The 144,179-nt window shown below is 46.4% G+C and overlaps 1 protein-coding gene across 1 annotated transcript; it reads right to left on the reverse strand.

Moving 5' to 3' along the window:
* Nucleotides 1-13,863: 13,863 nt before the first annotated feature.
* On the reverse strand, nt 13,864-107,634 carry EPAS1 (endothelial PAS domain protein 1). Its single transcript, XM_015094403.3, has 16 exons — nt 107,066-107,634; nt 55,419-55,609; nt 46,298-46,449; nt 45,799-45,883; nt 41,930-42,048; nt 41,635-41,840; nt 32,234-32,340; nt 24,703-24,850; nt 23,837-24,051; nt 22,582-22,772; nt 21,953-22,063; nt 20,172-20,662; nt 19,067-19,193; nt 18,753-18,870; nt 18,370-18,543; nt 13,864-16,382 (listed from the first exon to the last, which is right to left on the reverse strand). Exons 1-16 carry the CDS (start codon nt 107,089-107,091, stop codon nt 16,231-16,233), a joined length of 2,613 nt encoding a protein of 870 aa, XP_014949889.2. The 5' UTR covers nt 107,092-107,634; the 3' UTR covers nt 13,864-16,230.
* Between the last annotated feature and the right edge of the window lie 36,545 nt (nt 107,635-144,179).

Consider the following 144,179-nt stretch of genomic DNA (forward strand, 5'->3'; position numbering starts at 1 on the left):
TTTCTGCCATTAGGGGGGTGGCATCTGTATCAGTTCAGTTCAGTCGCTCAGTCGTGTCCAACTCTTTGCGACCCCATGAATCGCAGCACGCCAGGCCTCCCTGTTCATCACCATCTCCCGGAGTTCACTCAGACTCACGTCCATTTAGTCAGTGATGCCATCCAGCCATCTCATCCTCGGTCGTCCCCTTCTCCTCCTGCCCCCAATCCCTCCCAGCATCAGTCTTTTCCAATGAGTCAACTCTTCACATGAGGTGGCCAAAGTACTGGAGTTTCAGCTTTAGCATCATTCCTTCCAAAAGAAATCCCAGGGCTGATCTCCTTCAGAATGGACTGGTTGGATCTCCTTGCAGTCCAAGGGACTCTCAAGAGTCTTCTCCAGCACCACAGTTCAAAAGCATCAATTCTTCGGCACTCAGCCTTCTTCACAGTCCTACTCTCACATCCATACATGACCACAGGAAAAACCATAGCCTTGACTAGATGGACCTTAGTCAGCAAAGTAATATCTCTGCTTTTGAATACACTATCTAGGTTGGTCATAACTTTTCTTCCAAGGAGTAAGCATCTTTTAATTTCATGGCTGCAATCACCATCTGCAGTGATATTGAAGCCCAAAAAAAGAAAGCCTGACACTGTTTCCACTGTTTCCCCATGTATTTCCCATGAAGTGATGGGACCAGATGCCATGATCTTCGTTTTCTGAATGTTGAGCTTTAAGCCAACTTTTTCACTCTCCTCTTTTACTTTCATCAAGAGGCTTTTTAGCTCCTCTTCACTTTCTGCCATCAGGGTGGTGTCATCTGCATATCTGAGGTTATTGATATTTCTCCCGGCAATCTTGATTCCAGGTTGTGCTTCTTCCAGTCCAGCGTTTCTCATGATGTACTCTGCGTATAAGTTAAATAAGCAGGGTGACAATATACAGCCTTGACGTACTCCTTTTCCTATTTGGAACCAGTCAGTTGTTCCATGTCCAGTTCTAACTGCTGCTTCCTGACCTGCATACAGGTTTCTCAAGAGGCAGGTCAGGTGGTCTGGTATTCCCATCCCCTTCAGAATTTTCCACAGTTTATTGTGGTCCACACAGTCAAAGGCTTTGGCATAGTCAATAAAGCAGAAATAGATGTTTTTCTGGAACTCTCTTGCTTTTTTGATGATCCAGCGGATGTTGGCAATTTGATCTCTGGTTCCTCTGCCTTTTCTAAAACCAGCTTGAACATCAGAGAGTTCATGGTTCACCTGTTGCTGAAGCCTGGCTTGGAGAATTTTGAGCATTACTTTACTAGCATGTGAGATGAGTGCAATTATGTGGTAGTTTGAGCATTCTTTTGCATTTCCTTTCTTTGGAATTGGAATGAAAACTGACCTTTTCCAGTCCTGTGGCCACTGCTGAGTCTTCCAAATTTGCTGGCATATTGAGTGCAGCACTTTCACAGCATCATCTTTCAGGATTTGAAACAGCTCAACTGGAATTCCATCACCTCCACTAGCTTTGTTCGTAGTGATGCTTTCTAAGGTCCACTTGACTTCACATTCCAAGATGTCTGGCTCTATATTAGTGATCACATCATCATGATTATCTGGGTCATGAAGATCTTTTTTGTACAGTTCTTCTGTGTATTCTTGGCACCTCTTCTTAATATCTTCTGCTTCTTGTAGGACCATACCATTTCCATCCTTTATCGAGCCCATCCTTGCATGAAATGTTCCCTTGGGATCTCTAATTTTCTTGAGGAGATCTCTAGTCTTTCCCTTTCTGTTGTTTTCCTCTATTTCTTTGCACTGATCGCTGAAGAAGGCTTTCTTATCTCTTCTTGACTTTCACAGAATCATCTTTTACAATTTGAAATAACTCAGCTGGAATTCCATCACCTCCACTAGCTTTGTTTGTAGTGACACTTCCTAAGGCCCACTTGACTTCGCACTCCGAGATGTCTGGCTCTAGGTGAGTGATCACACCATCGTGGTTATCATTGAGCTACCAGGGAAGCCTCTCTTTTTCTTCTTGATTATGCTGGTTAGGTTCTCAAATATACTGTTGAATATATATATGATGGTAATTGACCTCTTTCATCTTGTTTCTCCTGGGGGAAAGGCTTTTAGTATTAATTTCACCATTAAGTATAATATTTTTAAGTCTTTTAATTAAAACCCTTTATCAGATTGAGGAAGCTACTCTGTATTCCTAGGGTGCTGAATTCCTTTTTTCCCCAATAATGCATCTGAAACTTTATTAAATATCTTTTATGCATGTATTGAGTTTTTCTTTATTCAGTTAAAATGTTAAGTTACATGAATCAGGTTTTCAGTTTTAAATTAGCTTTGTGTTCTTGTAATAAACCCACCGTCTTACAATGCAGTTTCCTTCCCATGTGTCATTGTTTGGGTAATATTTTGTTGAGGATATTTGATTTGATGTTTTTGAGAGACAGTGGTCTCCTGTAAGTTTTCTTTTTGTTAAATGTCGTTAGGCATTGGTATCAAGGATATGCTGGCATCAGAAATGAGTTCAAAGTGTCCCCTCTATTTTCTAAATGTGTTTGAGAAAGGTTAATTTTCCTCAAACATCTGGAAGAATTTAATGGTGAAGCCATCTGGGACTGAAGTTTTCGTAGTGGGAAAGTTTTATTTAAGGATTTGATTTCTTTAATAAATATGGAATCATTTATATTTTCTATTCTTATGTCAGTGATTTTGAGTTTTCAAGGAGTTAGTCTGTTTCATCTGGCTTGATGGTAAAGTTTTTTGTCATATCCCTTTATAATCTTTTATTTTCTGATATTAGATTTTATATCTACTATCTCTTTTGCCTGAAACATCTTGTAAGGTATTTGTAAATTTTGTCAATCTTTTCAAAGATTAATACATTAGCTTTGTTTATTTTTCTCAATTTTACATTTGTTTTCAGCTAGTTTCTCTCTAATATTTTTCTTTATTTTTTTCTGTTATGTTTAATTTACCATTTGTTGCCTAAATCCTTGATATTAATACTTCTATCATTGGTTTTCATCCTTTCTTCTTTTCTAATGTAATCTAATAAGGCTATAAATTTCTCTGTAAGCATGGCTCTAACTGAATCCCAGAAGCTTTGACATGTTGCTTTCATTAATATTCAAAATATAGTCTAACTTCGTGTGAATTTTTTTTGACATGTGAGGAATTCAGAAGTGTACTGCTTAAAATTCAACATGTGATTCAAGCTTACATTTGGTTATAGGTTTCTTTTTTTAAGGATGTTAATTTTTTTTCAGAAAAATTTTATTGGAGTATAGTTGATTTGCAATGTTGGGTTAGCTTCAGGTGTATGCAGACTGTAGCAGTTATACATATATCCATTCTTTTTTAAAAAAATTCTTCTCCAATATGAGCCATAACAGAGTACTGAGTAGAGTTCCTTGTGCTATACTGCAGGTTCTTACTGGTTACTATTTTATATAATAGTGTGTGTATGTCATGCCCAATCTCCCTGTTTATCTCCCCACCCCTCCTTATCCCCTGGTAATCATAAGTTTGTTTTCTACATCCTCGACTCTACTATTTTGTAGATAAGCTCATTTGTACCTGTTTTAAGATTCCACTTACAAGCGATGTTATATATAATATTTGTCTTTCTGTGTCTCATTTACTGGTTATTGATTTCTAGTTTAATTTCAGTGTGGTCAGGAATATGCTCTGAGTCATTTTAAACCTTTGAAATGTGTCAAGGCTTGCTCAGTACTAATACTGTGACTTCTAGTACATGACTAATTTCAGTAAATTCCCTGTGTACACGTAAGAGTTCTGCATATGTCAATGAGGGCTTCTTAACTGTATACTTCAATCTTTTATACGCTTATCTACTTTCCTATTGATATATAATTCACAAACCACATTTGCCCTTTAAAGTATACAATTCAGTGGTTTTCAGTATATTAACAAAATTGTGCAACCATTACCACTATCTAATTTCAGAATGTTTCATCATCCCCAAAAGAAACCTTCCCCATTTTTTCCTTCTTCCAGCCCTGAGTAACCACTGATTTTCAGTATCTATGGATTCATCTCTTCTGAATAGTTCTTGTAAGTTGAATCCTTTTGCATATATTGTGGCCTTTTGCTTTGGCATCTTCCACTCAGCATGGTGTTCCCATGCTGTGGCACATATTAGTACTTCATTACTTTATACGGCTGAATAATATTCCATTACATAGGTATTGTTTATGTATTCATCAGCGGATGGATGTTTGGGTTGTTTGTATTTTTTGGCTGTTATGAATAATGCTGCTATATACATTTGTGTAGAAGTTTTTCCATGAATATGCGTTTTCAGTTTTCTTGGGTATATACCTAGGCCTGGGGTTGCAGAGTCATATGGTAATTCTATGTTTAAATTTTTGAGGAACTGCCAGATTTTTTTTGTGAGGGGCTGTATCATTTTACATTTCCACCAGAAATGTTTGAGGGTTACAATTTCTCCACATATTTATCGACACTTGTTATTGTCTGTGTTTTAGATTTTAGCCATCCTAGAGGTGCATGAGTGATATCTCAGGGTTTATATTTGCATTTCCCTAATCACTACAGACCCTGGGCATCTTTTCTTCTATGCTTAGTTTCATTTGTGTATCTTCTTTGGAGAAATGCCTAAAATTTTGCCCATTTTAAATTGGATTATTTTCTTTTCAATTATTGAATTATAAATGTCTTTCATATATGCTGAAAATAGTTCCTTATCAAACATATAATTTACAAATATTTTCTTCTGTTTTCTGGGTTGTCTTTACTTTTTTCTGCTTGCTTTATCAGTCACTGAGAGAAATGTGTTAAAATCCCCAGCTATGATAATAGTTTTCTACTTTTCCTTGTATTGATATCAATTTCTTAGGCTTATTAGGTGTATACAAATATATAATTATCTTCCAGTGGCATTTTATTATTATGAAATACCCCTCCTTGTTTCAGTAATGCTTCTTTCTTAAAGTACCCAGCTAATGTTAGTATGCTATAACAACTCTGTTTTGTTTAGCATTTGTCCTGTTTTTCTTCCTTTTACATTCTCCTATCTGTATTCTTAATTCAGAAGTCATGTTTCCTAAAAGCAGCTTATATTTATTTTTTAAACCCAGTCTGGCCTTTTAAATTTAATTGAAATATTTAACCTACGTATATTTTATGTAATTACTGATATATTTAGATTTAAACCTAGAATCTTATTTGTTTTCTGCTTGTCCCACTTATCCTATGTTCATTTTCCTCTTTTTTGGGATAATCAGATTTTTTTAAAAAAGATTTCATTTTCCTGTTCTTTTAGCTCGTTACACATTATTTTAAAACACACATCTTTGACTTATTGGAATCTAACATAAATCAGTACTTTAGCCACTTAGTTGCTAGGCACTGCAGGAACTAAACGTCATTTTACTACGTTTACCTTTTCCCACCTCTTGTCCTACTGCTTTCATGTATAGTAATTTCACTTTTACTTAAAACCCCACAATATATTATCATTATTACTGTTTTAACAGTCCATATTCACTTAGATTTACTCATTTATCCTTTTCTTTGCTTCTCCTTTCCTCCTGTATTTCTCTGTTTATATCTGCCATCATTTTGTAATTAAATATTTTTAAGAATAGTTTCAGGCTTATAGAAAAATTGTAAAGATAACACAGAGAATTACCATTTGCCCTGCACCTACCTCCCCCTATTATTGGCATCTTACATTAGTGTGGTGTAGTTCTTACTATTAATGAACCAATTCTGAAATACCATAATTAGCTAAAGTGTACACTTTATTCAAATTTCCTTGATTTTTACCTAATGTTCTTTTTTTCACCATCCGAGAAACCACATTATATTTAATTGCTGTCTCTGCTTAGGCTCCCCTGGGCTGTGACGATTTGTCCAGCTGACTTATTTTTGATGACCTTAACAGTTTTGAGCAATACTGGTGAGGTATTTTGTAGCATGTCCCTTGATTTGTCTGATGTTCCCATGTGATTAGATTGGTGCTGTAAATTTTTGAGAGAAAGAACCACAAAGATAAAGTGTCATTTTTATCACATGTCAAGGTTACCTACAATTAACAGGTCTCTCAAACTCTGAATCTGCCCCCGAAGGTGGGTAACTATGCCCACTGACCAATCCCAAGAAATGACCATGTGCCCCTAGGATAGGCTGAGGAGGGAGCTGTGGATTGGATGTTTCCTCAAGGAGTCTGTCTCTACACCCTTCTCAAAGTGTGTGCTTCATTTAAAGATGTGTCTTTTTTTTACAACGTGGCCCTGAGCTGGAAGCCAGCTATTTCATCTGGTGCTCATCCGGAGAAACCACACTTGTTCCGACTGACCCTGGAGGGGAAACGGGCTGTGCTGGGTCAGAGGTGGGGTGCTGGTTTCCAGCACAGTCACACCTTCCATAGGGGTTCTTGAGGGTAATTTTGACTCTGGTGATTTTTACTCACTGACTTCAGATGTGACTCCCCAGTATCTCCCAAAGAGAAGCAGTACTTCTTAAGAGACCATACGCTATAAATCCATATGAAGAAAAATGCTTTAAATATTGAAGTTCAACATAATTTGCACTTTCTTCTGCACAGACAGAAGATAAGGCTTAAGGTGCAGTGCTGGTCCCCCTCTGCCTGTCCTAGGTTTCACGCGCCACCTTCGTGATCTGATGGCCAGACCTGAACAAAGACGTGAAATTAAGAGTTTTCTTTATCTTCACCAGATAGCCTTAGATGGCGTTATCCTCTAAATAGCTCTCTTGGGTGAGCGAAGCAAATGGTACTTCCTGTTATACTGAGCAAACAAAAGCTGACATGTTATAAGAGGAGTGAGGTTTACTCTTGAGTATACTTGCATTGAGCTGCTGTTTTTCTGAATCTACGGGCCTAGTTCTCTATTGCTGAAAAACCAGTATTGCTCAGAACTGTCAAGGTCATCAAAAATAAGTCCGCTGGAGAAATTGTCACAGGCCAGGGGAGCCTAGGCAGATACAATGATTAAATATAATGTCGTTTCTTGGATGGGGAAAAAAGGACATTAGGTAAAAATCAAGGAAATTTGAATAAAGTGTATATGATACTAGGGGGCCATGCAGAAAAACTCTTCTCCAGATGCTTGAAGGTGGTCATCTGAGCTCTCTCAAAGTCTCTAGGACAAACTGTCCCAACTTCTCCAGGCAGCTGTGCTGTGGTTGCAAGCCCCATCACTATTTCAGTGGTCCTCCTCTGAACAAATTCTTATTTATGTGTATCTCGGAGTACGGTGCCTAGAGGGGGACAGAATCTATTAGGGTTGCATCTAGCTCATGCTATCATAGAACTATCAGCTCAGCAATGCTGGTGCCTCAGCCGCAGCTCCTTGGTGAGTGGGATGGTGGGCATAATCTCCCCGCGGCAGAGGCCACCTTGGTTAGCACAGCAGCCACTCCATGTCTGAAGCCACAGCAGGAGTGGACGCGCGTGTCCTGGCTTCCCCACACCCATCCTGGCCAACCTGCCTGCCCCAGTCTGATTGCTGTCGTCCAGATTTGAATCTTTAGCTGGAGCCCTGCCTTGGCCTTTAAGCAAGGCCCCCAAATGATGTCAATGTTCATGCTCAGCTGCCCTCGCCTCCACCAGGCTAATGAGGACGGGAAAACATCACTTTGTTTCAGGCCACTGGGTCCTCCGACCGCACTGTCTTCCTTTGTTCCTGCAAGTGCTGGGCACACCCACAGGGTTCAAAGCCAAGGTCCCAACAGGCAGGGAGGGAGGGAGCCGCCCCCTGCACCCTCACACCTGACTTAGAAAGCAGCAAGCCCACCTTACGTTCAGTGAGTGCACTCATATCATGGGGGGTCGACCCCCAGCCTGCCCGCATGACTCTCCAAGAGGCCTCAGGAGGATACACAATCTCTCCCACTCCCTGAACCTCAGTCACCAGTGGCCGACCAAGGCTTCCAGGCTATGTGCCACCCCCAGGCTCTTGTCCCTGGGGTTTCTGCACATCTTTCATTTTCCCCATCTCCCACCCTCCCACTCTGCTCCTCTCATGCAGTCTCTGGAGCTCTGTCTGACATTAACCACCACCTGGGTCCCACTTCTTCTCTGAACATATCATCAGTTTCCTCTTGAACTGGAGCCTGGCTCTCAGCTAATCCTAACCCTGTCCCCCTCCCACAACCCCTTCCCCTCCCTTTCCCTCTGCTCATGTGACTGGACGCTTGCTTCTCACAGCTGTCAACCTCGGCCTCCAGCGGCTTCAGTTCTCAGTGCTTGTCTCCCCTTTACCTTTAGGAGCAGTGTCTCCGTAACACCCACCTCATGACCCTGACAACATCCTGTCTCCCTACTTCCTCTGACCATCTCTGCTGTGTTATTTCAGCTGCCTCTGAAATCTCAAATTTTGCTTTTATTTTAAGAAGAAATTTACATACAGTAAAATTTTTTTTTCTGATGTACAGTTCTATGGTTTTTGCACATGCATGAATTCTTGTAATGATCACTATGGACAGGATACGGAACAGTTCCAATACTCCAAAGAATCCCTGTGCTCTCACTTTATATTCAGACTTCTCCCACCCTTAGCCCCTGGCAACCAGTAATCTCTTCTCTGTTCCTATATTTTTGCCTTTTCCAGAATGTCATATAAATGGAATTACATAGAATGAATCTTTTGAAACTGGCTTCTTTTACTCAACACGATACTTTTGCAATTCATGCATGTTGCTACTTGAATCAAATGTGTTAACTTTGATCGCTGAGTGGTATTCTATGCTATCAATGAAGTACAGTATTTTTTTTTAAATCCATACTTCTGTTGAAGGACATTTGCGTTGTTTCCAGTTTGTGGTAAATACAAATAATACTGCTCCAAATATTTGTGGGCAGATTTTTTTGTGTGTGTGAATTTAAAAATTTCATTTCTTTAGGATAAATACTTAGAAGCAGTACTGCTGGGTCATGTGTAAGTATATATGATGCCCCAATTTTAAGTTTCCCCTCCTCTGACAATGACTGTCTACACGATTCCTTCTCTCTACACCTCACTCTGACCTCTCTTTGACCTCATTAGGACCTCTAATTCACCGAGCTTGCATTTTTTTTCACTGGCCATCAACCTCTTCATATTTTTTCTTCCCTTCTCACACAGTTTCATTTTCATGGTCTATCATAATAGTCGCTCTCTTAGAAACATTCCTTTCTGCCATCACAACACAAACATTCCCTAATATAACTCATCTTTAAAACACTGCCCCTAAAAAATCAGTAATTTTGCAGTGGAGCACTCCGACAAACGTGATCTCAGCTGAGTGATCGAGATTAACATCAACAGTGATAAGTCACACTGAGAATATGTTATTCTTGATATGAGGTGATGACAATGGCACCCTTGTGGTCTTCCTCCCTCAAACCCACAACCTCTCTCTAACCATGAGAAAAGCATCAGACGAATCCAAAATGAAGGATGCTATTCTCTAAGAATATCTGACTAGCACTCCTCGAAACTGTCAAGGTCATCAACAACGCAGAAGGTCTGAATAATGGACTGTGGACTTATGATGGACTTACGATGGACCATGAAACTGTCTTCCCTCATAGCTCATATGAGTCCTCGTATGAGGACTTCCCTCATAGCTCAGTTGGTAAAGAATCTGCCTGCAATGCAGGAGACCTGGGTTGGATTCCTGGGTTGGGAAGATCCCCTGGAGAAGGAAATGGCAATCCACTCCAGTATTCTTGCCTGGAAAATCCCATGGACAGAGGAACCTGGTGGGCTACAGCCCATGGGGTCGCAAGAGTTTGACACGACTTAGCGACTAAACCACCACCACCATGAAACTGTCAGTCTAGGGAAGCTGAAGGACGCACGGCAATTAGATATAATGTGGTCTCTTGGATGGGATCCTGGAATAGGAATAAAAGGTAAAAACTAAAGTCTGAATAAGATACAGATTCTATATAATAAAAAACATAATACCAATATTGGTTCCTTAGTCGTAATAAAAGTGCCATAGAAAAGTTAGCGACAGAGGTAACTCATTACAGGAACTCTAATATTCTTGCAATTATTCTGTAAATCTAAAATGATTCTAAAATAAAAGTTCATTAAGTGTTTAAGAAAAACTTCCCCTGACCCCTTCTGCCAACTCCACTCCATTTCTCTGCTTCCCTTCACAGGGAAATTTTTTAAAAAATTAATTTTACTGACGTATAGTTGATTTACAATGTACTAATTTCTGCTGTGCAGCAAAGTATTCAGTTATACATACCATATATATATACACTCTTTTTCATATTCTTTTCCATGATGGTTTATCAAAGGGTATTGAAAATAGTTCTCTGTGCTGTACAGTAGGCCTTTATCTATTTTATTTTTTTATACTTTAATTTTATTGGAGTATAGTTGATTTACAATGTTGTGTTAGTTTCAAGTGTATAGCAAAGTGATTCACTTTATACATTTACATATATTTATTCCTTTTTAAGATTCTTTTCTCATATAGGCTATCACAGAATATTGGGTAGAGTTCCCTAGTATAGTAATACTGTGCTATACAGTAGGTCAAGGTCAATGATGATCTCCGTATTGCCAAACCCCAGAGTCGTGTTTTTCCTTCTCATTTTACCTTTCAGTTAAGTATGCGACCCAGTTAACTATTCCTACTTGTGGAAAAAAACTCTCTTCTCTTGGCATTTGGAATACTGGAATCCTTTTTTTTTTTTTTAAATTAATTAATTCACTTTGGCTGTGCTGGGTCTTCGTTGCTGTGTGGGCTTTCCTCTAGTTGTGGTGAGTGCGGGTTACTCTCTAACTGCAAGGTGCTGGCTTCTTATTGCGGTGGCTTCTCTTGCTGTGGAGTGTGGGCTTCCAGGGTGATCGGGCTTCTGTAGTTGCGGTGCATGGGTTCAGTAGTTGTGGCATACGGGCTTAGTTGCTCCGCTGCATGTGGGATCCTCTTGGACCAGGGATTGAACCTGTGTCTCCTGCACTGACACGTGGATTCTATACTGCTGAGCCACCAGGGAGTCCCTGAAATCTTATTATTTTTTTTCTCCTGCCTGTTGCTACTCCACCCGCCTCCCTGCTGTCTCCTCCCCTCCTGGACTTCTGCCAGCACTGCCGTGGTTAGGGCCCTATCTGAAGGCTCTACTGTTTCTCTGGGCTCTTACCTCCTAGGTATAGTGCATCCAGTCTCAGGGATTTAAGTGCAGTTACCCTTCGGGCGAGACCCAAATCCATATCTCCAGCCTCACCCTACAAGATAGGAACTGTCACCACACTCCTTTCACAGGAAAGGAGACACAGGCTCTCGGACATGAAGGGGCTTCCCCAAGGTTACTCGGCTAGAAGCAGCAGAGGCAGGATTGGAATCCAGGTCCGTCTGACTCCAGACAGGTGCTGGGAGTGGCCAGGCTGCTCCCCACCCCCACTTCCTACCCTCCTTCCATCGCAGTTCCTGCTCCCAGAGTTTCCTGCATGTACTGCTCATTCTGACTTTATGCCTTTGTCCCCCTTGTCCATCCACATCTCCTGGAATGATCCCCCACCTTCCTCTGCATCCTCTTTCTTCCCAGGTCTGATTGGGGGGATTCTCCAATTCTCAGGTCCACACTGATCTGTCCTGGCTTCCTCTGAACTTCCCTAGGACTGGGGGTTCACCCTAAAGCAACTGAAGGCTCATTTTATCTATAAGATTCTTGTTTTCTGAACCCAAGATGGGGGTTCAGTGTGTACAAGCACACTGCGGGGGAGGATATTGAGACATGATGTCTGTGACTAGGACTGCCTGGGAAAATGTGGGCCGTGGGCTTCCTCATACACAGGCACACAGGAGTCTGAGTTAGCCAGGGTGGTTTCCTCTACTAGCTGGTAAACTCTTGGAGAGACCATGACTTTACCAAATAAGTATCATTAAAAACAACAACAAACTCTGCTGTGTGTGTGGTAGGGTGTGGGTAGAGATGTACCTCAAAACCCTTTTTTCCTGGGGTCTGGGAGGCCAAGGAAGCTTCAGTCTAGAAATGAAGGAGGTGGTTTAGTTTTCACTGAGGTCAAAAAGAGGCCAAGCAGTTCCTCCAAGGGCCACTGAGCTCAAAGGAATAATTTGAAGAAATGGGGTGATGCTGTGATAGTGATCATTTTAGAGGAACTGAAAGTACCCTGCGGGGGAGACAGAGGCTGGGGACTGTGAGATGGCAGAGAGAAGGGCTGTGGGTGGGAAGGGCCTGTGCACTGGCTGAGAAATTAAGACCTGATGTCATGGGGCAAGGACGTGGTCCCTTTCGCGTGTGGTGAAGTTGGCCTCAGTCCCTGTGACACTGGCCTGGGTTCTGCTCCCAGCCCTGCTGTTCACTCACATGTGACAGCAGGCAAGTCCCCTTTGTCTCTCTGGGCCTCAGTGTTCTCATCTCTAGAATGAAGAGGTTGAAAAAATAGATGACAAGTTTGGGCTACATCATTGCCAGGTGTATTTTAGTACCTTGAGTCCATCTGGGACTAGTACATCCAGTAACTGCTGTCTTACTGGGGACACCACTGCCTCAAGACAGGAAGAACCTGGTTAACCTGCAGCAACTGCCCCCCCCCCCCAAAAAAAAAAGATTCTGTGCTTCCAATGCTGGAGGCATGGGTTCAATCCCTGGTTGGGAAACTAAGATCCCATGTGTCTTGCAGTGTGGCCCAAAAGAATAAAAAGTTCTTTTTTACATAAAGCAGAGGGTGAGCAGGGACCGAGGAGAACAGGGCTACAGAGGGTTGAATCTTGTATGTTGTGAAGGAAATGGGCCTGCACTGTATCTCTAGCGAAACCCACACTTCACCCCTCAACTCCAGTTTGAAATCTTCATTAGAGACCATGCTTCAGGAGAGGGTAAATTCTGCCCTACTCGGATCACAGGGAGCCAGGGCTGGCCCTTCTTTACCAAGTGGGGCTGCCTCCCTCCTCAGCTTTGGGTCTGCATGTCCCCACCCCTCAAAAGAGGGACTTCTCGTCTGGAGGCTGTTAGGCAAGGTAAGCTCTGGGAAGGTGAGTTTTGCATGCCTGGAAGAGAACGTATGTCGAGTCAGGAGGAACCCCAGTGGCTGATCTATTGTTAATTCTTGCAGGCTGCTGCCCCTGCACACCTGGCCATGTAGGCACACACCTACTCCTAAGTGTGAGTCTCTCAGTTGTGTCTCTCTGCGACCCCATAGCGATAAAGAACCCACCTGCCAATGCAGGAGACATGAGATGCAGGTTAGATCCCTGGGTCAGGAAGCTCCCTTGGAGTAGGAAATGGCAACCCACTCCAGTATTCTTGCCTGGAGAATCCCATGGACAGAGGAGCCTGGTGGGCTACAGTCCACAGGGTTGCAAACAGTCAGACACGACTGTAATGACTGTGTGTGTGCTGACTGTAGCCCATCAGGCTCCTCTGTGGGATTTTCCAGGCAGGAATAATAGAGTGGATTATCATTTTCTTGTCCCAGGGATCTTCTTGACCCAGGGATCAAACCCAGGTCTCCTGCATTGCAGGCAGATTCTTTAGCAGGGAAGCCACCTACTCCTAAGCCACCTGCATTTAAAATTTTTTTTTATTTCTCAAAATGCTTCCCATAATTTTCTGAAGGCAGGGACCATGACTTCTTTTCTTGGTGCCCTCCCAGAATACAGAAAAAGGGGCCTGTGGCAGAGAAAACACCACCTGCAGAAATATGGACGATGTAGCATGGCTTCCTGGTCTTAGACAGTTGGAAAGGTTTAGTGATAGCCTTTTTTCCCTTCATCCAGCTTCCTGTCAGTTGTCTCACAAAGATCAGTGCCCATGTTCATTTTCTGTAAACTACTCAATAGTTCACTTTATATTGGTGTAGCCCATGATCAATCCACCAGAAACAAGAGCCACCAGCAGTGGTAGGATCAGAATACTTTAATAAGATATCAGTGTCAAAATACATTTCCTTATAAAGTTAAGCTCCCATATAGTAATAACGTTGTCAGTAGGAATTTGACAAAATAATAATGTTCACGAAATCATTATGTTGATAGATAAGGTTAATATGAAGCTTGGAATATTTTTTCAGAGTGTTTTAGTAAAACTGCAAGGGTAAAATGCCCTTAATGCTGAGGCAAACACAGAAAATCAAACACCAGCGCTTACACGTCAGTAGCCCTTCAGGTTGTGCTGCCCACTGTGCGTGAGGCAGGGCTGCGGTGCTAAAGTACAATTTGAGCAACACAAATATGATTTGGGCGACACAGTGACTAGGTAATTTTTCTTTTGAAACTTAACTTTTGTTTTGGGCAATAAGTTCATCCAGTCTTACCAGATTCTCGGTTTGCTGTGCTTTGCTTTGTGTGTTTCTAGAAACTTTGTCATTGTACCCATGATGGAAAAGTTCCATGTGGCTGCTGCTGCTGCTGCTAAGTCACCTCAGTCGTGTCTGATTCTGTGCAACCCCATAGACGGCAGCCTACCATCCCTGGGATTCTCCAGGCAAGAACACTGGAGTGGGTTGCCATTTCCTTCTCCAATGCATGAAAGTGAAAGGTGAAAGTGAAGTCGCTCAGTCGTGTCTGACTCTTAGCGACCCCATGGACTGCAGCCTACCAGGCTCCTCCGTCCATGGGATTTTCCAGGCAAGAGTACTGGAGTGGGGTGCCATTGCCTTCTCCTCCATGTGGCTAGTATTCTGAAAACAAGTGATATTGTCCCTCTTACCTGGTGAATTACAAGGCACTTTTAGGAGACTGTTTTCAGTGCTTCCTACCTATATATGTCCCTTCTGGGAACAGACAGACCTCAAGGAGGCCCAGGGGCCATCCCCGGAGGTCTGCTTGCTGCACCTTGACATTGTAGGGTGATCTGAGGGCCTGGCCCCATGGGGAAGGGGCATGAGGATGAGGCTGGTCAGAATCAAGGGCCCCCTTTCTGCACCTTCACCCCACCCCCGGTTCAACTCCATGGGCTCCAAGGTGGTGAGCTGGACGTGCACTGGATCACTATACTGTTTCTGAATCTGCACCGTGTTATGAATTCCCATCTAAACCACCTCATGGTAGTTCTGGAAGTATCCAGATGTGCCACATGAAAGACCATTAGAGTCGCATAGCTCAGTGCACTTGAAGGGCTGGCAACAAAATCTTAAGAGTTAAAGCACTTCCCCTCCCTTAGATCGTCCCACCCCCACCCCTGACGTGCCATCAGACCCTCTTGGCAGTAATAATAATACATACATACATACATACAAAATCCATATAGAACACGAGGAGAAGACAGCTCGCAATGCTCCCACTTAATGATTCCACTTTCTGGCTTATTTGTCACGCCTATGGCATGTCCCGAAAGCAAAGAGCCAACAGCGAGAGACCTTGAGCAAGGTTAGTACAGGCCTGTGGGAGTTCTGTACAGTTCTGCAGTGTCAGCAACATCAGGAAAAAGATCAAACAGCTTAAAAAAGATTTTAAAGTGATTTTGTGAGCAGGATTCCATTTCCGTTTCTGATATTACAAAGTACCCATATATATGATAAACACTTACCCCAGATATAAATTTTCTTTCTTAAAAAACTCAGTTATGCTTTTGAATAATATTAAAAAAAAATCCACCAAATGCAGGGGAAAAACACCAGTTTAAGAAAAGCCATACTGTGCAACTTTCATAGATAACCACACACAATGGAGTTTACCCTTCACATTTCATTTCTTTTTTTACCCCCAAAAGTCATACCAAAATTAGAGCAGAGAGTTGTCTTAAAAAAAAAAAAAAAGATGGAAATTTACAATACAGTGATTAGTTTTAGAAAAGAAAGGGCTGAGTGAGGCCAAAAATCAAGTTTAGAAAGCAAGATTATTTTGTTTCTCTTTGGCAACAACAAAATCTTTTTTTAGTTAAATGAAGCCAAAGCTTTCCCGAAAGGCGAACAAACGGACACCAAACTTGTTAATATGAATATTGTTTGTGTGTGTGTGTGTGTGTGAGAGAGACCCGTGAATATTATAAATTAGGATTTGGGGAAAGAAAACTCTTATAAAATTTAAGAACATTTCCATTGACAGAGCAAAACATAGCAGGTAAAACAATTATATTTTAAAAATATGGATAATAAAGTGAGCATCTTCAGAAAAAGGCCACTACTCGGTGACCTGGACAAGTTTGCCAGGTGAGTATATCTTGTAAAAAGTGTGGTGGTGTTAGAAATACCTAGTTGCAAAAAACAGACGGAGAACATGAAGCTGGTGGGACGGTGTGGGAAGGGTGCCTGTCGGTGGCGGTCCTGGCTCAGGTGGCCTGGTCCAGGGCTCGGAGGAGATCCCCTCCTTGGAGGAGCGTGGAGGTTCCCGGAACAGGAACGTTCACCTCACAGTCATATCTGGTCAATTCCGGCAGCAGGTAGGGCTCAAACGAGGGTCCGAGCAGCCGGCTGGCCATGCCTGAACAGAGAGTTAGTGCTGTCGTTTAAAAACCCTGAATCAACCGTGTGTGGGGGTGGGGTCTGTTCCCTAAAAGGCTGGCAGGGATGCAGCGGGTTCACAGAGCAAGAGGCACTTCCAGCTTTCCTGACTCCGGGGCACAGTGGGGCAGCCCTCATTCCACTCTTCAGCGTTGTCTTTCCCTAGTGACCTACCCCCTGCTCGGAGCAGGGACCCAGCAGATACACGTCTGCCTCTCTCATTAGCTGAGAGGCTGAGACCCAAGGCGGGGACAAGAGTGTGCAAGGCAGATAGGACGGGGAAGGGTTCAGAGGATGGGGAGGGTGGGTGGTTCCCACAAAGGCTTCCTGGCCTGGGAGGTGGAGGCATGAGGCAGTGCCTGGGCAAGGCTCGGAGTTACCGACGGAGCCCTGCCCTCTGTGCACTGGCAGCTGGAGGGAAGGCCGAGCAGAGAAATGGAATTCTGAACCAGCTGGCGCCTGTACACACTTGCACACACGTTTACATGCACTCATATCATACACATGTGCCACAAGCACATGGACATGCACATACATATGTGCACACACACATACATGCATGTACACACACACACACAGGTCCTTCAAAGGCCTGACTTCCAGTTTCAGGATCCTCACCCTTGGCTGCTCCTCTCCTGCTGAGAAGGAAGATAAGGGGACATTCCCAGCCCAATCCCCACCTCCCACTTCCAGGGAAGAGAGGGCCCGGGTGCCTGGAGGCAGACCCAGAAGCCCTTCACTGGCCCCAGTGATGTGAGTCCCTGCTTCCCTTCCTGACTTACATGAAGCATCTCAGCCACTACCAAGGGTCCATGCCTGCCTCCCCAACTCATCCTTGCTTTCCTGTGGACTGGGTGTGTCTCATGGCTGTCTGCAGCCCCACAGTAGAAAGGGGTACTTGCTCATCATCCTTTTCTAATCCCCTCTTCTTTTACTCATCCTCAGAACCGATCTAAATTAAAAAAAAAATTATTTTCCCCTGAAAAGAATGAGTTTCCATTCACGGTAACTCATGGGTTCACAGCAGGCATAATAATGCTGACTACCACTTCATGCAGACATATACACAAACATACACACTTTGCACAGGTGCAGGCATGGTACGTCTTTGCAAACCCATGGACTATAGCCTGCCAGGCTCCTCTGCCCATGGGATTTCCCAGGCAAGAATACTGGAATAGTTTGACATTCCTTTCTTCAGGGGATCTTCCTGACCCATGGATCAGACCCGAGTCTCCTGCATTAGCAGGTGGGTTCTTTACCCGCAGAGCCACCAGGGAAGCCCACGCTTTGCATGCAAGCCGCTAAATTAAACGTGCAGGCTACTACTCCAGCCTAAGGTAGGTAAGGAGCAAAGCTGGAATGGAAGCCCAGGACTATCTTGGGACTCTAAAACCTGGACTCTGAAGCACTGAACAGCAGTCTGTCTCAAACCATAGTGCTGAGGAAATGACTCTCTTTTAGGGCAGGAGTTTGGTATGTTTCACCCAAAGTATGAATTACATTCCTGTTTACATAGCAACCTTTTCATGATAACATACTACATAGGATGCTGACAGACTAAGGTGGGTAAGAGGCAGGCATCGGGTGGCCAGTCCTCCTAGAAAGCAGGATCCCCTCCATGGGCAAGCCTGCCCGTCCTCCCGGCAGTGCGTCCTCATCTCAGCGTGATGCCCCAGTAGGTCACTGCATCAGGCATTACAGTAACACGAAGAACTGAGCAAAAGGCCTAGGCTCTGGGGCTCTTATAGTGGTATAGCCCTGGGTGTCACCTAGTCACTGGAGGGCTCCTGCTACAGCCCTGTGGACAGGTGGCCTTCCAGTCTCTGCTGTGGTCCCCTGGGGAGAGGAGGCTGCCTTGCATGAGCAAACTCATCCTTGTGCTGAGATCTGCCACCTTTCTCCATCCCCTGGCTCCCACAACCCCCGGGCGCTGGCACAGCATGCCTGTTCCTGAGTGCACCCACCTGACATCTTGTGAGCCGCTGGTAGGCTGTAGTCCTGGTACTGGGGGGCATAACACTGTGGGGGGAACCCACTCTTGGTGGGCTCCCCCGGGTTTGTGGCAGACGGTGGCTGTGGTGGTGGTAAGTGTCTCAGGGGCTGGCTCCTACCCCTCACGGGATTCTGGATGAACTCATCTGAAAAGGCCGATGTCAGAGTGAGGGGACAGACTGTGACATCCCCAGCATCCCTCTTCCTCCATGGGAGGAGCCCAGAGATTTCTGACCACGTCATCCTCAGGTGGTGAGGAGAGAGGAACCAAGGTGGGCCCGGATCTAAGCCCCTGGCTCCACCGGCAAATGCCCTCTCCCAACCCCAGCCTGCCACGGCCCAGGACTGCACTCACCGTTAGGGACATCTGCATTAGGCAGCTTGTCCGGCATCAAAGAGCAGGTCCCACCACCCCTGAGACTCTTCATTCTTTTCCACATCAAGTGTGAGGTGCTGCTGCCTGGTGGATCCCCCTGCATGTGGAAGTGCAGACATAGAGGGAGAGGCCAGAGAACCCAGTCCCAAACTGCGCTGGGATGAGGCAGGCCCTGCTTGTTCTGAGAGACCCTCCCTGTCAGCCTGGGTCTCAACATTCAGCCCCGGCTCCCACCCAGCCTTCCCCAGGGCTGTGGAGGGAACCTGCAGCAATGCCCCCAGGAGACGGCTCACCCCACTCAGGTCTTGGAAGGCTTGCTCCTCATACTCCAGCTGTCGCTTCAGCTTCAGCTTGTTGGAGAGGGCAATCATGGCTGGGCTCATCACATCTGGACCCTGAGGCCCGAAGCCCTTGGCAGACCTGCCAAGCCAGAGAGAGTGGGCGTGAGAGAGTCTGGGGCGCCATGTGCCCAGGGTCCTCCCAGGAGGAGGACCCTGACAATGGTGGCTCTGGAGCCCCAGGGAAGAGTCCTGGAGGAGGGGGCGAGGGCCTGGGCTGGAGCTCTCCCTGTCCTCAGTGTGCCCTGCCTGGTAGACACTGATGGCTCAGCTGTCTGCACCTCCCTCCACACGTGTCTATCTGCCTGGCTGGCCCCCGGCGGCCTTTGGTCCTGGCCTGGTTTGTGGCCGCCCAGCTGTGACAGCTGTCTTTGCAAGGGCCGCTTCTGCCCCATCTCCCCTGCTCTGCTTGGACTGCTCCCCACCAGGGACAAGGGAGGATGCCCTGGAAAAGGCAAGGGCCTCAGGGAAGCCTATCCAATGGGCCCTGGGAACTTGAAGCCTATTCCAACCATGGGACAGCCAGGGAAGCTCCCAGGGGTTGGAAGGGCCTTGTGGGGGTGGTGGATGCTGGCAGGTGCTGGGAGGAGGCAGGCCAGGGAGGGCGCTGCTGGACTCTGGCAACCAAAGTCAGGGGGAAGGCAGGGGCATCTTTTCACTTTTCTCAACTAGGCTTCCACACTTGAACTGAGGAAATGTCCCTCCATGTTGTGTGTGTGGGTGGTCTGTGGCTCAGATCATGAACTCTGAATAAAAAAAGGAAGGGGTAGTTCAGGAAGCCACTGGTATGCAGGGCCCAGGACAAGCCACTTCCTTCCCTTTCCCTGTCTGCAGTTCCCTCTTGGTCTCCTCCAGCTCTGATAAAACGTGTCCCACTCAAGGCCTCACGTATCTTAGGGCGAATCCCCTAAAGTTTAGAGAAGGGCCACGTGGCATATTGGACCGCTGTCGAATGGAAACTGGTGATGGGGCAAGGGGCCTTTTGGAGCCCCATACCTGCCCCTAGTGGGCACCTGTCTGTACCCCCTCCCCTATGCAGCCCAGCGCCTCTGTCACTGACCTCTTCTTGAACGTGGCGAGATGGGGTGTGGCAATGGGGGCCCCCAGGGGCACTGTCCCCAAGGCCTCTGCGTGCTGATCTTCGCCAGGCCACTTCATGGGCCCCAGCTGTAATGGCGGGTCAGGGGGCCACTGTGTGCTGGATATGCCTCCCATGGAGGAGAGAGGGGTGTAGGTCTGGCCGCAGCGCTGCAGCAGGGACACCTTGCTGCCACCATCAAAGAAGGTGAAGGACACGCGCCGCTGCTCAGGCTCCGTCTTCTTGCTTTCCAGCTGCTGCTGATACTTGTCCAGGAGGAAGGTGCTGTGAGAGGCCATCGGAGCCAGTGGCTGGAAGATGTTTGACATGGTGCTGAAGCAGTGCTGCGGGGTCGACTGGGGGGTCTCCGGCAGGAGGCTCTCCTCGGGGCAGATGGGGCTAAGCTGGAAGTCCTCTCCGTCCATGGGGATGTAAGGCGCCAGGGTCTCCAAGTCCAGCTCATTAAAGTCAGTCTAGAAGACACAGAGCAGGGGCAAAGCAGCTCAGCAGTGGGTGCTGCCTCAAGGACGCTGCCTCATCTTAGTCCCTCGTTCCCCCACCCCCACCCGAGGCATTCCTCCTGCACAGCCTGGAAGCTGGGGGCCCAAGAGAGGAAAGCACACGTGTGTCCTCAAAGTGTGGAAGGTTTTCTGACACACGTTACCAGCCTTCCACTCAGTCATTCTTCCACACACCCCACTGGTGTCGGCCCCACCTCTTCATTCCTGCCTACTCTGATGAGCACGATGGCTCCTGGGGGCCAAGGGCAGCTTTGTCCTCATCTCCCGCCCGTGCCCAGGGTGTATCTGTAGACGGCTCGTAGGGTAACCGTGGCCCAGTGCTCTCTGTGGGACCTTCATTCAGATCAACAAGGAAGCAGAGGTGGCCCCCATGATCCCAGTATGGGCACCATAGCGAATCCTCACAAGCAGATGCAGCAAAACAAACATTTCAACCCTCCCTGGGGGAAGGTAGCTTATTAATGGTTACAACTGCATGAGATGGTTAAAGAGAAGCAGCAGCCAGTCACACACTTTCTCTTTTCAAGGAATAAATCTTAGACTTCAGAGAAGAAAGTGCAGGGTTGAAGTAGGGAAAGATCGCAGAATAAAGACACAAACTGAGGAGGCAAGGTAGAAATTTGGATGAATAACCCAGAGTAAGACAAATAGGGATTAATACATTTCCTTTGGGTTTTGTGACACACATACCATCCACCCACACCCTAGCCTGTTTACACAGGTTTTACAAGACTGTTTGGCCTTATGTAATATGTTTCTGAAAAGTTATGTGTAAATAAAAATTTGTCAGATGTCATTTTAAAATGCATTTAACATAAGTTATTTCAAAGAATCCTAAAATGAAAATGTATATAAAGGGAATTGTTCCCTGTGCTTAGAAAAGTCTTACACATCTGGACATCTGGGGATGCTTTTTAAATGCAGGGCTCCTTAAAGAAAGGTTCAGTTGTAGTTTTGGCTTTCTGAGCACTAATAAATAGCCAAGTTAGTGGACATAAATATATGGAGAGTTAAAAAGAGCTGCATTTGACACGGGTAAAGCAGAAGGCAGACGTGGGAGAAGCAGGCGACCACAGGCTCCATTTCCTTGCACTCTCACCCAGTTAAGGGACTATGGCGTTGGCCAAGCTTTCCCACTAGTCTTTGCAACAAAGGGCCGAGGCTGCAAGAATGGGCATAAGCCTTCACAGCATCGGCAGGCAGGCCTGGTGCACCATCCCGATCTTCTCCAGGGCTACATACCTGGGTGCCACACTGGTCCTTTGCCTCCGTGTCCATGGCAAAGAGCTTCTCGATTGCTTCAATCTTCAGATTGTCATCTAGAGATGTGTAATAGTCTCCAGGGCTACTGGGCTAGGGGCCAGGAAGGAAGGTGACCAAGTCAAGGCTATGGCACTGCTTTCCCCAGAAGTCCAAGGTGGAAGGAGAAATACATCTCAGAGTCAACTCCATTCCATGGAACAGGATTTGTAGAGAGGCCACTCCATATGAGCTGTGTGAACCTCTCTGAGCTCAGTCTCCTCACCATAAAATGAGGCCGTCTTGAAGAACAAGCCAGACAGAAGCATGGCTGGCCAGGCCCTTTGCGCCCTGCAGGATGGTTACTGTCCTGCATGGAGACTGAGTGCAGGGCTCACAGCCATGAGTGACTTAGCCCCTGTCTTCAAGGAGCTTATTCTGTGGATGGGGGTGGAGAGCCAACAGCAAGCATCTAATATGTGGCAGGCAAGTCTCACGGCCACCTTTGGGGTCTGCAGGAAACCTGAGGAAGAGGAGCGCAGCACTGGGGCCTGGCCTGTCCACTCAGCCATCCGGCCGCGGCCAGAGGAGCGCACCCTCTCCATGACCTCAACCCAAGGCAGGGGGCTCACCGTGGAGCAGCTGCTGCTGCTGCTGGCACTCGGGGTGCTGTTCCCCAGGGCGGCCGCCTGGGGCACGGTGAAGGCGGGTAGGCTCCCGGCCTCGCTGTGGGTGCCGTGGCTTTTCACCTCTCCAGTCCACTGCTGGCTTGGGGGCAGGATGCCCTTGCCATAGGCTGAGGACTCCTCAAAGTTCGGGGTCCCTGTGGAGACAGGGCCTGGCTTGGTTAGCACCCACAACCACTGGGCTCACCCCCAGGACAGAGGAAGCCCGAAGGATGCACAAGAGTTCCGAAAAGGGTCTGCAGCGTGCCTGGGGCTAGGCCCTGGTGCACTGAGGCTTGGTTGGGTTAAAGAGGCCTTCAACCAGGGCTTTGCTTCAATGTACAGACTCTGTTTAATGGGAACATCCTCTTGGAGCCGCTAACTTTCAGAGATTAAATGTATCAGTTGCCTCTCTTCCCTGAAGGACAATCTAGAATGCAGAGGAGAAGGTTATGAGAGCTGGGCAAGTCACCTCGTTATTGCCACAAAATTGGGACGCTGCATGACTCCTTGGCCCAGGTTTGCCCTCTGTGACCCTCTGCAGTCACGACTCCCCTGTGGCTTCTCAAGAACACGTCTAGCAAGGCCAAGCCACTTCAGAGCAAGTACAGGGAGGTACAGCTACTCCTTGAGGGGCCACAGTAAGGCTGGGGGTGATGGTGGTCAGTTGCCACATGGAGAGGAAGGGGCCTTGCAGGTACAGAGCAAGGGTTAAGAGCTGGAAACCCTGCTGGGGCCACCAGGACTCGCATCCCCAGGGGACAGGTAGACGTTTAAAGACGTGCATGTAAGGACTTACTGCTGGGCCCGAATCTGTTTCTCCATCCATGTTTCTGGGATGATTTCTCCCAACATTATTTCAACCTAGAAGCCTTCTGCCTAAACACACAATCTGTCTTTCAAGGTGGAGATCTGCCCACTCTGTGAAAATATGCCCACGGCCTCAGAGCAGATCCCCGAGACCTCTCCTCTCAGACTCCCACTGCCCATGATGCAGAATCAACCGGATCCCACCTGGATCGGTGCCTTGAGAGGTGAGACATGGGGCAGTCCCGAGCACGGTGAGTGCGTGTGCACAGCACATGGTTTGGCCACACTAATGGAGGATTAGCAAGACTCGGAGAAGGTACACGGCAGCTCTGCTTAAGGGAAACCTGTGCCAGGGAGGCCTCCCCCACCCCAAGAGGGTTTGATTGCCCTGGCCTAGCTAAGATGCACCCACCGAAATCCAGAGAAATGATGGTGTCTCCCGCGGTAGGTGCCAGCTGGGCCAGCTCCTCGGGCTCCTCCTTCAGCTTGGTGAACAGGAAGTTGCTCTTCTCAGACACAGCCACCTTGCCACTGTTATCAAAGATGCTGTTCATGGTCAGCAGGTGTGGCTTAAACGGTGACTCTGTCTGGTCCATGGAGAACACCACGTCGTTCTTCTCAATTTCACTGTTGAGATGAGAGGGAGCTTCAGACCCTCCACATTTTCCATCAAAACCCTTTTGCTCTCCCAGACACACTGAAGCCCTGACAGCTAAGCCTCTCAGATAAAACCATGGATATGGACAGTGTGTTAGCATTTTGTAAAGAACTGCACGATGGTAGTTTGGAGTCCTGGAGCCTAGCGATGCCAAGAGAGCCTCACAATATGTATGTGTCTTGGATGCTGTTTTTATATTGTACATGGACTGAGTGGTGTGCACAGACATGAAGGCTTCTGCTTTTGTTTCACCCCAGCACTGCCTTTCTCCAGCTGTCTTCCCAAGTTCTACATAGCTAGGGTGTTACGTCTGCTCCCCAAAAGTATGAGCAGTTCTCTTCCCTTGATCCTCATTCAGAAAACAGGTTAGGCTTCATCTGTGTTCTAGTTGCCTCCCTCACATAGGGTGGAGGCGTGACAGATGACAGACGAGAGGCAAGGGGCAGAAAAAGTGCCATCAAAGGGAAATCCCAATGTCCCATTGTTCCCAGGATGCCCACCGCCAAGGACTCTAAGGTGTGGTGCCCGGGTTCTGAGGAGCCTGGTGTCCCTGGGTCGCACTGTCAGTCTCAGGAACACCCCAGCCCCAGCCTTGTGGCCCCCAGCCCTCACACACTCACCTCAGGACATAGTTCACACACATGATGCACTGGGGCTGCAGGTTGCGAGGGTTGTAGATCACCGTCCCCTGTGTCTCCAGCCACACGTAGCCCCCATGCTTGGCAAGCATCCGGTACTGGCCGCTCACCACCTGACCCTTGGTGCACACTAGGGGAGGAGAAACGGGGCCTGAGGTCAGGGAGGCAAGGGCAGTGTATGGGAAAAGATGCGGGGGGAAAGGGCGCTGAGAGCGTCTTGCCCAACACTTCATGTTAAACGTGGGGAAGGCGGTCCAGAGAGGTTAGCTGACGTCCCTAGGCTGGCTGTAAGGGAGCGGCCATGGCCAACCCTTGACAGGTCAGCTCACACCGGCTCAGCTGTGAGTGGAAACCAAGAACAGCACCTGCTCTTCTTTCCCCTCAAGGTCAACGAGAGGAAGCTGCTCCACGGGGCACCAGCAGATCCATGCGTGCACCTGGGGTGCAAGAGCACCTCCTCTGCCCCGCACTGCAGGTGGGGGGAACCTGCAGGCAGCGTGGAGAATGCCTGTTCTCGGCAGCTGCTGGTAGCAGACCCACCATCAACGCTCTGCATGTGAACATAGGCAGTTTTAAAAACACAAAACCGATATCCTGATTGTTTCAAGTCATTGGTCAGACCCGCCACCTTTAGGGCCACAAAAGGTTTGGGACCCAGAGCAAAGGCATAAGCAAGCCTCCCGCTCCCAGTGGGGGCTGAGGCAGTACTGGGCCCCCAGCCACCTCCACACAGAGCCTCTTCAAAGCCTGTGAGTCCTCTGCACTTGGCCTCCCAGCTGCTCAGCTAGGCTACCTGCATATGACTTCCTTCCTTTCCCAGAATGTTCTGAATGTTCATTTAACATTTGCTTTTCTCCATAAAAACACTGGAGAAAGAACCCTGCATCCCAATATAGTTCTCTTCCCCAGTCTAGAATGCTCTGTTCCCCTTAAAAAGGAATCAACAAGTCCCTTCAAATGAAAGTTTACTAATGTTAGGATTTCTGATAGTTTTCTGAACTGCCCACTTACTTTCATTCCTTGGGAATTCATTCTTTTGAATCCCAGCTCAGAAACCCCCAAATCACAGAGAACTAAGAAGAGGCGTGCCAGCAGGATTATAAAATCTTGGTTTTGGTTTCTTCATCTGCAAAATGGGGTACTGATAATAATTAACAGTAATGAAAAGGCAGAGGAACCAGAGATGAAATTGCCAACATCCGCTGGATCATCAAAAAAACAAGAGAGTTCCAGAAAAACATCTATTTCTGCTTTATTGACTATGCCAAAGCCTTTGATTGTGTGAATCACAACAAACTGGAAAATTCTGAAAGAAATGGGAATACCAGACCACCTAACCTGCCTCTTGAGAAACCTGTATGCAGGTCAGGAAGCAACAGTTAGAACTGGACATGGAACAACAGACTGGTTCCAAATAGGAAAAGGAGTACGTCAAGGCTGTATCTTGTCACCCTGCTTATTTAACTTATATGCAGAGTACATCATGAGAAACGCTGGGCTGGAGGAAGTACAAGCTGGAATCAAGATGGCTGGGAGAAATATCAATAATCTCAGATATGCAGATGACACCACACTTATGGCAGAAAAGTGAAGAGGAACTAAAAAGCCTCTTGATGAAAGTGAAAGAGGAGAGTGAAAAGGTTGGCTTAAAGCTCAACATTCAGAAAATGAAGATCATGGCATCTGGTCCCGTCACTTCATGGCAGATAGATGGGGAAACAGTGGAAATAGTGGCTGACTTTATTTTTCTGGGCTTCAAAATCAGTGCAGATGGTGATTGCAGCCATGAAATTAAAAGACACTTATTCCTTGGAAGGAAAGTTATGACCAACCTAGACAGCATATTAAAAAGCAGAGACATTACCTTGGCAACAAAGGTCCATCTAGTCAAGGCTATGGTTTTTCCTGTGGTCATGTATGGATGTAAGAGTTGGACTATAAAGAAAGCTGAGTGCTGAAGAATTGATGCTTTTGAACTGTGATGTTGGAGAAGACTCTTTAGAGTCCCTTGGACTGCAAGGAGATCCAACCAGTCCATCCTAAGGGAGATCAGTCCTGGGTGTTCATTGGAAGGACTGATGTTGAGGCTGAAACTCCAAATCTTTGCCCACCTGATGCGAAGAGCTGACTCATTTGAAAAGACCCTGATGCTGGGAAAGATTGAGGGCAGGAGGAGAAGGGGATGACAGAAGATGAGATGGTTGGATGACATCACCAACTTGATGGACAAGGGTTTGGGTGGACTCCAGGAATTGGTGATGGACAGGGAGGCCTGGCGTGTTGCGGCTCATGGAGTTGCAGAGAGTTGGACACGACTGAAATACTGGACTGAACTGAATGATAATAGTTATTATTAGTACCCAGTATCCCACAGCTGTTTGTACTGAGGACCACATCTGCCCACCTGGCTAATCAGGTATAAAAATGCTGGCTGAATGTCACTGACAAATGCTGTAAAGGAATAAGCCCCTCTGCCCCACAGTTACTAACATGTACAGTGCTCAGGCCCTGCCACATCTGCAGATAATGTTCTGAGGGGCCTTATGTGAGAACATGTGGACATTCTGTAAACACAGAGAATCTCTCCAGTTTTCCTTGTAGGCTCCTGAACCACTCCCCGTTCACCACTCCTGTGTGATTGAGGAATACAGCTTGGTTCATACTAATGCTGCTTGTAATCCTTTTACATTTATGTTTTTCTTGGCACATGTCACCCTGTTCAGAAATCTAATAAGCACTTCCAAGGTATAAGAAGCACTATAACTTACATGTGTATAGTGCTTTGCAGGGTTCAAATCCATAAGATAAATTTATTTCTGCAAAGGAATTAGAACAGTGCTTGACCACTAAAGGATCCACAGGATTAGTGTCAGCATCATCTAACTTACTGTACAGTAATACTATAAACTGCTTATTATTAATATTCCTGGTTTTCATCTGAATAAACTGAGGCTTAGAAATACTGAGTGATTTGCTGAAAGGCCCTATCAGTGGAACTAGTACAGGACTGTAGTCCAAACTGAAGACTCCTAAGTTTTTTTTGGTTTGGTTTGTACTTTAAAAAAAAAATCAACTCTGTGTGCTAAGTTGCTTCAGTTGTGTTTGATTCTTTGAGACCTATGGACCGTAGCCTGCCAGACTCCTCTGTCCATGGGGTTCTCTAGACAAGAATACTGGAGTGGGTTGCCATGCCCTCCTCCAGGGGATCCTCATGACCCAGGGATCGAACCTGAGTCTCATGTCTTTGGCATTCGCAGGCAGGTTTTTTACTGCTTACGCCATTACCACCAATAGAAAATGCACCCATTTTAAGCATACATGTTTTGATGAGTGTACAGACCCTTGTAACAGTCACTACAATCAAAGAACTTTCCCTTATCCCACCTCCCGAATTTCTTATAGCTCTTAACAGTCAATCCCCATTGCTCCACCCCAGTCCCAGGCAACCACTGATCTGTTTTCTGTTAACGATATATTGAAATCATCTTCTCTCCATTTGCATGGAAGTGGAATCACACAAGAGCACGCACTCTTTTGCATCTGCCTTCTTTTTACGTAGTGTGTTTCCCAGAACCCTCATGTTGTTGTAGATATTTCTGGCTTGCCCCCTTTAATTGCTGAGTAATGGTCTACTGCACAGAGATACCATTATTTATCCATTCACCTTTCAGTGGATGTTTGAGTTGTTTTCAGTTTTTGGCTATGATGAATAAAGGTGCTATAAACATCTATGTACAAATCTTTGTATGGACATACAGTGTGGGTGTAGCTTAGGGGTGCAGTGGGTGGGTCATATGGTAAGTACACCTTTCCTTTACTAGATACTGCCAAGTTATTTTCCAAAGTGGTTATATCAGCATTGTCTAATCTTTTAAATAAAATCCTGTGCTGTAGGGAAGACAGATATCATTTTCTTTTTTTTTTAAACATGAGGAAACTAAGGCCAGAGGGACCTGGCCTGCTTTACATCACACAGGACAATCGTCTGGGCTGTGAGACAGCCTTGCGGCCCGCAGTATGGTGCCCTCCTACTACATTCCCATGGGCGACACTTCACTGGGAAGACTGAACTGGTGGTTGCTGCGGTCCCAAATCATCATGGACCCCTTGGCCAAAGAAATGACTCTGTCTTCCCTCATCTCCCTTTATCTGCCCCACTGAGGCTCCCTTGCTCTAGCGACATGATTCTCGCACAATTTCAAGTGCCTGGAGTGAACTTATTTTTTAACTTATTAACTTGTTCTTAATGCAGACAAGATTCCGGGCTCTTATTCTTTTTGATTAAACAGTGCAGTGAGCAAAGGTCCTTAACTGCATTTCTAGCGACTGCAGGCGAGGGCCTGCTCTGTCAGTGGCATGTAATTACACCAGCTTTCTAATCATCTGCTCATTAATGCCAGCCCGGGTGAGGGGCCTGCTACTTGGTAGATAGGCTTTTTATGGCCTTAATCTTGTTTTCCTAAGAGCACATACTGTCCTCACACAACAAAGAGAAATCAGCCCCCCTCCCCCAAACCCTTACCCTCCAAGGGTAACAAATGTATAAACTACTAATCCATTTGCAAATGATGGCTTTCAATTATCTAAATCTGGTCTGAGGCCTGAACTTCCCCAGCAATTTCAATGGTAAACCTTCACAGACTAAGATACACGTACATGCCTAAATTCGGGATACTGGTGTGTAACCCTAGACCAGCCTCAGCCCCCAACTATTCCATAGTATGAGCATGGGTCTGTGGTGCAACTTCATCTGCATAAACTCAGTGAGAGAGAGAGAGAGAGACAGAGTCAGACAAACACAGAGAAACTGATTGAGATAGACGGAAAGATTGAAAGAGAGAAAAAGAACTGTATAGCACATGGAACTCTACTCAGTTATGTGGCATCCTGGATGCGAGGGGAGTTTGGGGGGAGAATGGATACATGTATATGTATGGCTGAGTCTCTTTGCTATCCACCTGAAACTATCACAACATTGTTAATTGGCTATACTCCAATATAAAATAATAAGTTTTTAAAAAGAGAGGGGGAAAGAGAGACAGAAATAGTTGCTTCTGTTTAGCTGGCATTAACCCAATTTCCTTCCTTATGTGGGTTCAGGCTGACTAGGTAGAGGCCTCCAAACTCAGAGCTGCTTTGCTTGGCTCCATCAGGGAAAGAAGGGAACCTGTGATTTATATTTGGTCTGTGAATTATCTTTAAGTGTGCCTATTGCTTAAAAACACAGAGTCAATAAAAAGCACCATATTGCCCTTGGATTCAGCAGAAAACTAAATTAGTATGACAATATTTTACCCCAGATCTTATTTAAGGATGAAAGATTTTCTAAGAGAAAGGAAAAAACCCTTTCATAGGCCTACTGAGAAGTCATCATTTTTTGTTCTTTTTGACAGTAGCTTCCTCACCTTTCCCACCCTGGAAGCTTCAGTCCAATGCTGTCCTGCAAGAATTCTCAGAAACATTTGCTAGTGTCCCTACTTTGACGCACCCTTGGCTGAGAAGGAAGGTTAGGCTTTTCCCCAGTTTTACATCTAAAGGAGGGAAACCCCAGAAAGCCAGGCCCTGGGGAATCAGTGGGTAAGCTGAGCCAGAGCCAAGTCTCCCAGGCCCAGTATCAGGACGACTTAGGGAGCTGGAACCGCCATGGATCCAAAAAGCATGGGGAATCCCAGAGAGGAGGCTGGTGCCACATCCTACAGTTTCAAAGCTGGGCCAGGTTAGGGCTGGGTCACGTCCATGGCACGTCCACCTCCCGCCCCCATCCCTGTGTCCCTGAATGTGGAATCTGGATTTTGGATTTTTTTTTTTTTTGCCAGAGACCACAGTGAGAAACATCTTTGAGATATCATTAGGGGCCCTACTGCACTGTCAGACTGAACCCTAAAGCCGTGAGGATGAAGCAAAGAAACCAATCAGAGAAGATCTTACTGCTTGAGAGAACAGTAGCTGTGCTTCTGTGCAGTTTATGGGCTGCTGATCTGTTAGCTGCTCTGACCCTCAGCTGTCCTAACCTTGGGATAGATGGATGGATTTAGGAACAATGGCGAAATGGCTGCATTTCCATTTTCTTCATTGCTACTTCAAGCCACTCTAATCCCTGGAGTCCAAGACCAGCAGGACCACTGGGAATCTTCTCAGATTAACCCATTTTAAGTCCTTCTGTAATCCTCTCAGCACCTCCATCTGCACTGGGGGCACTTTTTTGAAGCGTTCTTTCCAAAATGTAGTTTTTGCCCTTGAGTTTATCATTCACTTAGTGCCTATACAGTACCAAACACTATGCTAGATACTGAGGCTGAAGGCACCAGTCAACTGGCTCCCAGGGAACACATAGCCCTCCTTCTCCCTCAGATATGAGATCCTTTAGGGTAGGCATCAATCCTATAAATTTCTATTTCCCCCAGTAGGCCAAGTGAGGAGGGTATGGCAACTCACTCCAGTATTCTTGCCTGGAGAATCCTCATGGACAGAGGAGCCTGGCGGGCTATAGTCCATAGCGTCACAAAGAGTTGGACATGACTGAGCGACTAAGCCTAGCACAGCACAGGCCAAGAACAGGGTTATAGACCCACTGTTCTTGCATGTTGATGGGCTGTATGGATTCAAGAAAATTGTCTTGGATCATTTACAAATGAGAAGGCTTAATTGGGATTAAAGTCAACTGAAATTCAGTAGAACAGCTCTGTCTAATATGGTAGCCATAAGCCAAGTGTGGCTACTTATAGTTAATTAAAACTATAATTTAAAAATTCAGTTGTATTACACATATTCCAAATACAGCAAAGGTCACCCATGACTCTGCAGAGGAAGAACATTTCCACTCCAAAAAGTTCTTTTGGACAACCCTGCTCTAGAATCCTTTCATAATTCAGGGTTGTTGTTTCTTTCTTTTTTTTTTTTTTTTTGTTAAGCTGCAAGGCACAATTTCCGCATGCCATTATTGGGTTGCCTGGACATTCTCATCCAATTGAGTTCTCTTGATTCAGCAAGCAAGCTCTTGGAAAACCATGGCTTACCTCAACTAATCTAGTAAGTTGGTACTGTACAACCTCCACCTCTGTTTAGCCCAATGTTCCCCCATCCTTCAAGGTTCAACTAAAGTGCCCTGAACTGTCCCAGCCCTCTTCTTCTCTGAATGGATGTACTTGCACCTAAAGCATATTACCCAAGTTGATCATGCTCTATGGGGCTGTTCCATAAGCTTTTGCAGTCTGTTGACTGCAGAAATGTGCCCAGTGGAGGTGGTAAGGGGGGAATGAGATTCAGCCCACCCTCCATTCTCTAGGCTGTATGCCTTGGTGTGTTAGTGTGTCCCCGTATCCTATTTGCATCAACATGCCATATAGGCTGGTGGCAAGTTTGGTTCTCTAACTTTCCTGAGGACATGAGTCTTGTCTGCCACACAAGATGGTGGGCCTTGTGATGAAAGCGATTGGATTTTCTTCCTTCTCACCGGTCACATTTCACTCAAGGCCAGATTCCACAGATGTCTGGGGGTACTCCTGGAACTTACAGTTCTGGTGGCTTTTGGTCATGTTCTCTGAGTCCAGCGCATGGTAGAACTCATAGGCTGAGCGGCCAAGCAGCTCTTCAGGGTGGTAACCAACCAGTTCTGTGATTCTAAATTGGGAAAAAAAAAAAAGCAAGGTGGGGAGATCATATGAGTATGAATGGGGTGCAAGGACCTATATCCAGAATGTAAGTCAAATGCACACGTTCAATGAAACATGCTCCAAACTTCCTGGTCACACCATTCATCCAAACAGACAAAAATATGCTGATCAACTTGCAACTATGGGTCTACTGAACCTCACTCTTCCTGCCTTTCCTGAATTGTGTTTGGAGAAGAAGGAAAAGCACCTATCTAAGGGTTCCCTCACTCTCATCCCCAGACAAGCACACATGCATATTCTCCAGTGACCACTGGAAGGGGCTCCCATCAGCCCCCAACTCCTAGTTTTTGTAGACAAGTGAGCAGAGATGCAGAGACAGCAGATAATTTACTTGATGTCTACACAAGTGTCTGGGGACAGAGAAAGAATAAAAATGGGAACCTCCTGGTTATTCAAGCTTATTCTAGTAGAAGTCATTATAAATGAAAAGTGAAAATTATGTGATCCCGAGTTAGAAAAGCCCAGAGGTGGCCTTTCCACGTGTGTTACCCATTGGCTTCCCTGGTGGCTCAGATGGTAAAGCGTCTGCCTGCAATGCGGGAGATCCAGGTTCGATCCCTGGGTTGGGAAGATCCCCTGGAGAAGGAAATGGCAATCCACTCCAGTATTCTTGCCTAGAAAATCCCATGGATGGAGGAGCCTGGCAGGCTACAGTCCATGTAGTCACAAAGAGTTGGACACAACTAAGTGATTTCATTTTCACTTATCCATGGGACAAGAGGAAGCCGGGCAGCAGAGGCTGGTCTGTGCTCAAGTCTTCACCCCTCAGGTCCTGCCTGGTGACCTGATGCCTCTTAGACAGCAGGGGTGCCATTATGGGTTCGCCAATTTGTCCCTCCGTACCTCAAGGAAAGGAGGGAGGGCATAACGTGCTGAGAGGAACAAATACAAAATCATAGCTCTAGAAATGTGCCCCTTCATTAACACTCTGATAAATAGGCAGCTCTGAAATGACAGGGCTTGGCTGGGCCCTGTACAGTGTCTGCTTTTGATGGGAAGTGGGCAGAGAAAAGGCAGATGTGAAGAATCGTGAAGAATCAGGTACCTTTCTAAGAACACGCTGCTCTGCACAGGAATCGTTAAAATAAACAAAGTCCTACCCAAGAACCACCAGATAAGCTGCTTCCCCACGTCATACCTAAACATATTTCTCATAATCTTTGTTCTCTTACATTTTTTCTAATGGGCTTGCTGTCTTGTTTACTTAGCCTATCACGAGCTAGAAGCGATGCTATCTCCTCATCATTACAAGCTCTGTTTTGGAACACATGGCTTCTGGGGCCTGGCCCAGTCACCTGTCCATGCTGGAGATGAAAGCAGAAGCTGTGACTCCTTGGTCCCTTGTCTCTACTCCTCTCTCCCTCTCCATACGGGTTTTATATAGGTCAGACTAAATCATCCTAGAATATTATTTCTGTTCTGTCACTCCCCTCTATAAGCATCTCCAGCTTACCTATCACCAGCCATATCCAGAGGAAATAAACTCTGCCTAACTTCCAAGTTCCCCCAGAGTCTTATCTCCACCTTCCAAGCAGTTTAATTTGCAGCTGATGGGCAGCATGCCATGTCTCCTGCCCTGGTATATCCCCTTCCTCCCAGTTTCCATTGCTGGCAAAGCTAGGCTTGCTGCAGAGCCTCAGGGCCTTCTTTCTCTGAGCCCTGATGATGACAGGGCCAGTTCAAGACTGCATCTTGTTCACCGAGCTGTCTCCAAGTCCCCCTTCTTAAGCCTAATCAGCGAATACAGTGTCACAAGGAATTATGTATTATTCTGTCCACATCTTAGGCTGCCAACCCTGAATTCAGGAACCACATTCTCCTTTGGCCTCCGCGACAACGGGTGCTCAGTAAATGCCAGAGTAGTCGACCAATGGACTGATTTTCTTTGGGGGCCTAAGGTACAATCAGAGCCCTGTCTAACTCAGCACTGCTAAGGATCCCGAGCACTAACAATCCACTTTTCTTCCTAGAACACAATCACCTATCTCAGTGCACGACGGTGCACACACACAGCCTTCAGCGCAGCCCTCATGGTATTCGGTCCATCCTTCCTCCATTCCCTAAGGTGTGTCTGGTGTTGAAGTGGGCAGAGAAGAGGCAAATTCTCTGCCTAAGTGAGACCTGGGGGTGAAGGGCTTTGTCAAACAATGGGCAACACAGCAGAGCTGAGATGCTTAGGTCTCAGCTGATTTAGGCCAGCAGAGATTTCTCCGGTGAGATTTCAGCAGTTCACTTGCACCAGCCAACTGGTTCCAGATGGGGAAGACCTGTCCCCTCACTTGGCCCTGAGCAGAGAGATCTTTGAAGTCATCAGCAACAGACGTGTTCCTCAGCAGCCCAACTCTGCCAATGGCACTTTAGCCGGAGTGGAGATTCAGGGAGAACAAGGAGATGGTTGAACAGAGCTGGTGCTTCCTTTCCTACACGCATGTAGCTTTTCCGATGGGTTCCATGTCTTTCAGGCTTAGCCTGGGAGTCAGAATTGCACCGGTAGGCTGTGCTGACAATGGGCTGGCCACCAGTTTGCCACAAAAACTACTTCGTGCCTGCACTAGTTGTAAATTTCCTAGAGACCCTCAGAAATGAGGCTGTTCTGGGAAAGTCTGATTCTCCTCTGTAAAAAGACTACACTTTCTTTCAAGATTAGAATCTTTAAAATGCTTAAAGTAAATGTTTATTGTAATCAACCTCAAATAAAATATTTTCTGATCTAATTAGTATACTATCCATTCAGAGGACACAATGGGTATGTTTTGGAAGTGGACAAACAAGGGCTCAGCTTCAGGATTGCCAGCTCTCTTCCCAGTAGCAGCCTTCATTTATCTTGTCAACTAAAATAAATATTTAACGTCTCTTTCTTTATGCCTTTAAACAGACGACTATAAAAACTGGGAAATACACATACCCCAAACACAATTGAAGAACATTCGACTGGTTGAACTTCACAAAACCAGGAAACCCCAACTCAAAGCTAATGGTCGTTGCCCTCCTTCGGCAGGCACGCCGACGCCAGCGGGGAGGCTAACGAACCCAGTTTGTTTATAGGGTCGGCCTCCGTGGCACACAAGGGCCCTGCCTGCTCATTTCCCTCTGTCCCAGGGAAGTCTCCAGAGCTGGGCTGTGATAACATAATTTCATCTGCTCTCTTCACCAGAGGCAGGGGAACTATTATTTTTTTTTTTTCTAATTAAGGGTCCCTGACTCTGGAGAGGGGAGAAAAGTCATTTTGGGGTCACCCATAAATTTCAAAAGTCGATTCAGTATGGCTGTTCTGTTTGTAGAGAAGAGCGACATGCAAAGGGGCTTAATTCACCAGACTTCAGAAGTAAAAAAGCACAGAGGTTCCTTTTTAATAATAAAGTAGGAAGAGAGCTGGATCAAGGATGAGGCCAGGAGAGAGACATAGACATTGACAGGAAGCCACAGGAGGCAGAGGCAGGAGGAAGAGAGAGAAAAAGAAACCAGAAAATGGAGAGGGAAAGAAAGGCAGTTAAAATCTGAAGTTAGTGTCACCCCAAGTTAATATGTGGGTCAGAAGGCTGGGCTCTCTGGATTTCAGAGTCGGGTTTGCCTCACAGCATAAAATGACAGTTACTGGTCACTCATTGCTGGCTCCCCTTCACGCTGTGAGGCCCTTTCCACGTGGACCAGCCGTGGCTGAGCGCTCGGAAGATGCGGACTCTCCCACGGCAGCAGGGTCAGGGCCGTGTGGGCTCGTAGGCAGAAGAAACTCAGCGCAGGCCTGAGCCAGCTCGGCCGCCCACGAGTAATAGGGCAGCGAGCTCCCTGCTTCACACGCCACGCCTGGAGTCAGACGAGGTCTGGCGGCAGTCTTTACTCATTCCCTACACGGGCACAGAATTTGCTCAGTAAATTAATCATGTAAACAAGATGGTTAGAAGAGTATTTAAACTATTTGAGAGGATGAAAGTTCTAAGTACTTCATAACCACCTATTTGTTTTTGAAAGAATGCCTTTGCTAATAAAACCATCCTTCTATCCAGGCCTGCTTTCTTTCCTTCCCTCCTCTGGCTATGGCCTCTCCACAGTAACACTGGGCTCACCTCATTTTGGTTTCCGTATGTGCTTTTTCTTTTTTTAGTTTTGAAACTGCATTTCCTTAATAATAACCAGAATATTCACTACCACAGATTTCAACGTCATTTGTTTTAATGTATTTCAATCCAGATTTTCTTTGCTTTAAACAACCCTTTTGCCTTGTGTTTCCCTCCAATAGTACATGGTTCAGTGAATATCCAGCTGGCTCTGCAGTTAATAGATAATTAATTTGCATCCTGTCAGTGTTATGTGTTACAGGTGGGGTGGATATATACACAGTGTGCATAGGAGGATAGCCCTGGTTCAGTCCTGGACCAACTCTGCTGCTGCTGCTGCTGAGTCCCTTCAGTCATGTCTGACTCTGTGTGACCCCATAGACGGCAGTGCCACCAAATGCCGCAACTGCCTTTCATTACCTTGAGACCCACAAGCAGGAAGGGGAAAGTTGCCTTGAATTGTAGCGAGAGAAAGGCAAATCACGCAGATGAATAATTTTTGAATTGTGAGGTCTATCACACTTCAAACCAATTCCAAAGAGCTGCTTCTTCCAAGGAATATTTTGAACAGATCAGACAGGATGATATACAAGCATTTCTCATAAACATGCTCAGTCTTTCTTAGGACTGATTTCAGAACATTGTTTGGAAGAGACATGGATGCACGAGAACATTGCAAGTGTCTTCTAAACTCAGGGACTTCAAAAACACATTATATACACCCTGCCACACAAGATCGGTAGAGAAAGACTAATATGTTTGCAAAAATATTTAGAACAGACTATGAAACTAAAAATGATACGTAACACATTAAGCTAAAAGATCACTTTGCACTTAAAGATGCTACCTATCCTCTAAAAAAAAAGAAGTGAAATAATTTGTTAAATGTATCTAAGTATGCAATGAAAGTATATACTCTTTTATTATTAATTTGCCCAAAGTCAGTCTATTTTCTTCTTGGGCATTAATACTATCACTTTTCAGGTGTTCTGATGTGTGTGTGTTTTACATCTCATGGCTCTCTAATTTTACTGACAGTCTCTTAAAGATTCTCAACTATCCCTCACTTTTATCATCATTACCATTTCCAGCTTCATCGTAGAAAGAGTTAATCATAAATCTGACCCACAGAATTTGAAATGTAGGCATCTTAATTCAGTAAACTGTAACTTCTGATATTATTACATCCTATGTTGCCCTAATTCAGTGACAAAAAGGGGTTGCCCTCAGATTCTTTATTTTTTAAAATTACATGACCCTCTTTGTTAATCTGAAAATTTTACTGTTATAACTACCCCCCATTCTTCTCTTATCCACATAATTTGCTTTTATAATTTATTTCTAAGACACAAAAAGACTCATAAAACACAGTCACAGTGGGATTTTGTGTATTACAGATTTGCCCTGCTCTCCCTGATGACTTGGCTTCTTTCACAGTTACTTTCTTTTTCCACTAGATGGCGCCTCCACGTGAATTTAAGAACTACCCCATCTTGAAGTTAAATTACGTGGGAACAACTTTTGTTTTCCTTTTGGGTGCCTGGTTCATTAGGGTGCTCATGTCTCCAACTCCAGACCCTCAGAGATCAAGAATCACCTCTTTCCTTCTTTGACAGAATCGGTCTACGGCACTGAGTTAGATACATAGTAGATGTTCCATAAGTAACACTTCATTAATTGGCTGCTCATTTTAGGAAACTACTTGAATTGTGCATGGAGACAAGTTCATTACACTGATAATCAGGATATTCTTTTTTAAACTTTCTGCTCAGTTTTACTGCCTCCACTGAGAGCAATTGATTGTATATACAAATAAGTGTGACTGACATAAACTGTTATAGAATTCTCTTCTAACAATATTTGCTGTTTCAGATAATACAGGACTTGGTATGGTCTTGACTCTTTATTAAGAGGAGCAGGATGAATGCATTTTGAACCATCTGCATTCCTTTATTTAATTTCAGATCTTTCAGGACAAGTTGCTTCTGTTTCAACTGATTTTGGAAATCTGAGCGTTGAGTACAAGATTACTCTTTTTTCTAGTATACTTCTCACCTCCCCGCTTCCTTTCTTCTCCCTTCTCTTTTTCTCCATGGTCCTTTTTTTGTTTGTTTGATTATGTCTGTGGTCTCAATACAACTAAGAAAAAGTACCAAACAACCTCAAAAGTGATTTTGTGGGTTCTAATTGCCTTATATTTTCACCAGATTCTTTCTAACTTTCCCACTGGAAAAAGAATCCCTTTGTGGGAAATCACAGCCTCTCATGTGTGCCAGATGTCATTAAATCTAGTGAATCCCCTGGTTAAAATGAAATGGTCCTCTTACTATGATACGCAAGTGTTGGTTTTTGAAGCACTGATCTTGGGAGAGTAGTGTGTGTGTGTATGTGTCTGTGTATGTGTGCGCACGCGTGCATACCCGCGAGAGAGCAGACACGAATGTGTGTATACCTTTCCCCATCCCAATACAAAAAGTAACAGCAAGATAAGCTACCAAACCCGAAAAATCCTAGTCCTCGTCAAAGCAATTGAGAAGCAACACATAGGTGTTAAGGACTTAAAATAGTCACTTTATAAACTGTCTAAGCCATGTCTGTGCCCTTGTGAACTAATCTCCTAATCCGTTAAACACAACTTCTGTGTGGCACAGCCTTCTGTGTCTTTAAATGCCTCTGCATCCATCTCCCCAGCACCATTGAGTTCAGAGTTTGGGCCATGTAATTAGGTTTTTGAAAGACAAGATTTTGCTGAAAGTGCACTATATCCAGCAAACCTTACAAGTAATATCCCCCTCCACACTCTGAGTCACAAAGCCCTAAATCACAGGTTCCTTCAAGTCAGGATCAACTCTGCCTACCAGACCTGAAGCAAACTAAGAAGTCAGTGCAGGGTCCCTCTCTTTTCTGGGAGGAGGGTCTTCCACACTTTTAGTCCCCCAATTCCTCATGTTATTGCCCCTTCTGCCTTTCACCCAAAGATTAGATGCTTTCAGGAAATGACCTGAAATTCATTCAAAACATGGTAAAGAGTGAGGAATAACTTCAAATTACTCTTTCCAGAGGAATTTTCCCTTCCCTTTAACAAGGATCAAAGTCTTAACACTTAAAAATTTCTTCTTTCCTGTTATCTAGGGATGAGAAGTTATTTTCTAGGACAGTACGGTTTTCCCAGTGCTTCTGGGGTCACATTAGGGCTGTGTGTGTTACAAAACTGTATCTTCTGCCCAGAATGGTCCTTTGAATACAAAGACTGCATCTGATAAATAACCTTACACAGCATGGATTTCTCGGGTGCCTGCCTTTGCAATAGTCTTTCTCTCTAATTATCCTCATATCACAATTATGACAACATGAATAACCATAATAACTGCTGGCTGTGCCAGAGTGTCAGGACACAGTCTTCATATGGGATATTTTCTCCCTATGAGGTTAGAGCACTTCTTTCTACATCTCGAACCACCCATTACCTGCAACAGCCTTGAATCCAGCACTATGGTGGTCAGAACTAGGGGACAGGAATGACTCAAGGGTACTTTCACCAGAGTTCTTAAATCTGTCCTAGAGTCCAGTTCTAAGGAGTGGTAGCAGCAAACACCAGGTCAGTCCAGAGTCAGGGCAGACAGACTCAGCAGAGCTTGGAAAGTAGAGCCCCATCCATGAAGAAACCTGCACCCCTGGGACATCCAGCAGAGGGAGAGAAAGGTGGGTGGGCCTGGGGGTTGCTGAGCAGGAGCTCCCTCCTGGGGTCTGTGGCTTCCTGCTGGCTGGGAAGGTGAGGCAGTTTCCTGCCGGTAGGCTATCCTTCCAGGCCCCCAGCCTCTACATATCTTCAGAAGTGGTTTCAGCCCCTTGAGTTTAGCAGGGAGACAAGCTTCAGGGGAGGACAAGGACAGGGAGCAAGATGGCAGCAGGAACAAAAAGCCTCTCATCAGTTAGGGGTTTTCTGCTTTTCAAAGCACTTCCATGTCATCACTCATCTTACAGTGATTCTGTGAAACAGGTGGGGGTAAGTGTGGATTTTATAGAAGGGGAAGCCACGATCTTGGGGTTTCTGGAGAAAGCTAGAAGGTGAGAGTGGAATGGCTGGAGCAGCAGGGAGTTGCCCCAGGAACTATGACTCCAGACAAACGTGGTGATTCTGGACACTGCTGAAAGCTGGCGTCAGGTGAGGAGGTCCCCAAGGGCACATCCCATCACGCACTAGATGGCGGGCGGCAGTGGCATCTCCTTGAGACGGGCCTGGCCTGTCCCTCCCTCCCTGATGGCAGCCATTGCCCATGGCATCCTTGCTTCTTCCACCTCCTGATGCACCCATGTGTCCAATGTCCAGGCACAGAGGGGAGGGCAGAGGCCAGGCAGTGGGGAGGAGTCAGAGCTGTTCTTCCTGCCCCTCCCATGACAACTCAAACCTTTTCCCTACCTGTTTCGATCTTTACCTTGAGGTAAAACTAGAATGACATGGATTATATGTGTGGCCTTGGGTACTCTTTCAACTACTTTAATAAAGAAGTAATTTAGGGTGGGAATCACAGCTAACACTGAATACTTCCTATCGGACTGGAACTTAGGCCATCTCACTGCATTAAGGCTCTTAACCACTACAATCTCCCATAAGAGAATTTTCCAGTTGGGCCTGGCTTCGGGGATTGGAGTCTGACTTGGTTCCCTTCATCAAAAAGCCTTCCACCCGGGGCTGGACACTGGCTGGAATGGAGGTGGCGCAGGAGCAGAGGCTGAGGAAAGAGCTCACTAATGGAAGAGAACACACAGGAGTCACGTGACTGCAGAGCAGCTTCCAGGCTCCCAGCCGGCCTCGGCCCTAGGTGTGCTGATGGAGACCTCTAGACCCTTTTTTTCTGGGGAGTGGAGTGGAGAGAGGCTTGGAGATCTAGGAGTCTCTCTCTCTCTCTCACACACACACACACACACACACGGAGTCTCTCTCTCACACACACACACGTGTGGAGGAAGATGTACACACCACCTCCATCCACCATGACGACAGCTGCACTCTAGAACAGCTCTGGGCTGACAACAGGGGACAGTCCAGTACGACCCTTGGCAGCACTGGTGGGATGAAACTGTGACCTGCCCCCAACAATACAACACGTCTGCCGCGGGCCTGCCTCCTGACCACAGGCACAACCACAGGCGCATGCGCACCCACGCTCCCCGCTGGGCCCCACCTGTCGTCGCAGTAGGTGAACTTCATGTCCATACTGTGGCGGCTCAGGAAGGTCTTGCTGTCCAGTGGGATGTCCATGTGGGACGGGTGCTGGATCGGCTCGCACATGATGATGAGGCAGGACAGCAGCGGCTCCTTGCAGCCGCAGAGACTGCTGTGAGGGGGGCAGTTGCTGTAGACCTTCACCTGGCCCGTGCAGTGCAAGACCTGGAGACCAGCCGCGGAGGGTCAGATGTGAGGCCGGGGGAGGGGCGGGGGGGCACCCCGGGACTCCAGACCCAGGCCTGATGCCCTACCTTCCAGGTGGCTGACTTGAGGTTGACCGTGCGGCCTCTGTTGGTGACCGTGCACTTCATCCTCATGAAGAAGTCCCGCTCTGTGGACATGTCTTTGCTTTTCTTCCCAAAACCAGAGCCTGGATGGAGAAGGGTAGTGGAGCCAGCTGAAGTTAGTTCTGTTTGTAGTCAGAAGCAGGGCAGTTTTTCAGGGGTGTGTATGTTTGTATGTGTCTGTGTGTGTCCATGTGTGTGGTCTGTGTATCTGTGTATGTGTGTGTGTGTCCATGTGTGTGGTCTGTGTATCTGTGTATGTGTGTGTGTGTCCGTGTGTGTGGTCTGTGTATCTGTGTATGTGTGTCTGTGTGTGTGGTGTATCTGTGTGTCCGTGTGTGTGGTCTGTGTGTGTGTGTCCGTGTGTGTGGTCTGTGTATCTGTGTATGTGTGTCCGTGTGTGTGGTGTATCTGTGTATGTGTGTCCGTGTGTGTGGTGTATCTGTGTATGTGTGTCCGTGTGTGTGGTGTATCTGTGTGTGTGTCTGTGTGTGTGGTCTGTGAGTGTCTGTGTGTGTGGTCTGTGTATCTATGTGTGTGTGTGTGTGTGTCCATGTGTGTGGTCTGTGTATCTGTGTGTCTGTGTGTGTGTGATCCTTGAGAGCTGCCCTGAGCTGTGGATCAAGGCTCCCTCATCTCCAGCCTGTCTCCCCTGCAGGGTGAGCTCCTGAAGGGTCGGGGCTATTCCACGGTTTCATTTCCCACTGCACCTCTACTCTGCAGAGTAGTCAGGTGATGTGTGACCATTGGCCATGATCTCAACAAACCTCTCCCCTGAGTGGGCCCCATAGAAGGAATTCCAAAGGGACCATCTAAGCAAGATCACAATCGCTCAAGGGGATAAGCTTCTCAGGTGGGAAATTTCCTTTAGATGCCCCTGTCTTTCCCCCATTCCTGTCCCTCCAGTGCCCTACTGTTAACCCACAGTGGCTGTGTTCAGGATCCCACACCATGTGCTCCCTTTCCAAAGTGACACAGGTCAAGGCTCATGGAACACCGCTGGTCCAAATCTCCTGTAGAGAGCAAGTTCACCTTGAGGATTAACTCAGTATGGATCATACCCCTTCTCGGCCAGAATTAAATAAATCATCAAGACAAACAAGATTGCTTCCTTCCTTATGGTCTCCAAATAACCTGCCCACTCAAAACTTCTCCCACTGGGGGAAAAAACAGTGACGACTGCAGTAAACCCCAGAGGTGTCCCCCATCCGTGTCTAAATTCTGCCATTCTGGGCCTTCCAAGGTACACTCCCGCCCGGCTGCCCAGCATCTCAGAACAACCCAGAGCCTTGTTTCTGGTAGTCACAACTCCCCTCTGGGCATAGCCTCCGGACTGAAACCCCCAGGGGTCAGTGACTCGAGTGGCACAGCCTCAAGTGGCTGTGTCAGATGAACTGTGGTGCTTTTTAATCTGTCATAAACATCAAAAGAGAGGCCACCAAGTAACAGGCCAGACAGTGAATCTTTTTCTTTTTCTTATGAGAGGGTATTCCTCCCCATCACAATCACAAAATCATCTCTCCCATACTCAATGATGCTTTTCACAATTCTAGCTTCCATAGGTGGCATTTGCACATCATGAGATGTTCTTGTATCTTGGGGTCTGGACACACTACCAGGACCAGCTCAGGTGCTGTGCAGAAGTGGGCGGGAGGGACTCATTTGTGGCTGTGGCATGGGTTATGATTGTAGCTTCCTAACCTGTTAACATCGGGATTTTCCCCATCCTGTCATTTGGTTAATCTCTCTGAACACAGCTCCAATCAGATTACCCCATCTCTGTTCAAAAACTTCCAACAGCCCCCTCTGTCTACAGGATGAAGTTCAAGGCTCAACTGCCGGCCTTCAAAGCTTTCCACAAGCAGCCTCACAGCCTTATCTGCCTCTGGGTGCTCACACTAACCCTTTGCTTATAGATCACGAGTCCACTCAGGTCGGCACCTTCAAAGCCTTTGCTGATTCACTGATTTTGATCCCAAGTCGTCAACACAGGGACCGAGAGACCTAACATTCTACTCAGATCAACAGAGTAGAGTCATGCTGAGTCACAGCACTTGAGAGCGAAAGGTCCTGGACTTTGCCTGGTCCAACACTGTCACTCTGAAGAGAACGATTCCCAGGAACAGAGCGATGAAGGGACTTGGTTCAAGTTGTATGATCAGACAGAGACTAGGTCAGAGGTTGAACTGACCGAGAACCTAAGGGTTTCCAGAGTAGAGAAGAAATAAGAGACTTTGGGGTTTTCTCAGGCTTCCAGTGCCTGTTTTAGAAAGGGATTCAGAAGGTCTGGCAGCCTTTTTCTCACAGAACTAAACAAGACTTTCTTAGTAACACAGAGCAGACAGTGAACAGCCCTGAGAGCTCCCCAGCCTGTGCCTGACCAGAGCCAGGTGGCCTTCAGGAGGGAGAGCAGAGGGGCTGGGGGAGGAGGCAGGGGTGGGGGTCGGGGCAGGTGGTGGGAATCCTGCACTCTGCAGGCTCAGGTGGTAACAAGGGTAGAAGTAGGCTAATGAAATGTATGCTTTTTCAGCATGTGTGATAATCAGAGCAAAACCTTGTAGGCTTGATACTGCCACCTTGCCTCTGTCATTCAGGTTGGATAAGTACACGCTCCATGTCAGTGACAGGTGAGAGCTATAAAAAGGGATGTTAGACTCGGTACAATCTGTTCAGGGCAGAGACTGACTCTCAGGTTCAGAAGGGACCTTGAAAGACATTGAATCCCTTTTTCTTAAAGCTTCAGTCCACTTGACAATATGTCCATTAGAGCTTTTGCGCAACTGTCCCCAGTTATAAGAGATGAAGCAGCCAGCTCCGACTGTCCCTGAAAAGTGCTTTTTGCTTGTATGGGCCCTTCCTTCCACTGGCACCTGCGGGAGCCCCCGCAGGTAGAGTGCAGTGCACAACACCTTTCAAACTTTCTCCCTCAAAGCCGCCTGTTCCATTTTTTATCACCCAGGGACCAGGCTCCTTCCTTGGCTCCGGTGGTAGCTAGTCTCTAAAGGTGGTCCCAGGGAGCCACATCTCACAGTATCAGGGCCTGGTATAGCCCCCTCCCACAGTGAATGGGCCAGGTCTGTAACTCACTTTAACCAAAGAGTGGTGCTGTACCAGTTTCAGGACTAAGCCTTCAGAGGGCCTGGCAGCTTCTACTTTTGCACTTTTGGGGAGTCCTGAGCTCCCCAAAAGGGAGCTAAGAATATAAGTATAAGAAGTTTGGCTACCCTGGAGAGACCATGTGGAGAGGAAGAGGCTCTGATACCTTATGGAGTGAGAGAGAGCTCCAGCCTCTGGCTACACCACAAGGTCCCAGAGGTGTAGGTGAGCCCTCTGCTTATCCCATCGAGTTGAGCCTCCTGACATCACATGGAGCATAACCACCCATAGAACCCACCGAATCATGAGAGACTATAAAAGCACTGTTTAACCCACTATGTTTGGGCAGCCTGTTACACAACCAGCACACGGACAGCTGCAACAGTTCCCATGAACATTTTGGCACAGACAAGCTGATTGGTTTGGATGGTGTCATTCGGAAAAGATGCTGGACACTCAGGTGATGAAACCTCCTAGAGATGGTGTCCTAACCCACAGGACTGCCCTAGGAGTGTGATCTCAGGCACCACAAGAGCCAGCAAAAGATAATTCTGAGTACTAGGTCCTTTCAGGGCCCTTGATCTCATCTCCAAAGTCCTGTTGGATTTTCTGTGGGTGTCTGTTTTTTCTGGATCATGATTGCCATGATTTATCGATCCTACATTAGTACACAAAGGGGAGGCAGGTCCCTTCCCCACGTGGTGTTAAGTAGGAAAGAAACACACCGAAAAATACCTTACCATTTTTGAGACTCAAGTTCTCACGGATCTCCTCATGGTCACAGGGATGAGTGAAGTCAAAGATACTGTGTCCTGTTAACTCTACCTGTTTCAAAAAACAAGGCCGGGCTCATTATTCCTGACACTGAAGAAGTCTCCAGGAGGAAGCTGGGCCCCCTTTCAGGTTTGGAGAGAGGGAGGAGGCTGGGTCAGACCTTCTCATATTCCACCCGGCAGATCCACAGACACACAGGTGTACCAGAGGTCACGACAGACACGGCTGACAAGGGGGGGCCTGCAATCCAGCTGGCAGAGCTGTCTGCCAGGATGGCCACTGGCAATGCTAGCCCAGTGCCAGGGGCTCTAAGTTATTTCTAAGGTTTGAGGCTTGAGATCAGAGAGGAGGAGGGTGGGTGCATGCAGGGAAAGGTCAGGAGGGAGGTGATCAGAATCTTCCACGAATTTCTACCCCTAAATGGAAACATTTTCCCTTTTTGAAGGAGCCCGAGGAGGGTGTCACCTGTGTGAGTCCCATGAACTTGCTGATGTTCTCCGACAGAAAGATCATGTCACCATCTTGGGTCACCACGGCAATGAAACCCTCCAAGGCTTTCAGATACAAGTTGTCCATCTGCTGGTCAGCATCGGCTTCAGATTCATTTTCAGAGCAAACTGGAAAGACAGGGGGTGGGGTTGAACAGTTTGCATCAATGTGGGGTTAAAGCAGATGTGACTGGTGTGGATGGATGTCTTCCAGGGATGGCTCAAAGGCATCAGATGGATTTTTCTGGAAACACACACTGCCAACCACCTAAGTGTCCGTCACATGCCCAAGGAGCAGGCATCTGATGAGCACCACTGCACGGAGGACACCCTGCTGGGGGCTTCACAGGCAGTACAGTTGCGGCACTGTACCTGTGGTACAGGCAGCAGTGGGGTCACTGATGTCAAGGCAGTTACAGGAGTAGTCAGGATGGTCATTTTTCCCTAATGGATGTTGAGCAATGACGGCATATCAGCCTATCACTGAGAATGCTATGTAATCTTCAAAACACCTGTGGGGTAGGTCCTATTTTTTTTTTTTTTTTTGTCTTATCTTACAGATGAAGCCCAGAGAGATTAAGTCATTTGCCCAAGGTTATAAAGGTTGTGGACTCAGGCAGATGAATCCAGAAGCCACACTCCTAACCATTCATCAGCTTTGGAGTCAAATAACCACTGACTCTATTCCTCCTATTAGGTTATGGCTCTAACTGACATGACAAAGAGTAAGTGAAAACCTCTTTGAATATCAGTTTCCTCGTCAGCTAAATGGAGATAATAATGCCCATCTCTTGTAAGGATTAGAGAAGTATGGAGAATGCCTAAAACATACCAACTAGCATGAATTCTCTCCCTTTCTGGCTCCTTCTACAACACTGTCACTGTCTTCAAATTACTCAGACCCCAAATCGGGGCTAGGTGGTACACTAAGCCACAAATCTAAGTAAAAAATTCAGGGTGACAGAGGTGGGTGCCCAAGAGGAATACAGACAGTCAATGCTGAAGGGTTCACAGGAAGAGGGGGTTGCTTTGAGGTGGTCAGAGACAACTGTTCAAAGAAAGGCATTAGAAGAGACTCATGAAAAGCAAGTATCTCTCTGTTAAATGAAAGTAGGGCTTTCTGGGCCTACTGGCGTGGGCAGATGCTGGAAAGCATGGAGGAGGCAGAGCCTGGAAGGAACTCTGCAGGGATGAGAACAGGTCCACCCGGTGGAAGAAAGAGGGTCTGTGCCCCAGGCTCTTTGACTGGGCTTGTGAGTCCAGCAGCCTGGAGGAATGGCATCTCAGACCATTGCTTTGGGGAGATTCATCCGGCAATGGCATGCGAGATGATTTGGAGAGAGTGAGGATCAGAGGTGTGAAGCCACAGGAGGAGGCTGCTGTGTTAGTGGTAGGCTGTGGAGGTGGTTGCTAGGGGCAACCGAGGAAGGCATCCACTCCCCAACCACTCTGGGGGGCCCTGGCCTATCAAGTAGACCTCTGCTGTCTGCAAAATGTAGCCTCAGCTCTGGCCCCAGCGAATAAAGCTCTCAGGCCCCAGACCCTTGGTTGTTACTGCTCAGACCACAGACTTTAGTTCAGCACTGCTTCTCCTAGCTAATTATTTACCTCCAAACATACATTTACTTATAAAAACTTGTATTCATCCACTACAAACATCAAGCCAAGTATGCTTACCTTAATTTGCAGAACGAGAGAATCATAGAATAACTTGTCACTTATGAAAGTTAATATTCACTTAACTAAAAAAGAAGTCGTTCGAACTGAGACTATTGGAGGGAATGTAAAATGCAATTGAATTTATGGGCCACTTGGCAAGAGACATGTGGATGCTGTGCAATAAGGTTCAAGGGCCTTCCTGCAAGGGCACTGGATTTATTTGGTTCTCTTTTCCCTTGAGCCCCTAAATTTAAGCTCTGGGCCATACACTGTTATTCCTCCAGAACAAATCCAAATTAGGAGATGTTCCTACTAAGGGGCTTCAGTGGCATCCCTGGGGACCGGCCACCTTCAGGACACAGCATCAGTGACTGGGCTGGGGTCACTGATGCTGTCCAGGGACAGGCCACCCTTCAGAGCCAAGAGCTGGGCCATGCAGAGTGTTATCCTAGTGACTTCCCTGTGTTTTGCTAAAATGGTAGAACAAAATGAGGGAAATTCTTTCCTCTTCATACCCTGACTCAGGCAGCTAGCCTATGGGATGGGAGACTGGGGATGGCCTTTTACCATACACATGCCCATACCTGTTCCCTGCTTAGGGTCCTTGCCAACCAACTGGTTAGCCGAACTGATGATAATGAACCAGAGTTCTAGGTGTGGGTGGTGCCATGGCCTATATTCACACTCCTGGTTAACACCTAAATTTAAACAAGGGCTTCAGAAGAGACCACGACATTACCTAGTGCTTTCAAGGTGGAGCAAGCACCAGGACCACTGCAGGACTTGCTAAAACAAGGATTTCTGAGACCAGAGCAAAGTAAAAATGTGCGATCTCTCACTGAAACCATGCCCAGGGCCCTTCTGATGGTGGAAGTCCCCATGGGACTGCAGAGTCACAGAGAGCCATAGAGCCAGCCCTGGATGGGCCCTGTGCCCAGCATTCCTGATTCAGGTCTCAGGTTGGGGGCAGGGCTTCCCGGGTGGCTCAGTGGTAAAGAATCATCTACCTGCCAATGCAGGAGACACAGGTTCAGTCCCTGAATTGGGAAGATCCCCTGAAGGAGGAAATGGCAACCCATTCTTGCCTGGGAAATCCCATGGACAGAGGAGTCCAGTGGGCTACAGTCAATGGGGTCACAGAGTCAGACACGACTGAGTGAGCATGCGGGCATGCAGGTTGGGGGCTGAGAATCTGCTTTTCTAACAAATTCTCATATGATGTGAATGCTGGTGATCACAGGTAGAGACCATCACTGCCTTAACTGAAAGTCCTATAAGCCACCCTAATGCTGCGAAACGGAGAAGGCAATAGCACCCCACTCTAGTACTTTTGCCTGGAAAATCCCATGGATAGAGGAGCCTGGTAGGCTGTGGTCCATGGGGTTGCTAAGAGTCAGACACACTGAGCGACTTCACTTTCACTTTTCACTTTGGAGAAGTGAAGTAAATGGCAACCCACTCCAGTGTTCTTGCCTGGAGAATCCCAGGGACTGGGGAGCTTGGTGGGCTGCCATCTATGGGGTCGCACAGAGTCAGACATGACTGAAGTGACTAACCAATGCTGGGAAAATCAACATGTTTTGGCAAGTGGTGACCTATCTGGGGGACATAAGGAGAGATTTTCAGCACTGTTAAAAATCACACCACACAGGTGAGCGCCTTCTTCAGACAGCAGAGGCCAGTCCTGTGATTCCTGGCCTAGTGAAAAGATTTTTCTTCTCTTCAATTTCTTTGATCTCAGTGGCAACACTGACTTCAAAATCTGGAGTCATCCCAAGACAACCTGATTTGGGTTAGCTAGGCCCAGAGGAAATAGTTCCGCTTAAAGTTTCCTGTTTTTAACAGTTCCAGCACAGCCAAACTGGTTTCCATCCGTGCCCAGTACACTTGCTTCCAGGAGGTGGTGAAATTGGCTGCAACAGCTGGCCAGCTGGACTACGGGAGGGAGGGAGAGGGGCACACAGAGCCCATGAAGGGAAACAGAGCATCTCGGGACTGAAGTCACAATGGCTGGGGGACCAGGAAGCCAGCAGGCCAGCCCCCTGAGGACCTGGAAACAACGGGGCCTCTTTCCTCTGTGGAATCATTTGCCCCCAAAGCACCTGCCTATCCTCCTGGGGACTTCGGACGGAACCTGGCCAGCTTGCTGTCAGCTTGGAGCTGAGGGCTGAAGCTGTGGGGCCGGAGGCAGCACTTTACCCAAGGGGCTAGGGCTCCAGGCACATCACCTGGCTGAAGACGGCCCTGCCTTTCCCCTTTTCCTCTCTCATGGGAGCATCAGGTCTCCTGAGGGGATCACTAATCTCTGACTCAGTGCTGGGCACACAGACAGTTCACTTGCCTACAATGCAGCTATCACACTCCTGCCACATGTCTGCCACATGTCTGCCCCATGCTGGGCACGAAGTCAGGCCATCTGTCAGCAAGTGTCACTTACTGGGTGCTCAGCCCTGTCCTCGGGAAAGTCAGGTGTAAGAGCATCCTTTCCCCAGAGGAATCTACAGACCAGTGGGGAAGAGACAGACAAGCTGCCGTAAAGTTGCACAACAATCCGAAAGAAACCCTCAGTGCCCAATGAAGAGGAGCACACAGTAGGTGCTTGATAAACCCTCGGTGGACTCTTTAAATAGCCCTGGGCTCCGGGTCCCAGTTACTTGCTTCCCAGGACCCTTCAGGGTCTGACCCCCAAGAAGAGGAGCGGGTCATGCAGATCAGAGGCACTCTGCAGAGACTCAGTACACTGCACCCGAGAGCACAACAAGATTCTTTCAAGCTAAAAATAGCCCCGGTAAACAGGCTTTGATGACTCCCCACAGCCAGGATATGCGCGGGCTGAGGTTTCGGAGCACTTTTTCCGGAGCACCGCGCATTTCCTTCAGGCAGCACCGCCTGGGTGGGGTTGGACCTGAGGTGGGGCGGGGGGGGGGGGGGGCAGCAGGAGCTGGGCATCTGGGGTGAGCAGGCAGTGGTGGGGCAGATGCTCCTGACCGGGCCCCTGGGGCCAGGCAGGCCATCACAGGTGCTGCTGCGCAGGGTGCCAAGGTGATTTTCCCTCTGTTCCTACTCTGAGAAGTTCCGAGTATTCTGACTGGTCTCCAAACCACTCTGAAGTGATCCTCCTGGGGCATACGTGCTTGGTGGGCAGTCACCCCGTAGTTATTATCGAAGGGGCTTCCCTTTCACACTGATTCTTCTCCTCGGGCTCTGCTGGGCCCTGGATGTGCTGACTGCAAACGCAGCCCCGTCAAGCCATGAGGAAACAATTTTTTAATGGTTTATCTGGCCATCAGCCCCACCTTTAAACGCCACCATCACCAGGTAGTAGGCTGGAGTTACCCTCACATCTTTGGCAGAGGGCACTGCGTCTTATCTGACCTGTGGGCCTCCCAAAGGGCCTTGAAAGTCCACCATTAGAAATGCATTTCTTTGTCCTGTACATGACTTACTGTCCTGTCTTACCTTTCTATATGACCCCTCATGACATACAGCACAGGGCTGGGGCAGCAAACACCTGCTGACGGGCCAGACTTAGCAAATTTAAGCTAAGGGAACGATCTGAACAAAGTGTCTCTAGAAGAGACTGTACACCAGGGGCTGTCAGCGATCAAGATCCCGGCATGAGTCAACATTTCAGCTCTTCTCCAACAGGACAGAAAGAGGCCTTGGTTTGGAGGGTGGTTGGGACAAGGGGGTGAGACAGAAAGAAAGGGGAGAAAGCCTGGGAAAAGAAGTCTGAAAGAGGGGCATAAGAAGACACCAGAAACCATAGCTGCCTCCCCAGTTTCACCTCTGCTCTCATTTTCCTGCATGAAAAGGTCATGGTAAAAAGCTAAAATCACTTGTCCCACATTTTAATGCCTTTCCCTTGGCAGTCTAGAGAGGAGGAAATCATCATCTCTTATTAAGAGCGATGTCTTCACAATGCAACTGCCAATGAATTAATCATAAACCTGACATTTGTCTTAGAAATGCTGCTTCCCATTGATCTCTAGCTCTTGTGTCAAATGAATTTGATTTTTCCCTCACGAGTGTGTGTGTGGGGAGCCAAAAATCAATTTCATAGTGAAAAGCCAATTTTGCATATTTACTGCTGTCGAAGGCCCTTCAAGTGCAGGAGTGACCCTCATTTGGGTACAGTTTGTGGGGCTCCTCTTGAAAGAGGATTTAAGACAATCAAGTGGCATTTCCACTGATGTTCCCGTCAGAATGTGTTCTGTTCTCAGCCCAGCGTGGAAGCTAATATCATAAAGCTATTGTTTCAGTTTGCTTCCTGTGATACAAATCTCAATCGGCCGCCGAGACTCCCAGCCTGAATTTCTCAGCGCTGAGGTTTCCTCTCCAACATTCCCACACAGAACAGCCTACTGTGAAAATCAAAGGGAAACGTGTTACTAAGTAAAGAAGAAACTTCTCTAAAGCAAAACCTGGTCTTTTTTAGCCTTTTGAACTCTGAGGTATGCAACCAGCTATTTCCTATCATAAAGGGAGCCAACATCGACGCTCACCTTTGTTAGAAATGCTTCCATCATGGATCTGTGGTTTATTTTGACTTAGGAAGGCTTGGCGACTCTGCATTTTGCTAGAAATTGCTAGAAGGTAGTAAGAGGACAGTAAGGGTTTACACTGGGTTTTCATTTACATCATTTTCCCCCAAAAGCCTATACTTATAAATCTTTTTCTTGATCATAGTTGGTTTTATCTCTAGGCTGTAACTTATTGAGAGCCTAATACATGGCAGCAAGAGGATAAGGATTTTTATATCCAACATCCTTGGACAGCACTGCAAGTGAGTACCGGCAGCCGCTTTGTGCAGCTGAGAAAATGAGCTGGAAGGGTGGTAAGGAGGTTTTCACAAGGCTGCAGAGAAGAAAGGCAGCCTGACTGAGGTTCTAGGGAAGCTCTAACTGCCCACAAATCCTGTACATCTTTTCGTTGCGCTGCAGGTTTTAAACAAGCAAAATATGATTAAGATTGTCTCACATTCAATTCCTAAAAACATCGTCAATAACTGGTCTAAAGAGTGTGTGGCAGCAACTGTGGAAGAGGGGGCACAGAGAGCCATCCGTCACCTCCTCCCTCAGGTGAGGCATGTTTTATGAGAACTGCTCCTTCAAGGACACCTGGACCAGATGACCAAATGTGGACACTTTTTACCCTTTTCTGTCATTTCTTTCCTCTGGACTGAGAGGACCAGAGCCAACATGCTGAGTGCTCCAGTAGGTCCCGGGAAAGCCCAGCCAGAGGGCAGGCACTTTGTGTCCACAACTTGCAACAGGCCCTGGGCAGGGATATGTGAGGTCTTGCTGTGGCCACCCTGGTCCCATCTCCCCAGGTGTGTCTGGACCACAGGGGGCTCTCGCCAGCACACTTGCAGGCAGACATGCTCAGAGCCTCTGACACACGTCCTGTCCAAGCCAACCCTGAACCACTGAGAGGGGGGTGGCTATGCACGGGAGAGCTTGGAAACCCAAGGCTGTGCACCGAGAGCAAGGGTAGAAACAGCCACTGAGTGTGTAAGGATCTCCTACAGACCCCACTGCTCAGGGCCAGCCCCCTATGCCTCCGTTTAACTTTGGTTCCCCACCAAGGAAGACCCCCTTTCTCCCCAATCACCAGGCCCCATCCACATCTTCAGGTGATGATAACCAAGTCTGCAGAATGCTCCTGCCCTCCGTGTCTCTGTTCCACTGGATTCAAAAGGACTTGAACTCCAGGTACTAAATGTGTGCCTTTGCAGCAAAGTTAACTTTTCTGTGCCTCACTTCTAATCATCTGTGAAATGAGCAGAAACATCCTCCAAACTGAAATTCAATCAGGATTAACGTATTACTCCTTTTGGGGACCCCTGTTGGTGAAGGAACAGGGGTGATGGTGGTGAAAGGAAGTAGTGATGAACCCAAAGAAATCAGTGTCTAAAAGTAGAATTTCATTTCGTGTCTCAGAGTGGAATTTCAAGTACTGGAACAGGGAAAATGAGATGCTTCTGGGTGTGGGGAAGGGGTCTCCGTTTAGTCCTTAAGTCCTCCACTCCCTGTTCTGCGCAAATGGAAAGATGATTCCAACACAGGCAGACACTGCCCTCACCTGTCCTAGAGGAGATGCTCCTTTAAAGGACACAGGTACACCCATGCCCTGCGATGGCACCTCCAGGCCTTGCACTTCAGTCCACGGTTCCCTTTCTCTGCAGCATCTAAGACACCACGCCTGCCATCACCTTGCACTGCTTCTTTCAAAGTATTTTGAGAGCAAGGTTTCACCCTGGGTTCTCTCCCTCCTGTCTGCTCTTTTCTGAGATGCTTTAGATTTTCAGGCCAGGGTTAGCCCTCCAACCCCTGGACCCACGGTGCTGTCATCCTATTTTCTGAAAGTCTTCCCCCCATATCCTTCCTGCGCTCCCGGGCCCAGAATAGCACATGGCGCTCCGGCTTCCCCGCCTCACAGTGGATTCCCTCTGTTCTGGGTTTCCTTCCCAGAATAGCCACTGCATAACAGGATGGCAGAGTCCACCCCGCTCCAAGGTACATGGCTCACTCGAGAAAACTGAAAACCAAGCATGAGAGAACTCCCCCTGCTGCCCCGCTCTGCTCACCACCTCGGACGTGGCTACTGACGGTGCCACAGCTGGGTGGGGGCGGTGGGCACAGAGGGGCGCAGCCCCCTGCCCAGTTCCCTTACAAAACTGGCAGACTAGAAAGGACTGACTGTCTATCTGTTAGATCTGATATTGGCAGAAGCCCCAGGCCTCCTCCTTCTGGTCTGGACTAACAGGAAATGGTATTCTGAAGAAGATGAACTCAGGCGGGAAAAGGTTTCGTGACCTTGAGACTTGCAGAGATAGCAGGGAAGGTGAGAATTCGTGGGTTCTGAGGGGAGATGGTTATCTGTCCGGGGCTCCCCAGCGTGGCTGGGCCTGTGCTTCACAGACATTATCTCAGTTTATTCTTAAAGATACCCCGAGCAATAAGTATTCTAACTCCTTTTACGGATAAGGAAACTAGGGGCACAGACGCTGAATAATCTGCCTGGCATCCTGGCTAGTAAGAGGGAAGGGTCACATGGGCACACCTCTGCCTTCTGGAGAAGGTGGCCGGCAGACAAACACTAAGATGTTCCCTGAAGGATTCATCCAACCTGGACTGGAGTGTGGAGCTGCCAGCCGAGGGCATGGCAACCGGGAGCCAGCGCCAGCGGCTCTCAGTCTCCCAGCCCTCTGTGCCCCCTCAGCTGCCAAGGCTTTGGCCCATGACTGTAATCACCGCCAAGGCCACTGCTGGAAAGAGGTGCAACAGAAGAGAACTAAATGCTATGACGGCGTTGCTGTGGGTGGAAGGTGTGCAGAGTGGGGGTTCCTGGGTGGCCTGTCAGCTCTGGCTCCTGCGTGTGAGAACTCGGGGGTCGGGGCGGGACAGAGGGAGGGGGCCCAGGGTTTGCGGCCTCACCGGAGGAGAGGAGCTTGTGCGTGCGCAGGAAGCTGATGGCCAGCCGCATGATGGAGGCCTTGTCCAGGTGTGAGCTCACGCTGTGCGGCAGGGGCAGCTCGTGCGCCAGCTCATAGAAGACCTCTGTTTCCTTGCTCCGCCGGCACCTGGCTGCATCTCGGGACTTCTCCTTCCTCCTCTCTGAGCTGCTCCTAAGTTGAGAGACAAGGGTTAGTCTCCAGAACATCACTGCCATCCCATCACACCCCTGGTCATGACACCCTCAGGACTCCCCCATCCAAGGCATGGCTAGACTCTCCCGCTGAGCTGATGTGGGCTCCCATCGGTCACCTGAGCCACAGGTGACAAAGAGCTCTGCCTTTGTGCATCTCGTGTCTGCTCAGCCGCCCTCCCATCCTGCACGCCGTGGAGTCCACACCAGGGCTTCCAGTGGGTGAAGTCTGAGCAAAGACTTGCTGGTTAAGTCAATCCGCTGACAATGCCCGGGGGTTTTTGGGGACTGAGGTGAGTGCCCAGGACAAAGAGGGAAGTGGGAGGAAGCTGGGGCCAGTGGCTTAGATGGCTGTGTCAAAGCCTCTGGGGAACAAGATGAAGAACTGCTTCTGGATAAAATGCTGAAACAACTGAGCCCAGTAGTGGCCCTTAGATTCCATTTCCTATCAGTGATTTCCATCACAAAAATTGAAAACGCCACTAGAGCCCAGGAGCAGTCAACCAGACGGACACCTATCTGTCTGATGTCCTAAAGCACACACCTGTCAAGGGTTCAAAAGGACCAAGCACAGACACTCTTCCTCTCCGATCTACCAGCATAGGCTTCCAGTCAGTCGCATCTCCCTTCTCCTTTCAGGAGAAAGGTCCACTTGCCAGTGCTGCACATTTATATTATTTAAACTGATTAGCCTCAGTTTTCTCATCGGTAAAATGATAATACAGCACTTGCCCCACAGAGTTAATGTTGAGGACTGAATGTGATAACACGTGGAAAATCTTTAGTGCCAGGGCTCTCCCGATGGTAAAGCAGTGTTAGCTAATAGTAATAACAAATTTGTCCATGAAGAGATGAGCATGAGAGCAAAAACATTACAAAAGAGTACAGCAGAATCCTATTTTCATGGAAATATATGTATTATACATAACACCTCTTATATAGGAAAAATCTAGAAATATACTAAAATACTAACGACTATTGCTCTTACAGCTACCCTGTTTATGGTGCCTACTACATCCCAGGGATTGGGTTAAGCACCACGGCACTGGCTCCTCTAATTCTCACAACTACCCTTGGAAGTGGTTATTATTGTCCCTGATTTACAGAGGAGGAAATGGGTCGACAGAGGCTAGGCATCGTACTCCCTCCTTTATTCACGGGGGTTCATTCCAGGATTCCCAGAGGATGCCTGAAAGCACCAACCGTCCAGGAGCCCTGCATGTACTGTTTTGCCCTAGACTAATGGGCAGGTAGCATATACGGCACCAACACACAGGACAAAGGAATGATTCACGTCCTGGGTGGGACGGCAGATTTCATCATGCTACTCAGAATGGCATGAGACGGAAAACTTAAGAATTGTTTATTTCTAGAATTTTCCATTCAATATTTTCATCCTGGGGTTGACTGTGCGGAACTGAAATCGCAGAAAGTGAAACCAATGATAAGAGGGGATGGCCGTTAATTCACCTGCAGCCTCTAAGACAGCCTCTAGGTAGGGAAGTGGGACTCTACACCAGGCATCTGGGCCCCAAACTGTAGACTCTTACCCACTAACAATGTCCTGCCCCCCATCTTCAAAAATGTTCACAGTGTCAGGTCAGTGAGGTGAGGAGGAGATTTTTTTTTTAAGTGCTTATCCATATTTTCTTATGTTTCTATAAAATACCTATATTGCTTGTTTAATAAACAAGTGTTCAATGATGCTCATAGCTCTCAAGGCCTCACCCTACCAGCTCCGGCTTGCTCTGTCTATCCTTTCTCCTGAGAGTTCTAAAACCAAAGGTTACTTCTCTTTTTGTTTGGCTTTGCAGACTGAAATCTGGACAGAAAAAAAAAAAATCAGTATTTTGGAGATTCCCCAAATGTTGACATGCCGTCTCTCAAACCCCTCAAGATCTGGGGCAGAGGCACTGTTTTGACTTTACAACATGCTTTATTTTAAAAAAACAGAACATCCAACTCCTTGGATGGATTAAGCATCGTAGATCCAGAATGCAAGAAGAAACTCCAGCACCTCTTGATGTTCTGGAAGAACCTTCTGAAAAATTGTGAAACGGGTGGGATCGTTTTTCTTGCCCTATCTCCCTTTTCCGTTTCCTTTACCAAACCTGCTTCCTCCGCGCCCCGCCCCTTCCCCGCTGACTTTCAGCTGTTGCAGCGCTAGGCCTAGCACCCCGCCCATCCTCACACCCATCCCTCAGAGCCTGCCCGTAGGATCATTCTGCTCTACTTCCAGCCAGTAGTGGCAGTTTGTATACTAGTCCCTCCCAGTTGCCTTTAAATCCTGACCTCTGACTGTGGAGCACAAGCGGTTGGTCAAGGTTTGCAGGAGTCCTGGCCCAGGAAGGGAGGGTGGGAAAGAGGCAGGATGCTGTCGCTGTGCCCGCCGCACCTGTGTGTCACGACAGCAGGTAAAGGACGGCCGGTGTCTTTAGGACATGGACTCCACTCTCTAGCACCTACGTTCACGCTTTCTGAAAAAAGCATCATCAACACATGATCAGCCATTCGAAGCCTCTAGGGAAAGCCTGGGCTTTCCTGGTGGCTCAGTGGTAAAGAATCCACCTGCCAATGTAGGAGATGCAAGTTTGATCCCTGGGTTGGGAAGATCCCCTGGAGAAGGAAATGGCAACCCACTCCAGCATTCTTGCCTGGAAAATCCCATGGACAGAGGGACCTGGTGGGCTACAGTCCATGGGGTCGCAAAAAGCACTGGACACTCCTTAGCGACTAAACAACAACAGCAACAAGAGAAGGCCCCCTGAGTGAGACAGACACCAGCACAGGCTGTGACCTTCAAGCCAAGATCCGCACACAGTGCTTCCCTTGGCCATCACCCTTTCCTTGAAGTGGAAGAGCAGACAGAGAGGAAGAGCCAGGGAAGGAAAAGGCTGTCTGGAGTTGGCGCTCTGTCCGGCAATGGCCTTTGAGATTTGGCTCCTACTATGTTCCCTTGGCTGCACAAATGTTTACTGACACTTTTATGTTGGATGCTGCACTGAGAACCCTACACACAGTACCTCATTATAATCCTCTTAACGGGACATGTGAGATGGGCAAGGCAGGCACTGCTGTTGTTCCCATTTCACAGATCTGGAAACTGAGGCCCTGCCAGGTTAAGTTACTAACCTAGGACAGTTCAGCTAATTAGCAGCAGGGCTAGGACTAGAGCCCATCTCTTCTCAGGCTAAAGCACACTCTTTCTATTTCTTAATGGTAGGAGATAGTGGCTTTAGCAAAAATAAACAGCAAAGTCTTAACATTGAGAAAAAGAAAGGTTGAGAATCTCACACAGACTCCTAGTTTAAATGTCTGAGCTCCACTTCAGGTACCTTGTTTTTATAGTAGTGCTTGGGGACCAGCATGACTTTAATTGGATTATCTAGTTAACCTTGACACAGCCCAGAGATATCTGTCTAATGTTGACTCTTGGAAGAACAGACAAACGTGTAGCACTGCCATCATTGGATTAGCAACATGAAGAATTACAGTTAAGTGTGAAGGTAAGACCTGCCTTGACCCAAATGAGGCACCCAGCTGACCTCACCCCATCAACCACCGTTTGGGCCTCTCAAGCCAACAGACCAAGGAACGGGAAGTTAGGAGGACTGGTTTTAATACACTGGTTAATACACTTGTATTACTACTGGTGTTAATACACTGGCAACCCATTATCTTGCTATCTGATGTTGAACAAGGAAATGCATTCTCAGTGCCCTGATGGCCTCACCTGTGAAATGGGAGCCTTCTCCTGTCTTCCTTGTCAGGATCAAGTGAGACGAGTATAGAAGGGATGGGAGTACTAGAAAGCTCTCCATGGGATACTAATGACCCCACTGCCAGGCTAATCTGAGCACTAGTCGCAGTCAGACTTCGGCCCTACAGCTGCTGGTCGCCAAGTCACCACTGTGACCGCAGTTCCCTTTGTTGGTCAGGCTGATTTTGACCAGTTTGTTGGGTCATGTTGCTGGTCCTTCTTAGATCAATGAGGCTTCATGTCCTAAGGTGCATATGCCTTATTTTCTCTCCCTAGATGGGTCCTAGAATTCCCCACAAAGACCAGAATTTTTTTTTAATGATAATCCTAGACATGCCATGTTACAATTCTCTGGTTTGTTTATTTTTTGGTAAGAATATATTTTTATCTAAGTTTTCCAGATCATCAGCTCATCAGAAATATATTTCTCACTCCAGTTTCTCTTTCTACAAAGTCCCTGCTCTCACCCTTCTTGGTGGCCTTCCTGTGACCATGGGGTGGTCTTGTATAATATGTGGTATATGGAATATATAATTTGAACATGGCCCTGGTGGACTGTGTCCTCATGCAGACCCAGAAGTATTTACTGAGCTCCCTTCTGGGCCTCGTGGCCGAGATGCACAGTCCTTGTCCTCAAGGAATATGCAGTCTGATTGGGGTGCCAACTTGAAACATCCCTGTTAACCAGACAAATAAGCACAGACAAAAAGCACAACAGGTGGTTAAGATGCGAGACAAGCTGGTGGCCACAAGCAAGGTCAAGGCAGGCTCCCCAGGGAGGCAGAAGTCCAGCTGATTCCAGAAGGTCAAACGGCAATACCCTCACAGTATTTGAGGGGTGTAGAGAGCACTTTTTTTTTTTTTTTACATGTTATCTCATGTGAGTCTCATAAAATCCCTGAGAAATAGAAATCACCATCCTCATTTAATAGATGAAGTAGAAATGTAGACAGATGAAGTGACTTGCTAAAAACATGGTCTCAAACCTAGTTCTGGGTTCAAGGTCAACGTTTTTCCACTGGCAGCCAGGAAGCTGTTATTTGCTGTCTACTTTTGGAGAAGGAAATGGCAACCCACTCCAGTATTCTTGCCTGGAGAATCCCATGGATGGAGGAGCTTGGTGGGCTACAGTCCACAGGTCGCAAAGAGTCGGACACGATTGAGCGACTTCACTTTCACTTTCAATATGGACCAGGCTGTGTTAGGTATTTTCCCACCAACTGGATGTCCATATATACAACAGGAAGGAGAGAGGGGGGCGATATGGAAAAGAGACAGTGACATAAAGATTCCTTGGTGGGGTGGGAGGAGAGGCTGCCTTAGGTGAGCATCCCACTCACCTTGGGAAAAGACCTGGAACCTTAGGAGTAGGATTAAGAACCAATTGTTGTTCTGACTCATTGAGACCCCTGGACTGCAGCACACCAGGCTTCCTTGTCCTTCACTATCTCCCATAGTTTTCTTAAATTCATGTCCATTGAGTCAGTGACGCCATCCAACCATCTCATTCTCTGGCTCCCCTTTCTCCTCCTGTCTTTAATCTTTCCCAGCCTCAGGGTCTTCTCCAGTGAGTCAACTCTTCAGGTGGCCAGAGCTCAAAATGAGTGTGAGTAGGAAGAAGGGGAATTGGGGCAGGATGCAGGCTGCATCACTCAGGGCTGAGAGTCTGGTGCAGGGCCATCAGAAGCGGCTCCGTGCTGCTCCGTAGAAGCCGCAGGTTCAGCCTATATGATTGTCTCTCTTCATGCTGCAGCTGGAGACCAAGCAGCGTCTCTCACTTTGGGGGGACATTTTCATATACACAAATGTATACTCTTTCCAAGCTCAAATCTCAAATTCTGAAACATTCGACCTCAACTAAGGGAAACAACCAGGCAGCCAGTCAAAACATAACACAAAAACGACTGTCCTAAAGCTTCAGTGGGTGCATGCTACAGGTTAAACAGGGAGAAAGCTCTTTGCCCAGAGCTTCATTATCTTAAAAAGTCTCTAACTTTGGAGACATTGCTCTAAGCCTGGCTTAGGGATCCCTACTTAAGTCAGTAATGGAACCATTATTAGCCTGGCCTGGGGCCCCTGAGATGTCACCCTCTACACCAAGGGGGCTGGTGGTTTAGTTAGCCATAGTCTCCTGACCTTTAGCGTGATTAGGGTTCCCATGACTAATGCCTGTAGGCCATCAGGGTGTCAAAACAATATACCTGTTCCCTGTAAGGTTAAATGGCTTAGAAGCAGAATGAATTTTTAGCAGGTTAGGGAGAGAGAGACTGAAACTAATTGAGCCGGCTTGAATCAGTCTATTGGCTGGTGGTGAAATTCTAAGCTGGTACCAATTTGCAGGAGGCTGTAAATGGATGAAACAAAGGTCAAATGCAACGGGGAGGGTGTCCCTTCACTGAGGCTGCACTGCTGCTGCATGAGGGGTGCCTGAAGGGAGGAATGTGCTCCAGATCCCAGCAATCAGGATCCCACCCAGGAGTGGCTGCCCTACACAGAGGGGTTGACGGCTTCATGGATTAAATCAGAGCAGAACCAAAGCTGGTGCTACTCAGTCTCGGCCGCTCATGGCAATCACCAGAGAAGCCTCAAAAAATGGATGCCTGACCTGGCATCAGGGGTTTTAAACCCTGCCCTGTGATTCTCCTCTGCAGCTAGGGCTGGGAACCACCACTGCAAAGTAGTGCCTTTAAAAATGAAAAGGCTTTTTTTTTTTTTGGTGGAAGAAAAAAGGAAACTGATATTTATTGAGCATGGGGGCTAGGTGCATTTCATAAACATTCTCCTCTGATCCTTACATTATGCAGCAGTACTGGTCCCAATTTTGCAGAGCAGTAGATCTCAACTTTAGCCTGCAGGAGAATCACTTGGAGGGCCCGTTAACAGATTTCTGAGCCTGTGATCATGGGTCTCCAGAGGACTGAAATAAGTGCAGGTGTACTCAAACCTAACCACATCTCTTCTCCTATCATGGACTGTGTCCACACTCATTATGCACAACAAATCTCAGGTAACCGTCGTAAACCAAAGTTATTTTATCTAGGAGCTCATGTGACCATCAGTGCCCCAGAGGTATAACTGACCGAAAGAGGGAGGTGAAAACAAGGAGACAGATTTGAATCGAGGCTACATACAAGGCAGCAACTCTCCAATACAGCCACCTGAGGAGAAGGCACAAACTTTACTCTAGTGAAATGGCCATTTGTTGTTGTTGTTTAGTTGCTAAGTCATGTCCAGCTCTTTGTGACCCCATGGACTGTAGCCCACCAGACTCTTCTGTCCATGGGATTTTCTGGGCAAGAATACTGGAGTGGGTTGCCATTTCCTACTCCAGGGGGTCTTCCCAATCCAAGGATCGAGCCCACATCTCCTGCATTGGAAGGTGAATTATTTATCATTGAGCTACCTAGGAAGCCCTAAATGATCACTGCACTAAGTGTTTTAGGAGGTCTTTAATGGCAACCCACTCCAGTATTCTTGCCTGGAGAATCCCCTGGACGGAAGAGCCTGGTAGGCTACAGTCCACGGGGTCGCAAAGAGTTGGACACGACTGAGCGACTTCACCTTTAGAAAGGACCTCAGAGCCACACAAATCCATCATAATACTTCAGAGAACTAACTTCATTTCAAACTGCAAACAGTATTATCCTGTTTAACCACCCCTTTTAGTCACCAGACTTGGCTGTAGATGGATCTCAGTTGTTTGAAAGAATAAAATATGCCCTCAAAGATAAGGCCTTGCCACAATTGAAGGTATTGAAAAGAATGGCCTTTGGCTCTGAAGGCAATTCCAAAGGAGTGGCAAAAATGCTTTAGAAGAGGGTGGTTTGGCCAACTTTCTGGATGTGTTCTGATGTTTGCCTAGAGGCAGTAGTGAAGTATAGGGGACTCTATGACATAAGTTATATATTATATAGGAGAGGAAAAGGCATCAAAATTATCCAGGTGAAACAGAAGAAATTAAACAAGCAAATTCAGTAGAAACTGGGCAGATCAGACAGAACTTGACGAGGGTGGAAGGCACTATTCACCCAGCAATATGCATGCTTCAGGGAGAAGACTGGCCTCTGCCTGAAAGAGAGCACAGGCCAACTGGGAGGTAAGACTAATACTCCAGACTGGGGCATCAAAAGCCCTGAAAGAAGGGATACAAAGAAGAGAGGAGGGCTGCAGAGGCAACAGAGCCCTGCCCCTAAGGAGGGATCCTGGAAGCGTCTCACTTCTCAGCCTCCCCACCACCCCTGTCTTGAGGCTAAGTCCCGAGGCTGCCCGACCCCTCCGATGGTCTGTGCCCGGGGAGACAGGGCCTGGACTGCATTCAGCACTGACAGTAATGCCTGGGGCCCTCCCAACCTGGCCCTCTAACGGTCAGACCTGCTCAGGGCCCACTGGAGATGCTTATCTGGTGGCCTCCTAGGCCCCAGGCAGCCTTGGGGAAGCGAGCAGCAGACCCAATTACCAAGCAGCTCCGTAGGCACAGCCCATCTGGGGCTCCAGATAACCCAGCTCCTCACGTCATCTGAGGATACGTGCAGTCCTCAGCCCAGCTGGGAAAAGCATGCGTGCACGGGAGCAGCAGTGACAAGCTGGCTCTATGCTGAGCTTCACCAAGCCCAAGACTTAGCGTCGTTCTCTGCTCAACACATTGCATTTGCATCACTCATCACAGCTTACAGCGCACTTTACACATTAATCTGTAAATCTCACCCAGCAGGGCACAAAGAGCAGGTGCTGTTATTTCCATTTTAGAGATGAGGAAAACAGAGGCTCAGAAAGGTACTGGAATGTGTGGAGCTGGAACCAAACCCCTGAGCTCTGTTTCCAGGACACATAACAGAGCCCATTGCCAAGAAGCACTAGATGGTTCACACGACTGGAAACAGACTTTCATTATGCATTACCATCACATAACCTAGTTTAAGATAACACTTTTAAAAAAGGCTTCAGTGGAAGTAAGGGTATTGCACATTTAGTGCAGGCAATTTTGAAAACACAAAAAGTACAGAGAAAAAAATTGAGATCTCATTGGACACATGGCTTGTTACTTAACATTTATTACATTTTGGAGAACTCTCTAAAGATACTCCTAACAGCCAGCAATGTCATACTGTCTGGGTGGATCACAATGTGCTGGACTGTAGATCAGAGTATGGCTTCTAATTTCTAGCTGTTATAAATAACACTATCATAACTACCTTTCTATCAGGTGTTGGCTCTTAATTTATATATTTTTTTATGATATAAGGTGACACATACCCAGCTTGCTGCCAGCTCCCCATGACTTTCTCACCATGATCGCCTGTGGAAGTTGAAGAGATGAGTTTGGGAGCAGCATCTTCGAGACCACAGCTGCCATTACTGAATGCAGAGCCCCAGAAGAGGTGCTGCCACAGGGAGACAGCCGGAGAAGCACAGCGGGGTGTGCACTGTCTCAGCAGCTTTCCCTGTCCTCTGACCGGCTCTCTGAGGCTTCCTCTTTCCCTCATGCCATGCCCAGTTTAAAACATCTGAAGAGAGGTGACTAATTGAACTGGAACTAGAGAATCCAGTTCTGCAAAGATGGCCACTCCTGCTGGTCAGTAGGAACTCAGCCCCAGTGTGAAAATAAGGTGTTATTTCTGTCTGCCCTGATTGCATCATGTCCCGTGCACCGAGAGAGAAGACTCCCCATAAAGAGGGAGGAAAGTGAGCAGCCACAGAGCAGCTGCCTGGCTCCCTACTGGTCTCTCCGGCCTCCGATGCCCACTTGTGCCTGCCCTACTGCACCGTGTAGACTCCAGCTGGGGGACTAATTAATCCCAGCAAGCTGAGGGGCTGCTGCTGCTGCTGCAGCTAAGAAAGAACCACATGCAACACTTGTCCCTTGCTGAAGAACTCTCACCGCACCGCCTCTGATTTAATCCTGAAACAACCTGAGGAGGTAGGCCTGTATCAGCCCCATTTCACACATGAGGAAACAGACTCCAAGGATGTTCGTGATGTGCCCTGTGTCACCCAGCAATGGAGCCAGCACTCAAGCCTACCATCTGACCCCAAATCCCATACTGTACTGTTGGTGGCAATCGGGCAACCTTCCCCAAAATGCCCACGGGCAGATCTCTCTCACGGGTTCAGAAGGTTTAGCTGTGTCGGGGTGAAGCCTCTACGGATGTTTAACGTGATGAGTCTTGGCTGGGATGCAGCAGAGGGAACGTCATTCTCACCCTCTCGTCTTAGGCCAGTCTCACTAGTCCCACAATAACCATCCAGGCCCAGTAGGATCCCCTTTCTCTGCTTGGAGATGTCTGCTTCACAAAGACAAAAATTTCCTACTTTGCTATCACCATCTATAGACACCAGAAAAGACTAGGGTTTCCCTGGTGGCTCAGATGGTAAAGAATCTTATCTGCCTGTAATGTGAGAGCCCTGAGTTCGATCCCTGGGTCGGAAAGATAGATCCCTTTGGAGAAGGAAATGGCAACCCACTCCAATATTCTTGCCTGGGAAATCCCATGGACAGAGAAGCCTCGTAGGCTACAGCCCACGGGGTTGCAAGAGTCAAACACAACTGAGCAACTAACACTTTCCCTGGCTTTCTGCACACACACAGGTTACACATTCCACTCTTGCTACATGCTTTCCCTTGGTGCCACTTGCCCACACCCAAGCTGGTACCAGATCTGATCAAGGGTTTTCCCTAGGGCTTCTCTCTGTCAGCAGTCTACTTCCTCTGAATCCCACAAGCTTCCAACAGCACAATCTGTGGTTTGGCTCCAGCCATTCTGCCTAGGCAGCCATCCTGTTCCTACAACACTGCCTTCAACTAAGAGAACTGATAGAGACATTGCACGGCAGAGGGATAAAGAAAAAAAAAAGCCCTGCCCTAGATGTAAAATGATCCTGGATCATTTTACATTTGTATAGAAAAGCCAGCAAGACTGGGAAACCAGTCTTGCCTTCTCCTTCACCAGCATTTCCCCAGATCATTTGCCTCCTCCTTCCCCAGCAGGAGGCAAGCACTTACCCTGGAGGTAGTGGGAAGCAGCTTACTGTCCCCACAGAGCCTAAGACCTAGCCCTTCTCCTCTACTCCCCACACCTTTCCTGGAGGACGTGCTCTTCATCCCTCGGTTTGTCTAATCGCACTCATCCTGCAGGACCTCCCCAGGGCCAGTTTCTCCAGGAAGGCCTCACTTACGATGACCTCTCCGCCTCCCAGTTCAGAGACCCTGCGTCGCATCATCAGGCCCTGGGTTGCGCTCCACTCACTTCACTTCCGTAGCCTTTGTCCCCTCACTGGAACCACCATTCTGGAGGGAAAGGACCCCACCATCTGCTCCTCTGGTGTGCTCCAAAGCAAAAACAGTACAGAGTAGTAGGAACTGGAGACATTAGATAAAAACCGCTTAAATGATTTCCATTCTGTGAATTCTTCAAAATTGCTCACTGTTCTATATCATTCATGAAAACTCTAATCCAATTCTTAATTAGAATAAAAGATTTCCATCTAAGAAGAGCCCTAGTGCAGAGACACTTCAAGATGTTTGTGTGTTTCCCCAACTCTTTGAATCAGAGTTGAGGTCTGAACTAGCGCGGCTGATAGCTGCCTGTGGAGTCACACAGAGCAGCACTTCTCAGACCCAACTCTGCCCACAAAGCACCCCAGGATCCTGTTACAATGCAATTTCTGACTCGCAGGTCTGGGCTGGGGTCTGAGGTTCTACATTTCTAACCACCTCCCAGACGATGCTAATTCTACTGTCCATGACCACAATTTAAATAGAAAGAGACCCAGGGACACATGAGACCTGGAGACCAAGGACGTGAGGGAGATACCGACGTCTGGCTGGGCCAGCGCTACCCAGAGATGCCGTCCTTATCCATCCGCAGTCACCTGAAGTCTAACAAGTCAGCTCTCCTCTTCTGCCAGGAAGCATCTGACTTTTTCTGTTTCTTGGTAGGATTTCATCAAGCCCTACTTTGGAGATCCTCTCCTCCTTCACATCTTCACCACTATCATCTCATCCGTTCTTGTCTCTTAAAACTCCATCCCTTGGGGGGCAGTTCCAGCCCTACTTCCCCAGACACTTCCCCGGCCACTCTCACTCCCTCCTCCAAGGCACCTCCCGCCCACATTTCTCACTGGCCCTCCTTAAAGGTTTCCCAGTCTTGCTGGCTTTTCTACACAAATCTCCTGCTGCTATAAGACTGCAAGAAAGTGCCTTGGGGGTGGGGCACAGACACAACATCGTCTACTTCAGTGTATCCTTCAGGGAACCTTGGACCACGGCAGACAAGTAAATATCTGCTACTCGACTTTAAGGACAATTCAAGTGTGCCCTTTACTCATCTCCTTTCCCTCTCAGGGAGGAAAAGAAAGTGATCCCGGCTGTCTTGGCCTCCATCCCCAGTCCTGGGCCTTGCTTCTCTCCGGGGAGCTGCAGCTGGGCAAGCCTAGACTGTGTTTTGTTCTCCGAGGCTCCTCTCCCCTTAAGGGAAGAGTTAAAGCACTGGGAAGGCTGCTTCCCACTTGGAAATCTCCATTTCCTCATGCAGTGTGAACAAGAGAACATCTATGATCAGAGGCTGAGCGAGCCAACTGCACAGGGAGTGAACGCGCCCTGAATGGGGCTGCTCTAACGCCCGCCAAGTCAAGTCATTAAGATGCCATCCCTGAGGTACAGCCCCCAGCGTCACCTCAAGATAGTCCCTCAAATCTTGCCGGCAGAGGGGATGAATGGGGAGCCCAGAGCCTGCTAAAAGCAGGCTCTTTCATGAGCAGGGGGGGCCAGGACCTCTGCACTGACACCATGGTGGCGGGGTGGGGGGGTGGGTGTGTGGCTGGGGTGCTGCAGAGGAAGCAAAGAAGTCCTCTTGCCCCTCTACTTCCCCTCTCACTACACAGAACCAAAACCAACCCCCTGCTCTACAGCGAGTTGCCCAAATGATTGCTCCTCAAAAGGCAACCAAGGAGGGGGGAGCGTAGGGGCAGCGGGGGAGGTAATAACATTAGAGAAAATATGCACAATGCCAAAAATAATCACTGTGTCATGAGAAAACAGAACTGGGCCGCCTCGGGGGCCAGGCTGGGTATATTCAGGAAGGAGGGGGCAGAAATTCCCCTGGCAGTGTCGTCAGACATTCTGGCTGAAAAAAAAAATTTAAAAAGCCCCAAACTGGAACAGACAGTGGTCAGGGTGAACTCAAGTACAGAACATGATTTTAAGGGTTGGTTCTCTCCTCTTTATTTTAGACACTTCAATTTCAAAGAAAATAACATTTGTTCAGACTTCTAATCAGAACTGATGCCTGATCAGTTAATAGTGAAATATCCACAGGATTTGCCTTACTAATCCCAATTTGACACCAGAACTTGTGGTGCCTGGTATTTAAAGTATTTCAGAACAGCAAGGGTGGGGTGGGGGGAGGCACAGGTTCTGTCATTCCTCCTCTGATTCCATACCCCTTCTAGCCTCCCTGGTGATAGAACGGAGAAAGCAAAGACCAAAAAAAAAAAAAAAAAAACAACCAAAAAACCGGAAAGACAGAGAAAGGAACCCAGAGAGAACTCAAGATCCTTTCTCTTTAGAACCACAATTTTCAGCCTGTTTACATGGTCACGTTAAGTCCCTGCTTTGTTCATTTCTGCCTCCTCATACTATGATGTGACATGAGATAGATATCCATGCATGTTTAAGAAAGCTACGTTGCATTTTTTGTACAAAAATCATCAAAAACCATGGGAAATGCCAAAGAGTCTTCCTCACATTACTATCGTGCTCTCAAGTGATAATATTGAGTAATTTGGGAAATACGTTGTGTTTTTTTCCCCCCAGCCACCACTTTTTCTCTCCACTCATTCAGTAAGAATTTGTGGATCCCTTTTCATGTGCCGGGGCTGTGAGCAATAGAATGAAAGATGGAATGGCCACACCTGACCTCAGGGAGCCTGCAGAGAAGTGAAGAGTCAAGTCCTGAAGGAACGGCCTGGGGGTCAGCAGATGCCATGGGAGTTTGCGTGGAGAAAGTCTGTAAAGCTGGACAACACGGGGAGAGCCTGTCACTGAAGGCAGAATTTGAAGGAGGAGCAGATAACAGGGAGGTAATCATGAAGGCAGGAGGGGTGAGAACAAAGATACTGCTGGGGAGTGAACAGGGGCGCCAGGGGTCAGGAGACATACTGGAGGTGGGTGCAAGGCCGGAAAAGTCCAAATGGGGGATAACTTCACTCAGCACACAGGGCTGAGCGGCCAAGCACAGAGGAGGGCTGTCAACGATAATAAAGCTGCTGAGTCGGTAACCACCTGCCCGACTGACCAGTTAGTGGTTGACCTAGCAGGTGGTGGGCAGTGTAGAACCTGGCCTGGACCCCTCTTCTGCTGGTTGTGCTTCTGCCACAGTGGACAGCAAATATGAGAACCCTTCTTCCTTGGGAGCAGAGCCAGGGGAAACAAGTCCCTTTGTTAAGAGCTCTAAAAATGGCAGCAACCCTTGGGCCACCATGTGCGGGCGCCTCAGTCCAGCCCGCAGAGACTTCGGCAGGCATTCTTGCTGAACAGTTAGTCAGACACTGCCCATGGGACAGAAAACAAACTTGAGCAAGGTTGCATGCCTCCTCGGGCTCCAGCGGTGTTGCATTTGTTTTCAGACTTTAGCCCCTATCCTCGAGCTGTTTTCCCTTGCCTCTTACCTCCTTGACCACGGGTCAAGAAGAATACGCTTCCAACCAGATCTCAGAGAGGACCAGCACAGCAGCCCACCCCTGCTTTCCCCAAGCTATTTCAGCATGTCATTCCCCTATTTAAAAAAACAGGGGCAGCTCCCTACTGCCCTCACCTTGACGTTCAAGCCGTGGATGCCCCTCAAGGTCTGTGCAGCAAACCCCTCTGCTCCAACCAGACTGCACTCTGTACCACTGCCCACAACTCAGCTCCCTGCCTGCTGCCCAGTTCTTTTTTCCTTACCTGAAATGCGATCCCTCCTTTCCCACATTCCAAACCCTGTACTTTCAGAACCAACACAGGCCCAGCAGCTCCACAGAGGTTTTCCTGGCCACACTACCCAGTCTGCACTGATCTCCCCTCTCCTGCCGGCCCTGAGCAACCAGAGAGTTGAGTTGTTTCACTTAACTACAAGTGAGCATCACCTTAGTATTCCCTGTCTTAAGGATCTTCTCTGAGGGCAGATGCAAAATGTCAAGAGTTCATGTATCAGAGGCTGGGGCTGCCTCTTACCCCAACAACAACAGCTTCGTCCAGCTCTTTCAGATACGGTATGGCGAGCTGGAGTGAAGGCTAAACCGGTGTGATCCCCCGCAGTGGGATTAGGGCGGCAGAGCTACAGTGCTCTGCTGCTTTCCGGGTAGAAAGTGGGTTAATAAAGAGGCGTGAGGGTGGCTGCATTCATCACCGGGTTACTTAACATCCAATGACTCCCCGCTGTTCCCGGGGACCAGATCCTCATACCCTCGGGACGTTTTCATATGGAGCTGCTGGCTGTGCCCGTGTCCACATCATGTTCAGTGTGCCAGACGCCAGGCAGCTTTCACTAACACCGGTGAACAAGCCTGGACAGAGGCGGCCCGCTCCTTCCTCGGCCCCCTGCCCCTCCCCCTCCCTCCTCTTCCCTACCCTCCAGATGAGCCCAAGGAGGCTTCTGCCTCTGACCCCACCTCCCAGAGACAACAGAGTGATCTGTTGCCAACACCACCATCACCCAAAGTCCTCGTGTCACATGTGGACATGCCCTTTCGGCAGTCAGATTTCTGGCAGGGAGGATGCTGGAGCTTGGCCAGGGTTCCACCCGTTCGGTGATGTAAAATAGAGGTGAGAATACTGGCCAAACCAAAAAAAAGGAAAAAAAGCTACTAAACACAAAAACCCTAAGGGGGGGAAAACCCCATTAAAAACCCAATACAATCTTAAAGGCAAGCAAGAAGGGTTGGAGAATGACCTACACTTTGGAATAAACCACTAGCCCACACTTCAATCTTTAAAAATCTTGTCCCCTAACCTCAATCCTGCCCCCTAACATACCCACCCCAACGTACACACACACACCCCAGACTAGGAGAGGTTAACAGAACCCAGCTGCTCTCTTATCTGGCTAGTCTGCTAATGGCAAATCTCTGGTACTGAGATTCTACAAGTGATTTCTGCAAATCACTTTAATTAGAGATAATGTCATTTTTACTTCATTATCCAGCCTAGCAGTCAAAGAGAAACAAGTCAATATTATTTCTGTGAAACACCAGTTCTGCCCTTTAATGCTGACAGGTGACAGGGAACCGAAACTCCTGCCTACACCACTTTTCAGGAGATTTTGGTCAAAAGACTGGGAGGTTAACCCTTGGTATCCTGGGCCGAGCAGAGCACCCCCAGCAGCCTTTACCCCAGAGACTCTAAAGCAAAGGCTGGTCTCTGTGTCTGGGACGAGGGCCCCCTGACTGCAGCACCGTGTGACGCCCGGGCAAGCGAGTGGGGCAGCACACTGCTACCTCCACTTTGTGGGAAGCAATCATTAACATGTGAGTCAGCAGCCGAGAGAAGACTTTAAGCCCAAGGGAAAAACAGCCCCAAGTCCCTGTAGCCTCAGAGGCCACACTGGGTTTGATTAAACCATTTGAAGATTAGCTGTGTGTGGGAGGCCTGAGTGGCTATGTAGTCCTGGCAGCTCTCATGGATCCTCTCAGCTGTGCCCGTGCTGACTCCCTCAGTCGTGTCCGACTCTTTGTGACCCCACGGACTGCAGTCCGCCAGGCTCCTCTGTCCATGGGAATTCTCTGGGCAAGAATACTGGAGTGGGTTGCCATTTCCTCCTCCAGGGGAATCTTCCCAACCTAGGGACTGAACCCAGGTCTCCCGCATTGCAGGCAGATTCCTTACAGTCTGAGCCACCAGAGAAGCCCAAGAATACTGGAGCAGGTAGCATATCCCTTCTCTGGGCCAGGGTCGGGGGGTGGGGGGGGTGGGGTCTTACTGACCCAGGAATTGAACCAGGGTCTCCTGCATTGCAGGCCTGGGACATTTCAAATCCTGCTGCCACATTGGAGGAGAAGATTTGTTTCTCCAGAATCAAGTAAGAAATGCTCTTTGCTGGGTATCTGTTTACGGCTGCTGCTGCTAAGTCACTTCAGTCGTGCCCGATTCTGTGCGCCCCCGTAGATGGCAGCCTACCAGGCTCCCCCATCCCTGGGATTCTCCAGGCAAGAACACTGGAGTGGGGTGCCATTGCCTTCTCCGTCTCTGCTTACTAGTTTCTCCTAATTATTTAAAAATGCCAGATGCAGCTCTGGTTTCATTGGAGTGACTTCTGATCGCCTTCGAGATTGTGAGAAACCTGCTTGCCCTACACCCACCAAACTGTACAACTCTGGCACGTAGGAGAAGTCCTGAAGCACCCAGGGTTCTAAAAAGCACCATCACTGAGCTCAGAGAGCAAGGACTCCTTTGCATTTTAGCCTTCTGTCAAGAAGTGTGGCTCTTTGGAATTTAAATCCCATCTGGCATTTTTGTTTTGTGAGCTTTTGTTTTCACTGAGTCAACATTTACTGAGTGCCGGCTCAGCGCCAGCCTTAGGGGATACAGGAGGAAATATGGGTCCCTGCCCACAGTGAGCTGATGGTCTAGTGAGGGAGATGGACAAGTAGGTCAGGGTCTAGGGCCAGACAGACAGCCTGGGCTTGGGGGCGCAGATGTTTCCTCTGTGACACCGGGGCAAGTCACTGAGGTTTCTCTAAACCTGTGTCTTGTAAAAACAGTTTGTCTCAAAGTCTCTGCCTCCTGGGCTCTTGTGCAGAATAAGTGTTACATATGTGCAGCACGCTTAGAATCATGCCTGACATGTAGGGTTGACTCTGTTGCTGCTGAAGTCAATAAACAGAGCTCTGGGAGCACAGAGGGTGCCCTGACCTAGGCGAGGAGAAAGGGAGACCTGTAGAAGGCTTCTCAAGGAGACAGTTAGGACAGACAGGAGTGAGCCAGGTCAAAGAAGGGGTGAAGGGGTTCCTGACAAGATGGGCCAGAACCAGGCCTCGTAAAGAGGGCTCAACTCAGGTTTGGGAGCACAGGCCTTAACCAATTGGGGTCGACCCAGAACAGGGGGATTGTCCCTCCCGAGGTGTCCCAAAGTGCCCTCAGTAAGAAGCAGAAGCCTGGGTTAGCAGAACCATGGGGCAACCCTGTTGTGGCATTTCTTCTATTTTCACATTCCTAGCGCTTTGACAATGAGATGATTGTGTGGATATTACAAGAGGTGATTATCTCCATGGGTGCTGACCCTGTTCTGGCGCAAAGACCTTGCCTCGCCAGAGCCAAGACTTGTGAGGTCACTGCTAAGTTGTCGATTCTAGAGAACCTCGACAAACCTCAAAGCCACCAGGGGAATCTGCTCTTGGCAGGATGGCTTATTTTAAAAGACAAGCTGCAGTAAACAGGTGCAGGACAGGAGGCAGCCTGTACATGAGGCACTTTCAATTCAAAGGGCTGTGTACTAAACTTCCCCACGTGCAGGGGCTGGTGAGGGGTCAGAGAAAGGCAGCCTCCCCATGAATCAGCAACCGACATCCACGCTGCTGGGTGCCACGAAGCCCTGGTCCCGCAGATCCTCTGTGGGACTGGGGGTGTGCAGGGCACTTCCTCCCATCACAAGGAGAGGGGAGCACAGAGCTGATGGCCTCTGTCATGATTAAAGCCTGAAGGTGGAAACTTGGAGGAAAAGTTTCAAGGAAACAAAATGTCACCAAGTCTTCTACATGTTACAACAAACCCAGGCATCACAAACGTTCCAGGACCTCAAGCAGAATGTGTTGAGCAGTTACACATTCCTAGCTGGATTTAAGTCCTCCTGTGAATGATTCATCTTGATGTCCAGCGATGAGCTTCTTGGCTATGAGGAAAGGAGAGCGAAGGAGATGAAAATGTCTGATAATCCATGTGAGGCAAGTAGAGGTTACAGAGATAGCCAGTAGTGTTTTCTCTTTGGGAAAGTTTAACAGACACCTTATTATTCTTTCTTGGAAACAAAAATAGAGAGGAGCATAGGCCAGTGAACAGGCAAGGTCTCGGGGAAAAAGCTCATCTTAGTAGGAGGCCTCCTTGGCCCTATTACCTTTCGGCCACCAGGTTTTCTTGATTATCTTCCTGTTCTTCTCCAGGCCTCCCCTTTCCTCACCCTGGGACAGCCTACATGCTCTGCTCCTGCCTGGAAAGGACCCAGAGTGGAGGCTGAGTCCTAGGAAAGTCAGCACATTCTGGAAACCATGTCTCCCCTGCTGCTGTTGTCTAGCACCCAGATGACAATCCCCAAACCAGCGTCAGTAGCCAACTGTAGGACTCTGCTTTTGGACATGGCCTAAAAAGGCATCACTGACTCGATGGACGTGAATCTGAGTGAACTCCGGGAGTTGGTGATGGACAGGGAGGCCTGGCGTGCTGCGATTCATGGGGTCGCAAAGAGTCGGACACGACTGAGCGACTGAACTGAACTGAATCATTCAGGAAGGATTTTTGGAACTGCCCTTATTAAGGAAAAGAAATGTAATATGTAACTTGACTGAAAAAAATCCAGGAAACTCCAACACTCTATCGAGTTCTTAAGACATTTTCTTCCCCCCATAATCCTTGGCCAAGTTCAAAGGTGAGCACTTTCCCAGAGGCTCATTAGGAATAATGTTTATTTCATACATTTGGAGGTTGCAAAGTTTGATTCCATCTTGCTTATTTGGGGAAAAAAATAACTTTTTTATGAAAGGAAAGGAGGGGGTGGGAATGGGGAAAGAGACAAGGGTACGACTGGGGAGAGAAGAAAGGTGCCTGGAGTACCGCCTGGAAGGCAGACCCGGCTTCTGAACCATTTTCACCTCTGGTTTTCTCTGAAGGGTTATAACAGCAAGTCACCGCCCCTTCCACCCTCCTAGACCTCCTGACCCCATCTGTCCTCTCTACCTTGGTGGGTGCCTATGTTGAGGTGTGTTTTGATGGCAAATACAATACACCACAGAGGGTGGTATATAAATGAAATGTACTGATGTGTTGTGAGGGTTTGTGGTCTGCTCATCTGAAGCCAGGATGCCCTGAACTGGCCTATCAAGCCAAGCCATCACTGACCACTTGGGTGATGAGCAGGAATTCTCAGTGACTAGTTGTTGGCCGGCGGGGGGTGGGGGGGTGTTCATGTTTGTGTTTCATCTGTCCTTTCTATCTCGCTTCCTTTCTGCGCTTCTAACTGGCTTTGCCACCTCCCATGTTTGCTTAGCGAGGAGCAGGGGGGGAAGGGGTCACTGTGGGGGAATGGATGTACCTGGTATCTCTACCCATCCTATCTGCTGACCTGACCTGGCCTCCACTCATCCTCCCAGGCCCACTCAAGCCCTCAGCTCAACCCTTCCAGCAGGAGGTGCCCCTAGTCTCCTGGCCAGGGTAACCTTGCTGTCTATATCAGTCTTTTGGCACCATCAATATGCCAAGTATTTTAAGTTTCCTGTCGCCTGTGTAGGCCAGGGTCACTAACGGTCTGGTCTGCATATCCACCTTAAGACATTCTAACATGTATACTATCATGTAAGAATTGAATCGCCAGTCTATGTCTGACGCAGGATGCAGCATGCTTGGGGCCGGTGCATGGGGATGACCCAGAGAGATGTTATGGGGAGGGAGGTGGGAGGGGGGTTCATGTTTGGGAATGCATGTAAGAATTAAAGATATTAAAATTTAAAAAATAAAAAACTAAAAAATAAATAAATAAATAAAGAATGTCATGTAAATAGAAAAAAAAAAAAAAAAGAAAGAAAAGAAACTATGAGATAGTAGGGCTGCAGGAGGCAGTTTCCTCAAAACCTAAGTTTAAACACTGTTGGAGAGAGTGGACCTAGAGTCTCCAAGGCATGGAGTGAGGAACCTTAGGAGCAGAACTCATCTTTGATAAGGAAGCTTGAGGAATACTACGCTTTACCAAAGCTGTGGCTGGAGAGCTCTGCAGGGCCACCTCTGTGTGCTGCCCTCTAGAGGAGGGGCTGAGAACACCACTGGGATGCCCCGGCTGTTAAGAGCTGAGGAGTCAGATGAATTGACACAATGTTCTACCAGAACTATGTTCTACCACAATGACCAACCAGGACCACATGGAAAATCAGTGTGAGCCTCTTTACAGTTTTAGAACAAATTTTTTCTTTGAGCAAGGAGTTTTACAGATCTTACTCCCTCTAAATCCTAAATAGGTAATTTTTTTTTTTTAAGTGAACCATTTTTAAAGTCTTTACTGAATTTGTTGCAATACTGTTTCTGTTTTAAGTTTTGGTTTTTTGCCCATGATGCATGTGGCATCTTAGCTCCCCGACCAGAGACTGAATCTGCACCCCCTTGCATTGGAAGAAATCTTAATCACTAGATCGCCAGGGAAGTCCCAACTGTTGTTTTTCCACAGTTCAACTTTAACTTAAATATTAAGCAATTTAACTTAATTGTTTACTTGTTTATTTAACTTAAATATGAAGCAATGTTTCAAGCTTCAGAATTCTGCGATTTGATAAACAAGGCTGTAGTCTCTGTGGTTCTACAGATTGAACTGATGGTTGCTGTGGAATCTCTTGACTATTTTGGTCTGCTCTAAACTCTCTATTTCTATTCTGTTACACCCATATAACCAAGTTTTTAATTTCTAATATTCTGTAATTCTCCAGTACTATCCTGAACATTAATGTCCTCTCCTCATAGATTATGGCTTCTTGAGGGTTATTACCTTTTCTCTTTCCCACCATGCTTAGCACAGTACTGGATACCCAGAAAGCTCTTCATATAAAATCATAGAATAATAGAATTTTAGAATAACTAAAATATTAGCATTTATTCATTCTGATCCAGTTCAAATGAGGAAACTGAGGCCTGGAGGTTGTCAGTCACTAACTCAAGGTCAGGACAGTCCCTCCATTTCTGGTCTTGGAGCTAAAACCAACTTTATGAACATTAAAACATACCCTCTGACATAGTACTAGAATGACTCTCAGTCTGCAGTCAAGGAAACAGAGGCACAGAGTGCCTTATCCCAAATGTCTCGTTAAATAAGGGCAGACCAGGGCTCGAATGCAGGCTATGTGGCTCTGGGACTACTGTGTTGACACCACTCTACCCCGCTTCTCCTCTGCAGAAGCCCTAAAGCCACTCCCCCCACTTCCCCGTCACGGCATCCACCATCTCCTGCCGTGGCTGCTTGTCCTCCCCATTCCCAGTCCCCACTAGACTGCAGCTCCTATGGGTGGAAACAGAGATGTCTCCTTCTCCCTTGATCCTTGATCCTCTGGGGTCTCCAGCCCTGTGCCTTCACTACAGTGGATGTTTGTTGACTAAAACTCTAAGAAAATGCAACTACAGTGTGCTAGACTAGATAAAGCAATTGATTTCTTCCTCTTAAAATGCTTAGCAAAACTTTAATACTTGTTTTCATGGAGAAGATAGGAATCTATTAGGAGTGCAAATACCTTTGCCAAGCCCTCTCCACCCTGGCCAAATGTTGCCCAATTCTTGCACAACTATGAAGTCCTGTGGGAGGTTTATACCACCGCCCGCCCCCAGGCAGGTGACCCAGCCACTCCTTTCTGCAGCCTATTCATGGTTTTTATTCCCTTATCCTTTTAACTCTGTACAGAAAACTTCATCCTGGCCCATGACTGAAGTTAAACCTCTCCAAGAAGTCTTATTTCCCTGATATTAGGCAGTTGGGACTGGAAGCCAATGTGAAAAGCATATTCGCCACTTTTGGGCTCTTTCCAGTCCTCTGAGCTTCTCCTGGGAGCTGCGGGTGGAAGTCAATCCAGCAATGACTACTGGATTCAAGGATTTCCCAAACCCACACAGGAGAGGAAACTGGGCTATCCCCAGGGGCCACCAATGCCTGGAGGGAGCTGCCCCTATCCCAGCAGTGTGGAGTCATTCCCATTTCTCACTGAATGTCACTCTTTTCTCAAATATTCAAAATAGCATCCGTGCTATTCCAAGGCTGCTCCTTATGAAGACTAACTGAGCCCCAATTTTATAATTTTCTTAGATGGAAATAATCACTACAGCTCAGCTATTTTCTCTCTTCAGGATTAAAATGGGGTGGAGATGAGAGGCTTTCATTAACCTTGTACAGAGCTTTTTCTGTTTCTTCTATATTTGGTGTCCTTGTTTTAAAAGTCAAAGGCCCTAACACAAATTCTGAAAACGATGATGGTAATAGTATTTTGCCTTTCACCCATGCAGTGGCTATGGATAACTGCAAGTAAGACATTCTGGAAGTGAAGGTGCACATCCCGATGGAGTTTTTCTGTAGCAGGAGGCCAAACAGAGAAAATGGTTATGGAACTTATCCTCCAAAACCTTCCTGATGCCACTGGTCCACAGACCAGGATGCTCTTGCTGAGAGATGGAGAGGCTGACCAGTGACTACACAGTCACCCCCGACTGACCTGATTCACCTGGATTCTTAGATGGACTACCAGGAGGGTACCACCCAAGTGAATCATGTCATCCTTCACCTGCCTATCAGACATTCTTACATCGAGACTATGAGCGCATTACCATGAAGGAAGCACACCCTCGGTGCCTCTCCCAGTCGCTTGCCACAAAAAAAACACCTCCAATGGATGGAAAAAACAGGACCTCTCCTCAAGTAACTATCTAAAAATGTCAAAAAAACAGCAATATTCTAATATAATATTGGGTTGGCCAAGAAGTTCACCTGGGTTTTTCCATATGAACTTCTTGGCCAACCCAACACGAAGCTTATTTTTAAACCTTTTTCATTTAAGACTCTGACTTACAACATCCAGAGGCACTGATCATTGGGCAGCAGCGGGTCAAAGAAGCCACCTTCTTCTCTCTGCTTTCTGGTAGGGAAGTAGGCTCTTCCCAGGGGCCTGTCCTTAGGGGGCTTCTCTGCTCCATCTGGAAGGGTTCATTGACCCTAAGGATTAATTGGATCATTCGTCTTCTCTTTCAATGTCAAACAAGCTACAGAACATACCTAAAATATTAAACAACTTTTCTATCAACGGGAATTTTCCAATCCAACACTATAGCTAAAGTCTCTACCCACTCTAACAGGAGGGAAGTGTGGCTCATGCAGACTGTGAGACTGGCTTGGCTCCAGTTAAATCCATTTCCAGAGCAGAGCAGAAATAATGAGTTTTAGATTTCCCTGGTGGCTCAGATGGTAAAGCGTCTGTCTACAATGCGGGAGACCCGGGGTCGATCCCTGGGTGGGAAAGATCTGGAGAAGGAAATGGCAACCCACTCCAGTATTCGTGCCTGGAAAATCCCATGGATGGAGGAGCCTGGTAGGCTACAGTCCATGGGGTCACAAAGAGTCGGACATGACTTCACTTTCACCCTTGATACCTAACAAAAAAGCCTCCGAAAGAGGGCTCTGCCTGCATGTTAAGCCTTTTATAAGGTTCCCCACTTATGTAATTGGATTTAATACACAGCTTTAAAAATTTACTCTGGAAAAACCTTGGCATTAAGCAAGCAAGAAAGATAGTGCTAAGTCGTGTCCGACTCTTGCGATCCCATTAACTGTAGCCTGCTAGGCTCTTCTGTCCACGGGATTCTCCAGGCAAGAATACCAGAGTGGGCTGCCATTTCCTTCTCCAGGGGAACTTCTCAACCCAGGAACTGAACCCAGGTCTCTCACACGGAGGGCAGATGCATTACTGACTGAACTACACAGGAAGCCCCATTGACATTAAGAAGCTTCCCAAAGATAGACATTTTTCATTCTAACCAACCCCAGTCTTGCCCACCACAGGCATCATCACAACCAAAGTGGGCAGAGATGATGCCATACCTTTTTTTGAGCACAATGTCTATGATGTTATTCTCCAACCAAGGTGGATTTCTCAGGGTGTGTATACTGTTCAGCCAGGACAGCAGACAGACATCCTGAGAGAACCCCTCCTTTCCCTCTGGAGGCCCTATGCTCAAGTTTTTTAACCAGTAAAAAACCTGTACTTACTAATCTATTTCATTTGATCTGCTTGGCCACGGTCATGGCTTTCAATGGCCAACTGAGTGATCCTTGGGTGATACATGAGACTAACTTTCAATCCCATTAATGGTTTCATCAGAGACCCACAGAGGGACTTCTCTGTGGTCCAGTGGTTAAGACTTCGTCTTCCAGTGCAAAGGATGTGGGTTCAATCCCCATTTGGGAAACTAAGATCCCATATGCTGTGGAGCAACTAAACCCATGCACCACAACTACTGATTCCACATGCTACAGCTAGAGAGTCCATGCGGCTGCAACGAGAGATCTCACCCGCCACAGATAAGATCCGCGGCTGCAACAAGAGATCTCACACGCCACGGCTAAGATCCATGGCAGTCAGATAAGTAAATAAAGTTAAAAAATACACATAGAGCATCTTGGAAAGCGTTCTTTCCAACACAATGTTGGATGAAATACTCCTTCCTTTCACCAGTTGGGCTATGGATAATGATACAGAAAGTATCATTAAAAAAGAAAAATAAAAAAAGCATGACTATAAGCATGCTCATGTAGAAACACATGGAATCAGGAATGTGCAGAGAGAGTTGAGTTTTCTATACAAAGGTGTGGATGCTAAAAACCATAAAGTCTTTCCTCTCAAAACAATCCAGAAGGCAAGACTTAGGAACACCCTTCAAGGCAATAAATATAAATGCTCCCTGTCACTGCGTACTGGTTTGGCCAGAGACAGCCCTGGACAAATCTGTTCTCAGGGTTATTTTTCCCCATTTCCAACATACACGTTCCCTACTGATGTACTTTTCAGCCCTGCCACTTCATCTCTAATCCACCTCTTAACACCATCATGTGCCCAATTCAGATGTGAAATGCAAATCACTTAAAAATGCACACACACATATGCCCAGACACCTGCTTCCTCTGTTTCAGATATAGAGGGTAGATGCACATATAAGCACATGTTATATGTACACTTATGAACATTACGTTCTTTTCCCAAAAGATTTTTGGAAGAAGATCTGTAGTAGTTTTAAATGATGAATGTGTGTTGAATATCTGCTATATACAGGTCTTGCTAAGTACTGTAGCACATTCAAAACACATAAAAACATAATTAATCTCACCCTTACTTTTAAAAGACAGCAGGTGAGACAAGAGATCTCCCTGTACACACACTAGCAACAGACTAAATATTTGATGTTGGTAGTGATGCGGGTCAGACATTGTCTGGGCTGGCAGAAACAGGAAAGATAGTGATGGATTATTCTAGAAGACAGGAATCCCACCTCAAACAAGCAGCTTCCTTTGGTCACTCACATATAAAGTTTAGAAGACTCCTGACCTTTATAAAACTCTTCTTTGGCGTCCATTGACTCCCTTTGGAAAAAAACATATCCAAGGGCTATAACAATGGCAATGCCTCAAATAATTCACAATTTTCAGAGGGAAAATTAATTATTCCCTTGATTGATCAGTTTAATCAGTTTTCCACCATTCTCTCATTTCACACAAATGTGGGAAGATAGAAGTCTATGGATGACTTTGAAAGCCCTAGAGGAGCTATGTAAACTCAAGATGTTATCCTGTTCAACCTTATTCATTCCTCCTGTCCATTTACTAAAAGATCTCATCAAGCAAGGACGCAACTGCCTCTGGCACCTACTTTGCCTTTCTTAATTATTTATTGAGCAGTGTTTTCTATTTATCATTAAACTTACTGCCAAATACTGGAATAACTCATTTTTAGAATAACGAGTAGTAGATATAAATTAGACAAATAATGGCAGCTTAAAAAATCTCCTTATTGACTTCATCTAGGTTTTAAACTTGGTAAGGGCCCCTAGTCAAGGATCCTGCCTTGCCTGGGTGCCAAACAAAGACTAGCTAATGGCCCACAGGTCCCGGCATACTCTGGGACAGCTATACTTCCCATAGCTCCCAATCCACCAACCACTTTCCTCCTAGGCAGAGCAGACCTGAGCTCAGGTAAGGGCTCTTTTTCAACATAAACAGACCACTTTTGGGTACTGTTTCTCTTTTAGGGAGGATGCATTCATTGGTACAAGAATGACTCGTTTCAGTACCCAGTGAAATGGGTAGGCCTAGCTATCAGGAGCAGAGTAGGAAGGATTCCGAAGCCACCTCTGGGCTCAGAGGTCCTGTGATCGATTAATACTGCCTATCCCCAGGGGTAGATTAAATGAGGGATGCTCAAGGGCTGCACATCTACCACTCTTGATATAATGGGAATTAAATCAACACAGCAGAGGCTTTGGAGTGAGGGCCCCCTGCTTCAAATCTAGGCTTTGGCACTCTGTAGGACCTGAGGCCAGTCACTTTGGCTCTCTACAGCTCACCTCTTCATCTGTAAATGGGAATAATTCCTATCTCATAGGGTCCATGTAAAGCGGTTATCCTCAAAGTGTGGTCCTCTGGCTAGCAGCATCAGTATCATCTGGAAATGTGTTAGCAAGGCAGAATCTCAGGCCCTACCCAGCCCTCCTGAATAAGAAATTCTGGGGATGAAGCAATATGAATTTTAATGAGCCCTCCTAGTGGTTCTGATGCCTGTTAAAAGTTTGGAAGCCCTGTTGTAGAATTCCATATTAAATTATAAGACCTATAATACTCTTTCAAGGATAGAAGTCAGATCTTTTGTCTTATGCACTGACCAGCAAAGTGCCCAGCTTACCACAGGTACTCAATACATTCTAAGTCCTTTCCCTTTCTTGTCAAAATATAAGCTGCCAACACAAGAACTTAGTGGGTAGGGAAGAGCAGGGGGTATGTATGTTGTTTCAGGTGGAGAAATTAGACAGTGGGGTGGTTCAAAGAATTAAGCAAGCCTGTGGCAAGAAGTCTGGGGGATTTCCTCCCCAGGGAGAGGAAGGAGGATGGGCCTAGGTCTCTGGAGCTGATGACAACAATTATTATTCTCAGGGACGAGGGCTACTTATGTCTATGTAACACACTAAAGCAGGAAAGATCACACAGCAGGCTTGTCTTAGTTAAACCTCATCCAAAGAGATGACATTACTTCACCCCAAAGCCCTCTGTTTTTGTTTTTCTGAAGTATAAGTGACTTACAATTTTTTTTTTATCAGTTTCATGTGTCAAGGGCCTCTATTTTAAAATTGCTTCACTTGTTCCCCAGTACAGACTTTGACAACAGGTCTACTGAGGCGGCTGTACTGTGTGTAATAATCGCACAACGCTCCCCTCCCTCTCACCTCTCACTCCCAACAAGCATTACCACACTGACAGTCTCACTTGCCTCACAGGTATAAACAATGGTGTGGTGATTTCCACCCCCATAGTCCGTTGTGTGTGTGGCAATGCATTTATAAAGACAAACTGTAAATCATTAGGGAAATGCAGATTAGAACCACAGTGAAATGTCACCTCTTGAAAACAACAACAAAAACAAAAAATGGTGAGGGTGTGGAAATGTTGGAACCCTTGTATTTTGCTGGCGGGAATGTAAAATGATACAGCTGTTATGGAAGACACTAAGGCAGTTCTGTAAAATATTAAACATAAAATTACCATGTGTGTGCGTGCTAAGTTGCTTCAGTCCTGTTTGACATCTTGTGACCCTATGGACTGTAGTCCGCCAGGCTTTCTGTCTATGGGATTCTCCAGGCAAGAATACCGGAGTGGGTTGCCATTTCCTACTCCAGGGGATCTTCCCGACCCAGGGATTGAAACTGCATCTCTTGTGACTCCTGCATTGGGAGGCGGTTCTTTACCACAAGCACCACTGGGGAAGACCACACAATCCAGCAACTGCACTCGAAGGTAAATACCCTAAAGAATTGAAAGCAGGGACTCAAACAGGTATTTGTATGCTCATGTTCCTAGCAGCATTACTCACAATAGCTGAAGACAGAAAAAACAACAACAACAACAACAAATGTCCACTTATAGAAGAATAAACTAAATATGGTGTGTGTGTGTTTATATATATATAAATATATATCAGTTCAGTTAAGTTGCTCAGTTGTGTCTAACTCTTTGCGACCCCATGGACTACAGCACGCCAGGCTTCCCTGTCCATCACCAACTCCCGGAGCTTGCTCAAACTCATGTCCATTCAGTTGGTGGTGCAATCCAACCATCTCATCCTGTGCCGTCGCCTTCTCCTCCTGCCTTCAATCTTTCCCAGCATCAGGGTCTTTTCCAATGAGTCAGTTCTTCATATCAGGTGGCCAGAGTATTGGAGTTTCAGCTTCAGCATCAGTCCTTCCAATGTATATTCAGGACTGATCTCTTTTAGGATGGACTGGTTTGATTTCCTTGCAGTCCAAGGGACTCTCAAGAGTCTTCTCTAGTACCACACAGTTCAAAAGCATCAATTCTTTGGTGCTCAGCTTTCTTTAGAGTCCAAGTCTCACATCCATACATGACTACTGGAAAAACCATAGCTTTGACTAGATGGGACCTTTGTCAGCAAAGTAATGTCTCTGCTTTTTAATATGCTGTCTAGGTTGGTCATAGTTTTTTTTCCAAGGAGTAAGCGTCTTTTAATTTCAGTCTGCAGTCACTACCTGCAGTGATCTTGGAGCCCAAGAAAAGAAAGTCTGTCACTGTTTCCATTGCTTCTCCATCTATTTGCCATGGAGTGATGGGACCAGATACCATGATCGTAACTTTTTGAATGTTGAGTTTTAAGCCAAATTTTTCACTCTCCTCTTTCACTTTCATCAAGAGGCTCTTTAGTTCTCTTCACTTTCTGCCATAAGGGTGGTGTCATCTGCATATCTGAGGTTATTGATATTTCTCCTGGCAATCTGGATTCCAGCTTGTGTTTCTTCCAGTCCAGCATTTCTCATGATGTACTCTGCATATAAGTTAAATAAGCAGGGTGACAGTATACAGCCTTGATGTACTCCTTTTCCTATTTGGAACCAGTCTGTTGTTCCATGCCCAGTTCTAACTGTTGCTTCCTGACCTGCATACAGATTTCTCAGGAGGCAGGTAAGGTGGTCCGGTATTCCCATCTCTTGAAGAATTTTCCACAGTTTGTTGTGATCCACACAGTCAAAGGCTTTGGGATAGGCAATGAAGCAGAAGTAGGTGTTTCTCTGGAACTCTCTTGCTTTTTCGATAATCCAAAGGATGTTGGCAATTTGACCTCTGGTTCCTCTGCCTTTCTGAAATCGAGCTTGAACATCTGAAAGTTCATAGTTCATGTATTGTTGAAGCCTGGTTTGGAGAATTTTGAGCATTACTTTGCTAACGTGTGAGATGAGTGCATTGTGCAGTAGTTTGAACATTTTTTGGCATTGCCTTTCTTCAGGATTGGAATGAAAACTGACCTTTTCCAGTCCTGTGGCCACTGCTGAGTTTTACACATTTGCTGGCATAATGAGTGCAGCACTTTAATAGCATCATTTTTTAGGATTTGAAATAGCTCAACTGGAATTCCAAGACTTCCACTAGCTTTGTTCGTAACGGTGCTTTCTAAGGCCCACTTGACTTCGCATTCCAGGATGTCTGGCTCTTTTCTGGGTCATTAAGATATTTTTTGTATAGTTTTTCTGTGTATTCTTGCCATCTCTTCTTAATATCTTCTGCTTCTGCTAGGTCCATACCATTTCTGTCCTTTATTGACCATCTTCGCATGAAATGTTCCCTTGGTATCTCTAATTTTCTCGAAGAGATCTCTAGTCTTACCCATTCTATTGTTTTCCTCTATTTCTTTGCATTGATCACTGAGGAAGGCTTTCTTATCTCTCCTTGCTATTGTTTGGAACTCTGCATTCAGGTGGGTTTATCTTTCCTTTTCTCCTTTGCCTTTCTCACTTCTCTACTTTTCTCAGCTATCTGTAAGGCCTCCTCAGACAACCATTTTGAGTCATTCTGTCATTTTTGAGATCGCACCTAAGTACTGAATTTTGGACTCTTTTGTTGACTATGAGGGCTACTCCATTTCTTCTAAGGGATTCTTGCCCACAGTAGTAGATATAATGGTCATCTAAATTAAGTTTGCCCATTCCAGTCCATTTTAGTTCACTAAACATGTATATGTAAATATAAATGCATATATATGTGTATGTGTTTGTGTGTATATATGCTGTTGCTGCTAAGTCACTTCAGTCGTGTCCGACTTTGTGCGACCCCATAGATGGCAGCCCACCAGGCTCCCCCATCCCTGGGATTCTCCAGGCAAGCAATGCAGGAGACCTGGGTTCGATCCCTGGGTTGGGAAGATTTCCTGGAGAAGGAAATGGCAACCCACTCTAGTACTCTTACCTGGAAAATCCCATGGATGGAGAAGCCTGGTAGGCTACTGTCCATGGGGTTGCAAAGAGTCAGACACGACTGGGTGACTTCGCTCACTCACTCATATATAATGTAAGATTATTCAGCCTTAAAAAGCAATGAAATTCTGACACATGCAACAACATGAATGAAATTGGAAAACACTACACAGGCTAAGTGAAATAAGCAAGACAAAAAAGGATAAATATTGAATGATTCCACTTATGAGATACCTATTGTAATCAAATTCATAGAGAAAAATAGAATGGTGGTTACTAGTGACTTGAGAGAGGGAGAAATGGGAGTTCTTGTTTAATGGATAGAGACTTTTCAACTTGGGATGATAGAAAAGTTCAAGAGATGAAGAGAGGGGTGATGGCTGCCCAATAATGCGAGTATGCTTGATGCCAGTGAATTGTACGCTTAAGAAATGGTTAAAATGGTAAATTTTTACAACAAAAAAGAGCACTTAACCAGCTTTATCCCGTCATGACCACAAAAGGAACATCACGATACAAACCTTTTACAGTCCTCCTAAACTCTGATTAAAATAAATGTCCTAAATAAAAAGGACTCCAAAACCTCTGCACGCTTGAAAATCTAAACTGACCATGGCCGCGACACCCTTTCAAGACAAACAGAATTCTCGATTTACTTTGGCTTGCTATGCTATGAGAATATTTGATGTAAAAAAGAGACACAGCTGAAAATGGGTTTTTGGCTGTGGCTTTCCGATGTGTTCACTCAGAGGCTTCAAAATGCCCATCCTTCTTCCCATTAATGAAGGTTTGATTCAACCTTTCCATTAGCCCACAAACTACTATTAAAAAAGCCATTTATCAGATTAACACTGAGTACTGCAAAAGTCATCTGCAAGCGTCGTGCTCTTTTCCACGTAGGGGTTGCCATGCCAACGGCTGCTCCATGTTCATTGTACAGGAGTGTCAACTTCAACAAAGTCCTGTTTCATAATTCTGAGGACTAGTTCCATCCTGTTGTCCCTGACCACTTCCCAAACGTGCACACATGACAAAGACCCCCTCCTCCCTGCCCCACCAGATCAGGGAACCGAGAAAGGGAGCTATGACCAAATCAGCTTGCTAAACGTCCACATACTGAAAATGTTGCAAGGCAGACCCACATATTATTTCCTCTAACTTAACTCTTATCCCCATCCTAAAGAAGGACAAAGAATTTGACGTAATAACAGTTCAGATGTAATTCTTGAAAAAGGGGGAATGAACTGAAGGCGAGATTATAATTATGCAAATTGTTGTAATAGACTGCTCCTGAAGAGTGGACAATTGTAAACAAAATCAGGTAAGAGACTTGGATTCTACTGGTGCTAAATTTTGTTGCAAACTTTGTTTTCAAGAAGGCCTGAAAACTTTTAAGTAAATGTGTTTAAACTGACCAGCAGTATCAAGCCTTTTGATTTAGAAGATAGGTCTGAAACAGAGCTCTAGGAAACAATTTGTGTTGACTCAAAAGTAAATCTAACAAGCAATTACCAACCACAGTCAATGAGCCTAGCCTCATACTAAAAATTCATTAGTAAATCAAAGAAGTATCCAATCCAGTTTAAAAATGATTCCCAGGAAACAAGCAAATGCTGTACAGACAACGGATCCCCACAAGAACAGGAGTCATTTTATGTTGAAGTCCGCTATAAATCTATGCCACACTTCCAACCACAATCAGCAATGGAAAAGAAAAAGCTCATTACAACTCTTAAACATATACAGTAAGCTCCCTCCAACACGAATGAGTTCCATTCTGAGAGTGTATTGCTAAATTCAATTTGTTCATAAGACCAACTAAGTTTAGCCTAGGTACGATTCATGGGGTCGCAAAGAGTCGGACACGACTGAGCAACTAAACTGAACTGACTGACTGACCCAACTATTAATGATACAATTGGCTACATAGGACTGTATTGTAAAAGGTTTATGATACTTTTTTCACAAATACATAAAAAACACATAAAAATAAAACATTTTTGATCCTACAGTACAGTACCTTGAAAAGTACAGTAGGACAGTAGAACAGTTGTCGCACAGGGCCTGGCATTGAGTGAACGGGCATGAAGAGTCACTGACTGGAGGAGGGGGAGGAGTTGGGAGAGGATATAGCTGAAGGACCGTCGGCACCAGGAGATGGAGGGTACACTGCAATTTCACTCATGCTTGACGTTTGCATCTTTGAAACTTTGCAACTTGAAGGTTCCTATGTACTGTATGGCTTTTAGGCATGAGACAGAAACATTGTATTGATAGTCTCTACTTCAGCCAAAAATTTTTTTACTTTTATCTTCTAGTTGTCACAAATCTGAAAGATACTGTATATGCATTAAAGTTTAATATTATGAACACACTACTGTGTAAAGAAGGCAATGTTACAAAATTTCAGGAGGGCAATAATCAATTAAAAATTTAAATGACATTTATTTGACATCTTGGGCACAGGAATAACACCACTGAAGAAAAACTTGTTATTCTAGCTAGTGGCTCCTGGTTTAGGGCAGACATACAGGCCACACGGGGAGATGATTTTACCCAAGGGACACCCAGCCCAGCCCTGACAGCCCTCATCACCCCAGCCTCTTCTATGTAATCATAGGAATTATTCTAAGCCTAGAGAAAGGCCTACATGGATACAAAACCTTTTAATTTGTAGTTATTTCTGGGACACTAGAGCTAACACATTTGTCAGGCGTATACAAGAGATGCTGCTTTCCAAGTCTGTGAACATCTCTGGGCTGGTTAGAGCTTGTTTTCTGAACCTGGACATGTCAATGAATCGGTGTTGTGTTATGATACATCTGTAAGTGGAACTAAATATAGCTGTATTAAATCTATGTTCTGTGATAGCAAGAGAGAATATTGATACTCTGCTGTATGAGAAATCCATTTTCTACAACCGTGTATACAGTATGTTCATATTTGCAATTACATGTCCATAGTTACTGTATTGAAGAAAATATGTTCACCAAAGTGTTTACAGTCGTTATCTCTGGAAGGTATAATTTAGGTGATTTTTATTTTCATCTTGATGCCTTCCTGTACTATAACTTTTTACAGGGAACATATGTACTTTTTATAATCAGAAGGAAACAACTAGTTTAATAATAATTTTACAGAAGAAACAACTTATAGGGTCTGGGGTGTGTGTATGTGTGTCCCAGTCTCCTTAACTACCCTAATGCTAAAATCTCCTTCTAAACATTTTGGGGAGCAATGCCTTCCTCCCTTGGGGCCCAGGCACCCCTGGGTGATGTCTGCACATCCCCATCCTCCCTCCACATCCTGCTGCCCATCCAGCAGTGTCAGGGAGCTGCCCCCGCACTGGGGGCAGCCATTCAAGCAGCAAGGAAATATTATGCAAGAGCACAGGAAGTCAGAGGAGACAGGATTCTGGGCAGGCCTGGCAAGGAGTCTGTGTGAACTCCAGCGAACAAGCGGACTTTGCTCAGCGGGGCTGAAGCCAGCAGCAAGCCTTCCCAGGGCGGCAAGGGAGAGCCGTCCACCTCAGGTCTCCAGCCAGTGGGCGGCCATCCAGAACTTGATGTACCTGATGTAAAGCAGATAAACCCAAGTCCCCATATTTCTACTTCTTGGCCCAAGTTCAAGGTGACTCCCCAGCACTCATGCAGCATGACTCATTTCTGTCCCACATCACTCTCCCCCCTGCTCCCCCCAAATACAGCACGACTCCATTCAGCAATTTCCAGGCCCGTTCCTCTCAGGGCCACCCGCTTTCCGACTCAGTCCTCTCCCTCACTGCCTCAGGCTAAGGGACTCAGAGCTTTCAGGTAGCGTACGTCCCTCATCTCACGTCAGTACCAACCCTGAGAACCCCAGATACGTTTATACACACAGACACACACACAAATCACAGAAGTAATAACCCCTTCTTTTGCAGTAGCTTATATTTTCCGAGCCCCAATCCAATCAGCAGAGCAGGGGTTACAGCAGCTATCTGACTGATGAGGAAACCGGGGCTCAGAGAGGGTGTAGGAATGCTGCGTCTCTGGTCACAGGTGCTCTCGTTCACCCCAGAAGCCTGCCCCCCTCTTCCCTGGGATTAGGAGATGAGACGTGGCCTCACCTGGTAACACGACTGCTCCCTTTTGTAGAAACTGTGGGATAGAATGCAGAGACACTCTGTCCCATCTCAACCCACTTCCTCCTGAAGGAGGAGGGCCCTGTTGCTGCCAATGAAGTGAGTCCAGAACCTGCTCTCTGGCATCATGCCATGCCCAGGACTGACTCTCAAGGCTCTGGCCCTCTCTACTTTAACAGAACCTCCCTCTTGGAGAGGGCAAAATTACAAGGGAACTGGAGAGGCTTTCTTCAAAACCCTCTCTGATCACCTTTAACCTCCCATCTTCCTCGCCTCAGGAAGCACCTGGAAACAGGAGTTGGGACCAGGCTCCACCTGGATTTCCCCTCACAATGGAACTGGGTCCCACCTACTGGCCCATTTTAAAGATGGAGAAACTGAGGCTCAGAGGTCACCCAGCTGGTTGGCACTCCTCTTTCCACCAGGCCACAGGAATTTCACTAGACATACAACAGGACATTCCCCAAGCAGAAAGGGCCTAGATGTAAGTGGTAGGATAGACAAGACTGGAGAGAAATGGGACTGAGGTCCTAGGCTCCTCCCAGTCTCTCTGATCCCCACTCCCCTACTCTCCCTTGCCTCTGTCAGAAGCAGACAGTGGTATTTTAACACATTAAACCAGCCACACAGGGAACACCACCCACCCAGTCACTGCCCCTGGCCCGACAATTGCTAATTGTGGTGAGGACCGACAGTGGCATTCTCCTGGGACTCTCTTGTGTATTTCCAGTCGCCACCAACACACAATGGCCCCTACTTCTCTGGTGTAAACATTGCCAAATAAGACAAACAATAACATCACCATGACAGAAAAATGAGGTGCCCGGAGAGGCAGCACCAGCCAGGGGAGAGAAGGCTCTGCTCACATGGGCTCCTCTGCAGTTTGGCTTGGCAGTCTCATTTTTGCACCTCTGTTGTTTCACCTGTATGATGAGAACGACAACTATTTCATCATGAGCTTTGGGGAAAAAAACTGAGCACTGAACAAATGTAAGAAAGGATGCCAGGTTGAGGACAAAGCCCCAGCCACCCTGAAGTAATTATTTCACTTAACAAATGTTTAAGGAGGACCTTGTAGGTGTCCAGCACTGCCCCCAAACACTAAGGATATGGTGGCAAAAAAGACAGAACGGCCCTGCCCTCACGGACCTTGCAAACTAGTGGGGGGCAACAGAGAATAGACAGACAAGTGCAAGACAGCGTGTGGGGAGTGCTGTCTTTCAGAAAAAGAGAGAGAGAGAAGAGGGCTGGAGGTCAGCTGAGGGGGTCAGGGGAGGCTTCCCTGAGGATGTGATATATAAGCTGAGCCCTAAGGCCCTGACAGCTGTCCACCTCAAAACAGGGCTGAAGGAAGGGCCAGCTCAGGCACGAGAGGTGTCAGGGATGCGGCAGGTGACAGACCTGAGGCTGGAGTGAATACCCTGCCAAATTTCATGGTCACTGTGTGGCAGAGCCAGACTCTTCACATCCAAAGCCTCTTCCCACTACCAGTAAGACCAGGAAGCATAGACATCCCAAGGCATCAATGTGTCCGTTTCTGTCTCTCTCCCAGCAAGCTGCCTGGCCTTTTAAACACCTTGGCTGCAGCACTTAGTCCCTTCAGTGCTGTGCTGTGCTTAGTCCCTCAATTGTGTTCGACCCTTTGTGCCCCCATGGACTGTAGCCCACCAGGCTCCTCTGTCCATGGGATTCTCCAGGCAAGAATGCTGGAGTGGGTTGCCATTCCCTTCTCCAGGGGATCTTCCCGACTCAGGGATGGAACTCAGGTCTCCTGCATTGCAAGTGGATTCTTTACTGTCTGAGCCACCGTGGGCCTACAATTAGGTATTACCTGTAAGACACAGAGCAACAAGTGGGACCCAGGCAGAGGTGGTGCAGACACAGCCCTGCAGGTCGAGAGATCTGGGGGTATGGAATCAAAGGGCAAATTCCCACTGTATCAGCATGGCAGTGGCCCTGGACCCTCATCTTCACAGATGAGGGGAGAACAGGCCAGGCAGGGAAAGAGGCATACCCAGGGTCAGACCGTTTTTCAGGAGTCCTGGAAGGTTCCTTAGTCTCTTGATGCTATCAGATTTTCTCACATCTCAGGACATGGGAGAAATACAACTCAAATGTGGAAATCACTCTTGGCAAGAGCCCATAATCTTGGGGACAGCTGGGGGTGAGGGCAGTTAAAAGCCCTTGATAGGCTTGAGAGCAAGTGAGATATCTCCATTTAGAGTCGGCTAAGACTCCCTCTCAGTTGCAGTCAAATCACTCCAACAGGCAGTGATGTGCCAAGTGATTATAATGCTGTGCTTGTTAATAATGATGCCTTAATGGTCTGTACTTTATGCTTTTCAAAGGTCTTTCTGTTGAGATAATCATTGCAAAAATGACTTTCAAAGCTTAAAAAATATGCTTTTTTATTTGTCTTTTTTAAAAGTATTTTTTATCGAGGGAAAATTGCTTTGCGATGTTGTGTTGGTTTCTGCTGTACAACAACACAAATCAGCCATAATTATACCGACATCACCTTCCTCTTGCGCTTCCCTCTCCACCCCCATCCTACTCGTCTGGGTCAGCACAGAGCACCAGGCTGTGTTATGTAGCAATTTCTCACCAGCTATCTATTTTTGCACGTGCTTTTTAAAACATTTTTTAAATGCATGGTTTTAGGGAATTCCCTAGAGGTCTAGCGGTTAAGATTGCACTTCCACTGCAGGGAGGATGGGTTTGATCCCTGCTTGGCGAATTAAGATCCTGCAAGCTGTGCAGCACAGACCAAAAAAAAAAAAAATACTTTTTTAAAAAATTAAAAAATAAAAGGCATGGTTTTACTGAAATCCTAGCTCATTTCAAACTTATAATAATAGTACTCTTAGAAAGCAGGTAGTGTGTGTAACTCCCATTTAGGAATGGGAAACATACAAGAGGTTAAATTACCTTCCTAGGTCACACAAGTCAGAAAAGATCTAGAACAGTCTCAGTCCTAGAGGTTTCTGAGAGCTCCTCTGAAACTCCTGTGGAGGCCGACTTTGCCAGGGACACAGAAGTCAAAGGCAGCCCTGGGGGCATTTACAATCTGCTTGGCAAGACGAAGGGTAAGAAATATGGAACGCTTGTGGTTGTCCCCTGACACTAATTTTGGAGGCAAAGGAATTCAAGTGGGTGAAAGTTTGTCCCTTTCCAAAATAAACACGTCCTCTGCCTGGACCCAGAAGATCTGACTCCAGGAGAATTAAGTGACGTCATTCCCCTCGTAACATCAGGATCCATACAGGTGACCCAGAATCTCAAGGCTTGTGTTTATCTGAGCACGGAAAATGGTTCAAATGTGCACGAGTGGATGGCCTGGGAAAGAAAGAAGCGACTTTCGTGGTCATCTCAGACTGCTTGCTGCCAGGCGCTGTGGTCACCAGGATTTTCCAAGGCCCCACGCTGGCCAGCAGCCGCCATGTCCACACTAGAACCACGTGTGCCCATGACTCATCAACAAAATGACCCAGGTGGGAAAACAGCTTGGAGTTCAACAGTGGCAAAATTGTCATTTTCAAAGGTAATTTTACTTTGGAAAGGAAAAACAAAAAACAAAAAAACAGCCCCAGAGAGGAGTAGGCACGGTGACAGTGTCATTGCAGATTAGCCAGCTTAGATCTCCCTCCTTTCTCCTCCGGAGGCCTGTATGGAGCTATGGGAGGCAGATGCTAGACTCAGATTCTAGCTCTAGCTAGATTAGGGTGAATGCCACCTCCTGGGCTGTGGGGTGTCTTTGGGCGTTCCTTGAGGCCAGTTCCCAGGGACTGCCCAAGCCCCCAGACAGCCCCTGTGTCTGGGCTGCCTGCCCTGGGGTCCGGGGCTCTCTGCCACCTGCGGGTCTGGAGGACTAAGGCTCTGTCCACCCGGCTCCAGAGGGGGCCCTTCCTGGGCTGCTCAGACCCACAGTTCAGCAGCCCACACAGAGGAGGTTATCAAATGTGAGCACAGCACTGAATAAAGCAGTCCTCCCTGGGATGGGTAGCAGTTTCCCTGTCCAACAACCACTTACGGATGACCGAGGGGCTGGGAGAGGAAGAAAAGACGAGACACACAGTTGTCGTAATGAGATTAACTTCCAACCCAAGGGCTTTCAGGAGCAGTGGCCTCCCTCAAGGTACCCCTGGACATGGCACAGTAAAGTGACATGCTTGGCCTTTGCTGGTCCCTAGTGTGGAACTTTCCCAGAGACTTGGGATCTCTGGCCAAGGCTCTGCTCACAAATGGCCAACCCTGACCTCAAGTGCTTCTAAATATCTTTGGGAGAAGGTCATACCTGCTCGGCGGGGGAAGAACCCCAGCTACCCCACCAGGTGACTCCAAAAGATGTTCTTTGACTACACCTGTCCAAGAACAGCAGGGTTCAGGCTTTAGGGAATTGTATAGCCACATAACAGGAAAGGAGTAGGCCAAGGAACAGCTCAGCTGCCTCTTTGTACAAGGGACACAATTCCCAGTAATTGGTACAAACTGCCAAAAAGCATGGATACCTCTCTCTCTATAAACAGTGGAGCACTGAATATCCTTTCACAGTGACCAGACTCAGAAACCTAGACTCTATGATGACAAAGGGCAAGAAGGGAGAGGATAAAAGCCCCCATCAAATTATTCGGGGGAAGCAGGCTTCACCATCAAAATGAGAAGATGAGATGAGCATCACACACTCCTCCACAGAGCCTGATGGAAGCTATTTAGAACACAGCAAGTTGTCCCCTTCTGGTCTCCCACTCTAGACCCCAGGAGGCATTTCTTACCCTCAGGCATGGTATAGTATGAAAAGAAATATATTCTAGAGCAAGCTGGGCACATTTGCAGATGACTTGATTTCCTGAGATGCAGAGGGCATTTTCAGTCTCTGAGGTCATTCTTACAAAGGATAACCATGGTACCCTCCACCCACCCTTTGGTGCTTATGCTAGAGTCAACTGGAAGATAATAGGTGTGCCCTGGGCATCTCCCTTAGGTTCAAATAACCCAAGAGAAGCAGGCACTGCTCTTGTGGCCCCAAGGCAGCCCTAAGGTTCCATCATGTCATGACTAAGATATCACGGTGTCCTCAACTTCTCAGCACCAGCCTGGGCCTGACCCCTTTCTCCCATACGTTTATACAGCTCCAGATTCAGCTCTGGAAGGAGCCGATTCACCAGTACTGGTCTGTACACCCTACATATTCCTACCTTCTCGTTTAACTCCAGCTGTTCACCCCACTGGAATGCCCCAAACCCATCTGCCTATCTAAATTCTACCTAATCTTCAAGACCTAGCTCTTAATGCTCCTCCATTAAACCTCTAACTACTCACAGTACACAAGATCTACTTACCCTTCTTCACACTCAATTACTATCAGTCTTCCAATTTGCTCAGTGTTTTGTCTGAACTCTTTTTGACTTCCTAACAAGACAGCAACATCATAAAGATGGGGTGAGGACAAGCTTTAACATCAACCATCTTGTATGATTTTAAACAAATCAGTTTAGGAATTCTTTGACTCACCAACTAGACTCTAAGCCCCCTGAGTGCAAGGTCCATCTAAAGCCTCTCTGAAACCTCACTGCGTGGCATGGCACCTGAATTTAGTAGGTAACCTAGAATGTTTGTACACAGTGATGATGGCAGTAGCCCCCAAAACTTCATTACACACATGGTAGGGGATCCAGGAGGACGGGTAGGTTGATCCGAACAAAGTTTTCTGCCTAAATCGCTAACCCTCTGCACTAAGCCCAAAGTTCATGACATAAGATCAAGTTACTCAGTCTATAAGTAATTACTGAGCACCAAGTGTGGGCTTCTGTTTTGAGTGCTGAGAACAAAAAAAGTTAACAGGGCTTTTGTTCCTGGAGGGCTTACTCCCTAAGTGGTGACCAGAGACAGACAGACAGACACACACACACACACAGAGAAAAGCAAACTGTAACAGCAGCATCCTAGTAGCACGAAACAGACTAAAGGGCACGTAAATGCAGGGGGAACCAACGTGCTGCAAATCAGGAAGGCTCCTAGGGAAGAGGATTTCTAACAGAGAGGGGGTACTCCCCTACACGCCCTTTCCCGCCTGGCCATTTTAAACTTTCACCTGGAGTAAGTACTTTGCTGTTTGGCTTGCACTTGCCTTGGTGTATTGGGCATTCTTAAAGTGAAGCCCTGACTTCACAATACTTGCCTAATGCTTGCATTTGATGTAAAACCATGAGTCAACCACATCTGTCTATGGTCTTCTGGTTGGTTTTTTTTTTTCCCCCTCCTTTCTCTTTTTTCTCTTGTCAAGGAAAATTTAAAAAGGGCTCAAATCTACATGAACAAGAAAAGCACAGTCCATGAGGCAGGCTTTCCAAGTGACCCAAGAGACATCGATAAAGCAACTGTATGTTTTTTTTTAATTAAGCATGATTTTAGGGACTCAAAATGTGCAAGAAGTTTACAAGGCACATAAGAAAATTAGACATCCTTGCCCTTGAGCAACATGCAATGTTGCTGGAAAGACAAGACCACATGAAATGTCATTAGATAACAAGGAAATATAATCAGGCAGGCTCTCTGGCGAAAGCAACCAAGAGCTAGAAAGGGGGGGGGAGGTGCCCTACAGAAGGTTCTATAGGACCTGGGGGACTCGGCCTCACACTGGGAAAGAGGAAGATACTCAAGTAGAGAGAGAAACGGGGAGAACATCTGAGATGGAGAGCCTGGGCTGAGGGAGCAGAGGAGGGAGGGAGACCCATGACGTGGGGTGAGAAAGCCCGTAGGGTACAAGGAGGAGACTGGCATATTTGGGGTTCAGGAGGCTCACTGGGTGATGGTGAATGGGGTGCCGGGGCTGAAGTGGGGTCCCTTATTGTCAGTGAGATGAACTCCCAATGCTGTGTGGACTGCCCTTGGGAAGAAAACTGGACCAAGGATCCACGTCCACATTCAAGCTTCGAGTGTGTCGGCTAATCCTTGGAAATCTCTAAGAGAAACATGCAAATCCACAAAAGGAACTCCCCTGCCCCCCTAAAGACTCTGTGCTCCAAGGACATGACAACCCTGCCTAAAATAGGGGCAGTAGCAGCACCACGCAAACTTGTTCTGAGAGGCTAGGAAAGCTATTGTATCTGAGCAGCCAGACTCCCTCCCAGCCAGTCCCATAGCAGGGAAACGCATGGGGGCGGGGGCTAATTTCCAGAGACTACCAGAAAGTTCGGGAAAGTGGGGCAGCCACACAGTGGACCAAGATTTTCCCCTGACATCCTGACCACCTCAAAGGGCCTCGCCAAATGGGAGGGGCATGTCAGCAGCGCCAGGATATGCAGAGCACAGCAGGGAAGCCAGAATGCTGTGAAGGGGCTGGATCCCAGGCCCCACCCACCACTAATTCCCCTAAATCCTTGGTACAAAAGAAAAGACAGACTCCTGCAGCATGGCGGTACGGTTACTTTTATAGAAGTTTCCTTGTCACCCGCGAAATGTGACCTTCATACTTCTCTTATCTTAATATCTGGATAAACACGTGTTGTGCAAGCACACAAATAAAGGTTCTAAAGGTGAAATGTGGTGTGTCCGGTAACACCACACAGCTCTTGAACCCAGGCACCAGCAAGCCCTTTCAGCTCCAGAGAGGACTTCTCTCTCTCTACCCTGGGCACCAAAATTAGCTTCATCAACCTCAGCCAGTGCTGGAGTGAAGGCTGCCATTCTAAAATAGCATCTGAGAACTCTTGGAAACACAGGAGAGAAACACAGGAGAGAAACACAAGGGTGTGTAGTTTACAGACACTGAAGAGAGCAATTTCACTGGAGTGCTTCTTAAACCAAGTACAGAGGAAGGAAGCATTATTGTGGTTTATTCTGAATCTAGATTCTTCTAGCTCCCTGAATTTCCCACATGGCATACTTTACATACTGCGATATACTTAATTAAGCTTGATTATCTTCATCCAGAAAAACAGTGCAGAGGTCATATGTTCTTTAAAAAGTTATCAAGCGACCTGTGCTTTGCTTGCACAGTCCTATAATTCCTAGAACATTCTGCAGAAACATCACGTGTCCCACTCCCCATACATTTGACCATCCGGAATTGATTTTCCAAATTTTGTTTTCCAGTTCTGAAGAATGGGCCCTTGAACAGACCCTCCCAAGCACAATTTTCTGTTGTTTCCACATGGAATTCATAAACAGAGTGCGTGCGCTTAAAGTTAAAGCCATTCTTTCCTGCAACTGGGTATGACGTACTTTCCGGGATCTTTCTCAATACTCCAAAGCGTTTCAGAAACAGGAAGCCGTAAAGGTAGGAAGGAGGCCTGTAAATATTTGCTATAATTACTCATTAGTAATGAGAGTAGTTAGCCCTGAAGTTTGAGTCGCCCCCTTTGTGCTCGTGCTTAACTACTTTGTAACAGAAGCCCAAGGGGACACCCAGGTCCAGCTCTAGCTTTCACTGGAGGTGGTGTGGCTTTCTTCTTTTCACAGCTCAAATTTGTCAAACACAAAATTAGGATAATATGTTGCCCTTCCTTCTGCCCTCTCTACAGAGGCAGTCAGAACAAATCTTATTCGAAGTGCTAACAATATGAAATTTTTTTTTATCAAGAGTAAAATACACATCTTAAATTGATGAGAGTAGGGAAAACTACTAGGCCATTCAGATATGATCTAAATCAAATCCATTATGATTATACAGTGGCGGTGACAAATCGATTTAAAGGACTATATCTGGTAGACAGAGTACCTGAAGAACTATGGATGGAAGTTTGTAACACTGTACAGGAGGTGGTGACCAAAACCATCCCCAAGAAAAAGCAATGCAACAATTCAAAGTGGTTGTCTGAGGATGCCTTACCAATAGCTGAGAAAAGAGGCGAAAACACACGTTTGTTAATACAAACACAACATTGAGAGAGAGAGAACTGTCCGACTAGATATCCAGCACAGTGATTTCAATGATTATTACATAAAACCCCCCAACCAAAACTGAACATACACTTTGATGTATTTTTAAAGTATATATAAAATGCTTCTAAATAGATTGAGGCCATGTGTCCCCTTATTCATAGGGAACCACTGACTCCCCACAGTGATAGGTCATAAGCAAGGAGACTCAGACTGAAAATGAGACCAAAACTGTCAACTAGAGCTGTTAGAGAATTGATGAACTTCTAAAAGACTCTCATATTGGCTGTATCCCCAGCAATTGAGAGCAACCAACACCACAAGCAGGGTTCGTTAACCTCCAGCATTACAACTGTGACTGCAGAAAATGGACCCATTTCCTCACTCATGTATTTTAGTACATAGTCTCATCCAATAAAATCATTAATCTGTTATGATTCCTAGCACTAACCTCTCAGGTTTGATTTTTTTTTTTTTATTGGAGGGTACCATGGAGATGGGATGCAGAAAGTCACTGGAGGAATATAAGGAGAGATTTCTAACAATCCACTTCCTTGGTTTTGTAGAATTGGGAAAGTAAACCAGACAGGGGCATGGCAAATCAATATATACACATTTTCAATAAAGTTGTTTTCCTTACTGACATACCATCTTTTCTGAAATAGCTTTCCACGTGAGAAAAGGAATTGCTTCCCAGAGTCATTATCTGGCATAGAAGTTACTTGTGACTTTAAAACCCGAAGAATTTTCCCAAGTGCGCGGCGGGGGCGGGGGGAGGGGCGCGGAACGTGCCTCCTAGGAACCGGCAAAGGTTCCAATAGTCATGGCAGATAAGTTTTGCTGATGTGCAAGTGATCTCTGGAAACAGTCTAAGGTGGTCAAGCTAACCGGTAGTCTTGAAAATTTAGGGGGAATTAAAAAAGACCACTTAGAAGTAGGTAACATTCTGGTCCGTTCCACACCTGTCTTCTTGACTCCAGAGGGCTCACAGGGCCCTGCCACTCTTCTTGAGACCAGACCATTGGGTGACAGATTGCACCCAATCTCTACCTGAAAGAGCTTCCCTGGTGGCTCAGATGGTAAAGAACTTGCCTGCAATGCAGGAGACCTGAGTTCGATCCCTGGGTGGGGAAAATCCCTAGAGAAGGACATGGTACTTGGCACTGCATTCCAGTATTCTTGTCTGGAGAATCCCATGGACAGAGGAGCCTAGTGGGCTACAGTCCATGGAGTCACAAGAGTTGGACATGACTGAGTGACTAACATTTCATTTCATTTCCACCTGAAAATCACAGATGCTGCGAATGGCACGCCATGCACGGCCACCATACATGCAACGATGTGCAGCCGCCAACGTGGCTTGCTTCTCTCCTTAATGATACCTGTCCATGCAATTGTGTTTTAGAGCACTGGGAAAACTCAAGAAGCCCTTCTAAGTTCACAGTGCAGAGACCAATGGTGTGATGACTGTGAAAGCTTAGGACTCATCAGAGAAAGGGCCCTATAAAAATGCACCGTACTAGTATTGCAATGATCATAGCTATTCTTTAGTCTCCCCTCCAATCTCTCCTTCCCGTGATTACAATTTCAAAAGATCAGTAGAGCCAGAGGCTGTTTTGTGCATCTTGATTTGGAGATGGCTCTTCAAAAGTTACCGAGGAAGAGCTTCTAACAGGTTCTTCTGCACAATGGAGTCCAAAGGTTACAGTAATTCCTGAATTATTGCTACAGCAGTTAAGAGTGGGAAGTGGAGGGCTTCCCTGGTGGTCTAGTGGTTAAGAATCTGCCTGCCAATGCAGGGGACACGGTTCAATCTCTGGTCCAGGAAGATCCCACGTGCCCTAGAGCAGCCTGGGCCTGTGTGCCACAACTATTGAGCCTGTGTTTTAGAACCCGGAAGCCAAAACTACTGAGCCTGCCCGCTGCAACTAGCGAAACCCGCTTTCCCTAGAGCCTGTGCTCCACAACAAGAGAAGCAGTGATAAGCCTGTGCACTGCAAGTAGAGAGCAGCTCCCAGTCCTTGCAACTGGAGAAAAGCCCACACAGCATCAAGGAAAACCAATGAAAACTAAAGAGCTTCCAGGGCTTCCAAGCCTGCCCTTCAGATCTTCAACCCTTGCTGCATGTCAGGGTCAAAACAAGTGATGAGTCACAAAAGAGAAAAGTAATTATAATAATTATAAATACAATAGCAAAAGCAGTTATAATTTATAGAGTACTTGCCACAGGTCCGGAATGGTATTTATAGACATCTTAGGTAAGGCAAGATGGTGTGGATCACTGGTTAAGAGTAAAGGCTCCGAAGGCATTTTGCCCCATTTGAATCTGAGCCTCGGCCATAGGCCATACTACCTATTTGACCATTGGCATCTCGCCTTTCTATGCTTCAGCTTTCCCATCAGGGAAATGGGGATAATAACAGGGCTTATCTTATGGGTGGTTATGAGGATTAAAAGAGCTCATGCATGGAAAGTTCTGAGGACGGCGCCTACACAAACAAGACTGAGGGTTTTTTTGGTTTGTTTTGTCCTACTGCAGATATAATTAATATTAAGGACACACACATTCCTAGTATGTAAAAAGACCTCCAATAACTGTTTGAGGATGGTAGAAAATGTAAAGATAAAATTTCATGGCCATTTTAAGAAGCAGTAACAAAATGAGCTACATGAGACCTAAGCCTGTGCAGGGCACTGGGCTCCCCACCCCCCATTACCGAAGGCAGACATGTGGGTGGACAGACAGGTGGGTACAGGTAAGGTTAAGCCACACTACAGAATTTTAACTAGATGCACACGCCAACCTCCTCCCCCATCTCCAAGACAGGGAGAAATACTGGCGGTGAAATGTGGACCTCTTTGAGACCTGAACAGTAAGATCCTGAAAGGTAGGGCAATCACCAAATCAGATATCCAAGAGCAAGGGCTCACCTTCTTCAGATCACAGAACCTATGAAAGGCTATCAGCGCTGAACTGACTTCCCTTGCGGGGAACAATACTTATATCCCTAACACTAGCAGCCATTCAGAGACTCACAGATCACCCTCTGAACCCCACTCACAAAGCCCAGATTAAGAAGCTCCCTCTCCCTTCTTGGTCTCCCTAGAGTCTAGGCTGTCTCCACGATTACCCATATTGGGACCGGATTCTCCACCCCATCCCTCCCAGACCCCTACTAGGTGTCTGCCTTCATGCCCCTCACCAAAGCAAGTGTGCAAAGAATAGCAAACACACAACTCTGGGGGCCCTTCTGTCTATGGTGTCAGAGAATACCCCAGGGATGCTCTTGAACCCTCTACTTCTCATCACTCCTGACACTAACTGACCTTCGCTTAGAGCCAGTCTTTATGCTGGTATCAGAGCCTCTCCTGTGTGATTCCAGGGAAAACTAGGAACCCATTCTCCCACTCCCAAACACACAATACTTTTCAATAATTATGCTTGTATGTGATTAAGAACTTCTTTAGCTTCAAAAGATTTGATCTCAATAGAAAAGTGACAAGTAAGCTGCCAGCTACCTATATTTTTAGGTAAGCTTCCTTGTGTGTTCTTCCCTTCCCCTCAACAAACTAAACAACTCAAAGACCAAGACTACATCCCTTATTCCTTAATGTCTCCCCAACATTTTATCCAGAGAGGGGGTAGGTGTTCCATACACATTTGCTTTCATATTGGTTTATATCATGGTATGAATAGCAGAGCTAATTTCATCATGACACTAGATATTAGTACTGGGAGAGTGAGGATAAAGGGTACTGTGAATCCTGGGAGCAAACACTGTTAACTTCACAATATTGGCAAAAGCCCTACCTGCTATGAACTACAAATGAAGGTCAGTACCAAAAGCAAAAGGGAAGATTCATTAGGCTAAAACAAAAAGTCATGTTGCTATGGGCCAGAACTGAGGGGGGAAGAAACAGCACTACTGGAGAGATTTCCTGAGAGGTGGAAAAGCCTAAATCTTAAGATAACTAATGACGGCAAATATTTTCAAATGTATTGGGCTAAAATCCTGAAGTACTAAGAATTACCTAATTGGTTCTGTTTTATTTGTAAACATTTTACAGACTAGATTCCTAGAACACTGAGGATCACCCTACACAGGGAGAGAGAGACAGACCGACTGATTTACGTTTGAAGTGAATTAAACAGTTCTGTCTCATGGTTTTCACTCCTAGTGAAACTGCCAGCATATTCAGTACAGGAGTCAACCTAATAGTCTCTTGGATGTCTCCACTGACAGTAGTTCTCTACTTCACAAAGCAATCTTCTCCACTGGGGAACAGTCCTTGCATAAAACTGTAAGATTCCCATCAGCAATACTGAAAAAACCTGTAGTCAGAGCATTCTTTTGAACTTTACAAAAGCTGTGTGAATTAAATTTTATTCACCTGAACCTGACCTGTGTTACATCAATTTACTACATCCAGTAATGCAATTGGAAAGAGATCAAATGTTAAAGGAATGTTTATAGAAAATATATTTACACTGAGAAAAACTGCCCAGCAGTATTTTTGCCTTTAGATTTGAATAAGAGGTGGACTTCGATTTTACTTTGGCAGGAGAGATTTCTGATCCTCTTTCCATGGAGGCCCCACACTAAGCAATAGAAGCCTTCTGGGAAAGAGCTCTGAGCTGTCTAGCTTTAGGAATGGACTTTGATCCCTGAGCATCCAAGGATCTGCTTTACATTTATCCAAACCACTCTCCAATCCCCATGTACCTGAGAACTTCCAGACTGTTTCCTCTTTCAGGGAAGGGACTCAAAAATTGTCTGATCAGGAAGTGAGTAGCCCAGACATTTTCTAGCTCTTCACAGTCCAAGAAACCTGATTAAAGAGACCTTCGCTTCACTCCTGACAGGTGAGTGCAGAAAGTGAGTGCAGCACCCTTAGCAAGCTTCTGGCCATCTCTGATATCAGCAGGAATGCCCACTACCACTAAAAGAGCACACTTTGAAACCCTCTGTCAAGGCCAGCCAAACGTTTAGAAAGTAAACTTTTTATTATTAAACATTAACATCTCCATCGACGCATGAATGTTCTGGAACAAAACAATCGTGCCCACTTCTTGAACTCCTGTTGATAGAAGAACACTGCGAATGTTCGGTGCATCTTGCATTTGGGGGAAGAAGAGACTCTGCTGAACCAGAAGAATCACATCTTAAGAATCTATACACAGAATCCTAACCTGAAAGCCTCATACGGAACTTGTGAAGCACTCTGTCAAAGCTAAGGATCACCACTTACATGACATACCAAAACTTCCAATGCGCTGGTTCACCTATTTTAATTATACGTTGGTCCTTCAAGGAGCCTGCCCCCAGCAAACAGAGCCAGACTAGAAAAGTAAATATGTCTCAAAACAGCCCAACATGAATTGGACAGCCTCTCACAGGGCTCCGGATGGTGAGGGACACAAATGTTTGCCCTGCCGGTCTGCGACATAAAAACCAAGGGAAGTCGCAAAGCAGACAGGCAGGGCCACCGGCTCTGGCCTCCTAGACATCTCACAGGCAATCCCCACAGTGGTTCTTAAACTTGCTGCTCTCGCGAATAATTCAGAGCCTGATTACCCGACTTTTTTCCAGCTCCGATTCTGGCTCCCTCTAACTCTAACAAAAGAAGCACCACAGTCAGGTATGTCGAAATAATTTCTCCCCTGCTCCTAAGTTTCTTGAAACGATTAACATATGTAACAGCACAGAAGCCGCGCGGGAGAAACTGACGCTTCACACATCTGTCAAGACTGCCGTCAGACCCCACCTCCGCGATCGCAACATTCGCCGATAGGCATCACAGTTGTAAAATGTACAATAAGTTCCCTCACGGGCCTCGGAGCTGACTATAACTTTGTTTTTTGATTGTTCAATCATTGTTATTGGCAGACTATACTGGGCTTGCAAAATGCGTTGGAATCTTAAAGTCCCTTCCCTGCTTCGCTGCCCTTCAAAGACAGAAGACTCCAGGGCTGCTCCGAGGCCTCCGGGGGCGCGCGCCCGCTGCGATCTCCGGGGGCCCAGATTGGCCGGGGCAAGACTCCGTTAGCCATCTCAGGCCTGGGGGTGCCGCAGTGACGCGGGAGGGGCAGCTGCGGCCGTAAACTCAGAGTTAGGCTCAATCCCCTCCCCTTCTCCCTTCCACCCACGGCAATCCGGGAGCGAAGGGTCCGGGCGCTCTGCCAGAAAGGGCGCGATTTGCTCCTGTTTATCAAATCCTTATCGGTGCCCCGAGATGGGAACCGCCGCTTTCGACCAGAGGATACACGGTTTCTGGCTCCGGTCCCGAAGTCGGAACACGAGTAAATCGACCCAAACACTGAGCTCTTTGGGCTCCCCAGTTCGAAGCCAGTCACGCCCGCCCATCGCGGCTGGGTTCCTCATCTCCGAACCACCGTACAACCACCCAGCAGCTGATTTCCGGAGGCTCAGATCCTTCAGCCAGCCCACCACGCTTTCGATTACAGTTCCCCGTACTCCAGCCCCGCCAGCCACTGTCGAATACTGGGCGGAGAGCTCCAGCTCGCTGGGGCGGCACGAGTGAGGTTGAGAGGAAAGGGGAGCCAGGCTGCAAGCCGCGCACGATTGCAGGAGGCAAGGTGGTTCCCACGTCTGCGCGCCACGCCGTGCGCTCTCACCCTCGCCGGGAGAGGGCAGGAGGGCAGTGAGAGTTGGCCCGCGTTGCCTCTCACCCAGTGCCGAGAGGCTGGCGAGGGCAGGCGGACATATCGTGGCTGCCCTTCTCTGTCCTCTTGGGAGAGAGACACCGGGACCTGCCGGAGTGCCCGGTGTCGCCATCCCCTCCCCACACGCGAAGACAGTTGCTTCCGCGAGGCAGCCGGGCCCACTACCCACTCTCCCGCCGAGGCAAGCTGCGGGATGAGGAAAGGGACTTCTTCCAGCTTCCGTGGGGTCTGGAGCCCTGGAGTGGGTCCCTTCACTGCTCCCTGGCAGCTCTGCCGGGGCCCGTCCCAGCGCTGCATTCTGCCTCCGGCCCCTTGCCAGTGCCGGGAGGCAGCGCGGGCAGAGCTCATTTAGAAGGACCCCACGGGTCCCGAGGAAAAGAGTGGATGCTGCCCCTCAAGTGGGCCGTGAGAAAGTTGACTTGAGCGAGTCAACCAACAAACGTTTCAACAAGCTGGCGGCGTGAGTCTGGTGCGGGGTTTGGAGGCGGATGGATTTTGGAAGGTACCTCGGAAGCACCTCCGACCTCTAGGGCCATTTCCTGGCTTCGTTGTCCGCGCAGATTCCCGACTCCTTCGGGCCACAGAACTCTCGACCGCGAAGCCGGAGCGGCGCGTCCCCAGACTGGACACTTGCGCTCCCCTGCCAAACCTTCCAAATCGATCCCTGGGTCCTCAAACTCCCCTCCGCGCTCCTCTCCCAGCGGCGGTCCCGCGGGGCCCCGCCACCCCCACCCCGGACCAACTCCCCTGCCGGCTCGGACGCCCGCTTACCTTTTCTTCTCCTTGTCAGCTGTCATTGTCGCTGGGGCCCTTTGAGGCTCCGAACACCTGAGCTCCAGGGCCGGCGGGGGCTGCAGCCGCTACTTTCGCTGTGGCCCTAGCCCACTCCTCGAGGCCCACGCCGATGTGAAAGGTGCCAGGTGCTCGCAGGTCCCGAGCGTCCGCACGGTCAGGTGGAAGTTGCGGGCGGCAGGCTCGGTGCGCGGGAAGGGGGTGGAGAACGGTGACGGGGAGGAACCTGTACCGGGAGGCGGGGTCGGGAAAGGAGTGGAAGGACGCTGTCAAACGCAAAAAAAAAAAGTGGGGGGCGGTGGGCACCGAGCAGGGGGCTGAAGTTTCTTTTTCCTTCGAAAAGAAGTCAGGAGTCGCTTTTCTGGGTTTTCAAAATACAAGAAGCGGCTTGAAAACGACGGGAGTTGGCAGAGTCCGGGGCCGGGCAGACGCGGAGGCTATGACCATACAGTCTCAGGACACTGCCGAGGATTGTACGGCCGCCTCAGGAAAGCTGGGGCGGGAGGCGGCGGGCGCCGGAGCTGTGCGTCGGGCCGCTCCCGAATGTCGGGCTCGCGGGCCGGTCAGCCCACTTTAAAAACTCCGGCGGCCAGCGGGGGTGGGGAGGGCGCGAGGGGCGCGGGCGCCGCGGGCGGGGGCCGGGGGCGGGCTCGCGCAGGCAGGCAGGCCCCGCCCCCGTCCGCCCCGCCCCGCCCCCGTGCCCCCGCCCCGCCCGCGCCGCGCGCCGCGGCAGCCCTCGGCGTCCCGGCCAATCGGGAGGCGCGGCCGCAGCCTGTGCCCTGACCCCGGCCCGCCCCGCGGCCCCCGCGCGCGGCTCGGCCGCGGCCCGCCCGCCCCGCCTCCGCCCTCTGCGGTTAGCGAAGTTGTTTATGAGGTCGGCGGGGTGGCGGGAGGTAGGTGGGACTCCGCACCGAGGAGGCGCACCTTGGTGGGGCTAAGCGGCGGCGAGGACCGGGTTTCCGGGGGGTGCTTGCAGGCGCGCCTGTGCTCGCGTAAGCCCGGGTCCTCCCACCTCTGCCCTGTCCTTGGGACCCCGGCTCAACCGCGAGCGCCCGGGGCCCCGCGCTTCATAGAGCCACTCGGCGATGCCGCGCTCCCGCGTCCCTCGCCCCGCTGCCTGTGCCATCGGGTCGGGGGGTAATTCCGAGGTCCCAAACGCTGCGCTCGGTCTGGGGCGATGTGTTTTTCCGGCAGAACGCAGCTAGCTTAGCAGCCCCGAGAGAGAGAGGCAGGGAGACCGATCCCTTGTGCCTGTCGGATCCGGGGAAACAGTGCAGTGAAACTGAGTTACTGCTGCCTCTGCTCTTCTCTTCTTTCACCTGGCACGTCGGTTGCCTGCGGGGTTGCGCCGAGCTGGAGGGGATGCCTGTTCGAAGGTCTTTCGGACGCTCTGGCTTGCCTCGCCCAGCTCCCAACACCCGGCCACCACCGCGCGGGTCCGGGCCAGTTCAGAATTGGAGAAGGAGTCTGGTTTTATAGCGTGATCTCGGGATAATAGTTGACAGCGTGTCCTCAAATCGCATAATTTCAGGCCTGCCCAATGTATCTCCGCGGTCCAGTTGAAGCCCTGGTAACGAAAAGACTGCAGGTGTAGGGAGATCAGAGGTCCAGGGGCCGTCAGAGCCCAAGGTTTTCCAGCTGCTCTTTCGGCGCCGCAGCTTTTGGGCTTCCCTTGTAGCTCAGTTGGTAAAGAATCTGCCTGCAGTGCAGGAGACTAGGGTTCGATTCCTGGGTTGGGAAGATCCCCTGGAGAAGGAAGTGGCAACCCACTCGAGTATCCTTGCCTGGAAAATCTCATGGACAGAGGGCTGCAGTCCATGGGGTCGCAAAGAGTCGGGTACGACCGAGCGACTAACACTAACAGGGACCCGCACCCGCTGGGGATCCTCTGCTCTGTGCTGTCGCTGACTGCTCTCCCAAGAATCCCACCCTATTCCCTACCTACATGGCAGTGATCCAGCAGGGATATTTCTGGAAGGGACCGGGAGGATTTTAATCTTTGAAGCTCATTTGAGAAGGGCACGGGCTTCACAGGTGTGAGCTGAAGAGAAGAGAAAGCAAGGGTGGTGGAACTCGTCCACCCTAGGACCCTAAGCCTTGCTGTTCCTCCCCCCACCCTTAGTTTCCCCACATTTTATACAAAAATAATCTGCTGTAAGGCACCTTCAGTACTGTTAGGCTAAGTGAAAAAAGCCAGTCACAAAAAGGCAAACGCTGTGTGATTCCACTCTTGACGTTTCCAGTCAGATTCATAGAAGAAACAAACCAGAAGGGGGTGGTGTGAGGGATTCATGCTTAATATGTATAGAGTTTTAGTTTTGCAGGATGAAAAAGTTCTAGACGATGAACAATGTGAACATATTAACAATACTGAATTGTATGCTTAAAATGGTCAAGGGGGTGTTTATGTTTTTTAAAACATAATACAAAAGGAAGTATCAAGAAATAAGATACATAAGAGTTTGGTATAAGTTTTTGTCACCACCAAAATACAAAATAAACATGTGTTTGCCCCCTTGCAAGCCATAAGAGGGGTGGGAGTACTTTTCAGGAGCCTTTGGAAGGCACTGGAAAGCAGAATAGGAATAGGTGAAAAAACCAGCAGAGAACTGGGGAAACAGGCATATTTTCTCATTTCCCTAGGGTTGCTGAGCACTGTGCACACAGACTTTGAAATCAAATATCAGGCCCGAAGTTAGGAAATTCAAACAAAAAATTGCAAGTCCCTCTAGGGAACCTTTTCTTGGTGTTGGTGGGTTTTCAGTTCAGTTCAGTCGCGCAGTCATGTCTGACTCTTTGCTACTCGCCAGGCCTCCCTGTCCATCACCAACTTCTGGAGTTTACCCAAACCCATGTCCATTGAGTTGGTGATGCCATCCAACCATATCATCCTCCGTCGTCCCCTTCTCCTCCTGCCTTCAGTCTTTCCCAACATCCGGGTCTTTTGAAATAAGTCAGCTCTTTGCATCAGGTGGCCAAAATACTGGAGTTTCAGCTTTAACATCAGTCCTTCCAATGAATACCCAGGACTGATTTCCTTTAGGATGGACTGGTTGGATCTCCTTGCAGTCCAAGGGACTCTCAAGTGTTTTCTCCAACACCGCAGTTCAAAAGCATCAATTCTTTGGTGGGTTTTAGGAACGAGTTAATTTCATGTTGGGTTTCTCCAGCCAAACGATTGGTGAGACAGTTCTCCATTAATTAGCATTAAGCTTATTCACCTCACTTGGGACTGGAGTGGGAAAAAAAAACATGTACTTTGACAACTTTCAGGTGCCCAAAACCTTGCATTCCCAGAGCAAGGAGAAATCTCTTAAGTCCTTAGCTGTGCTTGCCAGTAGCAAACTGACACCTCCAACCCAAAGAGAACATCTCAACAAGGTTGAGCTTATGAAATTAACTTGTGTTAAAAAAAGAAGAAAGATAAAGCATCAGACAAGAACACATCAACCATATTAACAGATCCTTCTCATGGCCAGCCTGCCCATCTTTCTAACCAGGATTTTTGCCCTCTTAAGTGAAAGGTCCCAAGCTAAAATAAACAATTATGCAGATTTTGTGGAAATCCCAGTGAGTAACACTGAAGAACCTAGGATTTTGGAGTATGAGATTTGCCAAAGCCTATATAATTCCCAGAAGAGTTGCAGCCAGTCTTGCCTAAAGCAGAGCTGACGGACTCAATGACCTCTTAAGATTTCTTCCAGGATTCAGTTCAACAACCTTTGCAGGAAGGAGCTGAGAATGTAAACCAGAAGCAGGCCTGTGGCTAGAGTGTCCCATTTTACTTGTAAAGCCTATGGAGAACTAAAGGAGAAAAGCTTCATAAGATGATGGCAGGAAGAGAGAGAGAGAGAGCCTCAGATTCAGTGTCTCTAGAGACCTTGAAGCTTTGGCCACAGAGGGCAGCAGAGGGCACTACTAGGCAAAGCTCCCAAGCTGCTTAAAATGGGAGCAAAACTGCCCAGCTCCCAACAAATCTTGCCCCCTTGTCCTTACTCCAGACGGAACTGCTTGGTGGCAAAGGCTGCAGCAGCAGGGAAACACCCATCTTGTTTTAACAAGTTCCAAGACTGGGTCTCTGGCTTCCTCTCCTCTATAGAGCACAGCCCTAGGAGGATGGGATAGAGAAAAGGAGTTAAGTTACAACCTTGGTAGTTAGCTGGCACCTGGGATGCTGTGTGCCGATGGCAGAAATAAGACCTCAGTAATCTGTTAAAGTAACAGTATGGTCCAGGATGTGGTTGGAAATTATGTTGGAATATCTCTTCCCAGAAGAAGAGATATTGGAAGGCAGGGCTGTTTCTTTTGTATTTTATGACTTTCAGCGCATTATCACACATCAGGGCTGAAACTAGAGTGAGGTAAGAGAGGCTGTCAGAGTCAAGCAAGTCCCTGCATGAAGCCTGGTGCTACCAGGCATGTTATCTCAAGGATGACCCATCTGGCCCTTGTCTGGACATTTAGTTGTTTTAGGGGTGGGAGAGGCTGCAGATTCGGGAGCAGAGATGGGAGGCCACAACTCCTTCCCTATGGAAATAACACTTGAAATAACAAGGAACACTTGCACGTTACTCCCTCCAAAAGAAACCAGCTCTTAAGTTGTGACTTTACAAAATCTATTCTCACACTTCCCGTCACTGAACTTCAACACCAGTAAACCATACCCCCCATCCCCCGCATCTGGATTCCGGCCAAAGCTGTGGGATGGTTCACACAGACATATGCTGTATCTACTATTAAATGTTGTGATTCTTGACACCCTTAATCCAGAATTTGTCATCTTTCAAAGAGTTCTGTAATTTTTATTGAGGAAAGGATCAAGCTTTTTTGAATTCCTAAGTGCTTATTGATGAGAAGTATCCAGTTTTAAAGAACCACAGCCTTGGGACTTCCCTGACAGTCCAGTGGTCAAAACTCTGTGCTTCCAGTGCAGGGGATGTGGGTTTGATCTCTTGTCAGAGAACTAAGATTCCCATCTGCCGTATAGCATGGTTAAAAAAAAAAAAATCTAAAAAAATATAATCAAGAATCCCAGCTTCCCAGCTTCCCCTATGCCTCAACCTGGATAATCAATGACTATTGAGACTAATGGCTTCCATTTTTAGGTCTAGGGATGAGGTTTTTGCCCATGAAAGGTCTTGTCTATCCATCATGCTTATTAGTCCTTCAACTAACAGTGAAGGAGTCTTTGGCCCATGGCTACCATGTATCTAGCTTCTATTTGTCTATACCCCACATTTCCAGATAATGACACACATTTGCTCTCTTTTTAAGACTTCTGAAACCAGCAAGAATCATTTAATGTGGTAATGTTCCTATTTTCTCCCCTAAACTGTTTTTAAATTGATATATACAACATATATATTCTTAAAGTTTTTTAATATCAGAATTGAGAGAAAAATCAGAGTCTAAACAATGAGTGTTAAGAGAGTTTGGTGATGGAGGGTGAGACAGTACAAAGAGTGAGTGAGAAAGTAGGAAAAGCTAGAGTCCCAGCTGTGTATTAATAAGAAAGCTAGGGCCCTGAGAAGCGCTGCTTAGATTGGCCCATCTGCCAAGCTGGTGGGTGCCATTGCAAGGTGGTAAAATCACACACGTGGGAAGAATGGTCCATAGAAAGGACACACCAGCCCCACCTTAGAGAGAAAAAGGCACAAGCAGAAATGAAGGTGCTAATGTCACTAAAAATGATGATACTGGGCCCTAAACAGCCCTACTCTGGAGCCTGGACAACTAAGAAGGATACAGAATAGGGTCAGAGATACCCTCCTGACTCCTATAGTGTGGGTTTGGTTTGTTAAAAAAAAAGTAAGGTCTGTAACCAGGTGTTAAAGTGGGACTTTTTCTAGTTCAGTGTCAACTGAGTTCAGTCCCAAGACAAGAGGAACCAACTACCCTTTTTTCCAAGATACAGAACTGGAGAAAGAGATTTTTGAAGATGGTTTTGCAGGCTTTAGCTAGTGCTTGCCTCAGGGAGTGTGTGGATAGATATGGGCAAGGACTAGACATTTGGTCTTGAGGGCAGAGTTGTCAAAGTCACGGAGTCCCCCCGTCCCAGGCCATGGAGGAAGGGAGGACCCTCCCAACCACTCTCTCCAGGTAGGTCTGGTGACTGGGGCTTACTAGTGACCATGTCCTGAGGTTGATGCCTGTCCCCTGGAGCTTGAGGAACACCTATGGGTAAGAGGCTGGCTGAAGTGGCGTGATGCTGTCAGGGGGAGGACAAGGTTCTGAAGTTACTCCCTCTTGCCTACATCATGATGATGGTGCCTGTTGCAGGTTGGATTCCCTGGAAGCCAACTTGAGGGGGAGATGAGTGTGCAGGGAGGTTTAATAAGGAGCACTCTTGGAATTAGCACCAGTGTGAGGAACAGGAATTAAGCTGGATTGGGCAGAAGAAGAAGTGGAATCTCAACAGAGACCTCACCCAGTGAATCCCCCCAGGAAGTTCTGAATCTGGAACAGCCCTTCAGGGTTGCGTTGGAGGCGACAGGCCTGTGTACCTCTGTGCTGATCAACCATTGGTTCTGGCCACTCCCGGGGAAGATATCTGATCATGGGCACCAGTGCCTGGGGGAGGATGCTCTTCATTTCTAAGGGGGATCTGGGCAGTGATCACTAGGTCTGTACAATGTTTACAGATATTGTACAATATTTACCAGATTGGAATCCATAGGCTTACCTGTCTGGAATTTTAGAGAGGATCATGTCCAAATATACTTCTTCAAGGAGATCCCAGCAGAAAAAGTGAAGGTGCTGCTGAAGGAAGAAACTATGAGAAGATCACGAGTGGTCAGCTGAAGAAGCCATGAGGGCTGCAAGCGGAGGGCACGATTAGGGGAGTATCCAGCAAATGCACAAAGACAGCGAAGACAGAAGTAGCTGCGACGGCCAGAGAAAACCAAACAGATTGGTTTCCTATCTCTGGGCCTCAGCTCCCTTTTCTTTAAAGCGAGAGGGCTAGATATTTAGAGTTCCTTTAAGCTCTGCTGTTTGAATACTCTGTGCATCACTGAATTACATGATGATTTCTGACTCATTAGCCTAGGCTGGCAGAGGTGTGAGACTATCTCTGGGTTGCTTAGGGTCCAGCCATAGACTATACTGTTAGGGCTTCCATTTCCTACATGGGAAGAGAACTGCTTTGGGCATCTTGTCTAGGCAGGTGCTCTGCGGAAGTGTGGTTAGACAGGAGTTGGTCTCCAGCATCTTCATGTCTCACCTCCCCTTGATCTCCTTGTCTTCCTGCCATCCTCAATGCACTCCTGTGGCAGACAACAGGGCACCCAGCAATATCAACGAGGGAGCTTAGAAATGGAGGGAAATTCTAGTCACATCTGGCCCACTCTCTAGGCTTCAGTCTCAGAAAAGGAAATGGGAGGGAAGGGCCGCACAACCTCAGAAATGGCTTTCCTTCCAAGTCGTCATCACGTGTCCCCAGCAAACTCCCCGCAGATTTAAGAAGTGGTCAGAGATAGCAAGAGACAATCAAGGCTTGGGCCTAAGCTAAGTGAGGATAGTTCCATGGTACTGAAGGGGCTTCCCTAGTGGCTCAGATGGTAAAGAATCTGCCTGCAATGCAGGAGACCTGGGTTTGATACCTGGGTTGGGAAGATTCCCTGGAGAAAGGCATGGCAACCCACCCTAGTATTCTTGCCTAGAGAATCCCATGGACAGAACAGAGTCAGACATGACTAAAGCGACTTAGCGTGCACATATGGCACTGAAGGGATCTGGATACTGCAGGAGTTTGATTATGAAACATATTAATATACAAAGAATGGGGGGAATGTTTGCCCCTTTATGATTTGCAGTGGCTGTGCAAAGACCTTTTCTACCTGTGTAATTCTAGGGTCTGGAGCTGCATCCTTCTGCAGAGTTGGTGTTAGAGAGGAGGGTTTCAGGGGCACCTTCTGAAGCACTCATAAATGTGTCCCTAAATGTGCTCACACATACCCACATATACATGCACACGTACCTCCCCAGGTGCCAAGCCAAGATATAAGTTTCCACACAAACCTCATTTTTAACATTTTATTTTTCTCTACTGCATACCTCTGTCTTTGCCCTTTGAAGAAAACCAGGGATGTAATGCTGAGAATGTGCCTGTAAATACTTAAGATTTTAAACTCTCAGGATTTCTCTTGGTTTCGCTCAGAGGATAGTAGTCTCTGGTGCATGAGTTGGGGTCACAAGCCCAGCTATGATCAACATGTTCAATGATCTTCCTCAACAGAATGAAGAGGAGGCATGGATGTTTCAAAACTTTTAGACAATGGCGCTTGGCATGCTCTATCTTAATTGTTCATTTTTTATCATAGCAGATTAGCCCTCTTATTTATTCTGTCTTAGGCTAAATTAAAGAGTCTCTCCATCAGACAGTAATTTATGGTAGAGAGATGCCTTCTGACCTAGAAATGTGCTGATAGTAAAGTTCTAAGTAAATGACTCCAAGGCAGAGAGCCCAGAGTTCATTGTATATGAGAGCATTACAAAGAGAAGTTCATCTGCCTGAAGTGTAATAATTAAGGCCAGAATTAGGCTTGTACTGGAAAGACCCAAAGACAATTTCACACTGACTTTACCTGTACAATGTACAGTGGTGAGTATTTCTCTGCAAATTCTAGGAGCATCTGTGGAACAGAACATGGGTGCCTTGACCTGGGCAGCCCCTGGCTCAGGTTGCTAAGTACTTTCTCCCAGTGCATCATAAGAACAGTTTACTTTTCTTGTTCAGCTCAATTTTTACAAAACCTTCATGCAGTCTTTATACTGAAACTTTGTACAATCGGCATTAGCATCAGAGCAAAATTCCTGTGGATTTTAGAATCTCCTGCCTATTCCCCCTCTAAATAAGGGGCCAACTATTACAGCCTTGATGTTGGAGGGGATCTTGGTCTGTAGGTGTGTCCTTGAAAGTACAGATGGGTGGCTGTGAAGGTCATAGCATCTTGGGGATTAAATAGGGTTGAAGCAAATCGAATGCTTCCCCACAGTCCAGTTATTTAGGTGAAAGTAGCATGAGGAAATCCCTAGAGCTGGGAAGAGTGGATTTAGAGGGAGTCCCCGGCCCTGCAAATTTTCACTAAATTTCTTGCCTGGGGCAATCCCATCCCCCACCTGCCCTGTGTGCCTGCTCCTTCGCTTCTTCTTTCCACGCCTCCCTTTCTCTTTCCCTGTTTTTCTTTCCTAGTGAATATATCTTTTTTCTCCAGAAGTTTCTATTGAATTTAAGAGAAGCTGTCAGGACAAATGGATCCCAAACTGAATCACTTTGCTGTACACCTGAAAGTAACACAACATTGTAATTTAAGTATTCAGTTCAGACAAAACCTAAGTCTTGCACATACACATCCTGTACATTTAAAAATGTAGTTTCTATTTGATATCGTTTTTTCAAAAATCAGATTGTCTTAAATTTTTACTAGAAAATTACAATTAAGAGGCATTTTTTCTATTTGATATCATTTAAAATCAGATTACTTAAAATCAGTTTCCATTAAAATGAAGAGGCATTTGCTTTTAAGAGTCAGGAAAGACACCTCTCCCCTGCCCTTTGCTTGCTAAAGTGGCCTACTTCAGGAGGGGGGGCCCCCACTGTCCCCCTCCCCACTTATTAATGTAGGGGTGTGTAGGTGAATTCCCTGCACCTGTCAGGAGCAGGTGGGTAGGGACAAGGGAAGCCTCTGGTTACATTTTTAAAATAGTGCTGAGAGAGAGGGAGGGAGCCAGGCAGGGAGGCCCACCTGACAGGAAGGGCAGGTTTTTCTGCCTCCCTCTCCGCCTTCGGTCTCAGCTAGCCCCACACCCTGTCACCTTGTCACCCCAGAGCAGCCACTAGTCCAGCCCCACACATTCAAGGGCCCTACACTGGCCCCACACAGGCTTCCCACTGAGTTTCTCTGTTCCTGGGGGACCTCCCCTCACACAGAAAGGAATCCCTTCTCCTAGTTCAGTTCCTGCATCTAGGCAGAGGGCAGCCTCAGTCCCTTAGCCAGTTATCAGCTGGGAGCTGGAAATGCAGAGGATGGCTCTGTAGGGAAAATGGACAATGAGTCCGGGGTCTGGGTCTGGCTCACTCGGGCAAAGCTGAGAGGTGGGTGCCAGGCACTCCCAGTGGCCCTTTCTATGCCCCAGAGGGAGTCCTAGGCCCTGGAAGGGAAGCCATCAGGGCCTCTGGCTTCCCAACAGTGGCACCCTGCCTCACCCTCAGTCTCTGGTCAGTGCCTTCCTCGATGGGTGGCATGGCTCCTCCACTGGGCATAGATGTGACTGCGTCTTGCTCTTGAATTATTCTCAGGCTTGCACACCTTCTGCCTCCCCTGCCAGGCTTCTCACCCAGGCCCTCAATTAATACTTGCTGGCTGATGATTTGCCTCTTGGTGGATTGAATGACAAACCAGTCACAAGGTGTCTGACCTTGTCCTCAATCATCTATGGCCTGACAGGTTCCCAGGATGTCTGGATCACTGGCTGTCATGGAAAGACTGATGGAGAGCAAGACACTGATGCTTTAGGGTGGCAGGCCCTAGGACTGGGGCACACAGGGCCTTGGAATCAGGCTGACCTGGGCAGACTCCCAGCTCTACAACTCGCCTGATATCCTTGGACAAATCCATTACCAGTTTCCTCATGTGTAAAACTGAGATGATGATACCCACTGGGAGGGATGTTTGAAGATCAAATGAACTTTAATACATAGACAATGCTTAGGCACAAAAATTGCCTACCTATTACCCAAAGTGTACGTGCAGATAGAGGCTGGCTTCTTGCATTTGTTTGTTTTTCACTTTGTGCACTTGTGTGTGTGTGTGTGTGTGTGTGTGTGTGTGAGTTTAAATGCTTTTTATTCAAACTCAGCCTGCAGGGCTGGTGACACACCGGAGGAGCACTAAGATCTTTCTTGATGTGTCACAGGTCTTTTCCCAGTCCACTGGCAACAGAAATAACTCTTCAGTAAAAGCAACAACACTACGAGCACTTCCTAAGAGGTTTCTGTTGCTTCTACTTCGCGATGAGGAAGCCAGTACCAGATTCTTATCCCTCTTTTCCTTAAGGGGAAATTGCCTTGGAGCTAAAAATGAAGCGCTTCAGCAGTGACTGCAGGCTGATCACCAGTCCCAAGTGTGTTAGTTTCTACTGTACGGTAAATGAATCAGATCTATATGTATATCTATATATCCCCACTTTCTTTTGGATTTCCTTCCCATTTAGGTTACCATAGAGCACCGAGTTCCCTCTGCTATACAGTTAGTCCTCGTTAGCTCTCTGTTCTTTACATAGGAGCGTATTTATGTCAGTCCCAATCTTCCGGTTCATTCCCCACCCGGCTTTTCCCCACTTGGTGTCCACAGGTTTTTCTCGGTGTCAGTGTCTCTGTTTCTGCTTTGCAAATAGGTTCACCTGTACCATTTTTCTAGGTTCCTAAATATGTGTTAATATATGATATTTGTTTTTCTCTTTCTGACTTCATTCTGTGTAACAGTCTATAGGTGTATCCACATCTCTGCAAATGGCATACTTTTGTTCTATATGGCTGAGTGATAGTCCATTGTATGTATGTATCCATACATACATCTTCTGTATCCATTCCTCTGCTGATGGATATTTAGGTTGCTTCTTTTCTTGGCTATGGTAAATAGCACTGCAGTGAACATTGGGTGCATGTATTTTTGGGGGGAATTATGGTTTTCTCTGGAATGCACATCAAAACTACAATAAGGTATCCCTTCGCACCCACCAGAATGATCATCACCAAAAAAATCTACATATAATAAATGCTGGAGAGGGTGTGGAGAAAAGGGAACACTGTTGGTGGGAACAGTAAATTGATACAGCCACTATGGAGAACAGAATGGAGGTTCCTTAAAAAATTAAAAAAAATAAAACTGGTATATGACCCAGCAATCCACTCCTGGTCATAAAAGTAACTTTTAAAATGATCTAGCACCATCTTTATGTCATGATGGCATAAATAGCATAGATATCACTACTGGCATTTCAGAGACAGCAGGGGAGAGAGACTAAGTGGAGTAGCCAGCTTCGAGCACAGCACGTTGGGGAATCCAGGGCTCCTATCTCTTGGTCCTTTGTTTCATTTTGTTTGGTTTTCACTTGTCTCTGCTCCAGGCTATTCTTCACCCAGCAGCCCGTGTTATCTTTTAGATCTCAAGACCACTCAATCCCTGGTTTCCAACCTCCAGGAGCTTCCATCAGAAGTAGAATACAACCTGAGAGTTTACTGGGAAGAGCTGCTGCTGCTGCTCCAAGCTCCTTTCCTGCCCACCTCTCGCACCACACTGCCTTCTCTCCGCCCATGTCCAGAGCTCTGTCCCTGCTGCCCCTTCTCCCCATCCATCACAGGATCTTTCCAGACTTCCAGACCACTCTGACCTACTGGCCTGGTTCTTCTGACTGGAGTCAAGTTTGTTTCTTGTCTCCCACCAACAGAATATCAGCTTGGTGGGGTCAGGGGCTTTGTCTTGTTCATGCTGCCTTCCCAGCACCTAACATGGTGCCTGATACACAGAAGGTAATCAAGAAAGGCGTTTTGAATCAATAGACGTTATACTGCATTCATAAAAGAAAGAGAGAAAAAAGTCCTAGAGGAAAAAAGTCCTGGAAGAAAGAGGTGATTAACTATGAGAAAGTATAATGCTTTGAATAACATGAAGATCTGCTGTGAGAGATTGCAGGAGGCTTGCTGGATCAGCCCTTCCCCACCCAATCTAATCTTCCTGAACCCCAGTCCTCTCCCACCCTACAGATCTGACCAACAAACCAAATCCAGCAGCAACTCCAAGCAGACTCCAACTCTAAATCAGCCTTAACCCCAGGCCTACCTTGCAGAAGTAACATCTCTAAATTTAACCCTGCCCCTAATCATCACCTGAATATAAGTAACCTTAACTAACTATGCCAAACATCCAGCATAACTGGATGCTGACACGGAGATATCAACTAAAATCAGAGACTCCAAAAGCTGGGAAGGACCTTAGAGATCATTTAATTTCTTCCCTTTCTGGATAATATATTACGATTAATATGTGCTGCCATTTATTTTCTACTTGGCCTCTTGGTTTCTTTTTCGTTTTCCTTGTTCTCTTTCAGATCAACTATTACTTAATAATCCATCTTATCCCTTTTTTGGCTTTTTAGCTAACCTTCTTTTATTCTTGAAGTATCTAGGGATTACCATATGCATCCTTATCATGTGTGTGTGTGTTAGTTGCTTCGTCATATCTGACTCCTGGCAACCCCATGAACTGTGGCCTGCCAGGCTCCTCTGTCCATGGGATTTCCCAGGCAAGAATACTGGAATGGGTTGCCATTTCCTTCCTCAGGGAATCTTCCTGACCCAGGGATCAAACCCAGGTTACCTGCGTTGCAGGCAGATTCTCTACCATCTGAGCTATAGGGAAGTCCCTCCTTATCACATATAAGAATTTAAACCAGTATCATTCTCTTTACCACCCTCTTTCCCTGTCCTACTGCTCTCATATATTTTATTCCTTGAGGATATTGTTATAAGCCCCATGATACATTCTTGTTGTTGCTTTAGACAACTGTCTTTTAAAGGAATTAAGAACCTTAATTAAGAACCTTAAAGTACCTATCCTGTATGATAATAGTTTCTGGTGCTCTTCATCCTTTTCCATAGATCTTACAGAACCTCACAATTCTCTCCCCACCACCAGAGATACTGTGACCTCTCTACCTTTCCACCCTTGGCTTCACAAAGGCTTCAAAATCTTCAAGCTTCATCCAGTTCCCAGAGTGTGGTTGACTGCCAAGATAAAATTTTAAGCATTTCAAACTCCCTAAAGATGGGTCCAGATGGAGCCATGAGAGAAGGCAAGTAACAAGGGGCCCCTCCTCTTTCTTCTTCCTTCTTCACCTCCTCCATCTCTGCTTTGACCTCACTCTATAGGGCATCTGTCCGATCCCAGGATGCAAGATTCAACTACTATGTTTATTGTTTTTATATCTGTTCCCTCCCAGGGGATTGGAATCCATGTGCACCCATCCTAAGGAGACCAACAATCCAGTCTTCTTTCTTTTTCCTTCTTTTTCCTCCTCTTTCCCTTTCTTTTCCTGCCAATCAGCCAACATCAATAAAAATGTGGGTTGGATAAATGCAACTAGGTGGGAAAAGAGGATCAAAGAAGTCCTCAGATTCTGGTCTCTGTTGAGGATGTTGCCTCCAAGGCCATCTAAATATCCATTTCTAAATATCATTTAAAGAGATAACAAGGGGCCCCTCAGAGCTTTGGGAATGTACAGGTAAGGACAAACCAAAGGCTATGCTGATGTGCATGGATTTGAAGAGGATATAGGTAAACACTGGAGGAGTCCTCTGAAGGGTTATGAAGGAAGAAGGGATGCGAGGCACACGTCCCTCAACTTGGAGGCAATGAAAGGAAAAATGTAGAGCTGGCACCAGGCCAGGCTCCTTCCTGGCTTCCAGTTCCCCTGGCACTTCATTCCTCCAGCTCCATATGTGTCCCCAGCCCCTCCAACAACTGACTTCTGCTCATCCCTCAGAACACACTCAAGTTCCACCACTAAGGCTTCCATACGTACTGGTACCATTTCCTTTCCTCTTCTTTTTTTTTGTTTTTCTGATCAAGAGTTGTGGAGTCAGAAAGACCTGTGTTTGAATCCCAACTTGACCACCTGCTGGTTGAGTGACATTGGATAATTCATTTTCCTTGTTGAGTTTTGGTATACTCATCTGTAAAAATGGATATATATTTTTCTTTATTTGGAAAATTCTTTACGAATGAATATAATATCCTGAAAATATAAAGATTTCATCTAAAACAAGAAATATGCAAAGACAAAAACAATAAGCGGATAGGCTCATGAGCAGATGATTCTCAAAAAAATGAATTACGAGTAGCTAACAAACATTTCAAAATATGTTAAATATCATTAATTATAAATGTGAAAATTAAAGAAGTGAAGCATATTTTGCTCATGAAAAGCTACTGCAGTTTTAATCTAAATTAATATTGCAAGGACATGTGAAGATGGACACTCTCTGCCTGGTTATTAGCAATGCTTTTGGAATACAGTTTGGCAATACATACAAACAGCTTTGACAAGGCTGGTACATTTTGATCTAGTAATTTCACTTCTAGGAATCTATTTGGAGGACATAACCAGAAATGAGGTCAAAGATGAATATTCACAGATGTTTAGATATTCATCTCAGAGTTATTAATAGGAAGTTTTTGAAAACAGAAATCTAAATGGCCATTTGTAAAAGAATGCTTACATTTGTATAGCACATTCTTAAAGTAGAATTGCACAGCTATTAAAAATAGCATTTTAAACAATAATTATAATGATTATATAATAATAATATAATATAATATTACATTATTATATAATACTTGCTCATAAGTAAAATATAGCATTGTATAAGCTGTGCAATACCAACTTTATGCAGCTATATTTATTTACACTTATGTATGTATGTCACTGGAAAAAAAGACCGAGAAACAATCACACCAAAATGTTATAATAGCAATTTGAAAGGCTTTAAATGATATTATTTTCTTTTTCTTAGTGTGTTCTATATTTTTTACCATAAGCAACTGTTACTTTTAAAATCAGAAAGTAAAATTATTATTTAAAGTCACAATTATGCAGTTTGTCCCAGTAACTTCTCTTCTTCAAACTATCCTAAAAAATAAACAGAAATCAGAGAAAGATATTGGAACATGATGTTATAGAACTATTATTTGTAATTTCAAAAGATAGAAAAACAGATGTCCAGCAGTTGGGGAAAAGCTAAAAAGCTAGTCTTGCTGTTTATCCTTATAATGGAGCACTGTGAGGGCAATATAGATGCTTTTAAAGAATTTTAATGACATGAAAATATTTTTGCTATACAGGTTATTAGAATAGAAATTATTATATATATGTGATGTCACATGTTTAAAATGAATTTAAAAAACTGAAATATACACACATACATGCTAATAATTATATTTTTATTATTAGATGATAGATGATTTTTTCCTTTCTTGTACTTTATTATTTTCATATACCAGGTCTATAAGGAACACTAATTACTTTATGACCAGAAAAGAAAAAATAAAAAGGAAAACTAACAATGGAGAAAGGGTGTGAGAGGAAATAAACTCCTGTGTTGGAGAATGCAGCTACTGACAATTATTTTACAAGATTTCTGGGAAGATTAGATGAGGTAATGGGCATGAATGTGACTAGCACAGTGCCTTGCACACAACAGGTCCTCATCAATGCAAGTTCATCCCTCCTTCTCCCCATATGCCCACACCCATCTTTCTCATTCTGCACCCTATGTGCCTTTGGCAGCCTATTTCATCTCTTTTGCTTGAGTAACATTTGTCTCCCTAGTAGTTTGCTGGCCCAGCTCTTCTTGCCTTGCAAGGAGCTCCAGGCAGCCTTGCAGACCAGAGACAGAGGAACAGGAATAACACCCGCTTCCCTCCACCCTCATGACCCACACATGCGGTCTCTTCTCAGGGATGACATCTAGCGAGGTCAGATTTGCATGGAGTTAAGGTGTGAGAGGGGAATTTCCTTGAAAATGGATAGTTCCTTTCCCCTCTTTCTACTCTCCAGTCTAGAACTGGCAGAACACCCAGGTAAAGAAGCTAAGGGGAAAAGGGTATGGTCAACTGGCTCTAAGACAGGTTCCCATGCCAACCTTCCCTCTCGCTGATAATGGCTCAGTAGAGCCAAACAGCAGCTCAGTAGTGCTCCTTGCAGGTACCTCTCACAATACAGATCCCTCTGGGGGACAAATATGTTAAGTCTCTAATACCCCAAGATGCATATATTTATCGGCTTCCCTTCAGAAGGCATATGTATGACAGCCACCACATATGGCAGTTGAGCAGGAAACTACTGAAGACAGGCATATCTGGGGGTAGGGGTCTGGAAACTTGCCATCAGTTCAGTTCAGTTCCGTTTAGTTGCTCAGTCGTGTCCGACTCTTTGTGACCCCATGAATCGCAGCATGCCAGGCCTCCCTGTCCATCACCAACTCCCGGAGTTTACTCAGACTCACGTCCATCGAGTCGGTGATGCCATCCAGCCATCTCATCCTCGGTCGTCCCCTTCTCCTCCTGCCCCCAATCCCTCCCAGCATCAGAGTCTTTTCCAATGAGTCAATTCTTCACATGAGGTGACCAAAGTACTGGAGTTTCAGCTTTAGCATCATTCCTTCCAAAGAACACCCAGGACCAATCTACTTTAGAATGGACTGGTTGGATCTCCTTGCAGTCCAAGGGACTCTCAAGAGTCTTTGCCAACACCACAGTTCAAAAGCATCAATTCTTCGGCGCTCAGCTTTCTTCACAGTCTAACTCTCACATCCATGCATGACCACAGGAATAACCATAGGCTTGACTAGACGGACCGTAGTAGGCAAAGTAATGTCTCTGCTTTTGAATATGCTATCTAGGTTGGTCATAACTTTCCTTCCAAGGAGTAAGCATCTTTTAATTTCATGGCTGCAATCAATATCTGCAGTGATTTTGGAGCCCAAAAAATAAAGTCTGACACTGTTTCCACTGTTTCCCCATCTATTTACAATGAAGTGATGGGACCAGATACCATGATCTTAGTTTTCTGAATGTTGAGCTTTAAGCCAACTTTTTCACTCTCCTCTTACACTTTCATCAAGAAGCTTTTTAGTTCCTCTTCACTTTCTGCCATAAGGGTGGTGTCATCTGCATATCTGAGGTTATTGATATTTCTCCTGGCAATCTGGATTCCAGCTTGTGCTTCTTCCAGCCCAGCGTTTCTCATGATGTACTCTTCTTATAACTTAAATAAGCAGGGTGATAAGATGCAGCCTTGACGTACTTCTTTTCCTATTTGGAACCAGTCTGTTGTTTCATGTCCAGTTCTAACTGCTGCTTCCTGACCTGCGTATAGGTTTCTCAAGAGGCAGGTCAGGTGGTCTGATATTCCCATCTCTTTCAGAATTTTCCACAGTTTTTTGTGATCCACACAGTCAAAGGCTTTGGCATAGTCAATGAAGCAGAAATAGATGTTTTTTCTGGAACTCTCTTGCTTTTTCGATGATCCAGCAGATGTTGGCAATTTGACCTCTGGTTCCTCTGCCTTTTCTAAAACCAGCTTGAACATCTGGAAGTTCACGGTTCATGTATTGCTGAATCCTGGCTTGGAGAATTTTGAGCGTTACTTTACTAGCATGTGAAATGAGTGCAATTGTGCGGTAGTTTGAGCATTCTTTGGCATTGCCTTTCTTTGGGATTGGAATGAAAACTGACCTTTTCCAGTCCTGTGGCCACTGCTGAGTTTTCCAAATTTGCTGGCATATTGAGTGCAGCACTTTCACAGCATCATCTTTCAGGATTTGAAACAGCTCAACTGGAATTCCATCACCTCCACTAGCTTTGTTTGTAGTGATACTTTCTAAGGCCCCCTTGACTTCACATTCCAGGATGTCTGGCTCTAGGTGAGTGATCACACCATCGTGATTATCTTGGTCATGAAGATCTTTTTTGTACAGTTCTTCTGTGTATTCTTGCCACCTCTTCTTAATATCTTCTGCTTCTGTTAGATCCATACCATTTCTGTCCTTTATTGAGCCCATCTTTGCCCATAATGAATTTCCTGCCATGTGCCAGGGACTACTATATCCTAGAAGATACACACTGATAAAGGCAAAGGTCTGGTCTTCAAATCTGTTACTCTAAAAATGAAGAACTAATGAGACAAACTTATGGAATATCAGCAAAAACACATGGTCAAAATTGAACTGCACAAGTGACAGGACCCTCAAAGCTCTCAAGGTCAACTGTCTAATTGGTTACTAAGTGACTAGAGGTAGAGAGCATAAGTGATACAGGGCTCAGAGATGGGTTGAGTAAGCTGGAAGGATGTGTATAGCACTGGATAGGAGGAGAGACTGGGCCTTCAGGACAAGAAGGCCCAGAGCTGGGACGCTGTTGAGAGGAGGGGCTGTGAGCAGACTGTCAGCCGGAGGTTGGTGAAGAGGAAGAGGAAGACGTGTGCACAGGGGCATTGGGGTCAATTTTCAGAGGGCCCCGGACACCAGGTGTGGGTGTCCGGACTTTGTCCTTGTACAGTGAGGGGTGACTTGGAAAGCAGAAGTTTCTGCAGATGATTCTAACACTGGAGGCAGAGGGTAGGAACTAATAGAAGGTGGAGACAAGGCAATGAGCCAGAAGACATCCCAGGCTAACGTGTGAAGACAGGGGTGTGGATTAGGACTGTGGATGTGGGAGGGACACAAGAAGGACAGAGGTGTTCAAGGGCAGGCTGGCAGGCCTTTAGGGCTGAGGGATGGCAGGACAGCCAGTCCACTGCACCCTTTGTAAATGCTACTGCCCCTGGAGGACTCAGAGTCCCCAGGGGCTGGTGAGGAAGCACATTTTTGACCAGGGTTTCCAGGAGTTGTGTGGCTAGCCATAGACTGGTACCCAGGGCAGGGATGGAGTCAAGGAGAGGGGTGGCCTCTTCTATTCTCTGGGACAGCAATACTCTTCAGCCAGCCATTTTCTATGATTGAAATGAGGGCCTTTCTGCTGCCAGTCCCTCACTCACAGGAAATCTGAGTCCCTCAGAAGCCTGCAGCTGTGACTACAGTCTGTTTAATATCCAAGGGCATGTTTAACTCAGGCCCCCTGGGGCCTCTCAGGAGACGACCACGGCAGCCACGCACTGCTCATTCAACCAGTCAACATGGTTCATGAGCACCCACTCCGTGCCAGGCAGGTGCTGAATGCTGAGGATACGGAGGCGAGTGAGACAGGCTATAACTGGAAGGCAGCCAGACACCTGCCCATCAAGGTCTGTGCCAGGTGTCACATAAGCCGAAGATGGGGCTGGAACAGTCAATGGGAAGTTTAAGAAAAGGCTCCATCATGGAGTAGGTGATGTTGAACAGATTCTTGAAGGAAGGGGAAGGGCTTGTCAGGTGGACATAGGTAGGAGGAAAGTGGATCACATTCCAGGAGATGCCCATGTGCCCAGATCGGAAGCAGCCAGGACAGTGCATCTGGGGAACTGCCAGTCCTGGGTCAGCTGCAGGCCGCAGTGAAAGTATAAGGGATCAGAGAGAGGAACAAGGTTCAGGAATAGAGAATAACCACAGGCATCCCAACAAGTACATCAGGGTTATTCTGCAGATCCAGGGATGCAACTGGAGCACAGATGTGGCCACCTGTTCTTGGTCCTGCCTCTGGGAGATTTCCCCCTACTCCAGCTGAGCTCTGGACTCCAGGGAAGGCCCAGGTGGCGGAGGGGCAAAACCCTCTCTGTGTAACTCCTGTCCTGCCAGGCAGACTCCCACTGCAGACTTTGTACTGTCTGCTTCCTCCACTTAGAATGTTCTTCTGCCAGTGAAGTGACTTGGAAAACAGAGGTTTCCAAGAAAACATGATGCTAACACTAGCAGGAGAGGGTAGGAACCTGATAGGAGGTGGAGACAAGGTGATGAGTCAGAAGACATCCCAGGCCGAAGTGTGAATTCAGGGATGTGGATTAGAACTGTGTACGTGGGAGGGAGAGGGGGGCAGGAACCGCACAAGGGAAGACAGGGAGGGCCCCTCCCCTATCACTGATTTCCCCACCCCCTCTACTCTTTTACAACACTCATCATCGTTCCCACAATATACTTGTCTATCACAACTATTTTGTTGTTGTTGTCTGTTTGCTAGAATACAAGCTCCAGGAGGCAAAGATCTTTACTTCCTTCGTTCCCAGGCTTATCCCAGTACAGTACCTAGAACAGTGCCGGCAGACGCCCCTGCTCCATAACTGTATGTGGAATCAGTGAATGAGAGAATGAATGAATGAAGGCAGAAACTATGTAATCCCAATGTGGAACACAGAACTTGGCAATAAGAACAGCTGTGATGATTAGGAGAAAGATGTAAGGAAGGAAGGGGCCAAGAAGTGAGTGCACCCGGGTTTCCAAGGCAAGCCCCCAAGGCGGGGTTTGCACCCCAGCGTGGCGCCGACCCCCACCCCGGCCCAGCGGGGCACTTGGCAGGGCACGAGGAGAACGTGCCACTCGGAGAATCAAGGCTTCCTTGGCGGGGCCGCCCTGCCAGGCTGCCCAGTCTTGCGTCCCGGAAAAGCCCCTCCACCCCCGACAGCTGGCCCAGCGGGTCCAAGCTCGGGCACAATGGCTCGCAGGAAGGCCGCGGCTGCAGAAGCCTGGGCGGGGCTTTCAAGGAAGGGGACCCCGCCTCGGGGCCTCCTCCTGATCCTGCCCAGAGAAGAGAATGAACTTGGGGCGCCCACACCGCCTCCTCAACAGCTGGGGACACCCTTCCGCAGGTCTCTTCCGGACCCCAGGGACCTCTTACATAGGGCCCCAAGCCCTGGAAATATCACCGTGTTCCGGTCCGGTCCCCTTTTGTAATTTTAGAATTACATTGTTTTAATTTAGAGAAATTAAAATCTTCATAAATTAAGCAGAAATGTAAGAAGAGACTTGGGGTGTGAATACAAGGGCACTCAGCTCTATCTGAAATGATATTCTTTACAGGATGAAATGATTGGATGCAAAAGTGAAAAAAAATATTAGCTTAATATGGGAGCTGCTTATATAATTCTTTTCAATTTTCTGTAACTTTAAAATATCTCAAGATTCAAAATAAAGTAAACATAAAGAAGAGCAACAAGATGCATATTTTCTTTTCCCTGACGACTCCTTGGAGGTTCGCTAAATTAATGAATGTCCTGGATTCCAGCCTTGGCACGGCTGTTTCACCAATTCAGATATCAAGGTCGTGCCCCCACCCCCATCCCCACCCACCTTGCCTCAGACAGTTTTGTGGGTAGAAAAGAGTTGTGAGGGGCCTAAGGTATAGGAAGGGTGGAGGGTGGGAGGCCAAGGCACTCTCCTGCCGTCTCCCAAGTCTCCCCACACAGGGAAATGTCCTGTTCCCACAGAAAGGGCAGGCTTACTTTCTTGGGTTCTTGCATGTTTTATTTTCTGCCTCTGAGCTAGAGGTCAATTGTTGCCACATGAATTAGAGGACAGAGGAGCTGGCTGAACAGAAAATGCCAGGAGGGGTCCAGCCAGAGTCACCTGGTAACTCAGGTCTGTTTCTGTTGCTGGAATCTCTGAGGGGGGATTTACGAGGATGCTCATGGACTCCTAGGACACACTGAATCCCAGCACCCCTAAATAGCACCCTCTGGGTCCCAAGAAAACACATGAAAAATTTACAGAATCCTGTTTATCCACCATCCAGTGAAAGTATAAACCATAGGTTTTTTCCTGTTTTTGTGAGGGAGAAATCTTTTCTTTCTTTTTTTTTAAATCATGTTCTGAGCATCTCATAGGATCTCATAAGGTTGGTGTAGACTTAATCCCATCTCTCTTTTTTTTTTACAGATTTATCTTTACCTGAAGGACAATTGCTTTACGATATTGTATTGGTTTTTGCCATACATCAACATGAATCAGCCATAGCCAACCCCATCTCTTGACTCTCCGTGAGGGCAATGCCTGTCTGGTGGTGTCTATGTCGGTTTGGGCTGCTGTAGCACAATACCATGGAGAGTGTGGCTTAAACAACAGAAGTGGATCTCTCATAGTTCTGGAGGCTGGGAAGTCTAAGACCAAGGTGCTGGCTGATTCAGTTCCTGACTGAGGCCCGCTTTCTGGCTGGTGAACAGCCACTTTCTTGCTTCATGGCAGACAGAAGCAGCTCTGGTATCCCCTGCTTGTCTATAATGGCACTAAAAATGTCACTAATAATGGCACTGATCCTATTATGGGGGCTGTACCATCATGACTGCTCTAAACCTAATTACCTCCCAAAGGCCTTACCTCCTATCACATTGGAAATTAGGGCATCCACATATGAATTTGCGGGGACATAAACATTCAGTCCATAACAGATGGGAAGTGACTTGGTAGCCAGCCCTCATGAGGACATAAAAGCCTCAGCTGACTGATGCGTATGTAGCCTTCCTTCAAACTTCCCCGATGGCTGCACACTCACTACCTCCATCCACCAGACAAAATTCTGCTCTCTGGGGTGTACTAAATCTGGCTTTTATCCACAAGGCATCCATTCCCATATTTATAGACCCAGTCTTACTTTCTCTAGGTTAAATACCCTGGTTCCTCCCATACAGTCTTCTATTCTCTGACTGATCAGGTCTATGCAATGTGAGTGATGCTCTTAGAGTACTCTGAAATTCCAAAAGATTGTTAAGTGATCAATCCACTAGCCATGGAAATGATGGCTTAAGATAAACCAAGCTATTAAATCATTCAGAGCTATTTATTTCCTGGTCAGCTGGGTTGGTTAAAGATAGAGTAACCTCCTAGAATTATTTAATTTGCAACCCACACTGGGCTCAGAAATTTCAGGACTTATTTACAGGAATATTCATCAAATTACTCTCCATGAAAGCCAGGAGGATGCAGAGAACTAGTCATTTATTTCTAAGGAAAGAGGGTTGAGATGCAGGATAAAACATTTTGGTTAAGAATTGGCTGAAGAAGTTGGAAAGGAGTTGAGGGAGGCCAAAAAGTCTCCTGAGCAGAACAGGGTCAGAGCATTTGATTTAATTCTGCCGCATTTTGTGAGCATCCACTTATAACAGGCACCATGCTTGGGTCCGGGACAGACAAGGGGTTCAAGGTCCTGCCTTCTATGCTCCCCACTACCATACTATGCTGTCTGTTGGAATTCAGACACAAACAAGGTGCAGAAATGGAGGAAGGAGTAACATTTCTGCAGGGGAACAGTCTAAAGAAGGTGAGCAAGTAAAGGGTGGCCCTGATCAAAGGAAAAGCATGGAAACAAACAAACAAAAAGCTCATACAGAATAAATGACCTTCTATTGCAGAGGCAGGAGACTACACTAGTTAGAGCACCCCTTAAAATTCCAAATGAACCACAGGCGTGTTTATGCTGGGAGGAATAATCTACCAGGGAGAGAAAAAAAACAATCCTAGAAAAGTCCCAAGTTGGCTAATTTGCCTCACCTGCACCTCTGGCCCTGTCACAACTGCTTTCTGCTGGACCAGACCCTGCTCGTGTGCACACTGCCACTAGCATTCTAAGATAACCTTCTCCCCAAGGGTCCTTGCAAAAGCTTTGGCCCTTATGTCAACCTCCAAGAAGTCACGGTAGTTTTCCCAACCCCTTTGCAAAACTGTTTGACACACACGGTCTTGAAACCAAATGGCAGGTCAGGTTTAGAGAAATTCTGGAGTATTGATCTTCCCTGTGAGAATTAGAATTGTCTGCCCTTTGGGGCAACAAGTGCTTTCACCTTTGAGAGGGGACTGTCCTTTGTAGTAGCTTTCCTTCATCACAATAGTCCCACCTGCCTGACAGCACATCTGATCACAACTCCCAGGTCCTGACAGCTGCTCGGAGCTACCACGGTCACCACCATGCCCAGGCAAACCAAGGTGCTGGCTTGTGTACCCAGAACATGATTCTGCTCAGCTCTGCAAAGACATTACCTTCACCAGCACTCACAGGCCAATTATGGTCCATCTTGATTTAATAAGACATTAATGCCAAACAATAACAAAGGATTAACTTAAGCAAATAGAGAAGCCCACAGGCTCCAATGCGCCATGTGTCAGATGGATTTGCTCCTCTGGGGCCAGGGCTGGGTCCCAGAGGCCACAGGGTAGGTTAAGGGAGTCGTATCTTTTAAGGATGACTTCTGTGGGGAGGTGTGCCAGGGAGGGAAGGAGAAGGGATTGTTTGCAGGGCTGGAGCAGCAATTGCAGCTTTTATGCACCCAGGGATTTGTCTGCTAGAGTAAGTCTGAAGTTGGCCATGAGGCGGTTTTAGCCAGGGGCATGTGGGGCAGGGCCAGAGGCCTGACCTCTGTGGGGAGAAATGTCTCCTTCTGGTCTTTGGGCAGAAAGATACACCAGAGAATGTCAAGCAAATGAGTATGATCTTATGGCCGCATTGTAAACTCTTGACAGGGAGTAAAAGGTGCTAACCTCTCCTTGCATCTTCTACACTACTTAGAGTATTCAGCTCTTAGAAGCTACTCAGTGAAACAGTATTTGTTAAACAAATGAATGAATCTGTTTCCTCCCTATTAGAAATTCCCCATCTGGAAAGGGAAGCAAGTTTTGGGTGAGTCACAAATATTCCGATTGTTGTATCCAGGACCCTCCATTTCCATATTGTCTCTAGTTCTAGGAATTTGCTGAGAAACAAGCACAGCAAAGCTTTGCTTTATAAAGAGACAATGCTCCCGAAAAGTTGAGTGTTAAATCGATTTTTGGAAAACAATAAGTAGTTTAAACGCACAGTGGGAATTGGCTATTTTAGGAATGCTGTGAATTTGTATAGAAAGTAATGTTAAATTATCTTAAGGTGAAATCAAGCTAAGCCACAGAAACCAGGGACACACGTGGATGCACTCTCACTACACCCTCCCACATCTTTCTTTATCTGTTCCTAAGGGACCAATCTTAAATAAAAATTGCATTACATTATTACAAAATTGCATTACATTACAAAGCTCAGTGGGACTGAGTTTTTTGTAAACTCTTTAAAGTACAAACAAGTGATAGGAATTCACCTTATCTTCCAGGATTATGGCCACTGATTCCCAGTAGGGGAAGAGGGGAAAATAGGCTGGTACATCACCGATCACCAGTTGGCTGATTAGCTTCTGGGAAGCCAGTGAGTCACACTGTGGTCCCTGTAGGCAAGTCATATGTACTCCTCATCAATGACCATGAATCTGCTCTCAAAAGGAGAGGGTGGGACCCTTGCAGGCATCTGGACAGACGCAGCCTGGATTGTGGGAATGGAATAGGAAATGAACAGGCATGGAGGGGACCAATCTCAAGCCCCAAACAAGCTCCTTTAATTGGTCTTTGTGGTCTCAGCTGCAGAAAGTAGAAGCACTAAGGGTTCTTTCAGTGGGGTACAGTGTATAGAGCTGGGATGGGGTTCTCTTCTTCTAGAGGTGAGGGAAGTACTAGGGGCTCGGTGAGTGTGATAAACTAAATTATTCTTCCCTGAAGGAGGATTTTAAAGTAATGCTGGGCCATCCCACATGCTTTAGACAAAGAAATGAGCAGAAGTGACCTGGATCATTTCCAGACAAGGGCTGTAAGAGTCAGCATCCGTGGTCACCATAGAGTTCCCAATAGTGACTGTGGTATCAGCCTGGATCCCAGAGGGCCCATGACACAGAGAAGAGCCCCAGTCAACCTGTGCTAAATTCACAGAATGAGCAAGAAATAAACATCTGATGTCTTAAACCACTGAGGTTTAATAAACCACTGTTTATTACCACAGCGTAACCTTGCCTATACAGATAGGTGTGTATGTAGATACAGATGGGGTGAACATGAACCCTGTGAGAAGATTCCATAGAACCAAGGGACACGAGTAACTGGGCCAGCCCCTCAGGGAGGTGGGGATGGAAGATGAGTGTGCATATCCCAAGTTACTCCTGAGCCCCGAGGAACCAGGCCTCAGGGATATGAGGGCAGGCTTGTCTCGTCTCTGAGAGATTAAGATAACGTTCAATGGAACCTTGTTAATAGTTCTCCCCAAGTGAACAGAATTTTCCTTTCTGCACTCTGACCTTTCCCAGCCGTCCATCCCTATCCGTGGATTAAGAATGTACTAATACCCAGTCCCGTGGTTCTGTCTCTCAAAACAAGCTGTGTTCCAGATGCTGATCACGTGAAGCCCTGCTGGGAAGAGGAGCCTAACTTGCAAGAAATATGTAGGAGCAAGACGTTGCAGAACCAAATGATAAACTCTGCAGTCCTTGTTTTGGTTTTGAGTGTGGCAAAATATACATTATGAAAAATGTACTATCTTTACCATTTTTAAGCATCTGGTTTGGTGGCATGAAGTTCATTCAGGTTTTTGTGTGACCATCAGCATCACCATGATCATACCATCATTTCTGGACCTCTTTTCATTTTGCATAACGGAACATCTGAACCCATTAAACTCCCCATGTCCCTCCTTCTACCCCTGGCAACCACCATTCTACTTTCTCTCTGTGGTTTTGACTACTCTAGGTATCCACCATCTCTTTGCCTCAGGTTGAAGAACAGTCGTCTTCATATCTCTTTAACCACAAATTCCAATCAGTTAAATAGGTTGGCATACACACCACTAATGTGTCTATCATCATTCATTTATACTAATACATTTGTATCACTCTACTAATGCTTATTTAACTTATATGCAGAGTACATCATGAGGAACCCTGGACTGGAAGAAACACAAGCTGGAATCAAGATTGCAGGGAGAAATATCAATAACCTCAGATGCAGATGATACCACCCTTATGGCAGAAAGTGAAGAGGAACTAAAGAGCCTCTTGATGAAAGTGAAAGAGGAGAGTGAAAAAGTTGGCTTAAAGCGCAACATTCAGAAAACGAAGATCATGGCATCCCGTCCCATCACTTCATGGCAAATGGATGGGGAAACAGTAGAAACAGTGTCAGACTTTATTTTTTTGGGCTCCAAATTGCTGCAGATGGTGACTGCAGCCATGAAATTAAAAGACACTTACTCCTTGGAAGAAAAGTTATGACCAACCTAGACAGTATATTTATTTATTTATTTATTTTTAGTTTTTTATTTTTTAAATTTTAAAATCTTTAATTCTTACATGTGTTCCCAAACATGAACCCCCCTCCCACCTCCCTCCCCATAACATCTCTCTGGGTCATCCCCATGCACCAGCCCCAAGCATGTTGCATCCTGCGTCAGACATAGACTGGCGATTCAATTCTTACATGATAGTATACATGTTAGAATGTCATTCTCCCAAATGATCCCACCCTCTCCCTCTCCCTCTGAGTCCAAAAGTCCATTATACACATCTGTGTCTCTTTCCCTGTCTTGCATACAGGGTCGTCATTGCCATCTTCTTAAATTCCATATATATGTGTTAGTATACTGTATTGGTGTTTTTCTTTCTGGCTTACTTCACTCTGTATAATCGGCTCCAGTTTCATCCATCTCATCAGAACTGATTCAAATGAATTCTTTTTAATGGCTGAGTAATACTCCATTGTGTATATGTACCAAAGCTTTCTTATCCATTCATCTGCTGATGGACATCTAGGTTCTTTCCATGTCCTGGCTATTATAAACAGTGCTGCGATGAACATTGGGGTACATGTGTCTCTTTCAATTCTGGTTTCCTCGGTGTGTATGCCCAGAAGTGGGATTGCTGGGTCATAAGGTAGTTCTATTTGCAATTTTTAAGGAATCTCCACACTGTTCTCCATAGTGGCTGTACTAGTTTGCATTCCCACCAACAGTGTAGAGGGTTCCTTTTCTCCACACCCTCTCCAGCATTTATTGCTTGCAGATTTTTGGATCGCAGCCATTCTGACTGGTGTGAAGTGGTACCTCATTGTGGTTTTGATTTGCATTTCTCTAATAATGAGTGATGTCGAGCATCTTTTCATGTGTTTGTTAGCCATCCGTATGTCTTCTTTGGAGAAATGTCTATTTAGTTCTTTGGCCCATTTTTTGATTGGGTCGTTTATTTTTCTGGAATTGAGCTGCATAAGTTGCTTGTATATTTTTGAGATTAGTTGTTTGTCAGTTGCTTCATTTGCTATTATTTTCTCCCATTCAGAAGGCTGTCTTTTCACCTTGCTTATATTTTCCTTTGTTGTGCAGAAGCTTTTAATTTTAATTAGATCCCATTTGTTTATTTTTGCTTTTATTTCCAGAATTCTGGGAGGTGGATCATAGAGGATCCTGCTGTGATTTATGTCTGAGAGTGTTTTGCCTATGTTCTCCTCTAGGAGTTTTATAGTTTCTGATCTTACATTTAGATCTTTAATCCATTTTGAGTTTATTTTTGTGTGCGGTGTTAGGAAGTGATCTAGTTTCATTCTTTTACAAGTGGTTGACCAGCTTTCCCAGCACCACTTGTTAAAGAGATTGTCTTTACTCCACTGTATATTCTTGCCTCCTTTGTCAAAGATAAGGTGTCCATATGTGTGTGGATTTATCTCTGGGCTTTCTATTTTGTTCCATTGATCTATATGTCTGTCTTTGTGCCAGTACCATACTGTCTTGATGACTGTGGCTTTGTAGTAGAGCCTGAAGTCAGGCAAGTTGATTCCTCCAGTTCCATTCTTCTTTCTCAAGATTGCTTTGGCTATTCGAAGTTTTTTGTATTTCCATACAAATCTTGAAATTATTTGTTCTAGTTCTGTGAAAAATGTGGCTGATAGCTTGATAGGGATTGCATTGAATTTATAAATTGCTTTGGGTAGTATACTCATTTTCACTATATTGATTCTTCCGATCCATGAACATGGTATTTTTCTCCATCTATTAGTGTCCTCTTTGATTTCTTTTATCAGTGTTTTATAGTTTTCTATATATAGGTCTTTAGTTTCTTTAGGTAGATATATTCCTAAGTATTTTATTCTTTTCGTTGCAATGGTGAATGGAATTGTTTCCTTAATTTCTTTTTCTACTTTCTCATTATTCGTGTATAGGAATGCAAGGGATTTCTGTGTGTTGATTTTATATCCTGCAACTTTACTATATTCATTGATTAGCTCTAGTAATTTTCTGGTGGAGTCTTTAGGGTTTTCCATGTAGAGGATCATGTCATCTGCAAACACTGAGAGTTTTACTTCTTCTTTTCCAATTTGGATTCCTAGAGACTACTATCAGCAGTTGTATGCCAATAAAATGGACAACGTGGAAGAAATGGACAAATTCTTAGAAAAGTACGATTTTCCAAAACTGAACCAGGAAGAAATAGAAAATCTTAACAGACCCATCACAAGCACGGAAATTGAAACTGTAATCAGAAATCTTCCAGCAAACAAAAGCCCAGGTCCAGACGGCTTCACAGCTGAATTCTACCAAAAATTTCGAGAAGAGCTAACACCTATCCTCCTCAAACTCTTCCAGAAATTGCAGAGGAAGGTAAACTTCCAAACTCATTCTATGAGGCCACCATCACCCTAATACCAAAACCTGACAAAGATGTCACAAAAAAAAGAAAACTACAGGCCAATATCACTGATGAACATAGATGCAAAAATCCTCAACAAAATTCTAGCAATCAGAATCCAACAACACATTAAAAAGATCATACACCATGACCGAGTGGGCTTTATCCCAGGGATGCAAGGATTCTTCAATATCCACAAATCAATCAATGTAATTCACCACATTAACAAATTGAAAAATAAAAACCATATGATTATCTCAATAGATGCAGAGAAGGCCTTTGACAAAATTCAACATCCATTTATGATAAAAACTCTCCAGAAAGCAGGAATAGAAGGAACATACCTCAACATAATAAAAGCTATCTATGACAAACCCACAGCAAACATTATCCTCAATGGTGAAAAATTGAAAGCATTTCCCCTAAAGTCAGGAACAAGACAAGGGTGTCCACTTTCACCGCTACTATTCAACATAGTTCTGGAAGTTTTGGCCGCAGCAATCAGAGCAGAAAAAGAAATAGACAGTATATTTAAGAGCAGAGATATTACTTTGCCGACTAAGGTCTGCCTAGTCAAGGCTATGGTTTTTCCAGTAGTCATGTATGGATGTGAGAGTTGGACTGTGAAGAAGGCTGAGCACCGAAGAATTGATGCTTTTTAACTGTGGTGTTGGAGAAGACTCTTGAGGGTCCCTTGGACCGCAAGGAGATCCAACCAGTCCATTCTGAAGGAGATCAACCCTGGGATTTCTTTGGAAGGAATGATGCTAAAGCTGAAGCTCCAGTACTTTGGACACCTCATGCGAAGAGTTGACTCATTGGAAAAGACTCTGATGCTGGGAGAGATTGGGGGCAGGAGGAGAAGGAGACGACCCAGGATGAGATGGCTGGATGGCATCACGGACTCGATGGATGTGAGTCTGAGTGAACTCCAGGAGATGGTGATGGACAGGGAGGCCTGGTGTGCTGCGATTCATGGGGTCTCAAAGAGTCAGACACAACTGAGCAACTGAACTGAACTGAACTGAACTAATGCATTAGGTATATTTTTAAATATATAGAAAGCAGTAGAACTTTAAGTTTTTCTTTCTAAGAAAATATTTTACATTGAAAAAAATTCAGACTGACAGAAAAGTTGCAAAAATAGTACAGAGAGTTCCCATATTCCCTTCTCTCAGTTTCTCCTAATGCTACTATTTCACACAGTCCCAGGAGCTATCAAAACCAAAATAGCAACAGGGGTACAATACCCATAGCTGAACTATAGACTTTATTTGGATTTTCACCAGCTTTTTCCACTAAAATGCTTTTTCTCTCCTGGGATCTAGTCTAGGACCTCACATTGCACTTACTCATCCTGATTCCTTCATCTCCTGGGTCATTCTGTGGCAGTTTCTGTCTTTCTGTGTCTTTCATGACAGGGACATTTTGTAGAATTTCCCACAATTTGAGTTTGCGTGAGATCTTTTGATGTTTAGGTTAGTTACACATTTTTGGCAGAGACACTGATACGCCCTTTTCCACGTGACCTATCAAGGGGCTCTGTCAGATCCATACATCTTACTCCTGGTAATGTTCACACTGACCAGTTACTTAGGTGGGGTTGTCCCACTGTCAGGCTGTGATTTTTCCCTCTGTAAATGATAAATATCTTGGGAGAGACACTCTGAAGCGAAGTGAAGTCACTCAGTTGTGTCTGACTCTTTGTGACCCCGTGGACTGTAGCCTACCAGGCTCCTCAATCCACAGAATTCTCCAGGCAAGAATACTGGAGTGGGTTGTCATTTCCTTCTCCAGGGGATCTTCCCGACCCAGGGATCGAACTTGGGTCTCCTGCATTACAGGCAGATGCTTTATGCAAATATCCACTTTCTCCTTTTGCCCACTGATGTTAGCATCTGTGTGGATCCTACCTGCAGTAGTTATTACTGTGATTTTCTAATGGTGACTTTTCTCTTTCCTTCATTCTTCCTACATTTATTATTTGGAATTCTTCCAAAAGGAGGGGCTATCTTTTCATTTCCATTTATTTATATTTGATTATTTATTTCAATCAGAGCAAATTCATGCCTAGCATGTGGTGATAATCTAGCATTATTTACTTATTTATTTAATTTCCCAAATTACTCGGGTCTGGCTACTGGTAGTTCCTTCAGGTACTACCTGAAGTCCTACGCGCTCCACCCTTAAAAAGCAGAACCAAAAACAGAGAGGCTCCCAACATTTGGAAAGTATTTCCTTGCTCTCTGACCCCACAAGATGCTTCAGGCTCATCTTGCATTTTCCCTGCCCCAGGCCTGGAGTCAACCATTTCTTCAAAGAGGCTTGACTCCTTTGACTGGAGAATGGGCATCAGGTATGTTCCCTGCTGCTAGAGCGTCCTCACTTCTAGGCCCTCTCAGCTGAGAGACTGGAAATAAATGTATATATACTAATATAGGGGTACACATTGTCCTCTGTTTTTTCTGTATCTATTTGCACATGTATTTAAAAAACAAGAGTGCCCACCAACAAATGAATGGATCAACAAGATGTGATATAAACAGATAATGGAACATGATTCAGCCTTGAAAAGAAATGAAATTCTGATAAATGCTACAACAAGAATGAACTTAAAAAGCAATATGCTGAGTGAAATAAACAAGACCCAGAGAAGAAATTCTGTATGATTCCACTAACATGAGGCACCTAGAACAGTCTTATCCATATAACCAAGATTAACAGGGACTGGAGGGAGTGGAGGATGGTGAATTATTTCATGTTACGGTGTTTCTGTTTGGGATGAAGCAAAAGTTCTGGAAATGGATAGTGGTTATGGTTGCATGACATTATAAATGTAGTTAATGTCACTGAATCTTAAAAATGATAAAGATGGTAAATGTTATGTCATATGTGTTATACCACAAAAATAAACAAGAGTTTGTGCTGATACCTCTGAATCCAGTCCAACACCACAGAGTTCATTTGGGCCTTTCCCTGCCTTGTTTGTAACTTCTTCTTTGGCAGTGAGAGCACAGGCTTTCCTTATCTATAATGTGTTTACTTACTTGTTCGACCCAAGTATATCCATTTTCAGGACTGCTAATACAGACCCCCGTGAGAAACAAATTTGCTAACCACATTACTTTGTGTAGTTTATTTTTTCTTCAGGCTTATGATAGCCAAAGTACTATTTTCCAAAATTATGTAGGTTAGTTCTTTTCTTCTCCACTCCCTTCAGTGTGCTGATGTCATTCATTTGGAATATTGCTACATCACTTGTTACAATTTGTATTTCATTTTGAGTTTGCCCTACATCCTGGTTGGTTTCTTCTTAATTTAGATGCTGTAAAATTCATTTTTTATAACATTCTCTGCTGTGGGTTTTGAAAAATGCTTAGAACAGTGTATCCATGACAACAAACGCATGATACAGAACAATCCCATCATCTCCAAATTCTCTCATCAACTTCTGCCATCAACTCCTCCCAACCTCTGGAAGCCACTGATTTTTTCTCTGCCCCTGCCATTTTGCCTTTTCTGGAATGTCATGTAAACAAAATCATACCATATGGAGCCTCTTGGTTCTGGCTTCTTTCACTTATAAAATACATTTAAGATTCATCCATATTATTGTTTGAATCAATACTTTGTTCTTTTTATAGTTTGTCCATTCACCAGGATATCTGGGTTTTTCCAGTTTGGGGCAATTATGAATAAAGCTGCTATGAGTATCCACAGACGGATTTTTTAATGTGATAAGTTTTTTTTTCTCTTGAGTAAATGCCCAGGAGAAGGGTATTTGCATCATATAAGTGTATGTTTAACTTTATAAGAGACTGCCAGACTGTTTTTCAAAGTGGTTGTGTCATTTGCATTCCCACTAGAAATACGTGAGGGTTTCAATTGTTCCAAGGTTTCACCAGTACTTAGCATGAATCAGGGTTTATGGGTGTTTACACGTTCTGTTTTTGTCTTGTTTTAGCCTAATGTGTAGTGGTATCTCATAACGGTTTTAATTTAATGGTGTTGAAATGAATTTCAGCAGTGAGGATTATGGTGCCAGGCAGAGAACTGCCCACTGCATTCTGAACCTCAGTTTCTGGGATCCCTATTCAAAGTCCTTCAGGTAAACAGGGAAATAGCAACAAACCTGTTTTATCAATCTTTATCAATCCCTGTCTGATTTTTGCAACTGACTCCCATCTGTACCATGCTTATGCATTTCATACTCATGAGCTTTAATCTTCATAACCACCCTTCAGAGTAACTAGCCACTAGGACTGCCTCCATTTTACAAATGAGAAAACTGGCTTGGAGAGACTAAGTCACTTGGCTAAGATTACCAGGACTCAAGTCTGGATCAGCTCCTTCTAGATCTTGGGCTTTTGCCATTAAATGTGCAGGATGGGGTCCCGCTGTTTTCACAATTCAGTTAATCTTGACTTTATTTTCATAGACAAATACAACCACATAATCTATTAATATAAATATATACTGGGTCTCTACTACAGGTAGGCAAGCCACTCCTAGGTTAGATGGGGGTTCAAACATTAATAAGATGTAGTTCTGGCCCTGATGGACCTACCCAAACACATACAAATTTGATGAGTCTCAAATTTAAGTCTTTGGCCTGGACCACTTCCCAAAACTGCACTCACATATCCAACTGCCTACCTGACATCCCCACCTGGATGTCTAAAGGTTGGAAGCCAAATGCCTCCTCTTTCTCAACTCTTACCAGCCCTTCTTGTCTTTCCCCTCACTTCATGATGAGGACTTTTTCCAGCCGCCCAGTCCTAAAGCTTTGGAATCATCCTCAACTTCATTCTTCTTCTTCTTCTTTTTTTAAAAAAAAAAAAACAAAAAAAAACAAAAAAAAACAAACAAACAAAAAAAAAAACAAAAAAAAACAAATCCATGTTCATCCTCAAGATCTGAGGGCTTTACTTTGGAACTTCTCCAGCAGCTGACCTTGCCTCATCAGCTACAACACAACTACTTTGGTCCAAATGGCTGTCATCTCTCCTTTTACGCTCTACAGTCTCTCTTGGGCACAGAGGACTTTGTTAAAATGGAGCCAGATATAGCCACTTCCCCTCTAAAAAATAAAAGCCAATGTTCCTACAATGGCCTCTGGAGCTCTGCACAATGTGGTTCCCTTTGGCCACGCTGACCTCATCTCTTACTAACCTACCCCACTCCACTCCAGTCACACTGGACCCCAGTATTCCTACTGGCTTTTCCTGCTTTGGAGGCTTCGTACTTGTGGTTGCCTTTGCCTGGACTATTCTTTCTCCTAATGGCCATGTGGCTCCTTCTGCAATCTCCTCAGGGCTTTCTCGAACCCATCCTCACTGAGGCCCCTAGCCCTGGCCCCTGTCCTCCATGCACATATATTTTTACTCCTCTTTCCAACTTTGCATTTCTCCAGGGTACATACCACCATCTGACACATGTTATAAGTATAGGATGCTTTCTTTCCTTCTTTCTTTCTTTGCCTGGTCCTTTCCCACTAGAATATAAGCTATATCTGTTTTGTTCATAATGTATCCCTAGGCAGCAGAACAGTGCCTGGCAAATGGTAAGTCCTCAGTAAACAAACACTTGTCAAATGAAGGTAATAACTGATATAAGAAGAAAGAGACCCTTGTCACACATGAACAGGGGAATAGGTGCCATAGTGTTGCCTCAGAGATGTGATTCCATCAGAAGAGGTCAGGTGGAGAAGGGAGAATGATAACTATTTGAGGAGCAAAGGACTTATTTTGTAGTTCTGCATGCTTACCAACATAGCCTGCATTTTCTACTATGTCTTCGCAATTCTTTACTTGTTTTGAAGCACTTAAGATTTAGACATGTGGAATTTAAAGTACGACACAAATGAACGTATCTACGAAACAAAAACAGATTCACTGACATAGAGAAGCGACTTGTGGTTGCCAAGAGGGAGGGGCAGTGGGGGAGAGAAATATTGGGTATTTGGGATTAGCAGATGTAAAATATTATACATATGATAGATAAACAACAAAGCCCTACGGTATAGCACAGGAAACTATATTCAGTATCATGTGATAAGCCATAATAGAAAAGACTATGAAAAAGAATATATACATGTGTAAGTGAGTCACGTTGCTATACAGTAGGAAATAACACAACATTGTAAATCAACTATGCTTCAATAAAATTCTTAAAAAATTAAAAAAGACTAGGATTTAGGAATAACAACTTAAAAGCAAAATTACTCTCATCACAGCTGTGTGCTTACACACAAGCAAAAACTTTCTTAAAAAAGCTGATGTCAAACAACCACTGTCTAATGCTCTATCCCCCTTCTCTGCTGCTGCAGGAAACCCTGTGTACCTGGGAGCAAGGTGGGCAGCTGGGTTAGGAGGGCCTCTTTCAGCACCCGCAGTGCCTGGTGCCACCCATGCTAGCCACTCATGGTTTCATCTGTTTCTCTTCCCTTTTCTTGTCCCTGGAGTGCTTTGAGGGACTTTGGCAGTCTTTTTTCCTGTCCACATCTTTCCCTTGCCAAAGAAATTTCAAAACAAACTCCAAGAGTGAAATTGGGTACCTTTAAGGTGAAACTTCTTTTTATGGCACCCAGGGAATTCAAGAGTGGCGGCTGCAGAGGCCCCGCCTATCAGGCCACAGGGCAGGTGTGAGGCTTAACAGCCTGATTACAGACCATAATGAACCCACTCTACAGTGCCCAGCTGGCTCCCAGGTCAGCAGGTGTGAGAGAGGGAAGTTGCTCAAACCAGAGGCTTCTCCACACAACAGAGTGGAAAGTCTCTCTGTCAGCCCCAAATCCAGATCCTTCCTCTCTGCTCTCTATGCCATTCTGCTATGCAGAGTGTGACTGCTGGTTTCTTTTGTCTCCTTCCTTCCTTAACTCAGGCAGGGCCCACCTACATCCCTGAGTCACTCACTCACTCATTCAGTCAACAAACGTGTATTATTCTCCTACTTGGTGTCCAGTCCATGGCAGAGTGCTGGCAGGCCCATCCCTGCTCCTGTGGAAGGCCTGATTCTCAAGCATCTTGGCCTCATCTGTACATATCTTGGGGCTAGAGCCTTAAAAGAAAGCCGGAATTCCTGAAAGTTTTAGGAACCTCCAGTTTGGGGCAAATAA

This window comes from Ovis aries, chromosome 3 (assembly GCF_016772045.2).
Source record: "Ovis aries strain OAR_USU_Benz2616 breed Rambouillet chromosome 3, ARS-UI_Ramb_v3.0, whole genome shotgun sequence".
Classification (NCBI taxonomy): Eukaryota; Metazoa; Chordata; class Mammalia; order Artiodactyla; family Bovidae; genus Ovis; species Ovis aries.

Excerpts from the sequence above, each read along its gene's own strand:
- EPAS1 (XM_015094403.3), bottom strand. The coding sequence starts at position 107,091 with ATGACAGCTGACAAGGAGAAGAAAAG. Across the intron at positions 55,610-107,065 it reads GCTGACAAGGAGAAGAAAAG|GAGCAGCTCAGAGAGGAGGA; the intron begins GTAAGCGGGCGT and ends CTCTCAACTTAG. Across the intron at positions 32,341-41,634 it reads TTCACCTACTGCGACGACAG|AATCACAGAACTGGTTGGTT; the intron begins GTGGGGCCCAGC and ends TTCCCAATTTAG.